Source organism: Osmerus mordax, chromosome 17 (genome assembly GCF_038355195.1).
Source record: "Osmerus mordax isolate fOsmMor3 chromosome 17, fOsmMor3.pri, whole genome shotgun sequence".
Lineage (NCBI taxonomy): Eukaryota > Metazoa > Chordata > Actinopteri > Osmeriformes > Osmeridae > Osmerus > Osmerus mordax.
In genome coordinates this window covers 11,059,524-11,173,765 of record NC_090066.1, presented here as the reverse complement: position 1 = coordinate 11,173,765, position 114,242 = coordinate 11,059,524, and the positions used below count along the sequence as shown (strand labels likewise).

The 114,242-nt window shown below is 42.3% G+C and overlaps 2 protein-coding genes and 1 long non-coding RNA gene across 7 annotated transcripts; 2 read left to right on the top strand and 1 right to left on the bottom strand.

Annotated features, from left to right (window-relative positions):
* Positions 1–6,507: 6,507 nt before the first annotated feature.
* Positions 6,508–49,044, top strand: LOC136959830 (uncharacterized). The gene is made up of 7 exons (XM_067254029.1): positions 6,508–6,700; positions 11,585–11,675; positions 12,783–12,892; positions 36,039–36,126; positions 36,313–36,404; positions 46,873–46,968; positions 47,297–49,044. Exons 2-7 carry the CDS (start codon positions 11,671–11,673, stop codon positions 48,295–48,297), a joined length of 1,392 nt encoding a protein of 463 aa, XP_067110130.1. The 5' UTR covers positions 6,508–6,700; positions 11,585–11,670; the 3' UTR covers positions 48,298–49,044.
* On the bottom strand, positions 25,346–26,664 carry LOC136960260 (uncharacterized). Its single transcript, XR_010878824.1, has 2 exons — positions 26,225–26,664; positions 25,346–25,717 (listed from the first exon to the last, which is right to left on the bottom strand). It is a non-coding gene; the product is annotated as an uncharacterized lncRNA (long non-coding RNA).
* A 7,994-nt stretch (positions 49,045–57,038) lies between the features above and the next one.
* Positions 57,039–113,498, top strand: apaf1 (apoptotic peptidase activating factor 1). Of its 5 annotated transcripts, XM_067254097.1 has the most exons (28): positions 57,039–57,177; positions 58,126–58,374; positions 60,671–60,860; positions 61,319–61,516; positions 61,683–61,866; positions 61,972–62,084; positions 62,169–62,300; positions 62,516–62,754; positions 62,994–63,161; positions 63,304–63,432; positions 63,543–63,656; positions 63,992–64,176; positions 65,920–66,046; positions 66,376–66,501; positions 67,668–67,808; positions 67,950–68,075; positions 68,391–68,549; positions 86,108–86,236; positions 86,441–86,566; positions 87,126–87,245; positions 87,492–87,617; positions 89,336–89,449; positions 91,178–91,303; positions 92,475–92,606; positions 93,066–93,191; positions 94,819–94,944; positions 96,685–96,831; positions 111,814–113,498. In XM_067254097.1, exons 2-28 carry the CDS (start codon positions 58,231–58,233, stop codon positions 111,958–111,960), a joined length of 3,894 nt encoding a protein of 1,297 aa, XP_067110198.1. In that variant the 5' UTR covers positions 57,039–57,177; positions 58,126–58,230; the 3' UTR covers positions 111,961–113,498. The 5 variants fall into 5 exon arrangements, 4 of the variants coding, with proteins under 4 accessions (XP_067110198.1, XP_067110195.1, XP_067110196.1 ...); XM_067254094.1 differs by lacking the exon at positions 89,336–89,449; XM_067254095.1 differs by lacking the exons at positions 86,108–86,236; positions 86,441–86,566; positions 87,126–87,245; ... (6 more) ...; positions 96,685–96,831; positions 111,814–113,498 and adding an exon at positions 69,558–69,645.
* Positions 113,499–114,242: the final 744 nt, after the last annotated feature.

The following is a 114,242-nucleotide window of genomic DNA, read 5'->3' as shown; positions in this document are numbered from 1 at the left end:
TTGACCAGAACCATACTTTAAAAACACATGAATATGCACAGCATGGAGTGCATGTGGAAGAGGGAACATGTAAACCTTTTAAACCGACTTACCAAAGTAATTGATCGCCAATCCCTGTATGATGCAGAATCCTTCTCCGAGGACATAATAGCCATACGAGTTGGTGACTGTGGCGAGGAGGGTGACGGGAAAGTAAATAAGTCTGAGGATGAGGATGTTCAGAGGGGTGATGAGGGTGTGTTTCTGTTCCGGGGCGGCACTAATATGACCAGGAAGTTGTTGGAGACGAGGGTGAGAAGGAACAGGAGGAAGACCAGCATGCTGTGGTCATCCTGGGGAAAGACTGTGGGCACTGCCAGCTCCATGCCAGTTCTGGATGTGCCAGCTGTACCCGCTGTGGCCTAGAACCAGACCTCAGTCCAGACCCATTCATTATTCATTTAGCAGATGCTCTTATCCAGAGCGACTTACAGTAAGTACAGGGACATTCCCCCCGAGGCAAGTAAGGTGAAGTGCCTTACCCAAGGACACAACATCATTTGGCACGGCCGGGAATCGAACTGGCAACCTTGTGATTACTATCCCAATTCCCTAACCGCTCAGCCACCTGACCCCTGGAGTGAGTGCTTCAACAGAAACAGTGCAGAGGGAAAATGCTGCCTAGAGGATTTCCCAAAGCATCCTTGTGGCCTTGTGTTTATCAGGAGGCCCAGCACCCTGCAACAGACTCATCCACTCTCCCTTCTGCAAGCCTCATTGTTGGCATCTAACAGAAATAAGCGCAGCTCGTTCAGACAGGGCAATCGGGCAGCGCGCGTCAGTCATCGGGGATGTAAGGCGTCTTACTCCACCTTCCTTCCTCTGCCCACTACCACACCCATGTTAGCAGCGCATATCCATTGGGCCACGTCCGATAAGGCGTCTTTAAAAGACGCGCGGATATGCCCACACTCACCCCGGTTGTTGTATGATCAGTGCTGCTGCCGCCCTCCACCATCCCCTTTCTCCCCCGTGCTGTCTGTCTGTTCGATCCCTCCGGGGGATTATATCTCTATTGCTCCCTGCCTCATATGTCATGTATGTATGTGTTGCATCGAGGAGGCAGGGAGTGCTTCCCTTAGATCATCCACTCCGCCAAAGTTAAATCTACATGTCCATGTCATGTAACAATAAATGCTCAAATCTAATACGTGATTGTCTTGACTGAACTACTCTTTCTCTGAGTTCACAAACACAATTCTAACAGGTTTCATACATACATGCTCTAGATATCGATGAAACATTCCAAATTCCACAACATCCGTGTGTATGAAAAGCCTGTGTCTTCAATGGCACGACTGCCTTATTCCAGGGGCTGTAACGGAGAGATTATCATCCCAGCCACTTGTCAAATTTGGCTCTGAGATTAAGACCCGGAGTGTTGATATAAGTACATTCGACCATTTCTGAGGAAGAGGAAATGTTTCTCATTGTTTTGTGGGTTACACAGCTGGTGTGTGTGGTGCCAGTAATGCCTTCAGCAAAAATCGGGTACACTGCTTCTGGTAATAATGTGTGTGTGTGTTTTTTGCCTTATAGTCTTTGGATTCTTGGAGAGCATATCAAGTGTGTTTGTGTTGGATGTGTGGGAGTATGCTGGCATTAGTCACATTTATTTAGAGGTGAAATATGAAATATTTAAACAATCTAGATGGAAATACTGAGGACAAAAGACTGTGAAGCCAGTCCCTTCTTCCATGTATATGGTTTATGGCCCCTAAAGCTAAACTTTGTATCTCAGTCTGTATTACCTGTCAACGTGTCAGAAACTGTTTCGTATTCCATTCCTGTCTTCACCTTGTCATCTATTTGCTCAGGTGAAATATCACATCGAAAGACATTTCTGGGGTTCAAAGCCACATTATATTACATTTACATTTATTCATTTAGCAGACGCTTTTATCCAAAGCGACTTCCAAGAGAGAGCTTTACAAAGTGCATAGGTCACTGATCATAACAACAAGATAGCCAAAAAACATCGCGAGTAGCCAAAATATGAAGCACACATTGTGAACAACCAAAGTAAGTGCCAAAGGGAAGAACCATAAGAGCATGTAGTTAAACAAGTTACAATTAAACAACATGAACAGCTATAAGTGCAAGTGTACCTGTGGAAAAAAGCAAGCAACAGTAATAAAACAATATATCACAGCGAGAACAAAAATTTAAATCAGTTACCACTAACCACAAGAGCAACAAGTCTCTAAGCAAGAGTCATTGTGATCCTTGAGGAAACTAACATCGGGTCAAGCGAACCGTTCCTAAGTACCGTTGTACTCCCGGAACAAGTGCGTCTTGAGCCTTTTCTTGAAGGTTTTCAATCAAGTTGAAAATATCCGTGTCACAGATGGACTGCTCTCTTTCAATTATTGAGAATGTACAGATTTTTCAGTTGTCGTAATATGAAATTACATACATTCCAACCATTTTTTGAAATACTTTTCTACTTTCAAATTATTTACTGTTTTCTACTCTGTGATCAATTGAAAGCAAAAGTGATTAAAGTAATTGGGAATTGATTTTTTTTACAGAATGATCAGCATTCCCATACCTCTGATAGATGGAGGTGTAGTTTGTGTAAGTGTGAGATAGGTAGAAAGAGAGGGAGAACATGAGAGATTGAGTGTGATATTTTTTACCTCCAGTCTCCCTATACAATCATGTAACACAATTTCCACTATGTACTTCAATTTACCAAAACATCCAAGCCCTATCAATCAACAATGTATGTCTCTGGGTGGGTATGGGTAGAAAACATGGAGTCTATCAGTGTTTCCAATAAAACGCTTGGTATCATCCTTGTGACAGATCGGTGTTGAGATTGGGCATGGTTTCATTATAAGCAAAAGTCCTAGCATGTCCTGTATTGACATGGTCACCTATCTGTTCTGTAAATATTTTAACCTTGAAGGTAAGACATTTGACATAAGCTCTGGAAGAAATTGAGAGACCACTGCACCTTTTTCTTTCACTTTCAAAAGCTTTAGGACAATTATTTGACATTTTGAGTAAGGAACAGAAGGGTAAACATGTGCAGTACCCTTCTGTTTCTTGCTCAAAATTGTCGGCCCTTATTGGGAAGCTACAATAACTCCCTTTAAAATGACGACTTGATACAGTTCCTCTCCTGCACTGAACCTCTTCTCCAGCAGGAACAGTTCACTTGGATTGGCGTAGCTGGCGGGGCCAGCTAGCGAGAGATGGTGTCATGCAAAGTAGCTATCTAAAATGTTTTCGAGGCAGTCGTACTACTTTTCTTTAAAAATAAATAAAAGAAAAGCCTAGTAATAATAACTAGAGAGGGTACAATTTCTGGGGAAATTGTAGGGTGTGCTTGCTTGCGTCGGTTGCACAGGGGTCCGTTTTTTAATGACATTTTTACAACTGATATTTCTGTATATTTTATATAAAAATGAATACTTATTATTTATAAAGATTACATAGATTTAAAAGCATTTTTTTTTGCTGCTCATTTACAACTGAAAATACGAGTGAAGTGTAGAATGAAATAGATGTCTTCTCATTTCCCCTGCAAGAGGCAGCCTCAACGTTGAATCAAAAGGAATAAATTTGGCAGACCGGTGTAAAAATTGACCTAATCTCTATGACTTAAACGTCATCTTAAGTTTTTCCCTTCTCATGATATTTTCAGGCATTTAGCCTACTCATTGCATTCATTCATTAATAAAGAACCCCCTTTGGAGATTATTCTACGACGTTACCCGGCAGTAGAAGATGGAATCGCGATTCAAACAGTACCATCTGCTAACTGAAAATATGCCCCCCAAAACGTAAATAAGCTTGACATTTATTTAGTGGAAAATCGCTCATTCATAAAAAGCTCACTGGTAGCGATCATTGTCAGTAACAACGCAAAATGCGATATAGCCCTGTGTGGAGAAGCTGCCCCGGTAAATTGTACTACTACGGTAAAGTACTAGACTACTGTTCGTCTTGGTAGCGATTGCGTTGGTTGAATTGGATTTAACGTTCCGTTGTACGGTTTAAGCTGAAATTAATTATTTTCATGAACAGATTGACAACGTTTAGGCTGTGGCAATGAAGTTCCGGTTAGTAGTTAGATAGACTTTTGATTTAAGTAAGGGGAGTGCCGAACATGTTCTGTCGTCGTTTGACTTCCTAAACAGCTGTGTACAGTAGTGTAGATGTTTTTGTAGTGTGTTTCGCGCAAGCTACAGCGTTGCAGTGAGCTACACTGGTTTGAAACCACAGGTAATGGTAATTTCACCAACAAATCGTTTACTAATGTCAGAATAAATCCTACAACGAAAATGTATATGTGAGGAATGTTTATTTTAACGATTGAAAACAGATAACGCTACATCATAGACCACTGTAGTATGTGTTGCCCGGGCAACACAGGCTAATGTCATGATGCTAATGCTTCAGTGAAATAGTAGACTACTGTTTCCGAAAGTAGATGTACTTCCTTAATAATATCAGCTTATACTGTATTATACTGTATCACAATTGTGTGTCATATCACAAAGTAAAATGAGTAAATAGTTATCACCCTGGCCTCTTTGCTTGTGGCGTTTCTGCAGCTGCCTTGCAGTAAAGCTATAGTTAGCCTAGCTATCCCCCAAGTTAACAGATGCGAAACGAATGTTCTGCCAAAGGTAGTCACGCGTGTTTTCGTGACGTTAGTGACGTAGTGATGTTAGTAACGTCAGTGACTGTGGCTAGCAAATTAGCCACCGTTAGCTTCACTTTTCGCCACAAAAACTTAACTTGAGCCTAAACCATGCAACGGAACGTAAATTCCATAGAAGCAACTCAATCGCTACCAAGACAAAACTTTTGACACCTACGTTGTCTATGTAGGCCAAATATTGACTGAGTTTTAGGGGGGCAAAAAGAAATACAAAAAATAAATAATAATATATATGTGAGAGAACAAAGGTTGTGCCCTTGCCGAAGGCAAAGCACACCCAATAATATATATGTGAGAGAACAAAGGTTGTGCCCTTGCCGAAGGCAAAGCACACCCAATAATGCATGGTGCATGGTTGCCGATGTCGTCATTGTTCCTAGTGTTTTTATAGCCTACTTTTAAATTCAGTCTCGTCACATTACGTGACTGTTCTGTGCCACTGCTAGCTCCCTAGCCCAGCCTACAAACGACTGGTTGAGTGACCGGTGGCGTAACATGTATTCTACTGTAATCTTGCACTAGTAAAATCTTGCACTTACATAAATGTTGTGTAAAAGTGGTATTTTGATCGATATTGTGAGTACATGAACCCAAATCTGCACGCTTGGCCACTACAACTCTGTATTAACTTGTCTAACACGCCCCCGAGCGTGGTGTACTGTGGGAAGGCGAGCGATGCAGAGCGTTAAAAAACGCTGCAGTGTGAACGCAGCGTTACGCTGCCAAGCGTGCAGATTTGCAGATAAAAAGCACAGGCACAACAGATAAGACAATACATTTCCTAAAACATAGCGTTACATATTCACATACAGCAGCATAAGCTCATAATAAAGCATAAAGCTTGCTGCGGCGTGTGATATTTGCAATGTACGGCCCGAGAAGGTCTTGCAAATAAATGAGTCCTTGTCGACTGAATCGATATCGCTCAAACAAGAACTCATCCGTGTGAAATAAAGGATCTTGGCAATCGCGAAGAACTCGATGGAAAGCTAATCGAACTAAAATATAGCTCCTTGGTCAACTGGGTCTCTCAAAAAGGGAGCTGCCATGTTATTTTCCGGGGGTGTGGCAAGCTTATCCAGCTACGTTAGGATGCTCTGGAGCAGGTTAGTGATAATTGATGTTACTATGGTGATTTATCGAAAGTTGCTTCCACGAACTAAAAAGAGGGGCGTTTTTTTATCTTAGCCTTAAAATGAGCTTGCTTAACCGCTTAGCGAGCTACGATGAATACCCCCTTGGTCGTCGTCAGTCCTTCACTAACCAATCAGCATTCATTAGCAGAATGCTAGCGTATGGGCAACAACGATTCAGTCTGTAAGAAATCAAAAGGACATAAGTACTCGTTCATTCAAATTTCGACCTATAATCCATGTTAAACATGCAAAAACTACAATCAAATAGGAGATTTCTCAACGACAATCAGGCATTCGCTCGCGATCACTCCCAGTGGAACTCTGGTGGAACTGCAACCAAATTCGGTACAATGGGGGAGTGGCAAGGCTGTCCTTAAACAGGCTCTGGTGGGAGTTCTCCCCATATTAGACATTCTCTGATAATATGTATATAAGTATATATGTATGTACACTGGCGCTCCACTTGGCTCTTCACTTTCCTGCCAAAATGGCGATGACCGGTGCATGCTGGGATTGTGTGACGTCAACTCCCGGAGCTCTATACTCTGTCCGAGTGGAGCGCCAGAGTCAGAGCTGAGTTAGCTTCGTAGCTAGTTGACCCTATTGTAATTTTCTGCCTTTTTCAGTAAACTCTTTGGATTCAACATGGTGGATAGCTGCTGTGCGCCGGGATGCCAGAACCATCGGGAAAAAGATGAAGGGAGAGCATTTTATAGGATTCCTAAAGATCCCGAGAGAAGAAGTAAATGGATTGCTGCCATAAAACGTGCTAGAAGCAGACAGAACCAAACCGAGCGATGGGAGCCCACAAACAATGGATTTCGGTTATGCTGTGACCACTTCATATCAGGTAACCAGGGCTTGACATACACATTTTTACTCACCAGCCACTGTGGCTAGTGGTTTTCCAAAGTTGCACCATTAGCCACAATTTTGTTGTTGGGAAATTACGTTTTATTTGATTAAAGTTGACTACGGTTTGCTACAATTTACTTGAATAACTAGTTTTACAATCCTTTCAAATGTAAATGAGCATTGTAAACACCCAAATCAAGACTACATAAAATGTATATGTACAGTCACCAAATCTTCAGCTCTTATAAGTGTGACCCCACAGACAAGTATGTTTAATTAGGCTTTGAAATCGTGAGAAAATCAGCACTCTGCCCTGCTTGAGACTGGGGGGCGTGTCGCCTGAAGGAGCTGAAGCTCCTTAACTACTACGAACCAGAAAATGGACGCTACGTCAAGCCCAACAAAACAGTATAGAATTTATTTGTTCAATGAGTGAAACATACAGATGCATATAAATGAATTGTTCCCCTGAGCTGTAACACAGGAGTAAAAATGGACACCAGAGACAGCAGAAAGTGAGCTCTCCAACTACTTCTAGCACAATAGCTACCATTTCACCAAAATACTATCATTCTACACCGAGTAGCCTATTTTCAAGTTAGCGGTTAGCACTAACTCATAGCAGAGATACCTCTGGAAAAGTTATTTAGTATAATTATAACAAGCATACAGAACTGAGTGATGAACTGCGGGCGGCGGCGGATGGTCCAGGTGCGACCGGAGGAGGAACGGCCGGGAGGGCGAAGCTCGATACGGCTCCGCGCTGCATGAGAAGCCGTCTGTCTGGTCCATGTTATTAATTATCTGCCGTGAAATGGTCACTGCAGAGTCACTGTTGGAGTTTATCCGAAGCTTTCCATCAGCGTGGCTATTCACAAAATCAATTCCACCTATTTTTCCTTTCCTCATCAATAGGGAAATTAAATAGCGTTGCAACGCAGCTGAAGTTCTTGCATCCAGGGAAGATGCAGTTGCAGATGGAGGGAGACATCCTGAAGCTAGCTAGCTTATGTAGGTTACAATAACAGTACAGCAGGAGGAGCCATTCAGTGATCTGACGTAGATAGGTGAAAATGACGTAGATAGGTAATTTTTTGGCTCCGCCCATTAAAGCCTGATCTGAAAACGGAAGAGAAACTGTTCTACGGTCTAACTCCACATTTCAGTGCAACAAAGTTTTCGCGCTTTGCACATGCTTTCAGGAACTAATTTCACACGTATATACTGTACTGAGAAGCAAATCATGGAATTTGCTTTACAGGATCTTTAATTAAAAATATATGAACTACACTGAAAAAACCCAACAATCAAAATGTTGTCAACTTAAATATTTATAAACAACAACATTATTGATAAAAAGCAAGGTTTTAAAAAGCTTAAGTTACTTGACCCCAGGTACAGTCAGGTCCATAAATATTTGGACATTGACACAATTTTCATCATTTTGGCTCTGTATACCACCACAATGGATTTGAAATGAAACAATCAAGATGTGCTTTAAGTGCAGACTTTCAGCTTTAATTTCAGGGGATTTACATCCAAATCAGGTGAACGGTGTAGGAATTACAACACATTTTATATGTGGCCCCCCCCCTTTTTAAGGGACCAAAAATAATTGGACAAACTAACATAATCATAAATCTAATTGTCACTTTTAATACTTGGTTGCAAATCCTTTGCAGTCAATGACAGCCTGAAGTCTGGAACCCATAGACATCACCAGACGCTGGGTTTCGTCCCTGGTGATGCTCTGCCAGGCCTCTACTGCAACTGTCTTCAGTTCCTGCTTGTTCTTGGGGCATTTTCCCTTCAGTTTTGTCTTTAGCAAGTGAAATGCATGCTCAATTGGATTTAGGTCAGGTGACTGATTTGGCCGTTGCAGAACATTCCACTTCTTTGCCTTAAAAAACTCTTTGGTTGCTTTTGCAGTATGCTTCGGGTCATTGTCCATCTGCACTGTGATGCGCCGTCCTATGAGTTCTGAAGCATTTGGCTGAATCTGAGCAGATAATATTGCCCGAAACACTTCAGAATTCATCCTACTGCTTTTGTCAGCAGTCACATCATCGATAAATACAAGGGAACCAGTTCCATTGGCAGCCATACATGCCCACGCCATAACACTACCTCCACCATGCTTCACTGATGAGGTGGTATGCTTTGGATCATGAGCAGTTCCTTCCCTTCTCCATACTCTTCTCTTCCCATCATTCTGGTACAAGTTCATCTTGGTCTCATCTGTCCATAGGATGTTGTTCCAGAACTGTACAGGCTCTTTTAGATGTTTTTTGGCAAACTCTAATCTGGTCTTCCTGTTTTTGAGACTCACCAATGGTTTACATCTTGTGGCCTCTGTATTTACTCTGGTGAAGTCTTCTCTTAATTGTTGACTTTGACACAGATACGCCTACCTCCTGGAGAGTGTTCTTGATCTGGCCAACTGTTGTGAAGGGGTTTTTCTTCACCAGGGAAAGAATTCTTCTGTCATCCACCACAGTTGTTTTCCGTGGTCTTCAGGGTCTTTTGGTGTTGCTGAGCTCACCAGTGCGTTCTTTCTTTTTAAGAATGTGCCAAACAGTTGATTTGGCCACACCTAATGTTTTTGCTATCTCTCTGATAGGTTTGTTTTGATTTTTCAGCCTAACGATGGCTTGCTTCACTGATGGTAACAGCTCTTTGGACTTCATATTGAGAGTTGACAGCAACAGATTCCAAATACCATACTTGAAATGAACTCTAGACCTTTTATCTGCTCCTTGTCAATGAAATAACAAACTCCCTTTATGAGGGAATAACATACACCTGGCCATGGAACAGCTGAGCAGCCAATTGTCCAATTACTTTTGGTCCCTTAAAAAGGGGGGGGCCACATATCAAATGTGTTGTAATTCCTACACCGTTTACCTGATTTGGATGTAAATACCCTTAAATTAAAGCTGAAAGTCTGCACTTAAAGCACATTTTGATTGTTTCATTTCGAATCCATTGTGGTGGTATACAGAGCCAAAATGATGAAAATTGTGTCAATGTCCAAATATTTATGGACCTGACTGTAAGTGCTCCCTGGCCGCAAAACAGCCGATGGGACAAGCAATGTATGCCTAGAATGTGCGATCTGTCTCTGTGCAATTGGCTGACTACTCCTTTCTTGACACCTGTCATCACAGCAGCACCGTCCGTCCCACATGCTACCAGTTTCTGTAGCCACTGCCCTGTCTCATCTTCGCTTCCTGACACGGTGTCCATTATCTAAGATATGGCCTCAACGATATGGCTAGCATCTGGTTTGTCCACCGATTTTAATACCCACAAAACGTACCTACATCTTCCCTGCTGTTGCTGACCTAACATACACCAGCTCCTCTTCCATCACTGTGCTGTCTGTCAAACTGTCACTCATTACTGACAGGAACTTTGTCATGGCTAATGCTTCTTTCAGTTTTTCTCTTTCGGCTTCAGCAATGAAAAACATGAACCCCTTAGCGCTACTTGGGTTCATATAAGTACTTCCAACTTTCAAGCCTTTTTTCTCATCCACCCAGGAGAAACACAAATTGACTAGCAGTTCGGCTAGCTATCTCGCAAACTTTAAAGGGGCGATTGATTGCAAAACCGATTTTACCTTGTCATAGTTTAAAAATTTGGTTTGGTGTGTAAAATAGACATACAGTGAACCTCAAAGTCCATTGAAACTTCTTTCCTATCAAAATTTCACTTCTCACTACTACTTTGAAACTGCAACTTGCAAATGTTAGCTTTTGAAAGAATGCAACTTGTGACGTCACAACCAATCAGCGCGCAGCTCATCTATATATTCATGAGCATACCATAAAAGGAGAAAAACTAGCGTTTTTTCCCGGGAAAATTTCACTCGATGTGTCAGGGGGCATAGACCAGCACCTGGGCCATTTTCAGCCCAACCAATGTTACATACCCTATTCGGAGACCTTAAGGAACAGTGTGAAATACCCCAAAAACCCGTCAATCACCCCTTTAAGACTTTATGCTAGCCAAGCAGCAAGCACAATGTTAGTTTAATAATACCCAAAACATGACATGTTTAATACTTACTCGGACATCCACACATAGTCCATGAAGGGTCGACCTTTCTTGCCTATCGCGGGTATGTTGCGAAACCACATCTCCATCTTCTAAAGCTCCACCGACTTCATGATGACCAGGGACCTTACCGCATCACTTTGTTGTAGCGAACCAGCTGTCTTCGTTCGTTTAGTCGCAATGCTTTTGACATGGCCAATGGAAATTTCATAGTCTTTTATTGTTTCCACTTTGAAATTGCTTGTCCCAACTACAAAAGAGATCCCCTTAACCTTTTCACTCCCGTACTTCCTACAATCAGTAGGTACAGTGAAAGACATTGGCGGGTGCCAATGTCAAGCCCTGCAGGTACCGTAACAGAAATATAGAAATATCTATATTTAATTTTAGCTAGCAAACAGGCTAAAACGGTTTCTAACGGCTGAGGGTAGGGTCGGGATAGAGCTACGGCGACAAAAGTTACGTTTAGGTTAGGCACCAACCGACTGGTTAGGTTTAGGAAAAAGATTGTGGTTTGGTTTGAAATGCATCAGAGGAACTATCACAAATTTCCTGGTAGAAAAATATAAACATTTTATTATTATATTAGCCTAGCTTTTGCGAGATTTAGGGTAATTTTGCTCACTTTCCGGACGTAGCTGTATTCCTTTCTAGCCATAACCGTTAGTTATTACGAAAAGGTAAGTTCTGCCTATGCAGAATGGCAAGGATTTTGTGTGGATTACAAAGGTTAGCAAACCTAAAAGAAGCCACATATTAATTAAAATGTTGCGGGACATTTACGATGTGTTCATGTTGTTTCTATGTACTTATGTTTTAGGGAAAAAGAGTGACAACCCTCTGTCACCTGACTACGTTCCTTCAATCTTCAATCATGTTCCATCCCCGGAGAAGAGAAAAAGAAGAATGAGGTTAGATGTATTCATAAATATATGGATACTGAAGTTCAGGGGAGCTTTCCGTTTCACTTGTAAAGGTTGTAAAAATAACTCTGGGAGCATTATATGGATCACTAATGTTTAATCGATCAAGTTTTGCTCTATAGCTGCCTATGTCTTTGGAATTGAAGTGCGCAGTGAACTCGGACGGGTTGAAATCCGTGCTGGCGCCGTTCATTTTTTCCTCTACTTTCCTGCCAAAATGGCAGCGTAAACAGTCAAGTCGCGTGACGCCCGCAAGCCCTATCAATACATATAAAAAAAAAAAAGTGGTAGGATGATTTTACAGTGCAAAACACCTAATCAAATGGTCCTACCAGTCAACAATAAACGAGTTGGATGATTTTTCAGTGCAAAATAGCTAATAAATTGTCCTACCATTCTAAAATAAACAGGTAGGATTTTACAATGCAAAATAGGCAACAAAATAAATAAATTAAAACTACCAGCCAAACTAGTTGTAAGAACCGAAGAACAGTCCCTGAAATTCGTTTTTGCTGGTTGGGATGTCTGTGTTTGAAATGCTTACTTTATTTGTTCTGGATGGTACAATGTATAGTGAAAAATATATCTGTTAACATACTCTGAGTTCAAACCACATTTCTGTGTTGACCTATTCAGGACGATTTTTTTAGTCAACCCTGAGTAAAGCTTGCGCTAAAAATCCATCATCAATGGAAAACGGACACTTTTCATCATGGCAACAGGAGAAAAAAAGACTCAAACCGTCTAGTGGAATCCGAAATATTAATGACTGCTTATAGCGAAAATAAACCGATACTTCCTTTTTTTTATACCATAGCAGCAGCAAAATAATGTGAGTTGGCATAGCAAAATATGCATTGACCAGGTACGCTCCCTTTGCCGGTAGTTTGATTGAAAGGTGATCTGAACAATCATAACGCAAACATTATGTGCCAGACAATGCTGAAAACATCAGTTTCTCTTGTATAAAAAAGCTAATAATAACCACAATGCATTATTTTTATTTTACAAATTACAATCATTAAATTAATTATATATCATATAACCTGCTAAGCATTTCATTTTGGAAATATCAAATGTACATCATATTTACAGAGTCATATGTGATCTACAAGGCGTTTCCATGGATATTACCAGAGAGATGGCAACAGAATCATTAATGGAGGATACCACTACAGAGGAAAGCACTACGGTCACTGAAATGGGTATGTGTCATGTTTTTTGAGACAGGAATCTCTCAAACTGCACAGGGCTACCCACACACACATTTTTGCATCAAAGTGAATGCATTCCAGATGGTAGTCACACTTCACAAAAAATGTCACACCATAGCATCCTAGTAATCCCCATCGTCCTATAATTTAGTAATAGTAGGCCTACTCGGGATTACGTTTGAGACTGTAGGTGTCACCACTGTGCTTCTGGAGGTATTGACAACCTGTGTAGCTGTATTGGTCTGGGCACTTTATTTCTTAAAGTCCATAGCTTTTGTCGTAGCTTCTCTGAAGAACATTCCTCTCAGGAGATATACAAGAACTGTGGGCGTTGGGATTAAAAACAAAGCCACACATATTGACTTGGCTTCCTGTGATTTATGTGTATTGGGCTGCCACAACTGGCACAAGCTCCAGGCCTCTTCATTGCTGTGGTTTGCAGTATCTTCTTCTTCTTCAGCATGCTGGTGGCAAGCTGCTCGTTAGTGTGCTCTTCTGGGGTATATCCTTTTGAAAGAGGATGAAGTAAGACAAAGAGAGCGTACACAATGCCAGATGTGTCTCTGATTCAAACTTTGAGACCATCCTGGCATTGTAGCATTCTATCTGGTCTTTTGTCAGGACTGTAAAGAAAGTGCTTGGCTGTGGTGACAAAGGGAGTACTGGAAATTCATCAATAGGGTTTAATAGGGAGGCTCTAGGCCAAGTGTTGTCCAATAATGGGAGCTACACACACACATTTGGGGGCCGAGCAGCGATGCTGCAAAGCCACCTTAAGTGTTTCTACGTTTTCTTATTGGGTGTGCCTGCGTCAGAAAGGTGCACACTTATCTCACATATATATTTATTATTGGTTGTTATTATTTTCCCACCCCTAAAAAAAACATGAATATTTACACTACATAGACAATGTCGGTGTCAAAATGTTCGTCTTAGTACCGATTGCGTTGCTTGTATTCGCTTGACATTTGACGGTTTAGGTATAGTTCAAGTTTTTGTGGAGAAAGGTGAAGCTAACGGTGGCTAACTAGCTAGCCACAGTCACAAACCCGCGTCTCAAATAGTAGAATGTTAGTTTATAAGCTTGTTAACTCTTGTGTACTGGGAGATAGCTAGCTAGTAAGTGGCTAGCTACCTAAACCGGCAAGACAGCTGCAGAAACGCCACAAGCAAAGAGGCCAGGGTGATAACTAGGATCAGATGGCTGAGCGGCTAGGGAATCGGGCTATGAAGCAGAAGGTTGCCGGTTCGATGCCCGGCCATGGATAATGACGTTGTGTCCTTGGGCAAGGCACTTCACCCTACTTGCCTCGGGGGAGAATGTCCCTGTACTTACTGTAAGTCGCTCTGGATAAGAGCGTCTGCTAAAATGACTACATGTAAATGTAACTATTTACTCATTGGGTGTGCTTGCCTTTGGCAAGAGCACAACCATTGTTCGCTCTCCATACATATTTATTATTATTTATTTTCCCACCCCTAAGGATCCCTCAATATTTGGACTACATAGACAACATGGGTGTCAAAAGGTTCGTCTTGGTAGCGATTGCGTTGCTAGTATTGGGATTTAGGTTCAGTTGCACTGTTAAGGCTTGAATTACGTTTTTGTGGCAAAAGTTCCTTGTGCAGCCAAAGGGAACTCGGTGCTAGCCTAACGTCACAACGTCAGCACATGTCAGCAATGATGCATAGATACGACCAGAGAACGTTATAGTAAGAAAATATCAGCAAGCCCTAAGCATTACCTAAAAGTCTAACAAAACGAGTTGAGGCTACTTTTCGCTAAGTACCTACAGACATGTCTTAATCTGCTGGACAAGTGAGTTCCCCTTCGTTCTTTTGGTGAGCAGTCTCACTAGCCCTACTTACCTGGCGTCATGGAGCCGAGCAGTTAAATAGTTATTTAGCACTAGCGTTGTTAGCTACTGTATCCCTGTGTTTGCGCTGTTGCTCAGCAAGTATCGTGCCGTGGTGTAGGAGAACTGATCGACAAGCGCATTATACATTAAACAGTTCCCCAGTATTTCGCGGGCCTTTTTTGTGATAGTTGTGGGCTAAATTTCCTGATTTTGTGGGAGCTTTTCCAAAATGTTGCGATGAATGTTGCTGTGTTTTTTAGGTGTTTGTTGTGATGAAATTGCGGGAGCAAGTGAAAGTTGCGATAAAAAGTTGCGAATTTCCCTCTTTGTAATTTTAATTGAGTTATTTGTTGAAATTTAAGTAATTAACAAACATTCATCAAAGAATAAAACCATTGAGAAATGGTCCCCTAAATAACCTTACCAACATGCCAATTTTCATCATATACCATTTTTAATCCTTATCCAACCAGGATTTACATTGTATTGAAGGGAGGAATCTCCCTTTTTTTAACAAAAAAGATTGAAATCTTTCCTATGGCTGAGAAATAAAAATGTTAGTGAAACGAAAAGAAAATGCCGTGCAGCAGAAAGAAAATGGAGGAAAACAAAGATCACTATCCACTACAATATCTACAAAGATACACTAACCACCTTCAACAAAACCATCCGTCTAGCAAGGAGAGAATATTTCTCCAACATTATTACAGAAAATGCCAGAAATTCCAGAGTTCTTTTCTCCACCATTGACCAGCTGCTAAACACTGTCCCTGCCCCACCTCCATCCTCAGCAGTTAAATGTGAAGAGCTTGCTTTGTTCTTCAAGAACAAAATAACTTTGATCAGAGCGAGTATTATTAATAGTGGGGTCGAAACTGACATCAGTAGATTCTGCAACATAACCATGAGCACATTTACCTGTATCACACTTAGTGAACTTTCCAAAATTGTCAGCGAATCTAACTCCACAACCTCAGATATTGATCCTATACCCACAACATTCTTTAAGCGAGTGTTTGATAGTGTCTCAGGTCCGGTGCTAGAGATTATAAACACATCCCTTAGAACTGGCGTCTTCCCAGATGCCTTCAAAACAGCTGTTGTAAAGCCCCTATTAAAGAAACCCAAATTGGATAACAGTCTACTTGCAAATTACAGACCAATATCAAACCTCCCATTTATTAGTAAAGTACTGGAAAAGATAGTTTTAGTCCAATTAAATTATTTTCTTGAAGAAAATAACATCCTGGAAGTCTCGCAGTCAGGTTTCAGGAAATATCACAGTACTGAAACTGCTCTCACCAAAATAATTAGCGACCTCAGACTAAACTCTGATGCAAATAAAGTCTCTATCCTTATCCTGTTAGATCTCAGTGCAGCATTTGATACAATTGATCACGACATCCTAATCAATAGACTGGAAAAGCTTATTGGGTTCACGGATAGTGTATTGAACTGGCTGAAATCATATATCACAGGAAGGAAGTTTTATGTTAGTTTAGGTGACCATAGGTCCAAGAAACATCAGAACTGCTACGGGGTTGCTCAAGGAAGCTGCTTAGGTCCATTACTTTTTTCTCTTTATATGTTACCACTCGGCGACATAATCAGAGAACATAACATAGATTTCCATAGCTATGCGGATGACACACAACTATATATATCCACTGAACCCAACGATGCAACGGCCATCAATTCCATTACAAACTGCCTGTTGGCAATAAACAAATGGATGAATGATAACTTTCTTAAATTAAATGAAGACAAAACCGAAGTCCTACTATGTGGCCCCAAATCCAAAAGAGAGATGCTTATTAAGAATCTTGGAGGCTTAACCCCCTGTCTTAAACCAGAGGTGACGAGTCTCTGCGTAATCCTGGACTCAGATTTGAATTTCAACTCTCACATTAATAAAGTGACCAAAACAGCTTTCTTTCACCTGAGGAATATAGCAAAGGTACGACCATTCATAAACCAAAATGATGCAGAGAAGTTAATTCATGCTTTTATATCCAGCCGGCTGGACTACTGTAACGCACTTTTCACTGGTCTTCCCAAGAAAACCACTGAAAGACTACAGCTCATTCAAAATTCTGCAGCTAGATTATTAACCAAAACTAAAAGGAGAAAACACATTAGTCCTGTCCTAGCTACTTTACACTGGCTCCCTGTTACCTTCAGAATTGACTTTAAGGTCCTTTTTCTCACATACAAAGCTCTACACGGACAAGGACCTAGCTACATTGCTAACTCCTTTATAAACTACACACCAGCTAGAACACTGCGATCATCAAATGCAGGCCTATTAGAGGTCACCAGAAGCAGTCATAAGAAGATTGGTGATTCGGCCTTTGTCAATTACGCCCCAAAACTATGGAACAAATTACCCATAAATATTAGGGAAGCTAACACTCTAGACATTTTTAAAAGACAGCTTAAAACCTACCTTTTTACCGAAGCATTTAAGTAATTTGATCTCAAAAGGGTTTTCCTACTTTTTAAAGTTGTTTTCTCTCTTGAACAGAGATCTTATTGGGATTTTTATTATTGTTTGAATTATTTATCACTTGTATTATTGTTTTTATTGATTTTATGTAAAGCACCTTGAGCTACAATTCTTGTATGAAATGTGCTATATAAATAAAGTCTTACTTACTTACTTACTATCTGTCTGCAATACCGCTCTCGGCCTCTACGCAACTCGGCGCTCTCATGCTTGCCAGGCATTGACAGTAGAAGAAAGCACACGCAGCAATTGACTGGTTGGGCAACCCTGGATACAGACAGGACTGTTAACGGTGTGTTTTTCACCTGGAAGTCTCTAGAAATCTGGCACCTTATTGAACGAAATTAAAGAGTTCACAGACACTAGAATGAATGCGTTCACAGTATCGTTCATCAGGCAGTAATACAGTATGTTCAGTTCACGTTCACCAAAATTATCAACGAGTTCATGAACTTTCGTTCAATGAACGCGTTCAGGCGCAACACTGGATTTAACCCCTACTGAGGAGAGTTGTGGGAGACGACGATGATTGTCAAAAGTTGCTGGAAAATTGCGGTGATTGGGTAAAATTGCAACGTCGCGCCGAATTCGCGGGGAATCGTTGAATTCGCGTGAATTGGTGCGGTCGCAACATCGCAAATTCCTGGAGGGACTGATTAAAGCTTTTTAAGACTTGCATGTACAGTACGTAATATGTCACATTAAATAATGTATTTGAACTCAAGCTTGTATGTTGCATAATTGTACAGAATCGCTGCACTGTTTAGGATTATATTAGACTACAGTAAATAAGTAGTCTGGTTCAGTACAGAAGTGAAGTGAACACCATTTTGCTACCTGCAAATATACCTACAGCTGACAAAAATACAGCCCAGGCTGGTGTCATCGCAAGAAACGTGGTTGAAATGCAAAACTAGTTGGCTGTGGTAGCTCTACTTAGCCTACCCATTTTCCCACCCTTAAACAAACATGTAGACTAGCTAGGTATGTTTGCAGGCTGTGATATCAACACCCTGCATTTTTGTACGCCCTTCGACCTAGCTCCTGCGATTCCCACACAGCATTAGTCTAGTAGTTAGCTAGCTCACAGTACAATTTCCCGGGGTCAGCTTCTCCACGCAGTGCTCTAGACTGAGACCAAATGGTCGTATTTTATGTTGTTACTGATGTAAGGTTTACAAGTAATGCATATATTTAGGGTCAATCTACTAAACATATATTTACAATGTTTACACAGTTAACTACTTGCATATTTGTGTTACAATTATTATATGGTTACGATAATCTACCTCTGTGGTTTCCTTACATTTACCTTAGTTTAAGTCCTGCTAACGTTTGATTGGTTGGTTAGCAACATGTGAGAGGGAGAGGAGGAAGTGTGGATGTTATGGCACGGATAAAGTGTGGAGTAAAGTAAAGTGCTGTTTAAGAAAGTTATCCGTCTCCATCTGGCTGTCTCTTCTTATTAAGAGTGATCCAACCAACATATACCGAACCCTCACGTTACACTGACAATGATTGCTTCCAGTAATCTTCTTTTGAATTAGCCATTTTCCCCTAAATAAATGGCATGCTTATTTACGTTTTTGGGGGCGTATATTTTCAGTTAGCAGATGGTAGGGCCTACTGTTTGAATCGCGATTCCATCTGAGATACTGCCGGTGACAACGTTGTTAGAATAAGTTTGTTTCAAGGGGGGTCTTTATTAATGAATGAATGCAATATGAGTAGGCAAAATGCTTGAAAATATCACTAGAAGGGAAATACTTAACGGACGTTAAAGTCATAGAAGTTAGGACCATTTTTTACACTGGATTGCACAATATCTTCGTTTTGATGCAGCTTTTCAACTATGAGGCTGCTATAGCTTCCCTCTTGCAGGGGAAATAAGACAACCATTTCATTCTACACTTAACTCTTAGTATTTTGAGTTGTAAATGAGTATCAAGAAATGTGTGCTTTTAAATGTATGCAATTTTCATAAATAATAAGTATGCATTTGTATATAAAATATACAAAAATATCAGTTGTTAAAATTTCAGTTAAATAACTGACCCGTCTGCAACCAACGCAAGCACACCCCACAAATTGTACCCTCTCTAGTTGTACGATGTTATTGTAAAAAGGATGTTACTTTAGGTAGCCTATTTCAATCAACAATGGATTTTAGGAAATGTATTCTACGCAGTCGTTAGCTAGAGCTACCTTGTTGCTGATGCAGAATTAAAGGACAACGTTCATGTTACTTTTAATACTAACGGAAAGTAGACAATGTCGTAATCTTATGATTCAGGCTTTTACGCTCAATAAGATAGCTCTACCCATCACAAAATGAAGATGTCTAATGTATGCGGTTGTTTATTTAGGTAGGCTTAATAGTTTAATCATACGCGCTGTGACTTCAAAACAAGTGGCAGACATGCACAGTTTCCAAAAACCACAAGGAAGCCGAGTAAAATCTTTCTTATTTCCAAAGTCGGGGTAAGGTCTTAATCGGCGTATTCATAACGCCAGGGCAGGACTTAAGGGGGTGGGGGCCCCTGGGCTTGAGTCATTTTCGGGCCCTACCTTCTATACATGACTTTAAATAGAACAAAATGATACATACACAAGCTATGTATGTTCTGGATAAATTGAGAATACAATAGATATCACAATTCTGAACAAACAACTAAACAAAATTTAAAAAATTATGTTAATTGCTGAAGTCTATTTAAAATGTTAAAATAATCTGAATTATAAAAAAAAAACGTGGTTTGAATGATTCAATTACTCACTCAAATACTTCATGTTTCATGGACGAATCAGCATTTTTGAACGAATCTCCTGAATGAACGATTCAATGACAAATATTTAAAGCCATTATATCTGGTGAATGTCTGGGTGAATACTCGATTCTGATTGGCTGCAGGGGTGTCCATTATCAGATGATAATGTACACCTATTAAGTAGTTCCAGCAAAACTTTCTTTTCACCATTCTAAATTATTGCGCTGGCTACATTGTATGCGCAAAGAACTATACTCTTTGGTATGAGCCTGTACAAAGTGTCTGAAATAACTAGCTAACCATAACAACAGGGACGCAGTCAAAGCCTCCGTTTACAATTTTGAAAGACTTTAACAAGCTAACATGTAATTACAACAATGAGTGACTTCAATATTTCTTTTAACCTATTTGGAAAATGTTACCTTTATGAATTTACTGTGTCACTGTCACGTAACCGCTAATCACACATCCCATTCGCTATTCACCTCGCTAGTCAGACAGGCTGCGGCCAACACGACATGCCGATTTATTTTGTTCGTAAAAATCTTGATTTGATTTGGGGACAGTGACATGGCTGGATAGCTGGCTAGTATTGTTGTTAAACATACGATCAAATTATAATGACTGTTTGGAGAATATATCAACTTTGATACGATCATCTCACATCCATTTGCTATTCAACTTGCTACAGTACACAGGCTGCGGCCGTACTGTAGCTTAGTACTAGTAGTATATGTCCGATACCTTGTTCGTGAAAATCTTCATATTGATTTGTGGACAATGACATGGCTGTTTAGCTATCTGGTCTTCTTGTCCAACATATTGTCAAATTATATTTACTGTTTGTCAACCGTACACAATGTTATTGCCTATGAATCTTGCTAGCATAACTTATCTTTCTGGCTAATAAATAGCTCAGTCCTCCACTGCGCGTAAATGTAAACCGGGGCCTGGGCTGGAGCCCAGTCAAGCCCAATGGTAAGTCCGGCCTTTCTTTGATGCATGTGAACATTTTACTCGGCTTTCTACATGTAGCCTACCTAGAAGTTGAATGGAAAAGCTTTTTCGCTACTCCTCCTATAATTTTTGTCAAATCTTCAAAATGGCCAGAGATGATCACCAGACTCAGCCTCACGAATGTTATCATAGGGCCTATGTATTTTGGATTTTCAAAATTGTTTGTCTGGTGCAGTTACGCACTACCATGATTTGATTGTATTGTATTTTAGGCTGGTGAATGACCGTGGTAAAGTTGGTTGGAAGTTCGATATTCGACAGATATTCGGACGCCCAGTTTGTGTTATTTTAACCGGTGTTAGCACCGCTACGACCGGCCACTTAGCTTTTGGCTGACTAAACAACGCGTATGTTTAGGGACCATCAACAAATTACACGTTTCAAAAGTCAATAGCTTCTCAACCACATGAACTACGAGCGTCAAAATAATGTTTAACTGTTGAAGATGTAAGGTCACGTTAATAAAAAATACATATTATTATTTTTAATATATATATGTGTATATATATATATATATATAGCGCCCGATCACAAAGTAAGTCATTTAAGGTTAGCTTCATGACTTAAAAAAGCTCTATAGCTTGCTCTTTTATTAAACAAACTAAATGGTCTTATGTTATTTATCTTACTTACACGGCAGCATGTCATTTCTGTCTCTACATGTTTGGGCGACCGTGTCTCTCGTCGCCCCCCCCCCCCCCCCCCCCTCCCCCAAAGCTGTAAACCTAGGGGAAACACTGAAGCCTCTCAAAAGTTATCACGTTTCTTTTTTCTTTTTTTTTATCGTTTGTACGGTACAGCCAAAGTCGTAAATAAAGGCTCCATAAAGGAAGCAAGGTCATTTCTCAGCGGATGTAAAAAAAAAACATTTAAACTGCTTGGCCCGCTCATTGCAGCTACATTTGTTGTTGTTGCTGCAATGTTTGTTAATTTATTTAGTTTACATTATTATTTAATTGTTAGTACAAAGTCAGACTTATTCTAACTATAGGTCAACTAACACACTGAAGTCTTTGATAGTCTGTCATCCTCATGGCTCCATTATGTTTGCATCTACATATTACACAGGATAGATTTCTGACCAAGATATATCTCTCTCATAATGCCAGGAATCTCTGTGTGTATCTATATTTTGAATCAGATTTTAGAGCAGTGAGTTTCCCAGGACTCTGCAACTCTCAGTTCTCTCAGAACTGGGCACTCTGCAAAGTAAACATTTTGCAGGTGCCCTTTTTGTAATCCAACAGAGTGCAGTGCCGCGATTTCCGTTGTTGGGATAAGTATTTCAACATTTTCCCAAAATTATTTGGTGCCAGTTTTGCCATGTTCAGCTCACACCATACGCTTCACTAGCACGTGCACTAAGAGGCTATATCGGAGGCTGTACTTCTGTTGAACATTCACATCAGTGAGTTTTGTTAATGAACTATTGCGATTAACAAAGGCATTTGCAATTAAATGAAACTAAGCTCAACGCACCGGAGTTCGTAGTAAGGAAAGGGAAATTCTGATTCATTATTTAGAAGTGAATTCGCTTTTACAACCAATATGGCCAGGTTAGTGTTGACTGCTGGCATACAATTAACTAGATAGATACAGATACAAATAACCAGGCAGAATCATTTAAGATCAAATTCTTATTTACAAAGATGGCCTGGCAAAAAGCAAAAGCTTTTTGAGGGAAAGGGGGCTATGGAATACAAATCTGGTTAAAAGCATAACGGCACACAACCACAGCAGTACAACACACAGAAGAAAAACAAGCAGGGCATTTTTACATAGGGAATCAGAGAGGATAAAAAATTTAAAAGCACAAGAACACAAAGCAAGACACAGACTATTTACACCAGACAACAACTATAACCAAGACATAGACTGACTGGCAGGAATGAACAGAGGATACAGGCAGGTGAGAAACAGACAAGGCAACATTAGTGCAACAGTAAGACTAAACTAGACAGTTGGCAACAGATCATACAGACAGACCATGGGGATGAATAGGACAACAAATACTAAGGGGAGGGGTTAACAGGTGAGAGAGCATTTACAGAAATCGGTGAGGATGAGTGATGTTTTTTTTTAAGGCAGGGATAGAAATGAATGTGTCCAGTTTGAAATGTTTTTGCAGAGCATTCCAGTCAGAGGCAGCAGCGGACTGAAATGATGCTAGACCTAGGATGGATTTGTGTTTGGGAATTTTTAACTGGATATACAGAGAGGACTGGGTGTTGTGCGTGACAGGAAGCAGATGCAGCAGGTGAGCCAGGTAGGGGGGTGTCCGGTGAAGAAGGGTCTTGTAGATGAGGATAGGCCAGTGAATATTAATCAAGTTACAATGAGTACTATTGCAGCATAATGAAGGGGTTTAACAACTGATTGAAACACACACAAAAATGTGTAAAATAATGCTTTGTTAGCAAAAAAAGAAAAAAAAAGAAAAACGTTTTATGTGACTGTCCCACATTACCTGATCATGTCAGGTAATGTGGGACAGCATTCTTCAGGTAAAGTGGGACATCTAGTAATGCTTTGTTTATGCTATAAAAGTAATTTAATTTGACAGTTTTCACATTTTTAATACCAATGCATCACATTGCACTTAAGTTCCCAACTAAATAACAACTTTCAGACTTGTAAGCGTGACCACTAACGCTAGTCCAACGAAATGCTAACGCATCGTGACTAGCTAGCTAGCACATAGACTGCAGATCACCAAGGTTTACCTCAGTTATACTTTATGCCTATCCACCTTTTTCCTGGTTAGCGAATTTACCCATGATTCATAGCGGGTTTCAACCGGAAAACGGTTGTCCTTTTCCGGTTCGAAGCTTGTGTACGTTTGATAGCTTGTAGTTTTTTATCTTGTTTGCTGTAAAAGCCGGTGTTTCTCAATGGATGAAGCACAAATGGACAAAAAACGGAGGTGGATACACACCATGGATGTTTTAACAAGTCGTGACGACAGTACCGTAACAGTCCCTCATCCATCCCGTCTGACGGAGTGGCTAGATGACATGAAGCAATGGCCCGATGTTAGCTACATCGACGTTGTTAATTACCTTTTATTTTCTGAAGGTGTTGATGGCGAAGAATTGCGTAATTACAAAAGCACAGAAGCTTATACTTACTTGCATAGTAACAAAATAGGCAGTGGCGAAAATCTGCTATCAACTTTGGGGGGAACAATTATGACATTTTCTCAAGAGCAATTTCTGAGGGAGACACCAAAATGACTGCTGTAACACAGCCTACATTGTAATATGTTAAATGTATATTGAGGAACCATGATTAATACTCTTGGATCATTTATAGTTAGTAACTGAAGGGTTGTCTCAACTTGTTCAAATGTAGTTATAGTAGTGTTTCTTATCACTCAAGTATGAATGCAGGTGTACAGTATTTACAACCAGCAATACCAAGAAAGGCCAGTATGTACTGTACACTGTATGGGTGAAGTTTATGTAATTACAATGGGCATGGTGCAGTCTCATCTAAAATAATCTCAATTGAACCATCATAAAGTCGGGGGAAATTGCAAAACCATTTCTCTTGAAATGTCAACACTTTGTTGGCAAGAGTCTGCTGTTCTATAAATTGTGGGTGTGGCTGATATGGTTCTGTGCCACCACTGAGGTGACTAGACAGTGCTGTGCCACTGTCTCCTATACTGGTGCTGCTGGCAAAAAGGTTGACCCCCGGTCCTGCCATGGCTGTGACACTTTCATCTGAAGTCTCTCCCTGACTCTTTCCCTTTCACCACCCTAATTGACTCAGTCTGTCTCCTAGAAAAGAAATAAGATGTTTGCCATCCTCCTAACTACCAGTACCCAATACTACACAATTAATCACAACAACAATACCATTGCCTCAAATTAATCTTGGTTCAGTCACCAGTTTAAGTAGAGAGTGGGGGTATCCATGGCATTGTCCAATTATGTCCCTATTTTACAAGTCTAAAGAAGAGAACCCGTCATGTTGCCAAACAAGAGACTCAACAAACTTATTTTAGCACATTTCACATCATTTTTATGAACATTTTATCAACTAGTCTTTGAAATTAGGCCACTAGGGTTCTTTCTTTGCGTTTTGGTGTCCTGAAATGCTCTGATGTCCGTCTTTCTTTTTTCTGCAATTTTTCTACCATGCTGGCCGCACACAATGTACAGGTTATTTACAGTAGGAGATGGGCTTTTATCATTTATTACCATTCTTCTAGAATAGGCTTCGATCTACCAGGTAGCTAGACAGTCAGTTAGGAAAGGTGAAACAGATAGTGATACATGAAACTGTCTGCTTAGATCACCTATTACACGGTTAGTTTTTAATTTCATAAGTGTCATGAGAACTTGATCTCGAACAGGCATTGTAAATGAATTACTGGCATGTCCTTCCAGTGTTGATGCAAAAATGTCAAATGTTTCTAGATCTAGACCAGTGTAGAGGAAAGCATCCGCGTTATGTTGAAGCAAAAAGTAGGCAATGTCATCACACTGAGTCATCTTATCCTGCACATCTTTTCTGCTGGCTGCCTTGCAGTAATCATGATCTTGTCGGGCAGGGTCCTCCCACTGTGTATGGACTGAGTGTAACTGTTGGTGAATGGGAGTTGCAGAACTTGAGTTGCTGATCTGGTCTGAAGCAGTTGAGGACAGGCCCGCTGAGCAGTCTGACCAAAACAAAAGTATTGCCAAAGTTACACAGTAGGAAACTTCTAGTGTTTACACACTAGAAGTACAACATGTTATAATTGACCAGTAAATGTACATTTTGTATTATTTATCTAAAACTGAAAAGGTAACTAGCAACTAAAGCTCTCAAATAATTGTACAGTAGTGGTGTACAAGTAGGCTATAATATTCGCCTTTTGAAATGTATTGGAGTAGAAGAAAGTATAGGGATGAACTGATAATGAGTGAAACACGTGACGAATGAAAATTTCTCTGAGCTCATACAACACTGATATGTCAAACTGACATTACATCAGCATGTACAGTATGAAGTACTTAAGCAGAACCCTAACGTCTGTAACGTTTTCTTTATATATGGCTTGCAGCTTTGAAACTAAAACACCCTCCAAAGAATTGATGTATGTTTGCTCTTTCCATTTCTTAAAATAAATATATATATTGCTGCATAAAACGTGGAATAACCGTAAAGTTACAGTTTAACTTACGAGGTCTTCCTTCGATGTCTTCATTGCTGCTGCTAGCCGTTTCCGACACAGTTAGCCAGACTAGCTTTCTCCTCGTCTTCGGAGGTGGTCGGTCGTAGCCCAGATAAAGCTCCGGATCAGGATACCGTTCGGTTGGATTTTTGTTTAAGAAATGGAAAGAGCAAACATATACTTTTTTTGGAGGGTGTTTAAGTTTCAAGGCTGCAAGCCACGCTGTTTTGCGTTCCTCAGTCCTTGGCATGCAGTGCAAAGCATACGGCGATAGACACGGACAATTTTTTCTAAGTTGTTTGTTCGAAGCAAGACGTTTCTGACAAAATGTTCAGTTTTCTGGAATTGTTATGGCAACCAACAACGGCACAAGTTGAACCTGAGCTCATGTTAACAATTAAACACAACTTATTGTAATCAATGTAATGTTCTCTGTCGATATACGCTAGTAGAGGTTAGCCGCTGAACAGGAAACGCAAAACCGGAGAGCGGAAGTAGGTCAGCACCCATAGGTTGCTGGAGAAACAGGCGAATTGTATAAGTCAAACCCCACAACCAAATGAATCTTGCCACACCCTTGCACCTAGAACTGTTGTATATAAACTAATTATTATTAATATTAGCAGACTAGGCTGACAGACATGACTGTCCCACTTTACCACACAAGCTGTCCCACATTACCTTAAAATGCTGCCTGAGTGAAAGAGGGGGTCATGTTATGTTTGAAAGTGTGTAGCTCCTAAAATACTGTGTATTCCCATTTTAATTCAACACGAAAATGTTCCTAAGCCCTAAAACCATTTACAAAAACACCACTGAGGTGAGTTAACAGTTTTTTTTGTAAGTCTACTGGAGCCTCTACAAAAAAGTGTCCCACATTACCTGAAATCACCCTACATGTTATGCCACCGGTCGGTCACTTAACCAGTCGTGTTGGCTGGGCTAGCTAGCAGTGGCACGGAACAAAGTCACATAATGTGACGGGACTGAATTTAAAAGTATAAAAAAACACACCAGGGAAACCGACAACATCGGCAACCATGTACCATGCATTTTTATTTCATGTTATCTTCATTTTTGTAAAATTCAGTCTCGTCACATTATGCAACTTAAATTAACGCTAGTGTTTAACGCTCCTCATTCACATAAAGTTGCGAATATTCCAGCTTGCAATGCTCCACTCCGCTCGCCTTCCCACAATGCACTACACAAGCGTTAACGCCCGGCTTCATTGAAAATGAATCGGAAGCCAACACTCTGCGCCGTCCACTCCGCCGTAGTGGACACGCACCGTTTTGACAAATGGCTCAACCATTGTGCATGTAATTATACTTCTGTTATCTAAATGTCTAGATCAGTGGTTCTGAAACTTTTTACACCCCGTACCGCCTCAGAAAATATTCTCTCCCAAGTACCACCATTATGACCGACGTGAAAATACAGTAGCGCAAGCCTACCGTATTGAGCTACACACAGTTCACGCAGTAACTATTGTGTATGTTTGCATGAGTCACTATCCGGGAACAGTCAGGTAGTAGCGCGTGCCAACATTTATTTTTGTTTCGACGCAAAAATATTATTGGGAAGTCAAAACTTACATTTATATTTCATTTGACATTTATGCATTTAAGACAATTAAAATAATTAAGACAGTTACAACAAACCAACAAGAGCAACAAGTCTCTCAATAAGAGTCATTGTGATCCTGGAGGAAACTAACATCAGGTCCAGCCAATCATTCCTAAGTGCCGTTGTACTCCCGGAACAAGTGCATCTTGAGCCTTTTCTTGAAGGTGGGGAGATAGTCAGTGTCCCTGATGGAGGTGGGGAGTTGATTCCACCATTGGGGGGCCAGACAGGAGAAGAGCTTGTGTTGGGACCGGGCACTCTTGAGCGGTGGGACCACCAGACGGTTGTCAGAAGAAGACCGTATGTGGTGAAATCACATTTCAATGATATCATGGGAAAGGTATTTAAATATTGCATGCCCCCGGACCCCCCTAGAGTGTCGGGGGTTTGCCGTAGCGTTCTCACATTTTTTTACCCATGACCTGTTTGCATGCCTGTATTTTACTCGCCAGACTTTTTACATGAAATGCACGAATAATGCAACTGGGAAAAAAAGTACATTATCTGTCTGAATTAGTCTTTATGTTGCATATGGATTTAATCTACCATTTTTTAGCAAATGGCTTTCTCTTGCCACTTGAATTCAGCCACCTCTCCACAGCTGATGATGGATCATACTGCTGAAGCTCTGGCCTCCTGTTTAAATGAAGATCAGGTCTGAAAGGTGTGAGGATGTGAGACTGCTGCGGACACCTGATTTTTATTCTATTTTGGTCACTGAAGGCTCTTTCGCAGTTGGCAGAGCTGATTAGTAGAGCAAAAATAATCTGAACAAGGAACAGTAATCTTAAATTGTCTTGATAACAAAAAGAACTATTAAGCGTTTTCTGTTCAGACTGGAATTGTAGCTTTTTTGCATCCATCTCTTTGTGCGTGACGAGTGCCGTAGCAAGTCAATCTTTTTGTGAGAGAAAGCGACAGGCAGTGTAGCGTTTTACCTTCCCTAGCGACAATCTTATTTAGCGACGAGCGACAAATCTAGCGACTTTCCGTTACTTTGGCAATCTCCGTTTTCGTTATTGAGCAGCAGAAAAATAACTAATTGTACGTCTGTCATAGTATAAATGGTATAAATCATGTTTGATTTGTCCCTTGCTATGTTAAGCTCAAGAGCACATAACCCTTGGTTATGTCCAGAGAAAAATATGCCTATCTAATATGTTTCTTGAATCATTGATTTTTTCATTGATCATTGTTTTCTTATGCCTATATAGCCATAAGTTAGTTCTTTGTAAGGTGTGACTAGGAAAGGCCTGGGTCACAAATTTAAGTCGAAGGTCACACTATCTCCAAAGTGTATAATGCCATGCAACTTTGAATGAGGAAAATAGGAGCGACAAGGCCATTTCTAGGAGCCCTATCAAAGGACCTAAACAAAAGCTATCTAGCTCCGTTTTTTTTTCTGTGCCTGCAAAGGCTATGCTAATCATCTTGTATCCTCCCATATTGTGATACCATATACTCCCTTGATCCCCTTTATTCATTGTTCAGTCTTCTGTGATACTCAACTTGAGTGTAACAGACACTGCACCTCACATATGTGTAATAAATACATTGATTTTGTCTTAACTACACTTGACACTTTGAGAGCAATTGGGTATTATCCAATACGTCTTCACTAGCAAAATCTGTATAGTTTATTATATAGTCTATAATTATGTGCAAAATGACAAATGTAAGTGGATTCTATGAAGTACATTAGCGTCACATTGGCATTTGTGTGTTGACTGGTAAGTGCAATTCTTTTGTCATGAGATAGTGGGAACAAATTGTAAAATGATAATGTTTTGTAAAGTGGATAAACATAACTAACAAATGCAAAATGCATTTGTTAATCACACATGAGAAACAAATCATTATGACTTTGATAGTTTGCAACTATTTTGCAAATGGTAGGCTAAACCATTTATGAATGTAATAAGGTAGACCTAATAAAAGGAGATGATGGCATGGGAGGGGCTGCTATGATAATTGGATTCACAAAACTGTAACCGATTATTCTTGAAGGGTTATAAATCATAATAGAGACACTGACAGACTAGTCTGAGATTTGTGAACAACAGACATCTAGAATACCGGATATGGCACTACAAATAACAGGAGTGGAAGACCATGGGTTGGGAAACAAACTTTAACCTATTATATAGTAAAATGTTTTATTGAATGCAATTGGTTGCCTTGTATCTGTTCTGGTCCTTTGTCTTAAATTGAGCAGTTGCTGGATATCTAGATTTAACTTTGCCATTGCATCAAGTAAATATGACTTGTCAACGTAGTCAATTGTATAGACCAATTATTTGTTTGTAAACATTCGGGATGCGCGCGCAATGTGGTTGCAGAAAACCGGGAAAGGATAGCCTTTATAATGGCTAGAGAAGTACACGGATTATACAAATAGTTCTATTTAAAAAGACCAAAAAGGTATAGGAGGACAGCCTTAAAGAGAGAAAGCGATTCCCCATTGATCTGTCACATCAGAATTTTGATTTGGGTTACGAAAGTCTTGAAATTTGAGTGAGAATGTCGCCCGGTAGGCAGCCATGTCTTCACGTCATGTCACAAAGTTCATCATTTTACAGTTTTACAGTCAATCATACACCTAAAAAGTCGAGCAGGGCAGCTTTCAAGAGATATGGGAATTCTGCTGTTTGCCAGCTGGTCTGATTATTTTTGTGATTTGTGTAAAACTGGCAATCTGAGTGAGACTGCGTCCCCGTTACACTCTTCTGACGTCGTTGGCCTCAGTCAGACTCGGGTCGCTCACTGGCAGTGTGCACAATGTTGTAGGCTATTTCACTCCATTATACATTACAAACGTCAGGGAGGATTGCCTTAAGTAGATACGAGCCTGCTGAAGATAGCCAGCATCTCGGATTTCTTTAACCGAGCCTTCTTCATTCGTCATTTGCCTGATACAGTGACCTCCGTTAGCCAGGTTAGTTTTGCCCGATCACTTGGTCAGGCTATTTAAAGGTATCGGGGTCAAGTGACTATTGTGCATGGACAAATGAAACGTAAATGTACAAGTGCGTCAAAAAGTTAATGTCAAGCCCTGAAATCCAGTGGCCAGAGATATATGATGACCTGATCGACACTCCAAGTGTATCATACGAGAAGTTTGTGATTTGCATCCGACATGCGCAGTTGAGCATGCTTGACAGTCGTGGGACGTAGGGTGATAATTGGTCTATAGTAGGCTGCTTAATAAAAAAACGTGTTTTAACAAATCCCATTTAGGCCAACAGTCGAAAGTTAAATGTTAAGTAGCACAATAGTCCTCAATAGGCTACAGTACAGTAGATAGCCATTTCTAGCTCTGCTTTACAATATTGCTGCCTATAGTGTTAAGCTTAAGCAGGGCAGGACTTACGGCGGTGGGTCCCGGAGATTTCTGCGGAGAATTTGAGTTTAGCACGTTCTTCGACAAAAGGACACGCCATGTCTGACACATTCAGATGGCAGGTTTCGCTCTTAGAATAGGACAAACTCAGTTGAATAAAACCTTCTCGCAAGCAGGTATAGCTTCACGGAGTAGCCCATTTTGCGGGAGTAGCTAAATGACTGATAGAAACGCTGAACTGGCTCTTTGAAACCATAAACCCAGTTTCCATCAACTCTTGAGTCAAGTAGCCTAACTCGTAAGTTTTGAAACACCCCCAATAACGTTTTTAAACGTTTGATTAAAGCATGTTAAGTTAATTGTGCCTTTTTGGGGAAATAAAGTTTACTTTTTACATCAAAACAAAAAGTAGCTATGGTTTGTCTCGAGTCTTGACTTTTATTTTGAAATATTTGAAGAAATTAACCGGATATTCAATTTTCAGACTGGCGTCACACGAGGCAGCCGGAAATGGGCAAACGAAAATAGTTATCATGGTATCGGCTTGTGAAATGTGTTTCCCGAGTCCTGACAGGTTTCTCTGCCACGCGCGCAACTAGGGGGCAGAAAGCAGCATTCTGCAAGGCATATAACTGAGCCAAACGCAAACGCAGATATGACAAGGAGTTGTTGTGCAGTAAACTGTACCAACCGCCAAAAAGATGGATGGAAAATGTTCAATATTCCGAGGAAATCAAATGCATTTGCTAAGAACAGAAGAAGATTATGGATTCAGGCCATTAAAAGGGCGGATTGGGGTCCCGGTGGTCCTAAAGGCAGCGAGAGTCTGTGCAGCGCTCACTTCATGTCTGGTTAGTTTGTCTAGTTTCTGTTGGTAAACATTAACTAGACAGATAATGAGGAGCCTATGTTAGACAATTACACAGGCAGGAGAACAGAGTGGCGGACAGAGATGAGTATTGTAGAGAGAAGCTGCAGAAGGAGAGAAAAGTAGAGGAAGGAAGAAAGAAAAAGATGATGCTGGTTTCACGTGCTAGTCGGAAGATACGATTTCCCACTTGTAAAATCATTATGAGGATTATGAGGATGTCATGTTCAAGTGCTTTTGTTGTCATAGCGATGTTAAAAATGGCGGACCCGAAATTTGTCTGTACCATTATATTGTGGAAATCCTTTTTTTGAGTCCATTATGCACCTTCTAGAGGAGGAAATGGATGCAACAAATGGTACACATTCAGTGTACATAGATTACAGATTAAAATTACGTATACAAACAACTGCTAACAGTAGTTGCAGTTAAAAGTAAAGAATGACATACCTTCCACCGTAGACATAATTAAGAGTAGACGCTGCATTGGCTGCCGAATGCGAGAAATTCGGCCGCCATCTTGGACAGGGCAAATTCCTAGTTGCGTAGCATCAGAATAAACAAGATGCCAGCACTGTGCAAAACGGGGCTCGGGGGGATTACTTTTCACAAGTAAGATTTAACATTAACATACTATTGGTTGTATTTTGTGAAAAGAATAACCATGTCCTGTATCATAGCTACATGTATGACCTTTGCAGCAAAGCAAACCGCATGAAAATCAGTTCGGTATTCAGTTTGGTATGATTAATTAAATGCACTGACAGCTCATTGCCCCAGCCAAACAGATTACACTGAGTGGAGCGGTTGCGCGTTCCAAGATGGCGGTCCCACAGCTCGTAGGCAGGAGCTGTCGATGCGGCGTCTACTCTTTATTATGTCTATGCCTTCCACTACGTAGGGGAGAACCCGGGCGAAAGTAACGCAGGACGAAAGAAACAAAGCGATTTTCTCAGAGCCCTGACCATAGATATATATATAAAGTCTAGATGTCTTACGGCGGAGTCTAGAACATCCGCACATGTCGGCCATCTTGCTACAGTCAACTCGCTCACCCATAACATTATGTTGGTGCTACATAGTGATGTCTTTCGTGAACGATTCGTTCATTTTGAACGAATCCTTACAAGGACTTGGGAGTAACGAGTCCTCTCAAACAGTGATTCGTTCATTTTCTCTTGGCCGTGCATCGGGACTGTTGCATAGGCTCGTCCAAGTAAACAGAAATGATTCGTTCATTTCCAGACTCGGTCTTCGGGTACGAATCTTTGGATCATTTTTCACGTGACCTGCATAGGCTCTGTACTGGTAGCTAGAGGAAACAAACGATTCGTTCATTTCTCGACTCGGTCTTTCTACGAGTCTTTGGATCATTTTTCACGTGACCTGCATAGGCTCTGTACTGGTAGCTAGAGGAAACAAACGATTCGTTCATTTCTCGACTCGGTCTTTCTACGAGTCTTTGGATCCTTTTTTCACGTGACCCGCATTGTATTTTTTTGTAGAGGAAACATTTTCCTCATTCCCTTTCGCGTGGCCGCTGTTTTTGTAAGACGTGAATGATATTCGCTCAAGTCATCATACTGACTGGTTTTGTTATTTTCACTTTACATTTACACTTACAGTTTAGTGCAGTGTAATCGTTTGCCGTGATAATTAAATGCTAGTGTGATAATAAATGACCAAATCATACAAACTGTCATGATACATTATTTTAATGCAGGAATTTCTTTTAAAATAGTATCTGCTGGTGCACATGTCATGCACTAACCTACATGAGAATATGATACGTGTTTGCAGTGGACGGATAGCCCCCCCCCCCACCCCCATGAAATGAACGAATGACTCAAAAAAAGATTTGTTCATTTTACTGAACGATATTCAAAGAACTGAATCAGTAAAATGATACGAACTTCCCATCACTAGTGCTACATGTACTTTTTAAATGACCATAACTTGCTACATTTTCAACCGATTTTTCAACGGTTTGGTTTGTTATCAATGTCAGATGTCGGTATACCACTGCATACCAGGGTTATTCCTTCGTCAAAATGGATCTTCGGTGCAAAAAAAAAAAAAGATATAGTCTTTTTTTATTTTTTTATAATAATAAATGTATTTATTCCCAGGTGTTTTTCATCTCTCTCAACACCCCCCCCCCCCCCCCCCCCCGACTGAAACTAAACCTATATTTCGGAACAGGTTAATGTAATAGTCTAATAGCTAATGTAATATTGCACATATTGTCGTCCTATTTCCACTAATGCTATAAAGTTAGGCTACTTAAAGACACCTTACGCTCATAAAGTATGTTCTAAATGGCATACATGCTGCCAATTAATAATTGACGTAACAACTTATTGTAAATGGTCAGTAGCCTAGTCTATCGATTAAGGCAGGCCACTCTGAAGCATGTACACTGCCTGCTTCATTCAACTCGATTACTATTGATCAAAACAGAACGAGGGTTCGGCTGTAGCCTACTTGAAACATACTATTGAGAACATATTCGCTGACATGCATTGCACGCGTGATGATCACAGCTTTTTTTTTTTTTTTTCATCGCAGACCTTTTTGCGTTTGGCGCTCGGGATTTGTCATTGGCGCTCGGGAAAACGGCTTTGGCGCTTGCCAAAATGTTCTCTATGCAGGAAAAACCCTGCATACTTATGAATAATTGTTTTTTTTTATTTTTATTTTATACAATAGTAGAATAGAAGTCCTGGACCCTAACAAGTGTCCTTAAATATAGTTTGTTTTGCAGTCAACTGTCATACCACCCAGGGGCCAGTTCTCCGTACGTCGCTTATTACATCCGAGATCAAATGACCCATCCTAGATGACATCGTCTTGCTAATCATGGTCTTCTAATTCGGTTCTTCGAACACCCATGTTGTTTATAATTAGTATAGCTGGATTGAGTTATGCGTTGGTCTACATTTTATTTTATTTAAATTTTTTTGTCATTTAGCAGACACTCTTATCCAGAGCGACTTACAGTATTTACAGGGACATTCCCCCCGAGGCAAGTAGGGTGAAGTGCCTTGCCCAAGGACACAACATAATTTTGCACAGCCGGGAATCAAACCGGTAATCTTCAGATTACTACCCCGACTCCTTAACCGCTCAGCCACCTGTCTAAAAGGGGGTATGTATCGATATCAGCAACGCTGCTATTGGCTGCTCACCCTGGCCAAAAAGAGCGCCCTGTTTTTCCCGCAACAGAGCCAACAGAGCAACAGTTTGCTCGAAGGTTACTCCGAATTTGAAGATTTAATCAAAACGCCAAGGAACACCTCAAAGTCTGCAAAATCCAAGAAAGAGGGCTGGCCAAAAGTAGCAGACCAAATTAAATGTATAGCAGTGACTACGTTCAATTTTATTGCTTATTACAGTAGGCTAGGCCTATGCTTTTGTATTATCATACTTTATATGACATTAAAGATGTTAAACAATGTGGTTTCAACACATTTATTATGTAAATGATCCCTCACGAAAAAAAAGTTAGGCTATCTCAAAAAGTATATTGCACTGTGCTTAGGATCTATCTCGCAATGAGCAATTAATTTGGTTTCATGTTAAATTCTGCTAATTATTCTTGCACCTTCCGCAACAGGGTTGTTGTCGTAAAAACAGACAAGCCTCTGCTTATAAAGTCGCAATCAAATCTTGTTGATATAAAAGGTCCAGAATGAGCTTCGAAGAACCAAACAATCCAAGCATGACAAATCGTCAAACAATCAAATCCAGCTAACTGAGTTAGCGATGTACGGAGAATGGGCCCCTGGTTAGCAACCTGTTTTGATTCAAGATGAAAATCATACAGAAACGTGTCTTCAAACAGCTAATGTTAGACAACATGTATTAAGCGATGCTTGTTTTTGTGCTGTTGGTGCTTATTAAGGCTGAACTCACGGTTTATAAAATAGCAAACCAATTTTGGTTATTTAATTAGCCAAGATAATCTTTTATTTTTTTCTTATTAGGAGAACCGTCCATGGATTGTGATCATCCAGATTTTGTCCCATCCGTTTTTTCTCATAGCACCCAAGACACCACTGGAAAGGAGGCACGGTCTGTGTTGTGTCATGTAGCTCTTTTTGTCATTTGTGATATTGTAATATGTCTGGGTAGCTTGTTTAGTATCTAAGCAAAAAGGTTTTATTTGTTTGTCCTTATTTATGTAATTCCATTGTTATCTTAATGTGTTGATAGGATAATTTGCATGTTAATTGGACCATAATCTACTGTTTCTCCTAGATATGAAAGAAAGAGAAGGTGGGATGAAGCTATGGCCCCAGTTTGCAGCCCCACAGGCACAACTGAGGCATCTCTTCTAGAATACTCTGAAGGTATGCCCAAGCTATACTTTTAAGTGTGTTTTTGTTGATTGGTAGGTAGGTGGGTGGGTGGGTGAGTTGAGTGATGGAGAAACAGACAGATATTTATGGAAACTCATAGGGGACTATATTCAAATGATAATGCCGTTTCAGTGTCGGTGGGTGGTAAGCTTTCGTATTACTGCTACCTATCAAATACAATTATACACATGGCCAATCTTCGCTGTTCTAGTTAGCTCCTTGTCCCGTGACAACGGAGCACAGTGACAAGGAGTGACTGACGGCTAATATTAACCAATCTAATATCTGCATTCAATGCACGTAGGCTAATTGGTGTGCATTTAGTAAGACACGAAAACAGGTCAGATCATAACGATTATTTGCACTTGCACAAATGCTCTCCAATATATTTTCAGGTTGCACAGACATAATTTCGGGAGAATTTGTGACTAAAATGGTTGCAATTTCAAGGCCAGTAAACAATATATCCTAATTTTCCATTTGAGCAACCATTATTTGAGTCGCAATTAAAATTTAAATGCACTTTCTAACTATTTGAAAAATGAAAAAAAAAAAAAAAACGACATTCGACATCATATTTTCAAAGACTTGAATGTGCTGTGCAGTGGACAAAATTATAATGCAATAAGATAAACAGCGCCCCCTGTCAATTATATTTCCATTTTCAAGTCACCACAATCTTTTAACCCTTGTGCTGCCTTCGGGTCACATGACCCAAAGGTTCACAACGAACCATCGTTGTGTTTACCCAATTTTACCCAATACAAAAACAAATAAATAGCATTTTCTTTTAACTTCGCAATGTGGGGGGTCTGAGACAGCCCGACGGTTAAAAGAAAGAGCTTCACTTTGTTTTTGTATGCGGTAAAGTTGTCGCAATACGACGGTGGGTTACAATGACTGATGTGTCAGAATGACCCGAAGATAACACAAGGGTTAAGGAAAATGCAATACGTGAGACCTCTCATCAAGGCAGATCTTCTGTAGGGCGAACACCTGAAACAACCTATCCGTACCTGACTTTTGCGGTCATTGCGTGATGGCAAAGTCTGTAGCCTATCATAGGTCCTCCGTGAGGCTCCGGATGCCTTGGAAAAACTAAATTCCGCTCGACGTAGTGACTTAAGCACAACCAATGCTACAAAGAGCAGCGATACAGACTTTGCCATCATGCAATGACCATGTATGCCATCTTAACATTTAATCAATACATTTGTGATATCAAGAATTAGAATTTTTGATATTAAGAATTGCATTTTTGATATAAAAAATTAATTGACTAAATGTTAAGATGGCTTGCCATATGAAAGTCAGGTTACCTATGGTGTGATGAAATGTGATACAAAAATCGCATTAACTATTGATGTCCCTACCAAAGATGATATCAAACTTAACTTATAATGAGTAGGGGCACGCCTGGTTCCAGTGCACGGTCAAACTTTGTTAAACAGTGGCTGTCCATCATAAGTAAACAAGCTAGCTACCAGCTAACATGAATTCCTACCCAACTACTTAGTTTTTGGACATCTGTATTTTTCAAACCCTGCATACGGCCATGGTGTTAAAGTGTATCTTCTTAATTTCCATTTGATAACATTGCATTCAGCATCTTTCGTTTTAGGCCGTAAGGTGAACCCTGTTATCGTTTCAACCCCCTCCACAGTCTGGCATCTACACAATCTTTAGCTCATAAAAAAGAACGAGTCCTGCTAAGCTACCAAAAAAAAGTTTGTCGCTGAAATTCCAGTCGATTGTCGATGCGTCTGTTTTATGCACAACTAGTTTCTTCAGAGCGTAATAGGATTTTGGTGGCACGGTTCGACACGTGATCCTTCTACACCAATAAGGTAGCTGCTTTTTGTCAACATGGATGGATATGGTTGTCAAATAGAGGGTGGGGCCTTGCAAGTTAGTGTTTCCTATGTTTATTTTGCCGTGGCGGCCCGCCACGTCTACATTTCTGCCGCCATGGTATCATAAATAGGGCTGTACAAAATGTTAGGACGTCTATGTGATTGTTAGAGTGCATGTCGGAGAATAGCATGGATACGCGCTTCACACTGCAGTTGAGATTGTGCGTCTTTGAGAAGTCGTATAGCTAACTTGTCAGTTAATTTAAGCCTGTTATTGTATTAGTCTATATTCTTGCTAATTTAAATTAAGTTAACTAGTGATCTGTATTATTCCCCTGCTAGCTAAATTGCACATGTCTGTTGATTCGATAGCGATTGCTGCCTTTGCTTACGTTTGTATTTTCGGTGCATTACTATGCAGAAGTAGTTTTAATTAATAAATAGTGGGTTTATTATTATTTGCTACAGAATGCTTAGCCTATCAAGCTCAAATCAAGCAGACAGTGTACATGCTTTCGAGTACCTTAATCGATAGGCTACTGACCAACGTCAATATTAATACGTCAATTAATAATTGGCAGCATTTATGCCATTTAGAACATACTTTATGAGTGGAAGGTCTCTAAGTAGCCTACTTAGAGACCTCAGTCTCAGTCCTCACTGTCAGTGTCAGGACAGTTATCTTCCAGTTCCTCAGTTTCTTTTGTGTTGGCACAATTACAACAACGACATAAGTCTGTGCAACACAGTCCTGCAGAAAAACATGAACATCTGCCTGTCTCACACGCACTTTTGCAGCCGCAGTGTATCACATGCAAAACACTGTCGGGCCGAATTTCTGTTACGTGCAAGGTCCCATCCACTATTTGCCAAACATATCCATCCATGTTGACAAAAAGCAGCTACCTTATTGGTGTAGAACGATCACGTGTCAAACCATGCCACCAAAATCCTATTACGCTCTGAATAAACTAGTTCTACATAAAACATAGACGCAACGATAATCGACTGGAATTTCAGCGATGAACTTTTTTTTGGTAGCTTAGCACAAATCATTCTTTTTTATGAGCTAAAGATTGTGTAGATGCCAGACTGTGGAGCGGGAATCATTTTCTAAAAGACTTTTCGTGGTTCACCTTGCAGCCTATTTGTCTTCACCACATAATAGCTGGAACAGTGAGATCTGTGGTTTCATAATTCATTAGTTTTTTAACAACACTTCCGTGTTTCCCACAAATCATTAGATTATATTTGTGGTGGTAGGCAGGGGCGGAGCCAGACGTTGTAAACATTAGGGGCTTTGCCCAAACATAGGTCCTAGTATCGGTTTGCCCAATCCCAATGTCCCCCCTAAACCCTAAGTCCCGAACCCTCACAAACTTACTTGACGTCACCTATAAGTGATTCGTTTCGAGACGTTTTCGAGAGCCTGGAGATTCAGTTGTCGTTTTTGTGGGTTCGGAGGAAATGTACAGTGCATACAGAAAGTATTCACAGCGCTTCACTTTTTCCACAACATGATATATTACAGCCATATTCCAAAATAGAATATATTCTTTCTCAAAATTCTACACACAATACCCCATAATGAAAAAAAATCTTTCTACTCTATAAAAAATACACAACGTTCATTTTTGGTGCAGAGTTTATTTGATGGCGGCGTTTAATTGAAGAAATACGGTATAAAAAATTTAAACTAATTGTGAATCACTAGAAGACTGAATTGCGATACATATGTGATATGATTTTTTCCCCCACCCCTAAGAGCTAGTGCAACTAGCTAGTCAACTGATGCTGTATCTAGCCACTACTACTAGTATGATGATATTAACAGTAGTTAATTATATTAGTAAGTATCATTTAAAATACAGTTTTGCAAATATTATTTCACATCTAACATTGCGTTAGCTCTAGCTAAATCACAACAACAGATTACTAGCCGGCTAAACTCCAACAGTACATATTTAGCTCTAGTAAGTGGGTCTGTGCTGGAAACTTCACATTGCCTCATTTAATTTGGAATTGTATATTATCAACTTGAACATGACGCCATAACAACCAATTACAAATTGATTTTCTTTAATCACTGTCATGTAACCATGACCCTCTAGTACAACTGTATTGTAGTGTAGTACAGTATGCTTTGCTTTAACCCTTGTGTTATCTTCGGGTCGTTCTGACCCATCAGTCATTGTGACCCACCGTCGTATTGCGACAACTTTACCGCATACAAAAACAAAGTGAAGCATTTTCTTTTAACCGTTGGGCTGTCTCAGACCCCCCACATTGCGAAGGTTAAAAGAATTATTTTTATTTGTTTTTGTATTGGGTAAAATTGGGTAAACACAACGATGGTTCGTTATGAACCTTTGGGTCACAATTTTGAAACCTTTGGGTTTCACAATTTTGAAAAAGTTAAGATTTGTGAGGATTAAGCTATTTTCAGAGATTAGTGATTTTCTATAATTTTGTTTGAAACTTCATTGAAAAAGCAAAGGCTGAGGAAGTACACCAGACATTGTTAGAATACTCTGGTGTCCGTTTGAGGTTTTATAGTCATAAAAATATTATAAGTCATCATTTTTCAAAATTATATGGGTAGTTTTTACCCGGCCCCTAACGCGACGATGCAAAGTAGCGTCTTACGAATGTCAAATGTCGAATATGAAACTAACTTCACCTCGGTCATCTTATGACTGAAGTTAGCCAGGATCATGATTTCCAGTTAATATAGTAAGCTTGGCAGAATAACGATACAATGCATTGCGTTACTTATGTTAACTACTTTACAGACCAATTATCATGTGAAACACTTACAGACAAATGGCATGGGTATTTAACATCTTATAAATAAAATGTCTCACACATCATGAATGCCTGCTAGCTAGCATGCTATTTAGCAAAGCAAGCTACAGTCTGTAGAGACTTTACATCAGTCCACTCCCTGGATACGCCCCTGGTTGGCCGTGTTGCGTCTTTGCTCCGCAGCTTCGCTTGTTGTAAATCAACCAATCAGCGCGCAGCTCATCTATATATTCATGAGCATACCATAAAAGGGAGAAAACCTCTCGTTTTATTCCAGGGCTATTTCACAGGGTGCATTAGGGAGCCTAGAACAGCACCCGGGCCATTTTCAGCCCAACCAATGTTACCTACCCTATTAGGAGACCTTAAGGAACAGTGTGAAATACCCTATAAAATCAGTAAATGACCCCTTTTATTATGTCCCTTTCCGTTGATTTGAATATTCTGAATATATCCACTGCATATTGCAATCCGTTTCCCCTTGATCTGGAGGTATTACTCCAAAAAGAATCACTTACACTGACCGGTACAGTGTGCTACTTATACAGCAGTTTACAGTTGTACCCGCTATACAAAGAAGCAACGCTTGACGGACTAACAGCGGTAACTAAAGGTGGGCATGGCTACGCAAAAGTTTGTTGTGATCTGAGAAATATAGGTACCAAAGCCACTGAGAACCAGCTGCATCACGGGCACTGCACTATCTACACATCTATAATTCCAGAAATCTGTGTGTGTCACCGACATCATCGCGGGCACTATGCCCTATCTATAATTCCAGGAATCTGTATATGTGTGCATGTGCCACCAATTGTATCACTGGCCCTGTGCACTCTGTGGTTCAAGTAACCTTTTCACTGACATCCTAAGCACTAGGCCTGTCCCCGACTAAGATTTTCTTTGGTCGACCAAGACTCGACTAAACACTTCTGAAAACCGACTAATCGAAATTTGAAACGTTTTTTTTTTTTCTTCTATAAATGTCACAATGTTTTTCATCAAACCATTTTGTTTGATGTTTTACCTCACTGTTTTAGGAGATAATATGAAAGAAATACATACGTAAGATTGAGATTGACAACTAGACAAAAATAAAGGTACAAACATTTTCCCGATTTGACTCAATGTAGCTGCTGGACATTCCAGACTCAGCCGCTATAAAATAAGCTTTTACTAATAAATAAGCCTTGTGTCACCAGTCCTGTTGTTACTAAATGCCAATATAATACAAAATGCCTGATTGGTTATTATTTATTATCTCTTACAATGTACAACAAATTTAAAATATTGTTTGTTTAACATGCAAATCATCCGAGCTCGCTGATCACTGCCTGAAAAAGTGCGGCATGTGAACTTACGTAGAAGCAGAATGAAGAACGGTGAACCAGAGAAAGATTTTGTTGTCTTGGCCGGAAAAGATAATGTCATTCGATTTGGATCTGATTCTTTATAATAAGCATATTCATTTTTCAACCCAGCGCGTTAGCATGAGCGAAGTAGGCCAACTTACGGTTTTCAGGTGGTAGGCTACATCATATTCGACATCGAACTATGAAAAAAAAAAAACCTTGGCAGAGTTTGCATTCAACGTTTTTCGAGTCACCTGGCACTTTGTAAATGTATTTAAATGAAATGCTGCCATACCACAGATTTCTTTGCCATTTTGCCAAATAACACCGACAAAGTTAGCCTGGTCCTTACCAGACTCTCGTACATTTCATTTGTACAGAGAGTCTGGCCTCGCTCCATTGACAAGCATTGACTTCCTTGTAGGCGGGTACTCTGTTGAAGTTTAAAACTATTGGATCTGCCCAGAGCCACTCTGATCTTCCATAACCAATCGCTAGCTTTCGCCTTAGCCAATTCTTTCACCACTACTGTAACAGAGCTAGCTGCCGTAGCTGGAAAATCAAACTGTTCCCGAACCCCGTGGGGAGGAGGGCCACAACATCATGACCACCAACAAAAGAAAAGATTGTTCTTGCTCTGGCTTTAGCTTATGGATATTCGGCAGCGTTGCCACAACGGACCGAATGGCTTCGCTCGCATCTTTCTCCGCCGCCATTACGGAACTACAACACAAACTAGCGCACAAGAGCCACTCCCTCTGTTCGCTGATTGGCCGGTAGAAAATTACCCAGAGACATCTGACTTACTTACCTCATGGCCAGACCTAGTACAGAAGCAAAATCAAAATTGAGCGGTACGTAGGAGGGCAGAGCCAGGCTACGACAAAGTAGGCTATGGCAGAGTTTGTAGTTTGGCAGCCAATTGTGCTTGTCCCCTGTGCAAAAAACAAAACAAAGCGCAGATTAATGAAAGGGAAAATGGTAACACCTTTTATTTTAAATTATATATTTTTAGAGTTGCTTAATTTGTCTTAAAGATCCTGTAAAGTGGAATTGAAAACGACTTAAGTTCACTACATCACAGAAGAATGTGTTATTAACTGCCCATCCAAATTCGAATGAAAAAAAACACAGACAAGTATGTTAAATTAGGCTTTTGAAAAATGTCTGCAATCAGCAGTCTTCTCAGCTTGAGACTGGGGGGAGTGTTGCCTGAAGGAGCTTCAGCTCCGCCCCTTGCTGGAAGGCGCCACCTCTATAGGTTACCTACGAACCAGATAATGGATGCTACGTCAAGCCTGAAACAGTATAGAATTCAAATGTATTTGTTCAATGAGTGAAATAGGGCTGGGCGGTATGACGGTACCGGGCGATGGTAGAAATGTGTCTACAGGGAGAGATTTGGCTGTACCGTTTCAACCGTGGTATACTTTTTTTTAAATTATGTATTTCATACACCCTTATTAAGCATATATGCCATAACCCCCCACCCCCCTTCTCACATGATATATTAATATAATAAATGTATACTCTTATTTTGAAAACAAATTCACACAGTAGTTGCATGTTGTTGTTGCTCTGCAGCAGAGAAGACGATAACTGCAGCAGGTAGGTTGGGCAAAAAGGGCTTGCATCCAAAGTCTATATTTTTGTATTACACGTGTCAATTAAATGTCTGGTTGTTGTATTGTATATAAGCCATCATATAAATAGCATTCTTGTGATATTTAGAATTGTAGTTTAACTTTTATTTGATTTGCTATTTTCATATGACCCTGAAGAATATTTGCGTTGGTCTGATGGAATTTTCGATGTGGAGTGTATTTTGTCTAAGCGGACCACATTCATGCCGATGCTAATTAATTATATATTTGATGACCCATTCTGCAGGTAACCAATTCGATTTGTTGTTCTAGTTTTATGTCTCGTGCTGTAAAATTATTGTTGTAAAATTACACTGGTGGCGTTGCTAGCATTCTTGATCTAGGATGACTAGTGAAGGCTAACTACTTACTAACTGAGAGTGAGGTCATGCCGGGAAATATCAAACTGAGGCTTTAACGTATCGACCGAGCTTTAACGAGGTTGATACGCCGAAACCGAAGTTAGATATGGATAGTAAATCTCAGACTGATTGCTTTCGCTCATTTTGAAATGTTTTGTTTTTACCTCAAGTGTTGTCTCATGTGAGGCAGTTGTTTTTGTTTGTAATAAATAATCGAGTGTGATGATGAAGTACGGTATGGTTATTTTGTACCATTTCTTAATTGAAGTTACAGAACAATAACTATACCGTGATATATACCGTAACCGTGATATCAAATTACTCATACCGTGATAGATTTTGGCCATATCACCGACCCCTAGAGTGAAACATACAGATGCATATAAATGAAATGTTCCCCTAAGCTGTAACACAGGAGTAAAAATGGACACCAGAGACGGCAGACAGTGAGCTCTCCAACTACTTCTAGCACATTAGCTACCATTTCACCAAAATACCATCATTCTACACCGAGTAGCCAAATATCAAGTTAGCGGTTTGCACTAACTCATAGCAGAGATACCTCTGGAAAAGTTACCTAGTATAATTATAACAAGCACACAGAACTGAGTGATGAACTGCTGGCGGCGGTGGATGGTCCGGGTGCGACCGGAGGCGGAACGACCGGAAGGGGATGCTCGGTACGGCTCCGCGCTGCAAGAGAAGCCGTGTGTCCCCGAACCCCGTCTATCTCTGGTCCATGTTAAAACTGTCCGCCGTGAAATGGTCACTGCAGAGGCGGCTGTTGGATTTTAGCCGAAGCTTTCCATCAGCGTGGCTCTTCACAAAATCAATCCACCTATTTTTCCTTTCTTCATCAATAGGGAAATTAAAGAGCGTTGCAGCGCAGCTGAAGTTTTTGCATCATGGGAAGATGCAGTGTGAAACTGTTCTACGGTTTAACTCCACATTTCAGTGCAACAAAGTTTTCGCGCTTTGCACATGCTTTCAGGAACTCATTTCACACGTATATAATGTACTGAGAAGCAAATCATGGAATTTGCTTTACAGGATCTTTAAATAATATAATCTACAATTTCTGTAGAACATTTCTTTAATTCAGCAATGTTGACACAAGCGGGAATCGGATCTCACACTGCCGTACAGCAGCTCGACTAAAAACATCTTAGTCGACCAAGAGCATATCGACCAGAAAATCGACTAGTCGGCTGAGTGGGGACAGCCCTACTTAGCACCAACTGCATCACGGGCATTGTGCACTAGTTAGTAAGAATGCTAAGAGATCTCTTGAGAGCACTAAAGAAATGTGAGAGTGGGAATTTGGGCATTTTCCCCAAACATTGCTATTAGAAAGTGTTAAATGTTCTTTAAAGTGTAACTCCTCTTAACTTTATGTAAAAACATAACATGATTTTTTATGAAGGCTTAAGAAGACTAGGAAAACTATGAACAATCAAAATTAAGTACATTTACATTTATGCATTTAGCAGACCCTTTTATCCAAAGCGACTTCCAAGAGAGAGCTTACAAAAGTGCATAGGTCACTGAACATAACGAGATAGCCCCAAACATTGTGGGTAACCAAACAATGAAGCATACAGTGTGAAAAACGAATGTCCCAAAGGGAAGAACCATAAGAGCATGTAGTTAGACAAGTTACAATTAAACAGCATTAACCTCAAAAGTGCAAGGTTGTACCTGTGGAAAAAGCAAGCAACAATAATATATTTCACAGTGAGTACAATCATTTCAAGTCAGTTAACTACAACAACAACTAACCAACAAGAGCAACATGTCTCAATAAGAGTCATCATGATCCTGAAGGAAACTAACATCAGGTCCAGCCACATTCCTAAGTACCGTTGTACTCCTGGAACAAGTGCGTCTTGAGCCTTTTCTTGAAGGTGGGGAGATGGTCAGTGTCTCTGATGGAGGTGGGGAGTTCATTCCACTATTGGGGGGCCAGACAGGAGAAGAGCTTGTGTTGGGACAAACATAAAATCTTTGTTTGGATTTCTGAAGAATGCAAGAACATGCATGAGTTTATACGACTATTATAATAATTCTGTGAAATACTGTTTTCATTGTATTTAGCTGAACTCTTATTTGCTTTTGTTATGAATGGCCGATATGTGTGATGTGATATACAATTTTTGTGTAATATATATTTTTTAGAGCATTGATGTGAATGTCTACTTGCTTACTGGATTTTCCATTTTTATTTCTCGCTAGTAGTCTCTAGTTATTGAACTAAGATGTGAACCTACAAATGCATCATGGAATAAGGTAGCTTTCTATGCTACACTGTACAAAAAAAGACTGTATGAACATTCGATTCAATATGTTGGCAGTTACCTTGCTCTCACATTCAAGAAAAAAAAAAAGAGGAATTTTGCACTTGGTCACCTTTTGACCAATTGTTTTTCTTTTAATTTCCACCGTACTAGAAAAGGAACAGGAGGAAGAGTTGGAACAAACTAAAGTGAAGCATGCTGTGGTTACCCATCCCCAAGACCATGACTATGCAAGTTGCCCACCTCCTGGTAAGTAGCTATCTAACTCCATACTTAGCAATAGCATTGTATCCAACTATATTTAAAGGCAGGATCCACTATTGCTTGCTCAACTTTGGTGGGCTCTCTGTTGGTGGCTTTGTGCAAATCAGCGTGGAGGTGGGATTTTTCCTTGTTGAAATATCTTCAGTTTACTTTCACTAGCCCATAGTGATGTTGCTAATCCACTAATGCCCTTGTAATTGGAGTGATAAACTCAAAAGGACTGTAAGAAGACAGTCAATGATACTCATGTATAATGAACAGTAGTTTAGCATGACAATAACTGACTCTCCAGTTTTGTATTATTTGTCTACAGATGCTATGGAGAAGGTACTGGAAAAGATTAAGGAGTTGGAGGAACGCCTCAAGAAAAACACAAGGGTCCAGACACAGTTGAGCAGGTTTTGTGTTTCAGATGAAGATTTCAAGTACTACACTAGATTTTCCTCTGAACACATTTTTACGTTTTTTTGGAAATCAATTGAGCCCTCAGCATCAAAAGTTGTATATTGGAATAAAGCACAAAAAATGGGAATGGAGAATGTGTTCCAGGAAACACCAAGCCCTCACTGCAAGCTACCTCTCATCGATGAGTTTTTTTTGTATTGTTTGCGCACTGCTGCTGGACTTAACGAGAAGGTGTTGGCTGGTATGTTTGGTTTGAATGTTTCCACTGTGAGCAGGATACTCATTACTTGGGCCAACTATTTATATCTTTTACTTGGATCCATTCCTATCTGGATGACTAGGGATCAGGTGAGGAGAGCAATGTCTCGGAAGTTTCAGAGAAAATGTCCCAAAGTCAGAGTCATATTGGATTGCTTTGATCTGCAATGTGAATCACCAACATCCAACATTTCATGCTCTGAGACAGATTCCACAGACTCAAAGTCTCATTCCACATTCAAGGGGCTGATTGGTGTTTCACCAAGTGGTGAGGTGACTTTTGTCTCCACGCTCTACAAAGCATCCATCTCTAACAAGGAGATGACAAGGTTGTCTGGAATACTTAATTTACTGGAGCAGGGGGATGAAGTAATGGCTGGCAAGGACTTCCTGATTGAGCATTTATTGTCCATGGTTGGAGCCAAGCAAGTTCCCCCTCAGTTCCCACTAAAAGACAAAGTGAAAACCCTTGAAATGACCCACCCTCTTTTCAAAAGAATTATGTGTAAAGTCAAAGAGTTCCATATATTTGACTGTTCTATTCCACTTTACTTAGCTGGCAGCATCAATCAGATCTGGGTAAACAGCTGTCTGCTCCTAAATTATCTAGGACCAATGGAGTTGGATGATAAACTAGCAAAATGCATATGAGCCCTCTATTCTGTTAGGGGTATATGAAAGGTATATATTCCCCATCTTTGCTGCAAGTGTTATTTTCAATGCAGTTTGTTTTCCCTTTGTAGCTTATAGTGCTTTTTTCTCATTTTTATGCCTATGTAGTTGTTGCTTGTCTTAAGAATGTCATTGCTCAGGATGATCTTGTTACACTGTGGACATAATAAAAAAAAAAAAAAAAAAGAATTTGACTTATGAGGTAGCGATAGCGAAACAACTCTTGAGCCCAAAGCACACCATTTGAAAAGTCATAATGTCAAAAACTGTTTGTAAGTTTGTAATAAAATGTGCAAGGTTGTGTCTTGATGTGAGAGTATATGTAAATGTATTCCAGAATCACTAATGAGTTCCAAAGGTTTTTCCTGTGCAGTTACGGATAGGGTTTGTAGACAAAGTGGATACATTAATCTATAGAGAAATTGAAAAGGTAGAGGAAGTAAATAAGAAAATAAATGGATAATATGAACCAGCTGGTATCGATCATTTGGATCATTAGTTTTAAATTGTGTGATTGCTGAGAGGATGCTGCGCGCAGCACTCGGATGTTTCGCGTTTGTCAACTGCCAGAAGCAGTAGCTCGGTTACAGATGTCCAGCCATCATGAAGCAAACGTACTAACTAGAGCCCGACCGATAAAGGAATTTTAACGCCGATACAAATATTTGGTGATTTAAAAATCCAATATTCCGATATATCGGCCGATATATATTTCAAAATAAAGATATACAGAAACGCGTAACAAAACATAAACAGATTTCCCTAACGGTCTGCCTGACAGGGTTTGTGGCATTCTAAACACAAGGGACGTTGTAGAGTGCCCTCTGGTGAACAAACTATGCAACACCAACACTCAACAATGGTTGAAGGGTGTTTTGTCCGTTACTTTTGTTGTTTTTTAAATATTAATTTATCCACCATTATAAATACCGATAGTTTGGAAAATGCTTAATATCGGCCGATAATATCGGCCCGTCGATATATCGGTCGGGCTCTAAAACATACTCACCTGGATCAGAGAAAAGAAAAAAGGAAAAAAAACGAAGAGAAATGGAGTCGAGGAAAAAGGTACGCTGCTAGTAGCATATTAGTATCTATTGATATAATTGTTTAACCACCTCAACAACAGCAGCTGCGGTGCCAATGTTCTTCTTAGCTAGCTACGAACCTTAGCTAGCGCTAGCTAGATAATGTTTAGCAGGTCCTAATGTTGTTTTCCCAAATCAGACGATAACCAAGTTATCAGCCAGATGTGTTATGATGCAGTTATAGATGACTTGACTTGTTTTATCAAAATGTTTTATCTCTTAATGAAGCCTATTTTTATTGCACTTTTGTATTTGGACAATTTTGTACTTAGTGGAAATAGCGTTTACGCACCTCTAAATAGCGTTTACGCACCTTTAAGTTCCCTGCGCCTTGTATTGTGCCGTTGGGAAAATCCGAAATAAATTTGGTGTCATTTTAAAACACCTAAGACTAAGTTTCATATTGAACATATAAACGCTGTAGTCTGAATAATTTTCATCTGCGTTGTAGGCTATTATTTTCTGTGACACTCCAATGTGTGCCTTGCGGCTACGGCGGCAACACCAATCAGAATCCAAGAAGTAGTGTAAATACGTTTACATTTAGTCATTTAGCAGACTCTTATCCTGAGCGACATACAGGATGCCTTCCTGGCAGTGCCTTCCTGTTCGGAATGGATTAATTAGCGATGAATATCAGACGATTTTTGAAGAGACCATTAGCCTAAAGAATATATTGTGCTTATTAAAGTTATGCATTGTGCTTATTAAAGTTCTGTCTTATGAACTTAGAAGTGTGTTCAGGCTTAAACATTGTGTCTCACACGGGGCGGGGGGGAGTCAGGGGTGCGGGCGGAGAAAGAGGAACAATCCAGACTAGTTTCGACCACAGAGTGTGGGGGAAAAGGCTGTATTTTGTGTCTCTATCTCTTCATTTTCAGAAACAACCTTGAAACCAGGTGGAGACTGCACCCGAGCATGTGGGACGCATAGGCAAGAACAACTCCCTGCTGCACAGGAGAACAAGCTCAACCCTCTTCTTGTGTTTTTTATTTTACTGCACTGTATAATATATGCTGGGGCAGGGACAGATAGTTAGTTGGACTTCGTGAACCAACCCAAGCTCTGTTGCGGGTAGGAAAACGTATGCAAACCCCAAGGCTCTGTACTTGTTGATTTCCAACTGCTGCACTAAAGCTGATATTATGGGACCTCTGCGACTCCAGACCACTTTCTAGAACACAGACTTGTGTCATTGAATACCATCATTACATATTGGAATAGACACAAATAATTTAAATCCTTCACCATCGACTGCTCCCATGCACTGCCACAGATTCTGCAAAAGGCCTCAAGTACAAAGTAAGATCAATTCATTCAATTCACAAAATGTTGTTTTGGTTCGCACAACATCGCATTAAGACAGGGACAATCGCTACTATTAATAACGTGCTTTCAACTACGATGATGCAGGTGTAAGCCAAGTAATAAAACGTAATGATAAATAAATAATACAATTCAAAGTTTACTGTGATAATGTGGCTTAGGCAAATTATTATCTACAGGAGCCACTAGGTGGCGCTAATAGGAATGATGTTAGGTTATCGAGCTTGCTTTGGCAGGTGGTTTTTGGGATAAAAAACGACACATGGAAACTGGAATGAGCAGTCAATAAATCACCCGTGTTCTAGACCTTCCCTGATAATTATTGCATCTCACAAGTGTTCTTTGGAATTATTACATTGGCGACGAGGTGAACAGCTGACGGGAGACGTCAACGTTTTTGCGTTTGTGCGTGCAGACGTCGAAGGAGCTCGTTTCTGGAAGGCTAACGCTGGCTAGCTGTTAGCGGAGTCATGGCTGCCACGGTAGGATCACTATCGACCTTTGATCATCCGACACAGTCTTGGGAAGAATACTGCGAAGTGCTGGGCCATTTTTTCGAGGCGAACGGCATTGATGATGAGGGCAAGAAAAGAGCAATTTTGTTGAGTTCAGTTGGAAGTCAAACCTACAGTCTGATGAGGAATCTGCTTAGTCCTGTGAGGCCGGGAGTGAAGCAATTCGCTGAGCTAGTGGACTTGCTAAAGGCGCATTTCAACCCGAAGCCGAGCGAAATCGTGCAACGGTTTAGGTTCAATTCAAGGAACAGAAGCGGGGATGAAAGTGTGAGCGACTATGTAGCGGCGCTGCGTAGATTGGCACATTGCAATTATGGGGACAACTTAAAGGAGATGCTGAGAGATAGATTGGTCTGCGGTATAAATAATGACCGTATGCAACTGAAGTTGTTATCCGAGACTGGACTTACTTTTGAAAGGGCATTGGTCCTTGCTCAAGCGATGGAGACTGCTACCAAGGATGTGAGAGAAATACAAGGTAAAAGCGAAGACAGTGCTAATATGACGGGGAAGACAGAGACGGGTCAAGGAAGTGTGTTCCAGTTTGGCACGCGTCAGAGTGATACACCAGCACAAGAGGGGTCCATAAGGCGGTGTTACAGATGTGCAGGAAATCACATGGCAAATGAGTGCCGTTTTCGGGAGGAAAGGTGCCATCAATGTGGTAAACAAGGTCACATAAAAAGGGCGTGTAGGGCAAGATCATCTACCGGAGTGTCTAAACCAAGAGAGGAAGGAAGGCAAAACCAAGGAAAAGTGAAAACCAAGTATGGGGCACATCACATCAGCAGGGAAGCTGAACAGAGCGATGTGGAAGAAGTAGAAATGTTTACAATGTATAGCATGTCAGAGGACATCCCGAAAGTATCACCTATCAAAATAACCTTGAAGGTAAATGGGTCGGATGTGAAGTTTGAGGTAGATACGGGATGCAGTGTTACTATTATGAACAGATCAGAGTACTCAAAGTTGGGGGGCAAGGTCGAAGTTCCTAGCTTAAAGCCTTGCTCTTTACATTTGAAAACATATACAGGTGAGAGAGTAGACACATTGGGTGCAGTTAAGGTGACAGTTAAGCACAAAGAGACATTGACACAGCTGCCTGTAGTAGTTGTGTCAGGCACTGGACTAAATCTGTTGGGTCGGGGATGGATAAAAGAACTACAGTTGGGCTGGGGAACAATAAATAAAGTACAGGAGGGACAGCAGTTGACATTGGAGGAAACGTTAATGAAACATGAGAATGTGTTCAAGGAGGAACTTGGAACACTGAAAGGCCCCCTGGCAAAAATATATGTAAACAAGGAGGAACCACCAAGATTCTACAAACCAAGACATGTGCCTTATGCTATGAAGCCAAAGGTGGAGACAGAGATTGACAGACTTTTGAAAGAAGACATAATAGAACCAGTAAAATTTTCTGAATGGGCCGCACCCATAGTGCCTGTGTTGAAGCCGGACAATACTGTACGAATCTGCGGGGATTACAAATTAACAGTTAACAGGGCATCCAAGTTAGAGCAGTATCCAATCCCCAAAACAGAAGACCTTTTTGCAACTCTTGCAGGAGGACAGAAGTTCACAAAGTTAGATATGAGCCATGCATATCAACAGATCACATTGGACGAGGACTCAAAAGACATACTGTACAGTAAACACACACAAGGGTTTGTTTATGTATAAACGTTTACCTTTTGGTGTCTCTAGCAGCCCTGCTATTTTTCAGAGAACAATTGAGGGGGTTCTCCAAGGAATTCCGCATGTGGCCATTTACCTGGATGACATCCTGGTGACAGGGAGGACTGATCAAGAGCACCTGAGAGCACTAACTGAGGTGCTGCAGAAGTTGGAGACTGCAGGCTTGCGTCTGAAGCGGAGTAAGTGTACCTTCATGGGGAACGAGGCTGTGTTCTTAGGACATAGAGTGGATGCAACAGGCATCCATCCCCTGAACGACAAGGTACAAGCAATTCAAGATGCACCAGCTCCTACTAATGTGACTGAGCTAAAGGCTTATTTGGGACTACTCAACTATTATAACAGGTTTTTGCCAAACCTGTCTACAGTGTTAGCTCCTCTTCACACACTACTGAGAAAGGAGACAAAATGGCAGTGGGGGGAGAAGCAGCAGGCATCATTTACCCACTCAAAGGAACTAATGCGGTCATCAGAGGTGTTGGTTCACTATGATGCAGGGAAAGACCTCATTCTCTCTTGTGACGTATCGCCCTACGGTGTGGGGGCAGTGCTGTCACACCGTATGTTGGACGGGACAGAAAGACCAATAGGGTTTATGTCCAGGACACTGAATGCAGCAGAAAAGAACTACTCTCAGCTGGACAAAGAGGGGTTAGCTGTAATGTTTGGAGTACAAAGGTTCCACAGATACATATATGGCAGGAAGTTTACCATATGCACAGATCACAAACCGTTACTGGCTCTTTTTAATGAAATGAAGGCAGTGCCACAGATGGGTTCTCCAAGAATCCAGAGATGGGCCGTGACTCTGAGGGGTTATGAGTATGAAATCATATACAAGGCAGGAAAGTACCATGGGAACGCGGATGCTTTGAGCCGTCTTCCGTTGCCGTTTACACCCAGCATCAAAGCTCAAGAGGACCGAGTTCTGATGTTTGATGACACAGACCTGGGATTAGTGACATCAGAACAAGTAAGGGTCTAGGGTCAGAGAACATGTGGTCAGAGGTTGGCCAGCACAGACAGAGGGAGCTGAATTTGCACCATACGCAGTCAGGAAAACAGAGTTGAGCGCGCAAGATGGTTGTGTGTTGTGGGGAGCACGAGTGGTTTTGCCACAGCCAGCACGTAAAGTTACATTACAGCAACTACATCAGAGTCACCCGGGGGTCTCAAGAATGAAAGCATTGGCAAGGAGTTATGTGTGGTGGCCAAAAATGGATGAAGAGATTGGGAGTCTGGTTAGGACCTGTACCGTCTGTCAGGAACACAGGAAAGCTCCAGCAGCGGCTCCACTGCACCCATGGGAGTTTCCCGAGAAGCCCTGGAGGAGATTGCACATGGATTATGCAGGCCCATTTCTTGGGAAGATGTTCTTGATGATCATCAATGCACATTCAAAATGGATGGATGTGTACCCAGTGAATTCTGCTTCGTCTATCACTACTATGGATTGCCTAAGACAGAGTTTTAGTAACCAAGGGATACCAGAGATGGTGGTGAGCGACAATGCAACTTGTTTTGTAAGCGCTGAAACACAAGACTTCTTTAGAAATAACGGGATAGTGCATGTTACCTCAGCCCCATATCATCCTTCATCAAATGGATTGGCGGAACGAGCCGTACAGACCTTCAAGGAGATGATAAAAAAAAGTGCAGGGGGGAGTATATCAGCAAGGGTGTCCGGGGCATTGTTTGCCTACAGAATAACTCCTCAATCGACAACAGGACTTTCACCAGCTGAAATGTTAGTAGGTCGTAGGCTACGCTCCACTCTGGACTTGGTTCATCCAGATCTAAAAAGGAAGGTGGAAGGTAAAGAAAACAAGCAAAAAGAGGACCATGACAAACATGCCAAGGACAGAGGCTTTGCAGAGGGGGACCTGGTCCTTACCCGAAACTTTAGTCAGGGACCTAAGTGGATCCCAGGATTTATAGACTCAGTGACGGGTCCTGTCTCCTTTAAGGTCAGGGTAGGCAATGGTGCAGTGGTCAGGAGACATGTGGATCAAATACTTACCCGGAGTCAGGAAGGTACAGAGGAGAGGCAAATGGAGGCTGAGGAGGACAGACTAAGCTCCAGTGAGCCATCGGTGTCTGGGGTTCAACGCCCAGAAACAGAGACTGTTCCAGCAGAAACTCTTTTTCAGGAAGGAGCAACACAGTCAGACACCTTTAGCCAAGCTTGTGAACAGCAAGGGCTGGCTACGCCTTTGGAAATGCACACGGCTGAGGTTCGCCAGTCACAGAGAAAGAGCAACCTTCCTAGCCGGTTAATAGACTTTGAATTGTAGACCCTGAGACAGGAAATCCTTAGGAGGTTGTTACTAGTGTTAACTCAGGATACAATGGTACTACAATATTACGTAAACATGTGTTATATTAGTTTAGAGTTTTATATTGTCCTATTGGTTATGGTTTTACCACATGTTAAAATGGGAAGTCCATAGTGATGTCTTAAGGGGGGAGGAATGTGATAATGTGGCTTAGGCAAATTATTATCTACAAGAGCCACTAGGTGGCGCTAATAGGAATGACGTTAGGTTATCGAGCTTGGTTTGGCAGGTGGTTTTTGGGATAAAAAACGACACATGGAAACTGGAATGAGCAGTCAATAAATCACCAGTGTTCTAGACCTTCCCTGATAATTATTGCATCTCACAAGTGTTCTTTGGAATTATTACATTTACCCACCTATAATTTTACCACTACAGCCCTGAATGTAAGATGTTTAAGATGATGATGATTAAGATGATTAAGAATGTAAAATCAATTTACCGGGCTCGGATAGCATTATTTTTTACCAGTCATTTCCTCAGAAATGTCTCATCGGGTTTGCCGCTGTGTATTTAACTTGTTCTCTTACTAGTTAAATCATTTTTTTCAAGGGATTTTTTTTGTAATTGTGCTATAAATCTTTTATAGAGCTTTTTATTTTAAATTTGCTACAAAAAAATCGTAATCGAAGATGTTACCTCCGATGTCCATAATATGTCAAAATGACCATATTCCTTCATCCCACCAGTCTTCTATAAATAAAGATTTTCTATTAGATAATATACATGTATTGTTCCAAATTGACATTATGTGGCCTAAAATTGTGCTTGAATATTAGAAGGACCTGTTGGTGGAAAGTCGAAAGTTTCTAAGCCAGTTTAGAAATTACAATAAAGTCACATTGTAAAATAAATGTAATGTAAATGTAATATAAATACTGTAATGTCTCTTTGGAGCCAGTTATTCATAATTAACTTAAATTTATGTAGCTTGCTATCTAAGTTTGGATTTTCTAAGTTTTCTTAATTCAAAGAAATAAAGTTAAATGAAGGAATCATGAAGCCCAATGTTCGTAATTTTTGTCGTTTATGTAGCCTAATGAAATTCTGATTGAATGGCTTTCACATTTCTGATTTGATTCTTGGAACAAACGTAATAAGCGAGTTAAATACATAATATGAAAATTTCTGCAGGCAATATAGGCCTATATAATAGTTTAACAGGTTATTTCGGTAGAAACATTAAATATATGGCGATACAATATAGATTATTGTGTTTGTAGGCTACATTTGTTCAGCTACTTAGTGGAGTGACGTTTTACAGGATTCACAGTCCAAAATGGCGGACCACTGCTGAGCACAGATGTTGCAATGGGAGCTTCGCCTTGTGTTCTTTGGATTGGAACCGTACTTGGGAAATGAAAGATGCCGTCAAACGAGCTCGCAAGGACACGAAAACGTGGATTGATAAACAGCCTTGGCCAGCGAGAACGCATCTGATATCCCACAAGTTCACAGTCAAGTTTATAGATATCCCACTCTTTAAATGGCTCTGAATGACAAAATGTATTGCCAGTGCCACATATCTTTCAGCCATTTATTGATTTATTCATTTCATAAGTATATTTATTTAATATGGACTGAAATGTCATTTCATACGAGAAGCGTCGGTTATCACTAGGCAGCATGTGCCTATCACCATAGACATGCCTATGCCTATCATGGCCAAGCCTGTATGAGTGCAACCCGTCACGTGGGCGCGGAGACGCCACCAGATTGGCCGTGTCTCAGACCGGGAGAGTTGTTTTTGTTGTCAGGAAGCCTCTTATTTCAGCAAGATAAAGGGAGTTTTGTACCTTTAAGGACAACAATCCCTATTCGTTCCGAAAACAATTGTCACTCTACTAACCGGCTTTACTACCCAAACAAGGATTTGGACTGGAAAAAAATACACTCGTGAGTTTTCATTTTTGGACATCAGGATTACTCAGAACACTCGGATCATTCCAGCCTTGGACATGGACAACCTAGCTCTACCTGCTAGACTAGCCTAGATTTCATTGTCGATTGTACTTAAGTCTGGCGAGTGTGTGTAAAAATCTGATGAAATAGTGAGCTAGCTCACTAGACATGCTAGTCATGCTTCTGTGTTTAGTTTAGGCTTAGTTGTGTAGTTTTCAGTTTTTGCTTAAAAGCAACGTCTAGGCTACTTACTAGTGCTAGTTAACCAGCTGGCTACGCCCCGGCAGCAGTACGTAGACTTCAACAGCTGTAAACGCAAACTTTGGCCTGTCACAACAACAGTGTTCGAAAGTATTTTGTAAAAACTACGTTTGGCTTTCAACATTGTTGAGAATTACAAGACGGATCGTGTAATGCCATTACAGTTGGTAAATCTAGTACAACCCAGCTATATCTGTTTTATTCAGCTTGACGTCATTATCCGCTAGTAAATTATTTGCTACACGTCTTCAAATTAAAACCTCTGTGATACCATTTGATTAGATTATTATTCTACTACTACTATATTGCAAGATGCAATATTTAATATCGACATCCGCGGTTGTAAAGATCAGAGTCTTTTCTGAAGTTGGATAATTGTAGTGAAGATGGTGATTGTCGGAGTTATTTGAGGAAATGTTGGTTGCTTTGAGGTTCTGTTCACACAGATGCACCAACAATAGATCAAGGCACTATTATTGGTTATGTTGCTAGTTATATTCATGTTAAATTCACCCTAAACTTACGTTGAGCATCTTACTGTTTTTGTTTGATTTATTACCATAACTCATTTAAAGAAAACAACCTCTGTTTGCCACTAAAAGTATAATACTAAATGTATTATTCTAGACTGAGTAGACTGAACAATCATAGACTAACCATAATCTAAATTCTTATTTCTAGCGTGACACAAACAGACAACAACCCATAATTCACCAACCCATCATTCACCACCCCAGACACACCTTTTTGTGAAGGGTTGTATGATTGATCCAACCTCTTGCCGTCATGGCGATGGACGAAGGCGCGCGGAGCTGTCTGCTACGTTCACGCTACACCCTGGAGCAGGACATCAAGGCCACCTACTTGATGGATCACATGATCAGTGATGGCGTGTTGACTGGAGATGAGGAGGATATCATCAGAAGCAAGGTATGTTCCAAGACAGGAAACTAACTGCATTTGACTGATTTCACGTGAATACATTGGTGAAAGCTGTAGAGTGAATCCTCACCAATCCAGCCATTTTAGAGAAGAAAGGAGGGGTGGTACAAATTTTTTATTGAAGTTACTTCAATAAAATGATTCCCAAATAGAAATGGCAGTGTTACAGCAGTCCTGATAAAAACATGTTTTTAAACAAACTGGTTACCAATACAAAATACACAGCGCTGTACATGGGAGGTAAAACACCTACAGTTAGGTCCATAAGTATTTGGAAATTGACACAATTTTCATCATTTTAGCTGTGTATACCACCACAATGGATTTGAAATGAAACCATCAAGATGTGCTTTAAGTGCAGACTTTCAGCTTTAATTTCAGGGTATTTACATCCAAATCAGGTGAACGGTGTAGGAATTACAATACATTTTATATGTGGCCCCCCCTTTTTTAAGGGACCAAAAGTAATTGGACAATTGGCTGCTCAGCTGTTCCATGGCCAGGTGTATGTTATTCCCTCATAAAGGGAGTTCGTTATTTCATTGACAAGGAGCAGATAAAAGGTCTAGAGTTAATTTCAAGTATGGTATTTGTGTTTGGAATCTGTTGCTGTCAACTCTCAATATGAAGTCCAAAGAGCTGTCACCATCAGTGAAGCAAGCCATCGTTAGGCTGAAAAATCAAAACAAACCTATCAGAGAGATAGCAAAAACAATAGGTGTGGCCAAATCAACTCTTAAAAAGAAAGAACGCACTGGTGAGCTCAGCAACACCAAAAGACCCTGAAGACCACGGAAAACAACTGTGGTGGATGACAGAAGAATTCTTTCCCTGGTGAAGAAAAACCCCTTCACAACAGTTGGCCAGATCAAGAACACTCTCCAGGAGGTAGGCATATCTGTGTCAAAGTCAACAATTAAGAGAAGACTTCACCAGAGTAAATACAGAGGGTTCACCACAAGATGTAAACCATTGGTGAGTCTCAAAAACAGGAAGACCAGATTAGAGTTTGCCAAAAAACATCTAAAAAAGCCTGTACAGTTCTGGAACAACATCCTATGGACAGATGAGACCAAGATCAACTTGTACCAGAATGATGGGAAGAGAAGAGTATGGAGAAGGGAAGGAACTGCTCATGATCCAAAGCATACCACCTCATCAGTGAAGCATGGTGGAGGTAGTGTTATGGCGTGGGCATGTATGGCTGCTAATGGAACTGGTTCCCTTGTATTTATCGATGATGTGACTGCTGACAAAAGCAGTAGGATGAATTCTGAAGTGTTTCGGGCAATATTATGTGACCCTAATATGACCCGAAGCATACTGCGAAAGCAACCAAAGAGTTTTTTAAGGCAAAGAAGTGGAATGTTCTGCAATGGCCAAGTCAATCACCTAACTTAAATCCAATTGAGCATGCATTTCACTTGCTAAAGACAAAACTGAAGGGAAAATGCCCCAAGAACAAGCAGGAACTGAAGACAGTTGCAGTAGAGGCCTGGCAGAGCATCACCAGGGACGAAACCCAGCGTCTGGTGATGTCTATGGGTTCCAGACTTCAGGCTGTCATTGACTGCAAAGGATTTGCAACCAAGTATTAAAAGTGACAATTAGATTTATGATTATATTTACATTTACATTTAGTCATTTAGCAGACGCTCTTATCCAGAGCGACTTACAGTAAGTACAGGGACATTCCCCCGAGGCAAGTAGGGTGAAGTGCCTTGCCTTGCCTTGCCCGATTCCCGGTCATGCCAACGGAATCGAACTGGCAACCTTCGGATTACTAGCCCGATTCCCTCACCGCTCAGCCACCTGACTCCCTAGAAGTTAGTTTGTCCAATTATTTTTGGTCCCTTAAAAAGGGGGGGGGGGGCACAGATAAAATGTGTTGTAATTCCTACACCGTTCACCTGATTTGGATGTAAATACCCTGAAATTAAAGCTGAAAGTCTGCACTTAAAGCACATCTTGATTGTTTCATTTCAAATCCATTGTGGTGGTATACAGAGCCAAAATAATGAAAATTGTGTCAATGTCCAAATACTTATGGACCTAACTGTATGTACAAAACAATTTAATGCAGGTGACACACATATGTACAGAAAGATTTACAAAAAGTGACAAACAGCTAGCGCAGGTAACATTAGACCAGAGGGAATGCACAAAACAATTTGGAAAAATCTTTTTAGTTCCTGTGAGCAGGCTCTTGAAACATTTCTCTCCGCCCCACTACTGCGCTCCCCTCCCTCCCTCCCTCCGTCCCTCTCTCGCTCCCTTTCTCCAGCCCACCAGAAAGGAGCAGGCTGTATATTTGTTGGAGCTGCTCTTGAGGAAGGACAACCGGACCTACATCTCTTTCTACAATGCCCTGGTCAGGGAGAGCTATGGAGATCTGGCCGGCCTACTACACAACAGTCTACCCCTCATCTCCCCTGAGGCCGAAAAGAGCTTCTCTGATGGGGGGACACCTCATGGTGAGTGGTGGGGGATTTGGATCAATAAGGGGGCAATAACCTTTTCACACCTGAAGTGCATGTTTGATTACCTTGCAACCAAAGGAAAATGAGACCAAATCTTGGATTAATTTCTTTCTCTACACTTCCTCTGCATTACTGTAATGTTCGGATGAATTGGAGCAGATTTTATGTTTCAAATAGTGCAGAAAATCAAATAAGGCAACTGTATGGGGGGTGTTGAATCTGTAACTTCTTCATTGTAAAATGTAGTCTGCCTTGTTATTGACTATTTAATCAAAACTGTGAATACCTACAATGAAAGTCTGATTAAAATTCATAGATGTGCGTGTGTGCATGCATGCTGTACCAAATCAAGCTGTCTTTCCATCTGTATGCACAGACAGTGTGTCTCTATGCTTCTCCATAACCCTTTTTCTGTCTCCTATCCCCCCACTTCTTCTCCCCTTGCACTCCAGTCCAGGCAGTTCTGAGCGAGGGCGGGGTGCCCCAGAGGCCTGTGGTGTTTGTAGTCCGGCAGGAGCTGGTGAACCAGGTGAAGGAGAAGCTCTGGCACCTCAACAAAGAGTCTGGATGGGTCACAGTCTATGGCATGGCCGGATCTGGCAAGTCTGTCCTGGCTGCTGAGGCTGTCCGTGACCACGCTCTCATCACCGGTAAGGGGAGGGGGGAGGTGGGCAGGTATGAGGTATGAGACATGAACTTTGGTTCATGTCTCATGATGACTTCCTGGCATGATGTTGGATTGGTGGTCTGAAGTAGGTAGATATTCCATTTTTCCTTACTTTAAATCTCTCTCCCTCTGCTCTCTACTCATTCCAGAGTGTTTTCCCGGAGGGGTCCACTGGTTGTCCATCGGCCAGCTGGACCGAGCTGACCTCCTGGTGCGCATGCAATCTCTGTGTTTCCGTTTGGAGCAGGACCTCCAATCTGTTTCGCGTGCCCCCAGCTCTCTGGACGAGGCCAAAGAGCGCCTTCGCTTCCTCATGCTCCGCCGGTACCCTCGGTGAGTGGGGTGCACACATCCATAGAGGCAGTCCCCCTGGAGGGTACACATGCCTGAGGACTGGAGGAAGAAGTGATGACAACTTTAGTTTTGTTTTGTCTCAAGGACTCTGCTGATACTTGATGACATCTGGGACCCTTTGGTCCTCAAGGCTTTTGACATACAATGTCGGGTGCTTCTGACAACTCGAGACAGAAGCCTAGCCGACTCCGTCAGTGGTAGGTATTTAGATGTCTCAATGGGGTATGGCTATATGTACACCAACACGCATTGTATGTATGTGTGTCTGTTGTCATACTCAGGTGCCAGGCATGAGGTGCAAGTAGAGAGTGGTCTTGATGAAGACAAAGCCTTGGAGATCCTGTCCCTCTATGTCAACAACAAAGTCCAGCGACTGCCAGAACAGGCCCGCAGCATCGTCCGAGAGTGCAAAGGTACAGAGATACACTTGCACACACGTTTGGCATTGAATCAGACACTCACTTCACCGGAAGCATGTCACACATTCTCCACTGAACAAGCAATAATTTTCGTAGATTCCATTCATGACTGTAATTCTCTGTGGAAAACCAATCCCAAATCCTTTGTTCAAGCCAATGGACTCCAGGCCAACTAATTCATACCCCCTCCCCACACACACACTCCCAAGGTTCTCCCCTGGTGGTGTCCCTGATCGGCGCACTGCTGAGGGAGTTCCCCGACCGCTGGGGCTACTACCTGCAGCAGCTGCAGCAGAAGCAGTTCAAGCGTATCAGGAAGTCATCCTCCTACGACTATGATGCCCTGGATCAGGCCATGGCCGCCAGCATTCAGGTGCTGCCAGACGAACACAGCACGCTCTACAAGGACCTCACCGTCCTTGAGAAGGACGTCAAAGTGTCTGCCAAGGTTAGCTTGGGGCCGGGAAAGAACAGGTTGTTAGCGGCTTGGCTAGCAAGTGAAATAGGCTTGGGGGCCGGCTCTGTCTATCAAAGCGAGAAGGCTAGGCTAATGCTAATTCGAAGCCGAACCTACAAGGCTCAGTGTAGATTACGGATGGGGGTTTCTACGAAGCTGTGTGGTCCATACTGATCTTAAAAAGACTGTTGTGGGGGAAAAAACATTTAAAGTGTAATGCTGCTTTGCAGGTTTTGTCGATTATGTGGGGCCTGGAAACAGAGGAGGCAGAGGATGTGCTCCAGGAGTTTGTGAACAAATCCCTCCTGTTCCGAGATTGTCACCACCGGCCCTACCGCTACTACCTCCATGACCTCCAGCTGGACTTCCTGGCTGAACAAAACCGTTCTCAGATAGAAGTGAGACCCACTGTCCCTTTACTCTGCTTCCCGGCCCCCCTGTAGCAGTCATACACCTACCCACCTCTTGTAGGTGGTTTGTTTTTATTTGACGTTGTGTGTGTGTTTTTTATCTGACATTGTGTGTGTGTTTGTGCTCTAGAGCCTTCACTCCAAGGTGGTGCGTCAGTACCAGCAGTTTTACAAGCAGTCTCCTCCCACCTCAGAAGATGAGTGTTCCTATTGGTTCCGATTCCTCCCGTACCACATGGCCAAAGCTAACCTCACGCAGGTACCACACACACTGTACTGTGCATAAATATGTTGGCTTTGATTAAACAAACTGTCTATGACAAATGAAAGTGGTATTTTAACTTTTCTGTTGCCCATTTCTCTCGAAAGGAGCTGTACTCTCTCATGTTCTCCTTGGACTGGGTCAGAACTAAGGCTTGCATCATGGGCCCTGCCCACCTCATCAATGACTATGTGGAGTACGGAGACATACTGGACAAGGAGGTCTGTAGTCACTTTGTTTAATGAGCCTCCCTATGCCGTCATGTCATGGAGGCTTTGAATAACCTGAAGGATTGGTGTATTTTCAGGCTATCAAATGTAATTGTGTGACCCATTGAGAACTTATTTCTGTTTGCTAGACGTTAGGTTGGACATAGATATAACACCACTACATGAACACCAGAAGTGAGGTGCTCGCTAAATGTACAACCACAAGTAGACATTCGCTTTTGGTAACTTCTAGGTAAATTATCTGCTGCACGGACTAAACACCATTAGTATGTCGCTCCTGACAAAAGCTAGCTGGGTAAACGTGCTGTCTGGCCCTCCCTCCCCAGAACAGCGAGGTGCGCAGCCAGTTCCAGGAGTTCCTGTCCCTGAACGGGCACCAGCTAGAACAACGACCATTCCCTGACGTGGTGCAGCTGGCGCTGTCCCAGCCGGACTCCTCTGAGGTGTTCAGGCAGGCCCTGCTGCAGGCACAAGAGGGGGCCAACAGGGGGAGACTGTACCTCGACTGGCAGTACGTCCACTCTTCTCTCACCGTTCCGCTCTCTTCTTTCGTTTTAGAGGCTGACGGATATTCTTTTTCTGTCTCTCTCCCTCTCTCTTCCTCTCTATCTCTCTCTCCGTCTCTCTCACTCCCTCCCTTTCTCTCTCCTTCCCTCTCCTCTCTTTCTCTTTCTTTCTCTATCCGTCTCTCTCCTCTCTCTGTCTCCTTCCCTCTCTCTCTTTCCCTCTCTCTACCCTGTTAACTCACTTGCTTTCTAATTTGCTCACTCACTCAGCCACTCACTCGTTTTCTGTAATTGTTTTACCCAGCATTAAAGGAGACATGACATGCTGTTTTTGGATGCTTTTATATAGGCCTTAGTGGTCCCCTAATACTGTATCAGAAGTCTCTTTCCCGAAATTAAGCCGTGGTGCAGAATTACAGCCACTACTGGCAGTCCCACAAGGAGCTTTCCTCAGAACGTTTTGGTGTCTGTAGCTTTAAATGCTAATGAGGAGCGGAGGGGCGGCACCATGCGGTAATGTTTACAATGGATGTATTGCAATGGCTGTAGCCCCGTTGCTGTAAGATGCCTCGAATTTGCCCATTCTCATCTGATAACCCTGGTTTGCAGAGGTACACACTCAGTCATTTCAGTGAGGGGAAAGGCGGATATCGCACCAGCCATAACACCACGGTTATCCAAATAACAAAGAAGTGTACAACACTCACAGCACAGCATGTGTATTCACACACATACTTGATGCTATCTACCTTTCCATTAGCGACAGTAACTCAGCTGTTAGCTGCAGAGCTAATGTTAAAGCCACATTCTAAGGGTAGCAAGCTAGGTAACCATATACAGTAAAGCTACAAAATGATATAGTGTTAGTTAACTTACTTGTCCGAGGTTAGTAGCTGGACGAAGGAGAGTTAATACTCATCCAGAATTTAATTTCAGCAAGGCCAGTTTTGTATTAGCTCAAGTTGAGGAAACAGTCGTGGCTGAAGTGTTTGGCGCAGACATACAAAACAAATGCGCCTACAACAGAAGTTGTGTAGGCGCATTTACATTTAGTCATTTAGCAGACGCTCTTATCCAAAGGGACTTACAGCAAGTACAGGGACATTCCCACCGAGGCAAGTAGGGTGAAGTGCCTTGCCCAAGGATACAACGTCATTTTGCACAGCCAGGAATCGAACTGGCAACCTTCAGATTACTAGCCCGATTTCCTAAATGCTCAGCCACCTGACTCACTAGACTGACTCGCATTTCCAGAGAAAATAAAATTAAGATACTGGGTCTTCAGAGGCTCGGATGAAGGAACTGTAAAAAGATTTTTGTTTTCCTTTGTACATCCAAACTGAGCAAATGTAATGCTTTGTTCGTTTGCAAGCCATGATGTCTCTGGAGGATAAAAACACTTGCACGGTCGTAGCGCAGTTTCTTATGGGCGGGCCAGATTCTCTGGGTGGGCAAAGCAGAGAGAGGGGAGGTAACCTCCCTTCTTGTGACGTCACAAAGAGGAGATTTTCAAACAGAGCAACTGAGCTTTTATTTTCTGAAAGGCGGAGAAGAACACCCAGGGCTTGGTTTACACCGATCGAAAATTCTAGCCACTGGGGGACCAAAGGCAGGCTAGGGGAACTCATATTAATGTTAAATAACCTCCTAAAGTGAAGTTTTCATGTCATGTCACCTTTAATTTACAAGACAAAACACAGATAAACCTGAGCAAGTGAACAATCATTTCATGCTGCATTCCCCCATAGGAACAAGAGCAGCCTGGAGAGTCTGTCTCGTCTCATAGTCCAGCCTCACCAGGGCTCCATCTACCATGCCTGCTTCTCTCACGATGGTGCCAAGATTGCCTCCTGTGGTGCTAGCCCCAAACTGCGGGTACGATGGGTCTGAAGGTTGGGGCACAGGCGCACCGATGTTTACAAACAATGGATACAACCAAACACACATCCAACTAGCTGTGCCATAACTGACATTTAAGTGGTTTTTTTAACAATTGATTTCATAACTTGACAGCTTTTTGCACAATGGAGTGTACAACCAAAATATCCATTTTTAAATGGCTGATAATACATTCAAATATTTAAGGTCTGGTTTGGTTGTGCAAAGGTATTTATTTGTGTAGCCGTTTTTTGTGTGTTGTCAAACGTGTGAATGTTTTTTGTAAGTGTTTATTATGGTGTGTGTGGTCCGACCATCGTTCCCAGGTGTTCAAGAGCAACACCGGGGAGAAGCTACTGGAGTTCCAGGCCCATGACGATGACGTAATCTGCTGTGCCTTCTCCCCTGATGACCGCCTTCTAGCAACCTGCTCCAGTGACAGGAAAGTCAAGGTACTGTGGATACATTGTGTGTCTCTGTCTGTCTATCTGTGTGTGTCTGTCTGTGTCTCAGTATTTGTCTGTCTGTCTCCCTGTCTATCTCCATTTGTCTATTTATCTGTCTCTGTCTGTTTCTGTTTGTCTGTTCAGTTGGTAAGTAGGGGTGGAACAATACACTGAAGTCACGGTTCGGTTCATACCGCGGTTCAGACATCACGGTTCGGTACGAGTTCGGTACAACGGAGGGAAAAGCGAAACAAACCAGGTTCCTCTACGAGTGAATACGGCGCATTGAAGATGACATGTAAATTCCGATTGCGTCAGTAATGTTTTTGGCCCTTTAGCACATGCCAGATGCGTTATATGCGTTAGCATGTTAGATGTATTTCCACTCACATACCCCACAACTGCTGAACAACGCCGACACACAGTGCTTGTCTTATCTACCACTCTCTTGCCTGTACTACTGTAACTGAATGGGAAACCAAAGTTTTCCCAAACTTGCTATCTTAAAAAGGCCGGCGGGTCCTCTTTCTCTCGTGGGTCGCCACAACTCGCCATACTCGTCGTGCTGCTAGCTAGCCTATCTCTGACTCACGGCGGCGTCAATCAGAGCTTCAGAGCTACAGATTAGATGTCCCTAAAGAAAACTAGTATCTAACAGTAGTTCCGCATGACATTAATTAATTTGCACGCAAGTTTTATTTATTTTTATACCGTGTATTCTCCATGTAATTTCATGCACTGAAACCGTGACGCCCGTACGGTTCGGTACAGTTCCACCCCTATTGGTAAGTCGTGTTGACCTGTTTAGGATCTACTCATATCTACTCTTAAATTAGAAAATTAAGCATCTCTTTTGATGTAGAATCTCCCCTGATGATCTGAATATAGGCTTGATCCAATCCTCTCACAGATCTAAACTGGACAAAGCTCTGAATGTAGTATTTCTGCCCACTTTAGTTTCGGGAGTGGGGCATCTCTCAGGATTCACAGTTATTTCACTTCATTGTCCCTGCAGAGTACAGAGTCAGGCATCTCCGTTTGTTTAGCATGTATTCACTGTGCCTGGATAAGACCGAGAGTCTGAGTTTGTTGAGTATCTGTGTATTGTACCGAGAAGGAGCCGGGTTGGGCTTCTCTGTTGGTCTAGCGTCTCTACTGTGCCTCCGTCCCAGGTGTGGAACGTGGAGCGTGGGACTCTGATGAGGGTGTTCGAGGACGAGCACGAGGAGCAGGTCAACCACTGTCAGTTCACCAACACACAACGCCGCCTCCTGCTGGCCACCTGCTCCAATGACAAGTTCATGAACACCAAGGTGTGCACACGAGGGGCTGGTCAACACATGTACAAGTTGATCTTCAAATTCCACTCTGTTTCTCTACCCACTTCCATCGTTTCTGTCCTCTTTCAACTTCTGCAATGTCTTCATTGTGTCCTTCCCGTTTTTTGTCTTCAGTTGTGGAACCTCAATAAGCCCTCCTCCCAGAACACCATGTTCGGTCACCTGGAGCCTGTCAATCACTGCTGCTTCTCCCCCAACGACACCTACCTGTCCACCTCGTCCAGCGATGGCACGCTCAAGGTAGGAGAGCCATCCTGGATCGCTAACTAATCTCAAACACTGTACAATACTTGGGTGTGCTTTATTTGACTTACCCACTGCTGTGAATCCAGTGTTCTAGTACTCAGAAGTGCTCATGTGAGTTTAACCTAATTACTTATATATTTTCTGTGTTTGAATTGATATGTCGTGAGCTCCTGTTTATGGCTACCCACCAGCATTTACATTCTGAAGTGTCTTCAATTTTTTTTTGTACGCACGTCACTGGTGCCTGAGGACTAAATGACAAAATGGAAGTGTGCCGCTGTCAATCTGTGCGTGTCTGTTGTGTTTTAGCTGTGGGAGGTGTCCTCAGCCAACGAGTGGAAAAGCATCGACGTCCAGGGTTTGTTCCCCGAGCAGAGCGATGGAGAGCAGGCTGAGGTCATCGTCAAGTGCAGCTCCTGGTCGGCCAACGGCGAACGCATCATATGCGCTGCCAAGAACACAGTCTTTGTGAGTTCATATCGATTGTGTGAATGTGTTGTTGTATGTGTTCACGTGTGTGTATTTACACAAGTGTTTATCATAAACTTTATACATTCATAATCGATACACGCAATTTAGCACCAGTGGCCAGAAAGTCTCCATCTCTCTCTGTATGTCATCCATCAAGACCTTTCGCAAGTCAGCCTGTCTGTCACACTGAGCCAAACGCCCAAGACAGCTTGTCTTTCAAGCTTGGTATTTTTGCCAGTCCAATCCAGTCCAGTGGATGGAGTGAGACTGAGAATGAGCCCCTCTCCGGGAAGCATGGAGAGGTCAGCAAGGGTTGTCAGTATGTCTCTCTCCATCACCAGCCAAATGTCAAGTGATGAGTCAGCTTGTGTGTTGACTTGTGTGAGCCCGAGCGGTCGTTTCGGTCAGAGGTGAAGAATGCACGCAAACACTGCAGGATTTCCATGAACGAAATACACTTTATTGTGCATAATAATTACTCACATAGGACGTGCTCCTGCCAACAGTGGCGGCGCCAGAGAATTTTTCATGCAGGTGCTGAGGGGGTGCTAGATCATTGACAGGGGGAGCTGCGCAATTATATATATATATTATATATATTATATAAATACTATCAGGGCCAGAGTGGGACCCATTTTCAGCCCACGAGTGTAATGGCCAAATGCAGCCCATCCCCACCAGGGGCCGAGGCATACGTTTAACATTCGGGGCTTAACCCAAATTTAGGACCTAGTCAAGGTTTTGATGTGAGCTGAAATCGGAACTTCACAAATATCTCGCTTGCGAGCACGCAAGCGAGATATTTTGCATTAATTTCAGTGCAAAAAAGGTTTTTGAGCTTTATGTAATATAAACATTAAGTTGGACTCAATGTTATATTTTCTTTCGAAATTACAACCTAAATTTTTACCTGAAAGATTTGGGGCTTTTGGGAACATATTTTTCCCACCATTGCAGGAACCTAGATTTGTGACAGATCTTTCTTTTTTTACCTGTCTTTTTCAGTTCCTCCTGGCATCTTTTTCCCATCCATTTTATTATTTTGACATCATCTGCAAACTCCCTCCACAACAATAAATGATGGTTTAGGGTTGTCTTGGTACACGCACCTGTGTTTGAGAAAGAGAGCATGCGCGACAACTGAAAACTGCACTTTTTAATGCACGGTCTGATCATGCGTTTATTTAGATTAAAACCTAGTGTAGCCTATTAGCTTACTTATCAGTCACACAGTAACAAACTTAACACAAATCGTTTTATTCGGTGTGTAAAAAAACAAAGACAAAGCAGGCGATCTGCTGGCACAATTTATGAGCGGCAGACCGGGAATTCTCCCGATTCTCCCGATGGCCACTCCGGGCCTGAAAACCAATATTACTAAATGAGCAATATTTTAGGGGGTGCTATCGGGGTGCTTTGGTCTTTCTTGGGGGTGCTAAAGCACCTACTAGCGCCACCCATGCCTGCCAACCAGCCTTCCAACTGAGCTGTGCGGCACACCTTTATTCACAATACACATAAATCACTTTCCCCGCCCTGCACCCTGGTTTGCCCCCACCTCACTGGCAGACACGACAACACCTGCCGAAACTGGTCAGTTTCATGGAATCGGCCGAGAGCCACCGATTTACGTGGCATTTACATTTACATTTACATTTAGTCATTTAGCAGACGCTCTTATCCAGAGCAACTTACAGTAAGTACAGGGACATTCCCCCGAGGCAAGTAGGGTGAAGTGCCTTGCCCAAGGACACAACATCAGTTGGCATGACCGGGAATCGAACTGGCAACCTTCGGATTACTAGCCCGATTCCCTCACCGCTCAGCCACCTGACTCCCTGCGGCAGACCGTCTTGGCAGACTCCCTGGCAGACGTCTTGCGTTCTGTCACAACTTGTTTGGGCTCTCGTCAGAGGAATATAGCCGTTGGATGTTTCCAGTTGTTTTGGCCGTACTAATGAGTCTGGAACATTTAGCCATATCTGGATTGTTTATTCTTCTAGTTTATTTTCTCCCAACATCAAGCCCATATCTTGACAGAAGAAACCTTGATATTTCTAACGAGATCATTCAAAAACTGGCACTGTCCACCAAGCACAATAAGAAATCCTACGTAGCTTTTCAGGTTGCGTGAGGAAACTCACTGTAGGCAGGTGGCCATTTCCAATACTCTTCCAAGTGCTTGTTGCCATGGCAAGGGGTTGTTTTCAACAACTTTTAATCAGATTATCTTGCTGTTCCTTCACTTCACATCCAGAATGCTCCAGCCGGGTTTTGAGGTAACAGCCTAGATGACCTATGATTGCAGGTGACCGGTTGCTACCTAAAAGCTTATATATTTGTCTGTACGCTATACCCTACAGCAAGCTGTCACCCATATAATACTTATTTACGTATTTACCAATCATATTTAAATTATTTGGATTTAAAGTCAGCATTTTGACAAAATCTCCCCAAATACGTGATTAGTAGCCTAAATTCTGGTGTTGTCTATGGGAACCAGTTGATTCAGAAGAAGCCAAATCACAACGGAAGAATTAATACTTAACCCTTGTGTTATCTTCGGGTCATTCTGACCCATCAGTCATTGTGACCCACCGTCGTATTGCGACAAATTTACCTCATACAAAAACAAAGTGAAGCATTTTCTTTTAACTGTCGGGCTGTCTCAGACCCCCCACATTGGAATGGTTAAAAGAAAATTATTTTTATTTGTTTTTGTATTGGGTAAAATTGGGTAAACACAACAATGGTTCGTTATGAACCTTTGGGTCATGTGACCCGAAGGCAGCACGAGGGTTAAAGGTCCACGACATAGAATAATGTGTTATTAACTACCCATCCAAATTCGAATGGAGAAAAAAAAACACAGACAAGTATGTTAAATTAGGCTTTGAAATCGTAAGAAAATCAGCAGTCTTCTCTGCTTGAGACTGGGGGGGGCGTGTCGCCTGAAGGAGCTGAAGCTCTGCCCCTCGCTGCCTACCTACGACCCAGATAATGGACGCTACGTCAAGCCGAACAAAACAGTATAGAATTTATTTGTTCAATGAGTGAAACATACAGATGCATATAAATGAAATGTTCCCCTGAGCTGTAACACAGGAGTAAACATTGACACCAGAGACAGCAGACAGTGAGCTCTCCAACTAGGCTACTTCTACCACATTAGCTACCATTTCACCAAAATACCATCATTCTACACCGAGTAGCCTAATATCAAGTTAGCGGTTTGCACTAACTCATAGCAGAGATACCTCTGGAAAAGTTATCTAGTATAATTATAACAAGCACACAGAACTGAGTGATGAACTGCTGGCGGCGGTGGATGGTCCAGGTGCGACCGGAGGATGAACGGCCGGGGGGGCGATGCTCGGTACGGCTCTGCGCTGCAAGAGAAGCCGTGTGTTGATGAACCCCGTCTGTCTGTGGTCTCATTTCACACGTATATAATGTACTTAGAAGCAAAACATGGAATTTACTTTACAGGATCTTTAATTAATAAATTACCTGCAATGGAGTCAGATTTTTTTTTTTTGTATGTGTGTCCTGTTTTGTTTTGTATATACAGTTAGGTCCATAAGTATTTGGACATTGACACAATTTTCATCATTTTGGCTCTGTATACCACCACAATGGATTTGAAATGAAACAATCAAGATGTGCTTTAAGTGCAGACTTTCAGCTTTAATTTCAGGGTATTTACATCCAAATCAGGTGAACGGTGTAGGAATTACAATACATTTTATATGTGGCCCCCCCCTTTTTAAGGGACCAAAAGTAATTGGACAATTGGCTGCTCAGCTGTTCCATGGCCAGGTGTATGTTATTCCCTCATAAAGGGAATTCGTTATTTCATTGACAAGGAGCAGATAAAAGGTCTAGAGTTCATTTCAAGTATGGTATTTGTGTTTGGAATCTGTTGCTGTCAACTCTCAATAAGAAGTCCAAAGAGCTGTCACCATCAGTGAAGCAAGCCATCGTTAGGCTGAAAAATCAAAACAAACCTATCAGAGAGATAGCAAAAACATTAGGTGTGGCCAAATCAACTGTTTGGTACATTCTTAAAAAGAAAGAACGCACTGGTGAGCTCAGCAACACCAAAAGACCCTGAAGACCACGGAAAACAACTGTGGTGGATGACAGAAGAATTCTTTCCCTGGTGAAGAAAAACCCCTTCACAACAGTTGGCCAGATCGAGAACACTCTCCAGGAGGTAGGCGTATCTGTGTCAAAGTCAACAATTAAGAGAAGACTTCACCAGAGTAAATACAGAGGGTTCACCACAAGATGTAAACCATTGGTGAGTCTCAAAAACAGGAAGACCAGATTAGAGTTTGCCAAAAAACATCTAAAAGAGCCTGTACAGTTCTGGAACAACATCCTATGGACAGATGAGACCAAGATGAACTTGTACCAGAATGATGGGAAGAGAAGAGTATGGAGAAGGGAAGGAACTGCTCATGATCCAAAGCATACCACCTCATCAGTGAAGCATGGTGGAGGTAGTGTTATGGCGTGGGCATGTATGGCTGCCAATGGAACTGGTTCCCTTGTATTTATCGATGATATGACTGCTGACAAAAGCAGTAGGATGAATTCTGAAGTGTTTCGGGCAATATTATCTGCTCAGATTCAGCCAAATGCTTCAGAACTCATAGGACGGTGCTTCACAGTGCAGATGGACAATGACCCGAAGCATACTGCGAAAGCAACCAAAGAGGTTTTTAAGGCAAAGAAGTGGAATGTTCTGCAATGGCCAAGTCAATCACCTGACCTAAATCCAATTGAGAATGCATTTCACTTGCTAAAGACAAAACTGAAGGGAAAATGCCCCAAGAACAAGCAGGAACTGAAGACTGTTGCAGTAGAGGCCTGGCAGAGCATCACCAGGGACGAAACCCAGCGTCTGGTGATGTCTATGGGTTCCAGACTTTAGGCTGTCATTGACTGCAAAGGATTTGCAACCAAGTATTAAAAGTGACAATTAGATTTATGATTATGTTAGTTTGTCCAATTATTTTTGGTCCCTTAAAAAGGGGGGGGGCCACATATAAAATGTGTTGTAATTCCTACACCGTTCACCTGATTTGGATGTAAATACCCTGAAATTAAAGCTGAAAGTCTGCACTTAACCCTCGTGCTGCCTTCGAGTCACATGACCCAAAGGTTCATAACGAACCATCGTTGTGTTTACCCAATTTTACCCAATACAAAAACAAATAAAAATAATTTTATTTTAACCATTCCAATGTGGGGGGTCTGAGACAGCCTGACAGTTAAAAGAAAATGCTTCACTTTGTTTTTGTATGAGGTAAATTTGTCGCAATACGACGGTGGGTCACAATGACTGATGGGTCAGAATGACCCGAAGATAACACAAGGGTTAAAGCACATCTTGATTGTTTCATTTCAAGTCCATTGTGGTGGTATACAGAGCCAAAATGATGAAAATTGTGTCAATGTCCAAATACTTATGGACCTAACGTTATACAATGTATATATACATTTTCTTATGTATATGTAAATAAATAAATGCAGTCCATTATGTACCAAAGGGGGGCCCAGCAGAGAAAGTCTGGGAACCACTGGCCTAACGCATACAAATAAAAATTCGACCATCATGGTATACTCAAAGGCTGCAGTAGACCAAATGTGATGCCTTTACAAGACAAGGGAATATGTAAACACATTTTGGACTTCTGCATGCACGAACTCTGCAAACCCTGTAAATGCACAAACATATTACTAGAATGTGATACATAAAATTAGAAAAAAAAAATATATCAAACATGACATTTAATGCTATTTATAAATATGTTACATTAAAACACTACTTTTAATGATACTGTAATTTCCGCCTCAGTTCACCTTCCACTTCAACTGTTGAGACTGATGTGCTTAAAATATTCTACATCTTCAACCAATTCTCAAAGTTTGAAACAGCACTGGAACTCAGCAAAGTTTGAAGCAAAGTGTTTATTAGAATTCAGAGTAAATGGTAAATGGACTGCATTTATATCGCGCGTTTTTATACCTTAGCGGCACCCAAAGCGCTTGTTAGGATCATTTCTTTATCAAGTAATGCACAGAGTCGTTGGATTCAAAGAAAGTACAATAGTTTAATGCTTGCCAGCAAGGAGACAAAGTCTGATCGCAATACAAAGTTTGTCTGGTTTACAAGTCTTCAGGTAAGACCATTTATTGGTGAGAAGCATCCTCCCCTGCATATCAGCTGTCAATATGATCGATCCCAGAGACAGAGTGCGCGTGCACGTGGAAATGTACAGAGTTCTCCGACCCTAGGCTTGACCATATGATTCACTCAACACAGATAAGGTTTATTGCACCTCTAGTATGATAATGGTCAACCTAGGTCAGTTTGATTACGTAAGCCTAGTGTCATCTATAGGTCATGTGGGGAGAGGGTTCTCTGCTGGCAAGGAATGCTAGCACCAGTATTTTCAGAATATAATGTTCCATTCTAAATTTCTCCGACAGCGCTTTTCAATTTTGCCTCATTCACCCATTTATACTCACACTCACACATACCGACGGCGGCGAGCTGCCATGCAAGGCGCCGCTCAACCCATCGGGAGCAACTTGGGGTTCAGAGTCTTGCTTAAGGATACTTGGGCACATCGAACCGCCAACCTTGCAATGAACAGACACTCCTCTCTACCCCCTGAGCCACAGCCGCCCCCTGTGTGAGAGTGACAGAGATTCCAACAAACGTTAGCAAGATCCTGGGATCAGACAAAAATCAATCAAAACCTTTATTTTGTTTAATTTTGCCATTGGTCCTATACTTGTTTGTCACAGATGCATTATGCATTCTCACACTATTGGTCTCTCATCCTAGGGGATTCAGATTACAGGTGCTTTTTTGCATAGAAAACGTTCCCACTTTTTTAGGCCTAATCTGGCCTTGAAGACCAGCTGCACTAGGTTTCTGGGCATAGGGCCATAAATATGCCTCATGATAGCAGAGCCTTGTAGTTCTCTATGGAAAAAGCATATACACATAGTCTTCTCTCGCACTCAGCCCCTAATAAAGATCTTTACATTTTGGGCTTAATATCTTCTACGTTTTAGTGGCAATAATAGTCAACAGCTTTGCATCTGGTTTTCAGTAATATAGCATATGCTAAAAAGGTGATTAAAAGGTTCATTTTCAATAATATAAATCCATAATCATTACCCATCCTCATAATTACAACAGTGTGATGGTTTTTTTCCACAACAAGACCACCTCTCCAGTGGTGTGTGCTACAAGATGTGATTGTCTTTTAACATTACAGTCCCTTTGGTGCAAATGAACGACCAGTGACAAAGGGGTTTGATCATTCAGGTCTCTGCCAATACAGCCCTACAGTCCCTAACTGCTTTCCCTTCTGTCTGATCTACGGCTGCATCCGGTGCATGCTAAACTGTCTCAATGAATGATTTAATTATTCAAATACACACCAAACGCAGTAATAAGTCCGATTTATTTAACTAGTTTTCTAAATGGCCAATGGTTGTCTAGGGGCAAGACCAGCCAGAAGGCTTGTGGTTGGCCAGTGAAACAGCCAGACGGTCGCCAATAGGGATGTCCTGCTAATCGCAGGAGGCACAGCAACACCCGCAGCACATGGCACGGAAGATGCAAGAAGACACCCCTCGCCCTCTTAGCCCTGCTGATAGGGACTTCTGGAAGAGCAAAGCAGGCATCTTAATTTGAGGCATTATTTCACCATGCAAAATGACCTCACGGTCTTTGTGTATGTTTCCTACCTGGCTGGAAGACCTTGCTAGGGATGAAGGTAAGAGCCTCATCGATGTGAAAGTGGGTCTCAACAATTGGGGCCTTGTTTATGGCAGTGCAGACCTCAGCAATAGCAGCCTTCTCAACAGAGGTGGGGACCTCAATGATGGGGGTTTCGACAAAGGGGGCCTCAATAATTGGGACTTTAATGATAGCAGTGCAGACCTCAGTAATAGCAGCCTTCTCAACAGAGTTGGGAACCTCAATTATGGGAGCCTCAATGATGGGGGCAGCCACAAGTCACCATCAATCAGAACCTTAAAGGAAAAACACATGCAGTATGACATTTATGGATAAAAGAATATCCCACAGTTGTAGTTACAGTAAATGTCTGTGAAAGGGATGCTTACAGTTTTAATAGCTGAAGCTCCATTAAGTGAATCTGTCACTAAGTCACTAACCTCTGTGGATTTGGCAGCTAAGCTCTCCTCAGTGCTCTGTCCAGTCTCCACACTGGTGTCTGGGGCCATCCCAAACATGACCAGGACATGGCCTCCCATGACGTCAGTGAGGAAAGTGATGAGTTTCAGACACTGAGTGTCAAGGTCCTCAGCCAAGAGCTCTGGCAGGAACATCTCTGAGGTCTTACCCAGGATGGCGTCTACCGTCTCAGTCCTGGGAATAACGGACTTGAAGCAGGACATTACCGGCCTCTTTGGTAGAAGAAAAGATTCTCTTCAAGATGGTCGCCGCCATTCCCACAGCCATGTCAGGTAGAGCCAGGTAGGTATGGATCTTGGACTGGGCCCACGGGGCCAGGAGGACCCTGGGGACCAGCTACACTACCACCTGTTTGGGGCTGAGGAGGGTGGGGGAGTTTTGCTCCCTGGAGATGCCGGCCATGATTGTTGTCAAGCCATCCTGAACACGGGTGCAGAGCCTGTCGTTGGTCGGAAGCAAGAAAGAGAATGAGGATGGTACCTGAATCCACAGTCCATTGATGATTTATGCTGAAAAACTTTCTGGAAAAATCCTGATGTGGACAGATTCAGGTCTTACAGGTTGGAAGCTGATGCAGCACGCCGTGCCTTCAGATTCTTGCTGGCCTCGCAGAGCTTGTTGGCTATCTTTAGGATGGTGTTGATCTCAAAGGTCTGAAAGTAAACAAATTAATTATGATGTTATTAAGGAGTCTGGAGACCCATCTGTAGGCCAGTGTACTTTGGTCTGTCTGATTCTTCCTCTGACAGTCTTCTTCCCAGCCAGGCCAGATCACAGCCTTCCTTCAGAGCGCTCCTCCACAGCCTTCACAGAAAACAACACAGTACTGTAGCTTTTCTGTCTTTATAAATCCTTGATGTTTTAATCAGATTGCGTGGTGAGTACTGAGATATATCATGTCTTCGTAGCTTAGTGTAAAGTAGTGTTGGATCATCCTAATGATATAAATTTACCGTGCAGTAAAGGACTTATTAACTTGAATTTTAGATTGTTTGAAAAGCTACATTTGATCAACATTTTGACTTCAACATTTGATAATCAAGAGTTACAACCAGGGGTTAATAGCAGCTGTGTACTGGCTACACAATTACTAAATAGAAGTTGAAGGGTCCCCAACACAGTTGTAATGCTAGGCCATATGTGCCTGCTATATAGAAGTCTTATGAACAAAGATACATTTGTTAAATACAATAGATTGAAACAAATCATAAATAAAAATATAGCTGCAAGCAGCAATGAAGGGGCCAAGCAGCATTCGATATGGAAATTCAGTAGCTAAAGCAGCAAAGCAAAACGTATAAAAAAATATTAGCTTTTTTAAAACCGCATTTTATTTTTTGGCAACGCGGAGTCGCTACCCCGAAACTTTTGATTACCTTCATGGCGTTGCACAAAAGACATATACCGAGTTTTGTAAGGATAAGCCGATGCGTTCGGTAAATAAGTCATTTTGAGACAGCATTCGAAATGGCCGACGTCCAAAATGGCCGACGTGGGAAAGGGTAATATTTTACGACTCGGCGTGCCGCAAAGAATCAGAAGAGTCCGATCTTGTGATTTGGGGTCAAACTGGGGTTTGATCTTGTGATTTGGGGTCAAACATCAGGACTACAACTCCTATGGATTTATTTCCCACTTTTCTGCTTCCAGCAGCAGAATTAGTGGGAATTATAGTCAAAGCCACCCTCGGCTTTGTCCTAGCAGCGAAGCACTGTAGGAGAGGCAAACGAGCCGGTGCTCTGGTGCGACTCCGTCGGCGTGGGGCATGCACAGCGTTACCGGGGATATTTCTCTCCAACGTGCGTTCACTGAGCAACAAACTGGATGAACTTCAGCTACTGGTGTGGAAAAACAGAGACTTTCATTCATCTTCCGTTTTGTGCTTTACGGAGACATGGCTGAGTGAACTGATCCCAGACTCTGCGCTACAGCTAGCAGGTTTCAAACTGCTGAGAGCGGATCGTGACCCTGTGCTCTCTGGCAAAACGAAAGGCGGTGATATTTGTTTTTACATTAACAGTGGCTGGTGTGAAGATGTGACAGTGATTCTGCAGCACTGTTCTCCTGATCTGGAATCATTTTTTATTAACTGTAGATCTTTTTACTTGCCACAAGAGTTTGCATCATTCATTCTGGTTTGCGTCTACATGCCTCCGCAGGCTAGCGTCAACGAGGCTCAACGTGTGTTCGCCAGCCAGATACTGAGTGTGGAGCATGAAAATCCGGATTCCTTGGTTATTGTGCTAGGCGACTTTAACAAAGGCAATCTCACTCAAGAACTCCCAAAATATAGACAATTCATCAAATGCCCTACCAGAGAAGGAAACACCTTGGATCACTGCTACTCTACAATCAGCAAAGCATACCATGCGGTCCCCCGAGCAGCACTGGGTCACTCTGACCACGCCATGGTTCACCTGATTCCTGCATACAGGCAGAAGCTAAAGCGCTGTAAGCCTGCTGTGAGGACATCAAAACAGTGGACCAGTGAAGCTATGGAGGATCTACGGGTGTGCTTGGACTGCACTGACTGGGACATGTTCACGACTGCTACCAATAGTCTGGATGAGCTCACAGAGGCTGTGACATCATACATCAGCTTCTGTGAGGACTGCTGTATACCAACACGCACCAGGGTAAGCTACAACAACGACAAACCCTGGTTTACAGCTAAACTCAGAAGGTTGAGGTCAGAGAAAGAGGCCGCGTTTAGGAGTGGGGACAAAGACAGTTTCAAGGAGTCGAAGAACAGGTTTGGCAAGGCGGTGAGGGAGGCTAAACGACTGTACTCAGAGAGACTAAAACACCAATTCTCTGCAAACGACTCTGCTTCTGAGGGCTCAGGCAGATTACCAACTACAAGCCCAGAGCCCCCCACTCCACTAACGACTCCCGCCTGGCCAACGACCTGAATGAGTTCTACTGCAGATTTGAAAGACAATTGGACAGTCCTGAACTACCCCTTCCCACCCAGGAGGCCTCCCACCTCCCCCCCTCTACAGTGACGACTCTCTCCATTCAGGAGGGTGAAGTTAACAGACTTTTCAAGAGGCAGAATCCCCACAAAGCAGCTGGGCCGGACTCTGTCTCTCCAGCCACCCTCAATCACTGCGCTGACCAGCTGTCTCCGGTGTTTACCTACATCTTTAACACCTCCCTTGAGACATGCCATGTGCCAGCCTGTCTCAAGTCCTCCACCATCATCCCTGTGCCCAAAAAGCCAAGGCCAACAGGACATAATGACTACAGACCTGTCGCCCTGACCTCTGTGGTAATGAAGTCTTTCGAGCGCCTGGTGCTGGCACACCTTAAATCTATCACTGACCCTCTACTGGACCCCCTGCAGTTTGCCTACAGAGCCAACAGGTCTGTGGACGATGCAGTTAACATGGCCCTCCACTTCACCCTACAGCACCTGGACTCCCCAGCATCCTATGCCAGGATCCTGTTTGTGGACTTCAGCTCTGCCTTCAATACCATCATCCCCGCCCTGCTTCAGGACAAGCTCTCCCAGCTGAACGTGCCTGATTCCACCTGCAGGTGGATCACAGACTTCCTGTCTGACAGGAAGCAGTGTGTTAAGCTGGGAACACAAGTCTCTGACTCCCGGTCCATCAGCACCGGATCACCTCAGGGCTGCGTCCTTTCTCCTCTGCTCTTCTCCCTGTACACCAACAGTTGCACCTCCAGTCATCCGTCCGTCAAACTCCTGAAGTTTGCGGACGACACCACCCTTATTGGGCTCATCTCTGGTGGAGACGAGTCTGATTATAGGTGGTAAGCGGCCAACCTGGTGACCTGGTGCAGCCAGAACAACTTAGAGCTCAATGCTCTTAAGACAGTGGAGATGGTTGTGGACTTAAGGAGGAACACAGCCCCACTCACCCCCATCACCCTGTGTGACTCCCCAGTCAACACTGTGGAGTCCTTCGGCTTCCTGGGCACTATCCTCTCCCAGGACCTCAAGTGGGAACTGAACATCAGCTCCCTCATCAAGAAAGCACAACAGAGGATGTACTTCCTTCGGTTCAACCTGCCAAAGACAATGATGGTGCACTTCTACTCAGCCATCATTGAGTCCATCCTCACCTCCTCCATCACCGTCTGGTACGCTGCTGCCACTGCCAAGGACAAGAGCAGACTGCAGTGTATCATCCGCACTGCTGAGAAGGTGAATCTGCCTACCCTCGAGGACCTGCACACCTCGAGGACCCTGAGGCGAGCGAGGAAGATTGTGGCCGACTCCTCCCACCCTGGACACTCCCTGTTTCAGTCACTCCCCTCCGGCAGAAGGCTGCGGTCCATCAGGACCAATACCTCACGCCACAAAAACAGTTTCTTCCCTTCCGCTGTTGGCCTCTTCAACAAGGCCAAGGGACCACACTGACTCTAATGACTTCTTGCTTAAAACACACTGCTTTTTGCACTGCATTACAAAATTGTATCTTGTACATTTGTATTTTTTGTAATATTTGTATTTTTGTATTTTTATATTGTAATTTACGGCAACTTATATTTTATTTTATTGTATATTTAATTCTATTCTAATCTCACTTAGTACTGCTAGTTTATGTACCCTTAGTATAGATAGTCCACATATTTAAATTTTAGGTATATGTTTATTGTATGCACCTTCCTGCCAAAGCAAATTCCTTGTCTGTGCAAACTTTCATGGCGAATAAATCCCATTCTGATTCTGTTCAGAATTTACGATGCAAGAAATCCGACGCGCCCGCTAGATGTAGCAGTGTTATATCTACAAAGCACAATAAATCCGACTCTTCTTGAGTACAAATCCCCTGAGAATGAAACTTTATCGTTACCATTATGATTATACTGCTAGACAGCTACTGTGGCATACCTGGCTTCGCTAAACAGATAATCGGGCATCATGACATGCTTGATGACTGTGGCTGGATTCGATCCTACAACCTTGCGTTTCAAAGGAGCCCATCTTATCCCAGTGAGCTATTCTCACTGCTGGGAAATGCTGAGTTTGGTTCAGTAATTTGAAGGTTGCCAGTTTGATTCCCAGCTGTGCCAAATGACGTTGTGTCCTTGGGCAAGGCACTTCACCCTACTTGCCTTGGGGAGAATGTCCCTGTACTTACTGTAAGTCGCTCTGGATAAGAGCGTCTGCTAAATGACAATGTAAATGGTAAAGAGTGGGGAGGGAGTCAGTTGGCTGAGCGGTGAGGGAGTCGGGCTAGTAATCCGAAGGTTGCCAGTTCGATTCCCGGTCTTGCCAACTGACGTTGTGTCCTTGGGCAAGGCACTTCACCCTACTTGCCTCGGGGGAATGTCCCTGTACTTACTGTAAGTCGCTCTGGATAAGAGCGTCTGCTAAATGACTAAATGTAAATGTAATGATGAACATGAAGTGCAAACTCTGGATTTTACAAAGACATTAGAATGTTTACATCCTATTTACATGGAGATGGAATGTATATCAACATTGTAAAGGTGTGCTCTTTTTGATGCAAAAAGAGCACAGAATTCTAGAATTCTACATTCTGTAGAATTCTAGAATTCTATTACTCCAACTATATCAGTGGCACAAATAGCAGATTTTTTGGGGTTAAGTGCAGGACCTAGTGCAACAGTGCAGGACCTGGTACGCCAGCCAGCGTGTCCACTGCAGCGACACAAATCGCTTGCCTTCCCACAGTGCACCACACTCGGGGGTGTGTCCGACAGATTCCCACAGCCATTTCAGGTAGAGCCAGGTAGGTATCGATCTTGGACTGGGCCCACGGGGCCACGAGGACAGATTAATGCAGAGTTGTAGTTCTATAAAGTCACTGTTGCAGTTTGTATAACATCATGGCAGTGTGCAGACTTGGGTTTACGTACTCGCAATATCAATCAAAATACAACTCAAACTCAAAACCGTTTAATAGACATACATGTTGACATGTGTAAAACCTTTTTATTATATTACTCGAAGTCTCTGCTAATCTGTCAATACGACGAGGGAGTCCCAGCCGGGTTAGCTAGGCTATTTGCCACAGAACGAAGTTACGTAATGTGACGAGACTGAATTTAAAGTACAAAACCTCACCAGGAGCAATGACAACGTCGGCAACCCTACGCCAGGCCTCATTCTTTTTGTCAATGTCTCTGTACAAATGAAGCTTGCGCAAGTTCAGTCAGGCAAGACCGATCTCTGCACTCGGGCTTAATCGTAGTGTACACTACTCACTCCCCCCGCTAAGAACGCCCTACCTTCCCCGGTTCCCTGGTCGGGCGGTCACTAGGGTTCAGGTCGATTAGCGCTCTCGATATCAATTAATGGTGTCACATGATCCGTGCCTTTAAATATGATTCTCTCCCTGTGTAGTTTGTCCATGCTATCAAGTGCGCAACCCTCCACCACCCCGTCGCCGCCCGGTTCCTGTCTCAGTTTTCGGCTCGATTGGTCGTCGGCTGCCGCCACCGCCACCAGTGTCTGGACTCCGTGGGGGATTCTTCTTCGGGCGTTGGGCAGGCGCCCGTTGATCTATAAAATTCCCCGTGGGGTTAAAGCTCCAAACACCATAGTACATGTATTAGTCTGTAATAAACATCTTTCACTCTTCCCAGGTCTCTCCTGATTGAAATACAGAGACGTATGGTACAGGACTGGATATGCAGCCCCACAAGCGATTAGTTTCTCTATCTTGAAACTGAAAGCAAGAAATGTTTACCATGGTTGCTACGTTACGAGAAACAAGAAAACAATCCGATTGGCTAACGCTTGCGAAAATCGCTCCTCATTTGCATAAAGTTGAGAAAATCTCAACTCGAGTCGCGTCGCTACCCACAATGCACCACGCAAGCAATTCCATTGAAAATGAATGGAAAACATGTTGTAGCTCGCATCGCTGCAGTGGACACGGAGGGGGAGTTGATTTATGGTTTCTTAAATTTTAGCACAACTTGACTGGAGAAAATGTACAGTTTCCATCTAAATATAAGCCTATAACTATAGGGACATTGTCAAAATGCACTGTTGAAATCGTCAATATAGGGTAGACAACATAGAGAAGACTTTAAATCAAAATATGTAAAATATGATTGGTCAGTATGTAAATAAGTATTTACGGGGGTGACAGCTTGTTGTAGGGTATAGCGCACAGACATGTTAGCAGCTTTAGCAAGCTCTTCATGAAACAGAAGAGTGAGCAGAACAACCGGACGCCAGCCTTCTTAAATTCTCTTTTTCGGTCTCTTTCTCTCTCTCACACAGTGGCATTTGCTTTCTGGTGTTGAAAGCAGACGTGCCTGTAGGCAGTTGCACCTTAATGCACAGGCTTACCTGGGCTTAAGCCCGGGGCCTCGACCAATCAGGGGCCTACGGTGGCCGACATGTGAAAACGCGCTGCAAATTAAGAAAACACATGCAAATAGACAAAACACAAGCAAATTAAGAAAACATCTTCATGAATTTGACAACACATGTGCAGCATTCAGCAAACGCACTGCAAATACACACAACACAACCAAATACATAAACGCACTGCAAATACATAAACGAGTTGTCAAAACGAAAGCACGCAAACCAAAAACACTGCAAATACATAAACACGTTGCAAAAACGAAAGCACGCAAACCAAAAACGCTGCAAATACCTAAACGCGTTGCAAAAACGAAAGCACGCAAACTAAAAACGCTGCATCCAGTTTTCACAACGGAAGTTGACCAGGAGCGCTAAGTGGAACAGCTTGATTTTCGGCCCCATGGAGCGAAAGAGAGAGAGCATATGAGAAGTTTGGACCAACATCGAAGTAAAGAGGCGACCTAAAAAGGTTAGTATTCATTTTTACATGTGGCCCTCCTCTTTTACAGTTTTTCAAAAGAGCAACTTCGATTTTGGTCCCATTTCCAAAACAAACTTCTCATATGTTCTCTCTCTCTCTCGCTCCGTGGGGCCGAAAATCAAGCTGTTCCATTTAGCGCTCCCCCTAGAGGTCCGGACAACTTCCGTTGTGAAAACTGGATGCAGCGTTTTTGGTTTGCGTGCTTTCGTTTTTGCAAAGCGTTTATGTATTTGCAGCGTGTTTATGTATTTGGTTGTGTTGTGTGTATTTGCAGCGCGTTTGCTGAATGCTGCGCATGTGTTGTCAAATTCATGAAGTTGTTTTCTTAATTTGCTTGTGTTTCGTCTATTTGCATGTGTTTTATTAATTTGCAGCGCGTTTGCACATGTCGGCCACCGTAGGGGCCTCTTAATAATAATAATACAAAATAATAATGATGATAAACGTCCATATTCGCGGAGTCATTATGCTCTACAGTGGCATCTGGTGGTGGATGTGGAGGTGGAGGGAGGCCCCCCCTCCCCCTTATCTAAACAAAATGTAACAAAATGTAACAAAAACTAGAGAGGGTACAATTTCTGGGGAAATTGTAAGGTGTGCTTGCTTGCGTCAGTTGCAGATGGGTCCATTTAATATGAAACAAGCTGAACCCACTTTGAGACAAGCTATTCTAACAACGTTGTCACCGGCAGTATTTTTCAGATGGAATCGCGATCCAAACAGTACCATCTGCTAACTGAAAATATGCCCCCAAACGTGACTTTTTGGTCTCAGTCTAGAGCCCTGCGTGGAGAAGCTTAATTGTGCTACGAGCAGGCTAGCCTAGCTGCTGTTGCTAGCCAAACTACACTGAGGGGATTGTTTGAATGCGCCGGAAATTAAAAAATTTCTTTTGACATAAAGTATAGGCTGTGGTATTGAAGACAGCGATGCACCACACAAGCTTGAGTTTAAATACATTATTTAATGTGACATTACTTACTGTACATGTAGTCTTGAATTGCTTAAATGTATAATGCTGCTAGTACACCATGGCACGATACGATACTTGCTGTGCAACAGCAATGCACGTTGTATCCATGCGTCGTTGCTAACGTGTGCTGACGTTGTGACGTAGGCTAGCACTGAGTTCCCGTCGTTGACACAAGGCACTTTTTGCCACAAAAACTAAATTTCAGCCTAAACCGTGCAACGGAACGTAAATAAAAATACAAGCAACTCAATCGCTACCAAGACGAAACCTTTGACATCGACGTCGTCTTTGTAGTCCAAATATTGACGGATCCTTAGGGGGGCAAACAGAAATTGGTTGTGCGATTAGCGGGCGGGGGGCCTCAAAAAATTAAAAAAAAGGTCCATAGCCCAGGTGCCTCAAGTGCTATTAAGACCCCTGCCTGTAGGGTTTAGATAAATCCTCCAACTAGATGTTTGAGGTGAATGTGTGGTATCCACCTACTTACCTACCGTTCCTCCCATTCTGTCCTACCTCCTTGATTTTCCCCTCCCAGGTGTTTGAGGTGCAGACAGCTGCCATGTTGTTGGAGATCCGGGCCAGTCGTCTGAGCACGGTCCAGTACTGCCACGCCTGTCCCAGCAGCAATCTGGTGGCCATAGCGCTGTCACACTACGCCGTGGAGGTGAGGGACACACACACTCATACACTGGCACCTTCTGTACACTGTGATAGTGGCTGTCATACTCCATGGAGGTAGCCTGTGTCCTAAAGACACAGTTGACACTTTGTTTTGGGCTTCAAAGATCATATCAGACAATTGATGCAAAAAGATAACTGTAATTCTAAGATGCAACCCACCATGAACACTGTGTGTGTGTTCATTCAGCTGTGGGACATTGAAAGTAACAGGAAGATGGCTGACTGTAGTGGTCATCTGAGTTGGGTCCACTGTGTCCAGTTCTCTCCTGAAGGATCTCGACTACTCTCCTGTTCGGATGACCAAACATTCAGGGTAAGAGAGAGAGTGTGTGTGTCCATGCCTTGTGGATTTGTGTGTTTGGGGGGGAAAAAGTGTGTATGGGATATAGAAGTGTGTGAGAGCATGAGAAGGGAATAGAGGGAATGTAGAGGAAGAGAGGATACTTATCTGTCAGTGAGTGTGTGTGTGTGTGTGTCTCACAGTCCATCTGTGGGATCTGCCTCCGTATCTAATGAGCTCTCCTGTGATCGTTTCAAAGCAAACCTTACCAAATGTGTTCCGATCTCATACTTTGATGACTACAAGTCCAACAGTTAACTGAGACTGTGATGACTACAAGTCCCACTATTGACTGACACTGTGATGACTACAACTCTCTCTCTCTCTGTGATTCTCAACTCATTGGTATTCACCAGTTAACCCCTTCTCATACCATTACATAGTACGAGCTATTAACCCTTCTCATACCATTACATTGTACCATCTATTAACTATTCTCATGCAATTACATTGTACCATCTATTAACCCTTCCCATGCCATTACAGTCTACCGGGGTAACACGTCATCTGATCTTTCCCCCCTCCCCTCCAGCTCTGGGAGACCGCCAAGGTGCACACCACCTCGGCCGTGCGCCTGAAGAGGGACTCGGACGTCCTGTTCAGCGACGGTGACATCACCGTAGCAGCCGCCGACAACCTCAACAGACTGCAGGTGCGGCGGGCAGCGGACATCTGTGTATGACATATGCCACGGCGGCAGGCAGATGGTTGTGTGTGTGTGTGTGTGCATGGGTGTCAGAGAAATACACTACAGACAGATGTGCGAGTTCAATATGAAGTTGCTACTGTTTTTAAGTTGTAAAGCAGCTTCCGTTTAATGTTTGTGAGAATAGGAGATGTAATGTATTGTTAACTTGTGTAGAAAAAGTGTGATTACAGGGTTGTGTGTGTGTGTCAGGTGCGGAATGGCCAAACAGGAGTGGTGCTGTTTCAGTCGGAGGAGCAGGAGTCTCGAATTCGCTGTACCTGCTTATGCGTTCAGTCCTCTGCTGTGGCACTGGGGCGAGAGGACGGCAATGTCCAGGTAGGACTGCTCTCACACACACACACACTGACCTCTCCAGAACATCACATTCTGACATGGGGTGATGATGAGGTTAGTAATTAAAAAAGGTGTGTGTGTCTGTGTGGGTGCCCATGTAAAAAGTACAAATAAATCCTCCTTTGCTGGAGGAGGAGTGCACCGGGTCCAGTAATGAGCGGTGACATTTGTGCTGACACCTCCTTTATCTGACCTGTCAGCCGCCTGCCAGCCGGCCTGCCTGCTCCTCTCTCTGAAGAGTGCCTTAATCTCTTTCTCTTCCATTCCTCTATTTCCGCTCAGTCTTTTATTCGTTTTTTTCTGTTTAGTCTACTTCCATTCCTTTCCGTTAAATTTTGTACCACGGTTTTGCCTTCTCCTCCTCAGTTCCCTCTTTTGTCTCACTTACTTTACTTATTTTTTTCCCCCACACTGTCTCCTTTTTCCACCGTTCTAGTCCCCCTAGTGTTTTGTGTGTGTGTGTCTGTGTTTTGTTTTGCCTGTGATTGATAAGATTGATCTATGGTTTGGTAAAGCTTGTCTGGTATGTGTGGTGTATGTATGCATACAGTACATGTCTGCTAGAGGATGTACATTTCCTTAATCGATTGTCATTAAAGTTTTCAAGTTCAAACAGATTGAAAAACATATTTCCCAAACATATTGGCCATAAAGGCTTCAAAATTTGTTTTTGTTGATGTTGAACATGGAGCTAATGAAGAGTTTAGGCGGACAGACAGAGATCCGAATGAATCTTCACAAGCCTGAGCAAAACCCAGACAGACCATGTCAACCCTAATTTAATTAACGGTACCCCACCGCCCTGGAGACAACAGGGAGCTCGTAGATTTGAATTATGCTTCAGTTGACCCCCTCCCCCCTCTGACTTGACCTCCTGTATGAGAGACGAAGAGAAGGATGCAGATGACAGGATGATGGAGGGAGCAAAACGAGTAGAGCTGACAACATAATAGAGTCCAGTAGCGAGGCCGTAACGTTCACTGCTCCATAATAGAGGCTACTGCTGTGTAAATGCAACGTTTGTGTGTGTGTGGACAAGCAGATCTTAATTAAGCGAGTGCCCACTGAACCATTACTTGGGTTATCACACCTTTTAAGCTCTGCACTGTAAATGTAATTATTACAACTCTGGAATTGTGGCTAGCTAAGAATGTTTTATTTTGTATCATACTAACACACATAATTGCCAGTTCAGAACTCTGCACTTTACAACAGAGCGAACCTGTGTAGTATTGGACTGTAGGACTATGGTTTTTGTCATCAACAAGCCCAATCTATGCTATTAATGCAGTCGCTATCTACAAATTGATAAGGGGTTTAGACGATGTACAAATATTTTTTGCAGACACTGCTGCACTGTCATTCCGCTTACCACCACTAGGAGGAGCCCCCCTACTTTGTTCTCTGGTTCCACTGCAGCGTCAGTCTCTTTCACCAATCAGGCGCACTCTGCAATTAAGAGGAAGGGGAGGAAACAGTTTGAGAAAATACAGTGCAGTCACACACAATGTCCTCTTTGTCATTGACTCAAACTGATGTATGCTTTGCATGCTAACCCTTTTCTCCACAGTAATTGCTAATTTGAAAGGCTTTGTTTTCTGGAAGTGAGAAACAACTTGATGTTTTTAAGGGGGGTGGTTAGGGGAAAAGTACCGCAGACAGAGCTGAGTGAGTGTGTTTGTGTGTGTGTGTGCGTGCAGGCAGGGATGACGGCTAGGCAGGTACTGAGGACCATTGGCTGGAGAGCTCTACAGCTGTTGACCCCTCACACGGGACTGCTGCTAGCGCTAGGATTAGAGACAGGCAGGATTCAGGTATGGGAGGGCTTGTGTGTGTGTGTGTATCCATGTTTTATGACCCCTGATTAAATGGGGGAATGTGAATGTAAGCATGTGCGTAAGAAAGTGTGTGTATGTTCATTCCCTCCGGAAGGAAGATCATGGTTTGGGACAGCGCAATAAACTGATCAGACACAACATAACAAAAAAACGCTGTATTAGTCATATGGCATCCCTGCATGTCACAGCATATCTTGGGACACAGTGACGGGCCCTCCTCACCAGGAACGCTGATCTACGACCAGCTCTAAAGGCTTTGCCCTCTCATCCAATCCCCTTTCAGATCCAATTAGTGTCAATTGGATGAAATGTTTACTGCTGTGCATCACAACCCCAGAATTTACACAGGTCTTTATGCTAATTGTAAAAAAAAAAAAAAAAAAAAAAAAAAAAAATACTTTTTAATTTTGGGCAAATTGCCTTAAGCGTTTGCCCATCAACGTCATTCCAGACCTTCAAGACCTCAGGCGCACTAATATAACATTCGCCCAACCCTTTTGAAAGCAGCATTTGAACCACATACAAACGTTGCTGTTTTGTGCAAGTGCCCGAGGCTAGCCTTCTCAGACATTTGAACCTCCTCTCTGGGTTTTAAATATTTAAATAGGAGGTGAATCCAAGATGGGAGGAGAGGCACTGAAACCATAGACAACTGTAGATATTTTTGGGCTAGAGATGCAAAATCAAAACATTTTGGTTCCTTTATTTACTTGTTATATTAATATTATTATGTCAGGTTTTGCCCTAGTTTCTTACTCTAATTACAGGTTTCCTTGTTTCTGAGGTATTCATCTAGTATAGAGGTATTAATAAATGAATATGCTACTGATCTTATCAGTAATAGTTGCATGGCATTTCTAAACTACCAACTGCATCTGTTCTGCTATACAATCAACCCGCACAATATGCAGTAACCCAATTTACTACGGATATATGATCGATATTTCTATTTTATTGAGTTGAGTTGGAGATATTTACCCAAAGTTGTCTCAAGGACTTTTTTAGGACCCCAATATCTGTTCTGCTTTTAAAAGTCAGTTTTAAACCACCGCTGAAGTTTGGCTACAATTCCGTGGACTTCATTAGCATAGGTTCTTGAAGAAGCCCTCCTTCTCCCTTATGAGAATAAAGTGGTGTTTCATGAAACATCAGAGAAGTCTGTCTCTCTGGCTCTGACAGTAATGTCTGGCAAACGCTCAGACAAAGCCGTCGGACCCCATCAACCATCAGACTGCCTGACAGTATCTTGTACATTTGTATTTTTTGTAATATTTGTATTTTTGTATTTTTATATTGTAATTTACGGCAACTTATATTTATATTTATCCCACTTAGTACTGCTAGTTTATGTACCCTTAGTATAGTTAGTCCACATATTTAAATTTTAGGTATATGTTTATTGTATGCACCTTCCTGCCAAAGCAAATTCCTTGTCTGTGCAAACTTTCATGGCGAATAAATCCCTTTCTGATTCTGATTCTGATTCTGATTCTGAGGACAGATCAGTTGCAGTCTGAGCTCAAAGCCCTCACTCTCCTTGTCTTGGAACTGAGAGAGCAGAAATTTGACCGGCCCTAGTCAGGGCACTGGGACCATGCATTTCACATTCAAAGTTCTATCTACTCTGCATGCCACTCTTTTGAGCACTATACAAAACGTGTCATTTCCAGAATTTGACCCCCTCCGCTTCCCCTGCCACCCCAGGTGTTGGAGCTTCCATCGGGCACCCTCTTGGCCAGTCTGCCAGGCCACACCAAGACCGTGCTGCACTGCCAGTTCTCCCAGGACGGAAAAACGCTCATCTCCTCCTCCGAGGACGGCACCATACGGGTACAGGCCTCGTTCTCTCTTTCTTTCTCTTCCTTCCTTTCTGTTGTCGCTCACTCACTCGACATACACGTATGTTGTCTTTTGGTCCATCTATTACAACATGATCCCTCCGTTTTCACACTGGCTCATACATGTACGCCAGGGTTAATCGTTCCTCTTGTTATGCCTCCTACATGTTGACATTCTTGTCGATTTAGATGTTGTACCTCTCCTCTCCTAATATTGAGTAAAAGTCATATGCCGAGTCATTCGTCAACGTGCTGGCGCCTACTCCAACCCGTCTACCTGTCTGCCCTACCTGCCCTGCCTGCTACATCCTCTCCTGCATTATTATACTGCTTGGTTTCAGAATCCCTTCCTCCTTCCCCCCACCTTTTTATATTCTTCCCCTTCCTCCCTCCATTCCTCCCTCTTCTCTCAGCCTCTTTATGTCTCCTCACCGCTGGTCGTCTTCTCATTTCGACTTCCTCCTTTCCAAGCAGTAGCTTTTACAGTGTGTGCTTGTGTGTAATGCGCATGCACAATGTTTTCAGACCGTTCCGCTCTGTCACCTCCCCCAGTCCTCCACTGTTCCACCCAGCTGCACATCTCCCTCTCCTCTCATCTTTTCCTCCTCTCATCCTCCTCCTCCTCGTGTCCTCTCTTCATCTGTCCTTCCCCGACAGCCTCTCCACTGCTACACCTCACTGCATATCAGAACGCACAGCCTCATCCAGCATGCGTACTAGTACTGCCTACTTCATTACTATTCATGGACAGTCTACTGTTTATTCATGAGGTATTCACTGTTTGACACATGCTGGCCAGTGAAAGGAAAGACTTGGAGGAGAAAAGCGCTGAGCAAAGTTGAACGTGAAGCGCTGTATTGGCATAATTGCTAGGTTGTAATAGATGCTAAACTTTAAAAACGGGGAAAGAGTGGGAAGAAATGTTGTTATTGAGTGAAGAAATGTATATTCACTAACCTCATTACTATATAGTGAAAAGATTATTGTGTTATGTTGTTTAACAGTTCCTTCAAATCCCTGTTTAGACATATCCATCACATCACACATATATTAACAAATTTGCCAATAAACATAAGAGCAATGTAATGCAACTTAACTTTTTTATGTGATTCTACTTTACCTGCAAGTGTCGTATAGAGTCTGAACTGCTGTCGCTCCTGCAGGTGTGGCTATGGAAGACAGGCGAGTATAAGGTACTGCAGGGCCACAAGGAACAGGTGAGGCACTTTGCCCTCCTCCCCACACCACTCTCGGCAACACAAGTCCTGTCCTGGTCCTACGACGGCACTGTGAAGGTAATACACATACACACACACAGTCACTGCACACACACACACACACACACGAGAGAGAAGGCAGGATGGTAACAGCGGGAGTCCAAACATGAGGAATAAAATGATTCCATCAGAGTAGGTCAATATCGACATGTTGTTCTTACATCTGTTTTCTATTTTAGACTCTCCTTAGAAGATGCCATCTGTGGTGTGTGTGTGTGTGAAAGAGAGATAGGATGCATTTGGCGGTGATTTTTTGAGTGTAAAAGAATGTGACAGGATTCTAAGCAGCACCACGCAAACACACTCTCCCACCCTCTCTCCCTCCCCCTCTCTCTCTTTCTCTTTCTCTCTCGCTCTCCCTCCCCCTCTCTCCTTCCCTCTCCTCTCTCTCTCTCTCTCCCTCTTTCTGTCCCCCTCTCTCCTTCCCTCTCCTCTTTCTCCTTCTCTCTCTCCTTTTCTGTCCTCTCTCTCGCTCAGGTGTGGGACATTGAAACAGGTGAGCAGCTGCATGACATTGTGTGCCACGGGGGCGCCGTCCTAGCCTGCGACGTGTCCCAAGACGGACGCCTTTTTGTCACTACCTCCGCCGACAAGACCGCCAAGGTAACGCATCGCCTTCCCCTTTGGCCATATCTCCATTACCTCTCTAAGCAGGGGGGGGGGGGTGTGAGGTCATCGCTCATCAGAGTAGGAAGACCAACGCATATGGTCAGGCTGGTCGAAGCGCCCACACACCCACCTCTCCGCAGCGGTCATTAAGTCTGTCTGTGGACGGTGGGGTTGCTGGGCTGGTTATGCTGCTGCCCCCTTCCCACTGTGGTCTTGACTTTGGTTGACTTTTCCTGGCTCAGTGGGTACAGGCCTCTCCCCGCGGCTGCTGCTTAGAGTTGGAGCCAGGTCGGACATTCACGCCAACCGTAGGAACTGTAGACCCAGCCAGGGTGCCATTTCTTTAAGTATTATTTGGGCATTGCCAGTGGGGTGCGAGTCATTTTGGAGACCACTGTATATAAACACTTAAATAAATTATTCCTTCGAAATTATTACATCTGTCATACAGGATGTCTATGCAAGCTATGTAAATGTAGAACAGGAGAAATCTCCAAAATTACTAAGAATGAATCGAGATTTAACCACTGACTGCTGATCTACAGCCACGGTCACTCCTATGGTCAGCTGGTCACTAAAGCTAAATTGGATTTGAATGGTGTTAGCAAAGACTGTGTCTATTAGATGTGGTGTGTGTGTGCATTTAAATGTGTGTGTGCGTGTAATTACCGTATTTTACGGAAAATAAGCCACATCATGTATAAGCCTCACCCCCCCAGAATGAGGACTTTGAGTTTGTAAATCGGAGTACAAGCCGCACTGGAATATAAGCTGCTCTTTCACTTTCATTACGAATCATTCCTCTTTAAAGTAATAAGCCCCCGTTCAAGTGTTGAGAATTTAATTAGCTGCACAGGCTGTAGAGATCCTGAGACGAAGCCACTTTTTTGTTCTAAAACCGGACTATAAGCCATTTTGAAATATAAGCCGCACAAGCACAAGAAAACTGTAAAATCGAAGTTCAAGCCGCGGCTTATTTTCCGTAAATTACGGTAAATGTGTGCATGTTCGTTCATTTAAACGTGTGTAGTAATTGAGCAGCTACTGTCCTCATTACACCCAGATTTTCTTTGTTTACCAGACCGGTATGCTTTGATTTGAGCTTGGGGCTTCGACACCCTGGTAATCATGTCCTTGGGCCATGGTTTACACTGTCTACATACTCTTTCTCTCTTTTACTCCCTCTCTCTCTACCTTTTTTCTGTCTATCTTGATCGAAAGCACACCATTTCTGGCCAGCAGTGAAACAAAGGCCATACCCAAATCTGAGCATCTTTGTCCAGTATAATAGATCACGTTTATTTTGTCTGTCCTCTCTCTTTCTCCTTCGCTTCCCCCCCCCCCCCCCCCTGTCTCTCATCGTCCCTTCCTCCCTCGCAAACTTCAGATGAATGTGAGACATTGTGTCCGCTCCAGACATAGTCAATCGTCTGAATCCACGTTTTATAAGTGGATATAATAAACCCCCACCAAGGGAGAAAGCAAACTAACATGGCATGTCTTGTCCATCAAATAGTTATCTGAAGGATAAACTACATGTTCTTCCAATCTTCTAATGTTGTGTCTTTAATGACCGCATTGATCTTCTAACCCCACACCCCCTCCTTCTCCCCCCCCCCAGGTGTGGAGCTGTGCATCGTGGGATTGCATGCACCTGCTGACTGGCCACCAGGACTGCGTCCGCAGCTGCCGGTTCTCCTGGGACTGCCGGCGCCTCGCCACGGGAGACGATGACGGAGAGATACGGGTGGGTACGGACAGGGGGACCGAAACGGGGAGGAGGAAGAGACTAGAGGAATGAGGGATGCAAGTCAAGGGAGGCAAATGGAAAAAGAGGATGCTGACAGGGGGGAAGGGCAGTGCAAAGAGAGAGAGAATGAGGGAGGGGAAATAAAATAAGAGTGAGAAAAATAGAAGTTTGCGAGAAGTTCGGATGAAAGGAAGAGGTAATGACAGCAGAGGGAGGGGTGGAGAACTTGGAACAGGTGTGCAGGATCATGGGGGGGGATGAGTGAAAGGAGGAGGAGTGTGATAGTGGGAGGTGGAAGAAGAGGAAGTTTGAGTCAGTGCAGCAGATTGCATCCCCTAGGCTCTGGCATCTACACAGTTCCATTAAATCAAGAGAATGTGGGAAGGAGAGAGAAAGAAATTAGGGGATAAAAAAAAAAAAAAAGTAGTAAAGGCTGTAAAATAACCTGACAAGCAGAGACAAGAATAAAATACTAATGGAAAGAAACCCGGATAATAGGTGAGAGAAAGAGATCCCTAGTGGGTCCCCTGTTCACTCTGTACTTCAGTGAACCTTGCTTGTGGGTGGTAAAATATACTCACGGTTGTATAGGGAGTCACAGAGGCTCTCATTAGATTTCCTGATCCAGGAGACCCATTGGTCCCATGGTCTGACTACAGAATAACATTCCCGTTATAAGCCATACATGGTATTGAAGTGTTTTTTTCTTTTTTAAATATACTTTTAAGCGTTCCTTTTCATTACAATGAAATTGTCAGCAGAATGGTTGCCATGTGCTGAAATGCCTTACAACACAGGCTTGAGCTAGAACAATCTAACATAAAAAAAACTAAAAACCCCCAGCTAAATTCGAAGACGTTCGTTTTGACCTATGCTTCATAACGAGACAGAAGGCTCTGGTCAAGTTAGTCATTCAATGTAATAGCGGCCTCCATTAATGAGTGGATGGGTCTATGACTCAATGATGGCCTGATGTTAGCCCCCTGGTGGTCCCCTGGCTGAACTACTCCATTATTCAGAAGGGGTTTTCATTACCAGATCAAATAACATGAACCTGAATTTAAAAAAGAATCCCTCTTGTTTCTATAGCAACACACATGAGTCACTGACAATGAATTACGTAAGCCATACGGTAAATATAGCATGTTGTTTGCCACATTTTAAATGGATATGTAAAGCCTACAGTAGCATAAAGGTTGTAAGCTTAAAGTGGCACTAAACATAAGAAATGTCACAGTTTTTGGTGGGTTGCTGATTTATAATTTATATATTTTTTTTTTTTATCCCCTATTCAAATATTTCCAAATCACTAAGTAGTCAAAGACTGACATGGTCACAAATGACTCCAAGCTCATAAACAAACCTGCTCTAGGTAAATGTTTGGATCTGTGGATTGTACTTACAAACCCCCACTGTGGTAAAATATTCTCATCCACCAGAATGAAGGAATCAATGAATAAAAGTGTATATAGGCTGCTGTACATGTGTTGAAGTCACTTAAACCAGAACAATACATCAATAATATCAAGTCATATCCTCACACTGGTTTTAACCAATACATCAAATTGAGGCACCTAATATGATTGGGATTCCGGTTTAGATGAATTCTTCTCAGCGGAAAATGGTTTGGCTTCACCCGTGTTAGTCGTGTGTTTCCTTTGTGTGGTTTGGCTTCACCTGTGTGTTAGTCGTGTGTTTCCTTTGTGTGGTTTGACCGTTGCCCGTGTCACCTCACAGCTATGGAACTTGATGAACGGCTCCTTGCTAAAGATCTGTTCCGCCGTCAACAAGGACGCCATGGACTCTCTCCACGGAGGCTGGGTGACTGACCTGCACTTCTCCCCTGACAACGCTGTGTTGGTGTCCACAGGGGGGTACATTAAGGTAAAGAAGACAACTAAGTAAACACGCATGCTTGTTTACATGCATCTACTGCCCGCCACCAACATGACAGAAGAAGCTCACACATAAGCTCACAAAAATAAACTCTGGTTTTCTTAATTATATCCATAAACCAGTTCAAAGTGTGTGTGTGTGTGTGTGCATGTGAGCATGTTTATGATATGCAATAATAAGACCATTGCGGGAGGTGATTGGATTGCAGAGTGTGTGTGTATGCTAGCTGCTCTCCTCTCTGATTACCTCTGGTTTTACCAGAGGCAGGGTCACCGAGGGGTCGGGCTGAGCCTGCGTCTGATTGGCTGCTTAACCACGGATGATGATGTAATCCACAAGGGAACAGGGTTTGCTGATCGATTATGCTTTATATCTCAGATTGCTCCCATTAGTGTGTGTGTGTGCGCATGCGCATGCTCTGGAGAGTAAGGAGATTGTACTGTGCAAGGCAACAGTAAAATGGATTTCCCAAAATGACTACATTTTGGTTGACGTCAGACACCCAGCAACATTTTCTAATTTCTCATTAACAGAGAACCTTAACTCATCATGGCTATAGTGAGGTCCTGTAATGCGGCGTGCTGTCCCAATTAGCAAATTCAATGGACACTAATATAGCACTTATCAACAATTTCTATCATTACCTCGTAATGACTTGTCCTTATTCAGTGACAGATTACATTCATCATTCCATCACCCCATTCTTCCGTCCTTCCTCTCCTCCCCCCTTCCTCCTTTTCCCCGAGGCGTCCTGATCTGATAGATGTGTAGTTGTGAGAGGAGCGGTGATTGATTATTATGCCTGTTGCGTCGAAAGGGAGAATCCCCTTTAATGAGCATTGATTGATGAATTGTCCTGTCCCATGAAATGAGGGGCTAGTCTGTCAATCACTCTAATTGTCCTGACAGTGTTTATTCTAAGTAAATGACAGGGAGGGAGAAGATTACATTTCGTCTGCTCGCAGGTGGGTCATATTTAGTGAAAGTGAGTGACTGCTTTCCTGTGAGAAGTTAAAAGAATGCTGTCCTGAAACATTATCGCTACTAATGAGATGGTAGCAAACTTATTCAGATGACCTGTCTCTGAATCTGGCCTCTTTTACCTGGAAGCTCTATCATGAGATCTTAGAGATTCGTAAGTGGTTCAATGAGGAGCAGGAATCACGTTGAGAAGCTAGCTGGGGTCCCACTGTTCTAACCACCTAAGCGGTTCTGCAGAATCCACCAGCCAAGGGGGTCTGTCTGTTTTTTCCAAAAAGCTTAACTTGGGGCTCTCTAGTAGCTCACTGGGTAGGGCTCGTACCATACGGCCTGAGGCCCACATGCAGCGGCCCGGGTTTGATTCCAGCTAAGGCCATTTCTGCATGTCTTCCCCTCTCTCTCTCCAATACATTTCCTGTCTATCTCTAAAGGCCGAATTATACTTCTCCGACTCCGTTACGGACGGACGGACGGAGTCGGACGGATTGGTTGAATTTATAGTACTCCGAAGGCTGTGGGTGCTGAAAACACTTCACTGCCAGAAGAGTAGGTGGCGCTGCACTGCGATGCTAGCTAGGTTATCGAAAAGTCGGAGCAAATTTACAAATTAGCATTTTCATCAATAAAATAAGCACATTTTCAGCAACTACACTGCCCATTTCTCGTCACATTTTAATTCAGATGCTGATTTACATGTACTGTTTAGCTGAAATATGAATTGTAAACATACAGCAATGGCGGTCAAAGGATTCTGTTCCATCTTGTTGGTCACGGCAACCCCGCCCCTGACGCAAGCGGTTCTTAATACGGACCAATCACAGCCAAGGGGGAATCCGTAAAATGACGGACAGATAGACGGATAGTCAGGAAAATCAGGAGGTGCACGTAGAGCTCTCCGAGGGGCTCGGAGAGGGCACGGAGAGGGAGTTCCTCGTCGGAGAGGGCGTTCCCTGTGTCCGTCTCCGTAAAAACGGAGAAGTATAAATCGGCCTTAACTGTCTCTGTCCAAAAAAGCAATAAAAGACCCAAAGGATATCAGAACAAATACCTCCAAACTCATTGGGCTTCAGCAAACAAGACAGGGATGGTTTTTCAAAAATGGAAAATTCTTGGCTGGCTGAGTCGATGAAGAGGTCCATGTCATATTACGTGTGCTTTTTACATGCTGGAAATGAAATCGAAGCCTCAAACCCCTATAACAAGCAAGACTGAAAGACAGCTGCAGTCAAGAAAAGTTGGTGAAGATGCAAAGGGGAAGGAATACATAAAATTACGAAGCATTGCGTTTCTAAGTAATCCATAATTACTTGGTATAAAATACTACGCCACTCAATGACCCTGCGCCCTGAAATTGGGGAATCATCTGGAAGATTTAAGATGAAATACTGAAATTAAAGATGAAAGAACTTATTGTCACTGTATCTTTTCCAACGGGCATTGTATTCATCATATCCTCTCCTCTGGTGTTGGAGGACAAAATGATAATAATATATTTAAGGATTTGGGGAGCTGCAGCTGTTAAGTGTGAGAGATGGTAGACATGGAGGATGTGTGTGGAGCAAGCCACAGCAAGACAGACACAGACATTCTCATGTCTGCTGAGTGAACAAGATGTGATGTAATAAACAGACTGATGCAGTGTGAGATGATCACCACACTCTGATATCTGTCAGTACTTATTTGTGTCAGCATTCCCAAAGTCGGCTTTTTATCTCAACACTCAAAGTACAATATCTCCCTTGCTGCTATCTTTTTCTTTCTCTTTGCTTCTCTCTCTGTACTATTCACCACCTCTTTTTATTGTAGATTTTTTTGCTTGGTCCTGTCAATCTCTCTAATCCTCATCTCCTCAACATCCCTAGGCAGACCTTCTCCTCTCTCCCTATTGGCTACCTTCAACCTGGTATCACACCACCTCCATAATGCGCCAAATGCTCCCTCTCTTTCTGTCTCTCTCTCTCCCTCCTTTCCCTTATCTGAGTAGCCCACCACAGTCCACCTGGGTATGCTCATGGCCAGTGTCAGTCTTTAATTGTAACAGCCTGCCCTGCTGTGTAGAGCGAGTGACCCTGCAGCCTGCTGGGGAAAGAGGGAGATACTGTATGTCTATCTGGTGTGTGCATGTGTGGTTGGGTTTTACGACGTGTATTTGTTATTTCCCACCTACAATGGTGAAGATCTCGAAAACCTAATTAGTCAGCAAAATACTGTCAAATCCAGTTGTAAAATGACAGCAAAACATAGCCCTGGTGTCTCCAATTTGGATATTTTAATGCTTCACGTACAAATGATAGAGCATAGATAGTAGACAATTGTATCTTATCCCTCTAATGCTGTCATCTTGACAATGTCATGTCAACACCCTTAATACTGGGATACAGCGTCCACTCAGTATTGATTTTGGGACAATTAGGTATTTTGTTTTACAGTTAAAATATATATATATTTTTATATACAGGATATATATATATATTTTTTATTTTAATTACAGTTAATTTCGGTATACTGAGCTGATAATGTGTTATTGAGTACAGACATGTCTTGTTGCATTGTATCACGCTTTTCAACAGAGGGTCTTTAACCAAGGGAGTTGATGAGAGAGGAGACAAATATTTGCAGCACAAAGCACTACTTTTTGTTGAGTAATTTTTTTGCCACTTTGTGTGTGTGCGGTGTACGTGCGTCTTGTCAGCTAGTGATAAAGTGGTGTGGGCCATCTCTCTGAGTGAGGTTGTAAAATCCCACCCTGACCCCCATCAGTCCTGCTCCCCGCCAGGTGATTCCTCGCACACTTCTCTGTCTCACACCTGTGAGAGAGCTCCGAGGTGGAGCAATATATCACAAACACAAACACACACCCTCGCCTCATTCTCCTACACACAGACTTTACAGTAAACACTCACAGTATGAAACACAATGCATACTGTACATACTGTTCAAACACAGTGAGCACCACACACGCAATGCATACACACACGCGTGCACACGCACGTGCAAATAAGTGTTGGATGCCGGAAAGACAATCCTGTCATGAAGCCATGAACAAAATAGAGTTAGGAGGTGTGAAAAAGCTCATCCTTTAACACACATTACAGACATACACAAACACACACCAGGTGGCCCAGAATAATTTACACCTAGTCCTCATACCTATCTTCAATATCCTCCCTCTCATCTCTTACCCACCTCCACAGTCTCCCAGTCTTTCCCTCTCCATTCACTGGGAGCCAGTTGTAGAATCAGGGGTTGGTCCAACTGGGTTTTTTTGGCTCCCATTTAAAGCCGGTAAAGTGGGAATCGAAAACGCGATTGGTACATCATTATGCATAATTTTTGCATACTGGATTGTAATCGCTAGATTTCCCGGTCCATGGGGGCCCATTTTCTTTCGAGTTCACAGTGAGTGAATGGAGTGAAGCACTATCCTTATTTAACCTTAATGAATGTCCCTCTCTTACAGTCTTTGCTATTATTCTTGCTGTCGATCAAAGCTAGCACTGATGTCATTTCTTCCAGGGGGATGTTATATTCCTTTTGTTTCGGTAAAGCCCTGATTGGCTGTTATTGAAGCTGGGTGATGTAAGACACGACACACACACACACACTCAATACAGGCAGACACGGACCGTAGGCTACTCTCAAAAACAGGCGAGATGTGTAGGTGAGATGCACGGACACACAAACACAGGCAGAAGGTTGTCATGGATGGATTGGAGTGTTTTAGATGAAGGCTTTTCTCCGTCACTGCTGTTGGCAGACTTAACATATCAACCCGCCGCTGTGTTTCTGCACCATGGTTGACGGAGTTCAGAGTGACACACACCCTTATCTCACCTCCGCACACTCACGCCACCGTTGTTCTCCTCCCCCTCTCCCATGAGACACACACACAGTCTATGACATTTTGTATGAGATGCTGAACCGCAATCGATCATCGTAATTTTTTTTTTTTTTTATAGCCCAGCAGAACTCTGCTATCTCTTGTCCCATCCCATACACCCAAATACTTTTACCTCTCTGTTTTTACACTCAACATAAAGTCAGCAAAATGTGTTCTCGTTGGGGGTAACTTAGGTAATGAAGGCCTGGCTGTCTGGATTTTGACTTTTAGATTTCAGTCAAACAAGTGAAGATCATAGTAGCCTGCTGGCTTTCCCTCACTTCGCTCTGTCTATCATCTGCCCTTCCCCCGCTGTCGCAGTATCTCTCCTTCATCCCCCCCTTTCCTAGGCTGTGGCCATTAACTGTGCTAACGAGACCCTGGTGGCGAGTGAGGTATGACTTATCTTCATCATTTCCTCAAAAAGAGGGAATAAAAAGCAAAAGGTGGAGTCATGGAGGAGTCAAGGTTACTGCGACCTTTCCCTCGACAGAGAAAAAGAGGCAGAAGGAGAAATAATGGGTGGAAAACTAGGGATTACTAGATAACTGAGAGGAAGAGAAAAGGTGCAAACGCTAATGAACGAGGGTAACGTTAGTGTTGATTGGTTCCACCACAAAGTAAATGCTTGTTCTCTCAGTGACTCATTACCTAAAGGCACTCAGTCAAGGCCTCTTTACTTGAGGTCAGAACAAACTAGTTTATTAGACTATCTATTATCTTGATAAAATAAATCATCCACAAAGTGCAAAAAACCTTTTACTTTCACTATTGCCAAATCGACTGGAGCTTGTAATTAATTTCTGTGGGTGTATACAGTCATTATTCTAATATTCTCAGTGACTGGTAGAAAATAAGATGTACCTGAAACAGATCGGTCTTCTTATCGCATGAAAGCAAGCAGACTGAACTGGCAACTTTGTCAGTTTTGCTCACTGTTTAGGTTTGATTTGATCAGGTCTTTCTCAGCGGATGTGAAACCCTGCTGAGATGTTCTGGAGCAGAACCACACCCCGCAGAGAGCAAAGAGACCCGCCCTGCTAAAAATACCTGCACCCCCTACCTTTCAAGTCAGGGTCTGTGACGTGTGTCTGTGAGGAGTTCGAATGTGTGGGTGTGTGATCTGTGGGTTTTCTGTGTAGAAAAATAGGAAAAGGAAGGCTGTTTGAGAATGACTTTCTATCCGCTTGCTTATGCTAGTTTGTAAATGTCTACTGTATTTCTGGATCCCTGTGTGCTCTCTGCAACTTAAAGGTCGACTTGTAATCTCCAGATGCATTTTTGTTCCTCCCTTTTGCCAGTATTCAGAATTTCTTGATAGGAACCAATCGGAGCACTCCGCCTTGAGTTTGGCTTTGTGCGTCTGTCTATTTCCATGCTTACACCGTAAACACAACTATGTTGTGAAATATTCATCCCCACCCCTCATTGCCAAGGTTTGTTGCTCCTCTCATTTAAACTGGGGTTAATTGTCTTGTCTGTGAGAGAAGGGGAAGTTCTAGAACTCTCTTGGGAGGGGGGGTTGTATGAGAATGTGAGCAAAGAAGACAGAGATCTAATAGAGAGATGCACACAATATGTAGAATATGCATCCACACAAACAATGCCAAGTATCAGTCTTTCCATAATGGAAAAGGTAAGAGAAAGAGAGGGACAAGGGGATGGGGAGTGTGAAAAAGAGGGTGGAACATAAATAGTGGTATTTGCAGCAACGAAGAGAATAAGACAAAATAAGTATAACAGATATAAAGGAGCAGGATGAGGAAAAGAGGAGAAAGAAAATGGTTGGAAAGAGGAGGGACGCTCGCAAATTGTCTCTGCATCAATATTTCAGTCAGCAGAGCCTTGGATGAATTATTTAGGCATGTGTGTCAGACAGAGTATTTCCCCTCAGTTCGGCTGTGGGTTAAGATATACATACATACATACATATACACACACACACACACACACACACACACTGAGAAACATGCACCAACAAATCCATAACCATGACTTGTGCATGTGTCATAATAGAGACGCACACAGACACGCATGCACAAGGCCACACGCAAATACTAGCTACTCAATACTATGCTGGCCTATCTACTTTATTTTCTTTCTTCCCTCTCTCTTTCGGTCCCTGGTGTGCGTACACATTGGTGAGAGGTTTGATAAAAGAAAGGCAGCTGTTTGTTTCCTCCCTGGATACTGGATGAGCTATTTATCTAAAGGGAAGGTGAATTGCCCTACACATGCACTTTCTCCCTCTCTCTTAAACACACAAACTGTGCTGGGTATGTTTGGAGTAAACTGTTTAGGGATGTATTTTAGATAAACAATGTTGAATTTCTCAGATACTTGAAGAGGCAGACCTTTAGTACAGTTTACATTTACATTTAGTCATTTAGCAGACGCTCTTATCCAGAGCGACTTACAGTAAGTACAGAGACATTCCCCCCGAGGCAAGTAGGGTGAAGTGCCTTGCCCAAGGACACAACGTTGTGTGGCACGGCCGGAGTCGAACCGGCAACCTTCTGATTACTAGCCCGATTCCCTAACCGCTCAGCCATCTGACCCCCCAGTTACACTGGCATTACTATAATATGGACCAAATTAAGGTTATACTGACGCATGCATACACACGAACACATGCACTCCATTCCAAGTGACATGCGTTTGAACAAGCTCTTCGGCTTACACAGTAACACTACATGTAGACACATTCCCACACGACACCATTTCAAGTTCGACTGCAAAACTGAGCCATAGAAACAAGCTGGGGCCGATGTTAACCATTAGATAGCCCCATAAATTGGTTTGTGAAAATAATGTTCTGGTTCTTTACTGCATCATAGTTGACCTGCTGTTATTTGGGACTAGCTACAGGAGCTAATGAACACAGTAGGCCTGTGTCGTTCATTAGTCTCTTGCTATATTACAATTCTTTAAAAAATTGCTAGGACCTATTTTTCAATACTTAAGTCATATTCTCGAAACTTTTGAGTTGAGATGTGTCATTCTTGTTTTGTAAAGAGATTTTACAAAAGATGACATTGTGTAATGCTACCTGTTGCAAAAGTTTTGCAGGGAGGGGGGAGGGAGGGGAACGTAGAGAGGGAGGGAAAGGAGGGTGGAGGGCTTCCATAGCTCAAACATATTGGTCGGCAGACCAAACAAAGAGACAGACTCAAACAGAAGGACACAGACAAAGAGGCAGACAGACGTACAGACAGACAGATCACACTCAGCAGCCTTGAAGGAGAGGAAGACTGCTAGACAGACAGGTTGCAAGCCAGGAGAACAGACAGACAGTTTCAATCCCTTTTTCTATAGACGCTGACCCAGTTTACTTACTTTACTGAAAGTCTAATACTCCTGATGCACCTGTAGCCTATGTCCCACACACAATATAATACAATCTGTGTATATATTTTGGACTTACCAGTATTGTTTTACAGAGTTGACACTTTCTTCTTCAGCTGGGTTAAGGTCTAGCTTTAAGGTCTAGCTTTGGGTCAAAACACCTGGAGGCTTTGTGTCCCTGTCCACTGCCTGTAGGTTCCTATCAAGGATCACTTAAGTCTGATGGCTCAGCATTTTTTTTTTTACAGTAACGAAGCACCAAAACTTCTTTTCTGAGTTGGTGTTTGATGCTAACCATCTGTATTCATTTTATCTAAGAGCAATAATCAAACATGGCTGCAAGAGTAGAACTTGAATTAGCTTCACCATACAGTATGTAGTACTTCTGTTACTGTTGTCTTGTAGTGTTTTATATTTAATGATAAAATATATATAAAATAATGCATCACTGCTAGTTCCATGAGATTGCTCGATTGGCTAAGTAGCTACAGAATGAGGACTGACTGAAACTTTCTTGCAGCCTGAACTGGTTCAATATATATTTGGGTGAATATGTTTACTAAAGAGTTGCAATATACTGGTTCAATTCACATTTGAACACTGCTTGGTGTTCAAGTAAATTTACGCTGTCTGTAACAAACAGCCCTTAAAAGGGACATTTTATAACATTCATAGTCCTTGCAAACATTTGAGCATGAAAGTTTATGTTGAAATCTGTTTCAACATAAACTGTTCTGATTGGCTGCATTTAAAGACAATGTCGTATGTTCAACACAGTAAAGTGAATTAAACATGGCTGTATTAAAACATGACAAAATGTCACCACTTTTTCTCAACAACCTTACCCAAACATTTTCATTTAGTCAGCTACACACATGCTAACCGCAAGAAATTGCAGTTTTTGCAGAGCACACACATACCTCATTCATTCGTGGTGCATCTGGGGTTGCCCTGATTGTGACCCAAATGTGTGGGATGAGTGAAGGAAGGGAGGGAGGGAGGGAGGGAGGGAGGGAGGGAGGGAGGGAGGGAGGGAGGGAGGGAGGGAGGGAGGGAGGCTGCTACTTCCCTCATCTTTATATCCTTTATACTCTTTCACTTTGCTACTCTCTTTCACCAAATTATTATTTTCCCATCATACATTTCCTCACTTTTCACTCAAAAGGATGGACGGATCCATCCTTGTATCTTTTCTACTAGCTCTTTTTCCTGGGCCTTTTCTGTCTTTTCTGAGGGTCTTTTCTGGGAAGATTCCGGTGTTTGGGGTATGTGAGCATCCACAATTGTATTGTTCTCATCATTAGAGTTAATTTTAGATAAGTTGGCAGGAGGGGGAGCAAGCTGTGCTGGTTCTGCTAAATGCTTTCAAACTTGGAAAAACAAACTCAACACTTTCATATGCAATATACACACACACACTATTGTTTCTCTGTCTGCATCTCTTGCAAGTTAATAAATCAGGCACTCCTACAGTAACAGTGTTCATATCAGCTCATAAGCCATCTGCTTTACAGTGGATATGGACGCACACACACACAGGACAATTTCTCCTGCTGCAGTGTTCCTCTGGGAGTCATCAACCCTAGGCAGGACCATGCATCTCTTCTGCATGTGTCGGTGCATGTAGACAAGGGCCCCACACTGTACACTGCAGAGCCATGAGCTTTGTCTTAAATGCTATGGATTAGTGTGCACATATGCACATAGTGTCAATCAACATGCACATCCACCTTATGTAAAATCACAATATTCACACTGCTGTGCAGTATTTCTTCCTTACATATACACAGACACTCACTATACACAAACACAATATACAGTGTTTCCCACACATAGACTAATTTGTGGCGGTGCGCCACAGAATCAACACCGGCGCCACATATTGCGTTTTGTTATTCTTTTGTACATTTTGTTTACGCTATTTAAAACACGCAGCGTATTCGTTCATTTCCTTTCCCTGCTCTCCCTCCGTCTCTCGGTCACTCACGCGTCTCTCTCACATACAGACACACAGTCACAACGTCAGCACACATTAGCAACGACACATAGATACGCCGTTCTAGACAGACAGCGGTATCAGCGAGCCCTCGGCATTAGTACCATAGCTTAAAGTCTAGGAAAGTTGAGGTTACTTTTTGCTAGGTACCTATGAACATGTCTTAAAGGCCATATGGCAAGTTAAACATTACTGTTGATTAATGGGTACATGAAGCACTCAAGATATGTATATCATTAAAAATATCTCCAAATGCTGTCTCCAAATGGTGTTAAAGACCAGTTTTTGGTGTTAGCATTAGCATATTAGCGCAAATGGGCAATGACGTCACGTTGGGGAGTCGTGGAGGAGAGAAGCCTCAGCCTAGTACTAGAACTATGGCGACTGACTGGGATGAAGAAGAGGTGGCAAAAACCACTAATGTGTATGATGGCCCGCAGCCGTATAATTTCGAACCAAGTAGACATGAGAGGGCAAATGAGAAATTGCCGAGACCTGATGGCCTCAAAGCCAATTAAATGGATGGTCCGAGGAGAATGAGTGGAGAGTTGGTGAAGTGCCCTGGTGAGTTGCTATCATTTAGCAACGCAGCAACGATCTCTGGAGCTAGTCTACGAACAGCAGTGCACATGTACAATTTTTTTTTACTGTCAGTGAATAGCACCGAGTGAAAGTCAATGTTTTCTTTATATCTAGTGACAGTGATCATTCAGGGCCTGAAATAAAAATTTTGAGGCACTTGTGCTTTGGACAAGTAGCCCTACATTTGCGTTTCACTTTTCCATGCACAAAAGTCACATCCGGGTAAAGATTGTGCCTTTGACCAACGAAGATGAGCTGTAGTATTATACAAATGATTGATGAAAACATCAATGAAACAATTGAGGTGTTATAAAAAAATGTATTTGTTACATTAAACATTTACACAATTTCTGCAGAATGAAACACTTTCTGTTATGTACTGTATTGCAGCTTTGTCCCAATATATACGAACGGGGGCTTATTACTTGAAAGAGTATACTGCGTCTTCTCAGTTACACTATCAGGGCTTGGAAATAATGTGACTTGCAAAAGTAGGCAAATGGGTAGTATATATGTGTATATATATGGGTAGAACATAACATTTCATAATCATTTCAATCAAACAGCTGCAAGACCCAGTGAAATGGTATATACAGCTAGCAAACTAACGTTAGCTAGCATCGCTAACGACATTGGCTAACTCAACTTCGGTAGGCTATCCTCAGTATTTGCAAGCTGGCCAGTGCAAGTACATTAACATGGCATTTTATTTGGTTTGAGTATAAACTTGTCCAGTGGGGCAGGTACATTTCTCTGCCCTACAAAAAAATCCACTTGTCCCGGACAATCATGTCGTTAGCTGTAGTTCAGATAAGTAGACTAGTACTACCGGTAAACTTATCTAGATCTAGGAAGAAGACATCATGCTAGCTAAATGGTAAATGGACTGCATTTATATAGCGCTTTTCTACCTTAGCGGCACTCAAAGCGCTTTACAATATTTGCCTCTCATTCACCCATTCATACTCTCACTCACACATACCGACGGCAGCGAGCTACCATGCAAGACGCCGGCCTGTCCGTCGGGAGCAACTTGGGGTTCAGAGTCTTGCTCAAAGGTACTTCGGCACATGACCTAGGAGGAGTCAGGGATCGAACCACCAACCTTGCGATTAACAGACAACCCACTCTACCCCCTGAGCCCCAGCTGCCCCAGCTATGGGCTAGCTATGGGCTCACTTGCCAATACCACCTAGAAATCCCCCCAAGATCATCGCTAATTAAATATTATTAGAGATTAGGGATTAGATTCCCTAAATATTTGTCCCATGTTTTGATGGTACTAGCAGATACCATATTAGACATTCTCTGGTACTAGCCTAGTGTTTATTTCTAATCGATTTCAATGGTCTCTAAGCGGGCTTTGGTCAGTCGTCTCCCCAACGTGACGTCATGCAATGCATTGTGGGGGAAAGAAGAATCATTGCAAAAAGTAGCTACTTTTTCGTATTATATTCCGTTTTGTGACACCCTACAACATAAAATACAATGGATAACAGTTTAAATGTTTATTACCAACAAGCAAATAGCGGAAATTAACGGGTCTGATGGCTGAGAGGTTAGGGAATCAGCTTCCAATCAGAAGGTTGCCGGTTCGATTCCCGGCCTTGCGAAATGATGTTGTGTCCTTGGGCAAGGCACTTCACCTTACTTGCCTCGGGGAGAATGTCCCTGTACTTACTGTAAGTCGCTCTGGGTAAGAGCGTCTGCTAAATGACTGAATGTAAATGTAAATTTGATGGAAAAATAAACCTGCCATATGGCCTTTAATCTGCTAGACAAGTGGGTTCCTCTTTGTTCTTTTGGTGAGCAATCTCACGTGCCCTACTTACCGGCGTCATGCAGCCAACCAGCTAAATAGTTATTTAGCAATAGCGTTGCTACATACCTACAGCTGGCAGCTCCGTTTTTCTCTCATCTCTTATTAGGGATTTTGTTCTTTATTTAATGTTTGTTCATTGTTGCGATGAACAAACATTAAATAAAGAAAAAAATCCCTGAGAAAATGTCACGTCTCTGCTGAACTACACTCCGGCCACGCCCCCCTGTTCAACGGTGCACACACGGTGCACGGTCACATTCACTCCCTCATCGCCTGCAAATAATGTTTTTTTTGTCTTCTGTTCTGTTGATGGCTGGCAAACAATCTTAAAAGGTCTGGGTCACTTGTGGCACATATTATTCACTCATTTTAAGAAATCAATGTACCTGAACAAAATTAGACGAAACAGAATAAAACGGAATTCACCAAAATGTGAAACGGAACATTCTTTTTTTTTTTTTATGGAAAATCATTGACTCTATTCTTAACAGTTCTACAGTAAAGTAGTGCTTTATTAATTGTAAATGAATGATTTCTGTAAAATCCTTAATATTCTCAATGGAAAATGACAAAAGTATGTCAAAAATCCAAAGTTCCCGACGTGTGTGTGCCCAGACCAGACACAACTTTAAACTCCTCTCTCCGTTTAACATTCATCCATACCTCAAACCACCACACATTGATTTTTTTCCTTTTTATCTCATTCCCTCGTTCAACAGCTCCCCTGGACATCATGGCGCACTAATCCTCTTTATAGGGGGTTTGAGTTGTGGAGTGTGTCTGTTATTTGTCTCCCTCCACTTTTCAATCCATGTGTTTCAGTCTCTTCGATACCCAAGGTGTCCTTCTCTCCTCTCTGACAAATATTTTTTACCCTCTTTCAGTCTCCCCTTTCTCATCATCCTCTGTGTGTTGCTCATGTTGTCGGCATGTTTTGATTTTGCCAGTGCCCAGTGTACAAAAGGATTGTGCCTATTCAAGAGTGGGAGACAGAAACACGTGCATTTGAATGACAAGGGGTGTATGTGTGTGTTAAGTGCGTAGAGCAGGAGTGATCCCCAAGTGTAACTGAGATTCCACCCTGAAGCTGCCAGGCCTAATTACACTCCCTTCCTCTCTTAATTCTGCTCTGTTCATATACTCTATGCATCCCTCTATCCTCTGTCCATCCCTCTCTCCTCAATCCTCTGTCCATCCCTCTTCCACTGGAACGTACTGGTCCCCTTTATCTAAAAGGCTTATATCCTATTCAGATATTAAGCCTAGTTTTCAGCCTTTAGCCTCAGCCTTCATAGGCATTGAGGGTACACAAGGCATCAGTCTGCCCTGTGGAGTTAGAGGCAACATCCCACACCAGGCTGTATTGTACTGTACGGTGTGTGGGTGTGTGTGTGTGTGTGTGGGTGGTGGGGGGGGGGGGGGGGGTGGTATTTATATTGACAACAGAGCTTAGACCTATTGACAGGTTTACAAACCATGCCCAAACCCCTATGGATGTCTTGTGTATCCAGAGCCTATTGCATAGCAGGAGAAAGACAGAGATCAGCTGCTATGGATACTTGGCTGCAATGGTAGAGATATAAAACCCATTGATTTGATATTTTGAATGGAAGTTATAGTCCTCATAGATAACCCTCTAGTCCTCGGTAGTTGACTGCTGGTATACCTCAGTCTGTGCCACCTCCTGCACACACAAGAACATACACCTTTGCTAACACTCACACATACACATGGCCAGCCTATAAATGATTGACTTAATACGCCTTTGATGATCCACCCGTGGAGAAGGAGCTTCAGTGGAAATGGCAGCATTAAACCCAGATTAAACTGAATCAGTTAGCGAAGCAGCCTAAGGTGTGTGTGTGTGTGTGCATGTGGATTCACGATGTAAGTGATGTGGTGCTGTTGTCAGTTTGACTGTAGAACTGTCAAATATATTTGATGGTCGTTCTCATCCCATTGAATTTACTGCCAAACAGGAACTGTGTGAAAGTGTCTGTGACCTGCATGTAGAGAAATCAAAGTATAGTCACCATTGGTCACTAGGTCTGAAATATGGGTCTTAAAGATAAAGATTAGCAGTGGGGGTAAAAGTTTGACACAGGGGCCTTGTGAGAGCGGCACTCTGTGGAATTTGTGTGTGTGTGTGTTTCCAGACACCTATTTGTTTAGCACAAGAGGGGTTCTTTATCAGTCATTCTCTCTCTCTCTCTCTCTCTCTCTCTCTCTCTCTCTCTCTCTCTCTCTCTCTCTCTCTCTCTCTCTCTCTCTCTCTCTCTCTCTCTCTCTCTCTCTCTCTCTCTCTCTCTCTCTCTCTCTCTCTCTCTCTCTCTCTCTCTCTCTCTCTCTCTCTCTCTCTCTCAGTGGTGGGATGTGGAGAAGGGGGAGGCCCTACAGACCTTCTACCCCACAGGAGCCAATCTGAAGAGGATCCATGTGTCACCTGACTTCTCTACCTTTGTAACCATCGACAACATCGGAATCCTTTACATTCTGAAGAAGGTGGAGTGAGGAGGCAAAATGGCTTCCTTTGAACTTTCCTCTTTCTGTAGCAATATAAGTAATTTTAATCAACAGTGTGGCCACAACCACCATTTTGCCTTTACGTGGCCTGTATTGGTTGAATGAAAAGGGGAGGAGACAAGGGCTGGTGGTGTTGTCTTCATTAGAACTTGCTATTTAAAATCCTGGATTTTTCAATATGGAGGGAAACAGCTTTAGTTAGCATCAATCCCGACAATAACAATCCAGCACAGATAAGTAACTGTATTTCCCAGTAAATGTCCGGTCCTGAATCCTAAATCAGAAGCACTTCCTGTGAAAAAGCCCTAAATCCAAATGCTACACACCTTACAAAGAGTTACAATTGTCCCATACTGGCATGTTATTATGATTCTAATGAGACATTGCTCATAGTATATATGCTGGCACTACTGATTGAAAATGCATTTGATTTTTACTGCACTGGGGTTAATGTTATTGCATGTCATTTTCAACAATATTTCAATCAAAACTATTGTCTGTTATTTTGTCAGTGAGCTCCTAAGGATGCCTTATGTTATCATTTATTGTGAGGAAATGTGAATTTGAATCATTTCTGTACTTCTAAGTACCCAATGCTTCACTTTGCGGTGTAAATCGAGTCTTGATTCTGATATTGTGGATTTTGTACAATTTTTCTGTCATTTTTTTAATCTTAAAGAGAACAATCTTCATCCTGTGGTGGTCTGTGCATAACATTTAGACTTTGGTGGCCTTAATGTGAATGTGGCAGGGAAATTAGGTGCATATCTACAAACCTCAGAAAGGGTGCAAATATTTAGACCAGTTGGTGCAATGTACTTCTGACTCACATCAGGGAACCCTCCAATATGTAATTAATATGGTGGCAGTAACTCATAAAAATATAAAAATGACACTATATTAGTTTGTGCAATATTTAACAAAACCTTTGAGTAAGGCCTATTTTGAGATCATTAGTGACACAATACATATAGTCTGTCATTTCTGAGGGCCAAAATAGTTTCATATACCAATCCTGACAATTGAGCCAACTACTTTTTGGGGGCTTTAAAAAAAAAGTTTTACTGTATACCACTCTTTAATATATGTTTACATGTTTTTGGGGGAAACTAACACCTGCTAAACTAGCACTTTTTCTAATTACAATACATTGAAAACACACACATCCTCTCATCTGTCATCTGCCCTCCTTCAGGTAATGACTAATTGTACTCATTAAGAATGAGTGAAAGTTTTTTGTTCCGTTACATATAGCTTCATCACCTGCTATTTCTGGAAGGAAGCAAGGTAATGCAACATCCTTTTGGGTTAAATCTGTGATGTCAGAAGGAGTTCTTTCCTAGTAATGCTTTTCATTCATGTCAATCTAGAGTATCGAACCATCAACCAAATAAGGGAGTTCTCTGTCAATCAAAATGTTAAAATGCAGGAGTTTGTCCAGGGTGTGAATATTGTGTAATGGTTTGGTGCTTTGTGCATGGTGCGTGTAATTTCTAAGAATTGAAGAATAAAATAATTTAATTATGGGATGTCTGTTCTCTTCCAAATACTTACTGTGTATCATACAGAAATGGTAATGTACAATCAGTACCAGCTTCCGCAATGTATTGAAGATGACTAACCCTTGATTTTAGGTTTGTGTTTTTGTAGGTGTGTGGTTTTAAAACCTCTGTGGTGGTGGTTTTAGCTGGCGGCTCCTCTGAGAATGCTGCCAGCTGACACGGACGTCAGTCACGCTCCATCTGCTCCTGACACATCTGGCCGGCATGCCGCTGATGGGAGAGGACAGCCCCGTGTCACACTGCCAGTCCTCATCTCTCCAGCTCTCTCCTTCCCTCAGCTCCAAAAGTCACAGACTTCGAGTTAGTTAACAGCCCTAATCGATATAGAATTGAATTCAACAGTCAACTGAAACTCATTGGGTGTGAGTGTGGTAGGTTGGGATGGTGTGGTCACTTTGTCATTATGTTAAAAGACCAAATATTAATCAAATGTCAACTGAGTGGCTAACTGAGTATCTCAGTTTGTTTTATATGCATGAAATGTGGCAGCAATGATGTGGGTCCGAACCTGCCCCACAGTTTAAACAGCACTGCAATGGTGGTGTTTAATGGAGTCTCCTTGATTCACTTGCTGGTGTGTGCTTGGCTCTGCCCCTCTGGGTACCATTTTGCATGAGGACATAGCTTATTGATCCCATCCCAATACCCATACTGCCATACAGTTTATTATGTGAAAAAATATATATGTAGTATTGTAACATTCGAGAG

Excerpts from the sequence above, each read along its gene's own strand:
- LOC136959830 (XM_067254029.1), top strand. Across the intron at positions 36,127-36,312 it reads ACCACTGGAAAGGAGGCACG|ATATGAAAGAAAGAGAAGGT; the intron begins GTCTGTGTTGTG and ends TGTTTCTCCTAG. Across the intron at positions 36,405-46,872 it reads TCTTCTAGAATACTCTGAAG|AAAAGGAACAGGAGGAAGAG; the intron begins GTATGCCCAAGC and ends CCACCGTACTAG.
- apaf1 (XM_067254097.1), top strand. The coding sequence starts at position 58,231 with ATGGCGATGGACGAAGGCGCGCGGAGCTGTCTGCTACGTTCACGCTAC. Across the intron at positions 63,162-63,303 it reads AAAACCGTTCTCAGATAGAA|AGCCTTCACTCCAAGGTGGT; the intron begins GTGAGACCCACT and ends TTTGTGCTCTAG. Across the intron at positions 63,657-63,991 it reads GAGACATACTGGACAAGGAG|AACAGCGAGGTGCGCAGCCA; the intron begins GTCTGTAGTCAC and ends CTCCCTCCCCAG.